At 37.4% G+C, this 122,621-nt stretch overlaps 1 protein-coding gene across 1 annotated transcript; it reads right to left on the reverse strand.

Moving 5' to 3' along the window:
• Positions 1 to 54,169: 54,169 nt before the first annotated feature.
• CENPC (centromere protein C) lies at positions 54,170 to 121,331 on the reverse strand. The gene is made up of 19 exons (XM_024579772.3): positions 121,055 to 121,331; positions 115,730 to 115,776; positions 113,371 to 113,441; positions 112,540 to 112,634; positions 111,542 to 111,647; positions 103,973 to 104,258; positions 102,664 to 102,879; positions 97,480 to 98,087; positions 88,551 to 88,742; positions 82,304 to 82,595; positions 80,598 to 80,744; positions 78,671 to 78,753; positions 75,444 to 75,503; positions 71,319 to 71,423; positions 70,423 to 70,551; positions 62,734 to 62,829; positions 60,858 to 61,012; positions 55,770 to 55,860; positions 54,170 to 54,671 (listed from the first exon to the last, which is right to left on the reverse strand). Exons 1-19 carry the CDS (start codon positions 121,070 to 121,072, stop codon positions 54,601 to 54,603), a joined length of 2,868 nt encoding a protein of 955 aa, XP_024435540.2. The 5' UTR covers positions 121,073 to 121,331; the 3' UTR covers positions 54,170 to 54,600.
• Positions 121,332 to 122,621: the final 1,290 nt, after the last annotated feature.

Consider the following 122,621-nt stretch of genomic DNA (forward strand, 5'->3'; position numbering starts at 1 on the left):
AATTCAAAGTGCTTCAGAAGTCAGGAGATTCACAAGCCACTTGCCTCTCTGTTGGCTTTGGTAGCAAAGAACGTAGCACATTCTCTTTGCCCCAGTAGTCCCTCCAGTTACATTTTGATTATGTTTATGCTCCATGCTGATAACACAAGTTTTCACTCAGGGCCACTGTTGGATGACCCAATTCCTAAACTAAAAATATGCTTGAAGCCCAAGCAAAATAAGAGAGCCAGATGGAGCGAGATTTTGATAGAATTCAATATGAGATTTTTCAAAATAAGAATGCATACAGTTGTCATTAAAAAGCACAGGACTTTGTGGACATTCTTATGCCATGATGATGATGATGATGATGATGATGATGATGATTAGAGGCAGTATGCATAATAGTTGAGACGACAGACTCTGGGGTTAATTTTGCATTGTATCCTAGCTCTAGTATAAACCATAAAATGGCTCTAAAAATACTACATCATAGGTTTGCTATGCCATAGAAGTTAATGACTCAACATATGAAGAGCGCTTAGAACATTCAACATATAATAAATGCTGTGCAAGGTTGCTATTACTCTGCAGCTCAAATGTTGCTTATTTGTAGTACATAAAAGCGGGTAAAGACATACTCCTTCCTGCCTTGCCCAGGATAATGATGTAATGCTGACTATACATAATCAATTTTTTCTTGAAACTCATTAATTAAAGTAGAAATTATTAAGATCACTGAAAATTTCAGATCTAATGTGCCTAAGGAAAAGCCCAAAGGAAAAGTCATACACTTTAATGAGACAATAATTGATACTCGTAGTACAAAAATAGAACCCAGATTTTATTTCTGGGTACCTGCTGAAATCTCTGATTTCCAAATTAGAATGTCTCTTCCTTGCCCAGGTTTCACAAACTGAATAATTTGATAAACCAAACAAAGAAATGGCAGAGGAGGATTATAATTATCACCTTCAATACCAAATGAAGGTAACTTGGAAGATGTGGCTTAGACCGGAAATAAAGACTCACCAACCTGGTAACTGGCAGCATTGGATCTGGCACAGCTGCCCAGGAGGGGGAGCTGGCGGGGAGCACGGGTTGCCTGTCCATGGAGGAGTAGAGAAGGCCCCCTGACCTCCTGACTTCTCCCAAGATAAAAAAAGAGAAAAAGACAGAGGCTGAGCTATGCATGCTCAGATATTCTTTCCAAATGTGCCACCTTCCCAGGGGCAAAGTTAATTGTGTTCCGAGAAAAATCTATCATCACAGAATCCCATAGTTATAGAAAAGCATTTCCCATTCTAAGATCTCCCAGTTTCCTCTAAGCCTCTGCATTTAACTATTAATCTGCAGTTGACAAGGAGGGCAGCCATCTTCCCGAGGGAAGGGAAACGGTTTTCTATCAGGGCAGCCCTGTCCCCAACATCTGACGGACGGTCCCCAGATATCAGCCACTGCTTATCCTGGGCAGACCCACGAAAGAATTAGATTTCGCCCCAGAAGGGCCTGATACAGATCACAGTCACACATCAATCAAGCCGATCCCAAGACTATCCTGAAGGCGCAGCTGAAAATCAACTCTTTCCCACTTCTCAGTCCACACTTCTTTAGACACACTGTCCAGTATAACATTCATATGTTCTGCAAAAAGAGTAAACAATATTAGAATAATAGGCACTCCAATAATAAAATGCCAAAAACATAGAAATTCCAAAAATTTTCATATAAAGCCCTGCCTTTTGTCAACATCCCAGTGAGAATTTAAACCTCATGATTAACTTCTCTTTAAAGCCAAAAAAATTAAGTCCAAAATGAATTTTTTTAACTTTGTGAATTACAGTTCAAAGTTTGGAGTTCTTAAATAAAAGTCTAAACACTATCTCCTCTGACTTACTATGTCCATCAGATTTCTTGATGTTACTTGGACTGAGGTGTTTTATCTTGTTTAGCATCTCTGACTACACCGTCTCCCCCAGAGTCAGCATCACTACTTCAAGGCACAAATTAGTTAAGGCAATGCCAACGGCTGTGAACACCAAACTTCAAGTGCTTTAACATGGTAACAGTGTACTTCCTAGAGTCCACCGTGGGTTTCCTGGTTCGCAGGAGGGAGAGAGGGCTGCCTTCTGCTCTACCCTGTCACTCAGAGGCCTGAGCTGATGAAAGAAAGCTCTGCCATCCACAACACAAGGTTTCCAAGGCCACCCTGGGCATGCATATCTTTTTTTTCTTAAGTGTATTTTATTGATTATGGTATTACAGTTGTCCCAGTTTTTCCCTTTACCCCCTCTTCCCAGTACCCACTTCCCTTCAGCACCGCCCCCCTTAGTTCATGTCCATGGGTTATGCATATAAGTTCATTGGCTTCTCCATTTCCTATACTATTCTTAACATCGCCCTGTCTATTTTGTACCTACAAATTATGCTTCTTAATCCCTGTACCTTTTCCTCCATTCTCCCCCTGCCCCCTCCCTGCTGATATCTCTCCATGAGATCTCCATTTCTGTGATTCTGTTCCCGTTCTAGTTGTTTGCCTAGTTTGTGTTTGTTTTTATTTTTGTTTTTAGGTTCAGTTGTTGATGGTTGTGAGTTTGTTGTCACTTCAATGTTCATAGTTTTGGACTTCTTATTCTTAAATAAGTCCCTTTAACATTTCATGTAATAATGACTTGGTGATGACAAATTCCCTTCCTAGTAACAGTCTACCATAGCAGAGAGGGCCAAGCATCTTTGGTGGACAGTCGTTTCTGCCACAGGCTTTAAAAAGTTAATTTAGTTCAATGACAAGCCTCTGACATACCTCATTTTTCAAAGAGTTCAAAGTTAATTGGACATATATCTTTAAAAATTTAGAATATAAGGCAATGACCAACCCAAAAGCATTTAGCCTAGACAAATTTTGTCTCATGGAACCCAATACTAGTGATGCCAAAGACCATAGCAGAAAAACAATGGCATCTGATAGAGACAAAAAAAATACCTCCCAGGTTTACACCTCACCAGGCAAGCTATCAGTTTAGATAGCTATCCGAAATCCAGAATCTGTGAACCTAAACTCAACTCAGGAACAACTGCTGGCAAGGGGTTCATTTTAGCACTTTCTACTTAAGATTTCTAATAGGATCGCAACCTTCGCACCTTTAATTTCCACTTCCCACTTGAAGCCTGCACTCTGGCACAGACTCCACCTAATGACAGAGCATCCACACACTGTTAAGAGGAGGCTGTTTCCATCTTGTGCCCAAGGGGCTATTTCTGCTACTTCTTGCCATGGAATTACTTAGGAAAAAGGAAACCTGACCCCTGGGTAATAATCTTCTCTGCAGTAATGAACCAACCAGAGACAATTGGAGATCATTGGACATGGTGTAACTCTTGGCCTATGGCCAGACCACGTGAAACTCAAAGGGAGCCTCTCCACGTCTCCCTTCTTGGTGTGAGACACAAGTGGAGTTTGGGGTAACGGACCCAGCACTGCCTTCCAAGACTTGGTGTCAGAGATCTGAGGCTATAAATTAATTCATGCTTTGTGATAAAGGTGAGCAAAACAAATACTGGTCTGCCTAACAATGCCTAGAAAAGCTAGTAAAGACTGTGTTTCCTACCCCTCAGCTGCCCCTGCTTGAACTTAAATCTATCCTTCTAAGAACTCAGTCCTACTTCACCCCTGCAAACTCATTCAAAACAAATCTGTTCCCTCTTTCGTCTTCACATCAAGGTAGCAATCCTTAGAAAGTTACCTGTAGTCCTTTTTACCATTTCTGATGTGGCACGCTGTTGAGTCCATCAGCCATCCTTGACTCACTCTCTTTGTAACAAGTTCTAATGTATTTGTTTTCTGCATGTGATACGCTTAGGTAAGCAGTAAGCAAAAGAAGATACTCTACTCTCATTGTCTATCATAGACTTCTAGAAATTCTGACTTTGTGTGAATTGACATGTTTTAACCATACTTAAACAAACTTAAGATTCTTTTAGAAATTCTGATGCTCATGTCCTTAATGCTGATGTTAGCAGTGACTATATTTGGGGATTTGTTTTTATCCAAGTTCTAAAAACCAGTTTCTACTTTTGTAAACCCAGCTTACTAGCAAGACTTCCTCAACCTCAGTGTCATCTTAAAATGCAATTATAGCTCCTCCCTTTCAAGGTTGCCATAACAAAGTGCCACAGACTAGGTGGCTTAAACATTTTCTCACAGTGCTGGAGACTTAAAGTTCAAGATCAAGGGGGCAACAGCACTGCTGTCTTCTGAGGCCCCTCTCCTCAGCTTGTAGATGGCCATCTTCTCCCTGTGTCTTTACATGGTCTCATGCTTTGTGTATCTGCGTCCCAGTCTTTTCTCATAGGGGCACCAGTCATAGTGGATTACCGTCTACCTTAATGACCTCATTTACACTAGTTACCTCTTTAAAGACCTTATCACCAATTACAATCACACTTCGAGGTACTAGGGTTTAGAACATCAACACAGGAATTTTGAAGAACAATTCAGCCCAAATGAAATAGTGCTAGAGTCACATGGAATGACCCTGCAATAAACGTTCATCAAATGCCTGAATCAGATGATGGACCTCCTTCCCCAACCCTTGATAAACTCTTCCTAAATTTTTGCTTTTTGGGTTATAGAGGTTTTGGGTGTTTTTAATGTTTGGAGTTTTTTGTTTTGTTTTGTTTTGTGTGCTTTTTGAAGGCAGGGATTCAATCCTAATTATTTTTACATCCCTCCAAAGAACCTCCATAGACTTAAATAAATAGTTGATCAAGAAGCTACTCTTGAATGGAATTGAAATAAATTGAATTGAATTAATTGTTAATTTAATTGCCAAAGAAACTAAGAGCCATTGCAAAGACCTCCACTCATATCTATTTTTAACTGTGTTTTTGCTTCTGTTATTTTCCATTCTTTCCTCTTTCACAGACCCTGCTGCCATTCCTCTTTGTCATGTCTCACAACAGAACAAACTCATCAAACTGATTCTCATCGTCTAACCTCTTTGTGGCCCTTGTTTTTCTCCTTCCCCATGCACTTGCCAGGATAGTGAGTTGCTCTGTGTTGCTGATCAGTGGCTAATTTCCTTTTTATCAGGAATAAAGAAACCCTTAATTGCCTCCTGCAATACCCCTAGCATAATCCTGACACCAACACATCACGATGAACAGGAGGCTCATTAATAAACATGCAGTGCTGTGAAGAATTTCACTGATCCCTCTCCAGGTCATTAAACCTATACATGTTTGATGGGCAATAAAAGAGAAATGTGGAATGATAATGGCAGCTGTAGGAGGCTGCTGCTCTCCTGGTCTCCTTAACCACAAGAAAAGACGGGAAATGATCCATGTATTTTTTTAAATATGTATGTATTCTACTCATTATTACTAATTTTAAGTGCCTGGGCATATTTCATAGGCAACTGGCTTGTAAATAAAACTCAGACTGAGACGTCAGCAGTAAAGGTCTTCACGCTGCAGCAGGGACAGGACGGCCAGTCTGATTAAACAAGGGAAGCCGTGCGCTCCACAAACAGTTTTTGTGGGGGGTGACTTGGAGGGCAGGTGCTAATCAAAACACATTTCTGTCTGTCACCTTTTAGATGTAAATAAAGGATGTTGCCCTGTGTTGATGAGATATTAAGAAAGATCAGGCTCTAATTCCAGAAATAACTCAACAAGCCAACAAAGATAAAACAGCCTTACAAGTTTATTCTTTAAAGCTAAAATCAAAGAACTAATTCTTACCATGTAAGACAGGTATGTGATTTATTTTAACATTTTACTTCTACTGCTTACCTCACAGATAAAGTCAAACACAAATGACACATATTAAAATAAAATGTCTAAAATAGCTAATGTTAAAAATCAACACAGCCTAACATAAGCCTACAATGATAACTTGGTACGAAGCAGGAAGTGGACAAAAATACTGCATTAAAACTTTGGCAACTGAACATTCAAAGTTTGTGATTTCTTATACTTTGCAGCAATCCAAAAATGTACAGTCATTTTGAATTTTGCCAAGACTGATCTGAATCATACCCCATCCCCAGCCATGCGTCTGATAAAATGAAGTAAACCACAGAACTAGTGAGTTTACCTGGACACTCAATATCTGTTCATTTGTCCAACCCGGATGTCCTTGCCCTCTTTTCTCATTTGTAATAACTCTCATCAAATAACTTTTGGTAAAAAAAAAAAAAAAAAAAAAAGGACTTGTTAGGAGGTAGGGAAGAGAAGTGTAGTTTATATAAAATCTGACATTGAGGGGAAAACCAAGTGATAAAGATAATATTGGAGTGTTAAGAAACCTGTAATGACTGCCAGCAAATTGCAATTATAATGTATTATGCTTAGTCTGAGTCAAGTCTGAAGTTTGGTTGAAGATCATGACATGAATGCACCCTAGCCTTTACTGAAAACCCTGAAGGATGAAGCCTGAAACTGTGTCCATGAAAGCTCGAGCCGGAACAAACAGGAGCTATCCAAGTTAGAAGTCTGGTGGAGGCTTCCGCACATCGCCTCTAGAGCCAGACCACCTGGATTTGCCCCCAGCTCCGGCGCTTTTGTATCTGGGGAGGGAGTGGTCATATTATCTCAAGCATTGGCATAGCCTTTTTGATAACAAGCATCACTTAATATTGGATTTATATAAAGTTACAACAACTAACTTTCAAAAGGAAAAAATATTACAGCTCCCATAAATGATGTGTTAATAATTACAAAATGCCATAAATATTTTTATAAGTAGCAAAGTGCAATTAAAATACTATATAATGATGAAATCAATGTAGGAGAAGCCAAGGCATTTAGGCATCAAACATGTAGAGAAATTTTTTTAAACTTTAGGTAAAATTTTCCCAGTGAGCTCCTTACTCTCATTCTGGAAGTCCCTCTCTTCTTTTAGAGAGTCAACCTCCTTCCTCGCCTTGAGGCCTCTCCCCTACTGTCTTCTCTGCCTGGAACCAACACCACTGACCAGTCCTAACCTAAACTCCCGGAAACCTTCCAGGTCTCTGTTTGAAAATTCATTCCTTCCAGACATCCGTCCCAAAGCACCTTTCCAATCCATCCCAATCTGGATGAAGTCATCTCATTATAAACCCTCACAGCATCCTGAACTTTCTTTCACGGCACATGTTGTGATTGCAGTTGTAGTGCGATATTAAGAGTGACGTTTTCCGTCTCTCACAACTGCAACTTAAGCTCCAACGCTGAGAACAGGTGTGAAGTACCCTTACATTCTCCATGAGACTACCAAGCGCAGCTGGTGGGATTTACTAGTAGCAGACCTAGCCCTGAACTGATCTCCTGGATCCGAGCCCACATGACAGATTTTCAGTAATTTGGAAGGAGAGTTAGTAGAAGTCATAGGGAATTTTGGAAAAAGTATACATCCCTCCAAAACCAAGTGACAGGTTTAGAGAATCATTCATAGAAGTTGGGGGGAGGGGGAATTTAACCAAATGGAATATTGTTACCTTCAGCAGACTTCTTGGTCTTCCTTTGATTATCTAAGCAGAGAAATGGAGGACTAGACAGAGAATGGGGCAGACAGCAGCAACTCTGCCCCTCACAGCAGCCCTGTGATAAGGACAGATATGTTTCCATGGGTACAGTAAACACTGCAAAAAGGTATCCTGGCTGTATCCTGATCAAGAGAGCAAGCATCCTTCCAGGTGTGGGACCCCTAGCAACCAGCAATTATCAGGGATGCCATCGGATACAAGGGCCAGAGCTGAAAGGAAGCTGTCACTGTGACACCTTGCACCAGTTGATTAAAAAAGCTTTTGCCCCTTTTCTGTAAGTCTTCCTCCAACCTCAGCACAGTACCAGCTCCACACACCATGTATGAGGCCAAAAGTTAACAGACGCAGTCAGATAAAAAGGAAGACCCTGTCCCCCAGCGACCCCCAACCCCCACCCCAGTGCACGTCCCACCAGGGGTCAGGACAGGGCTGGAAGAGAGAAACAAACAGCGTGTCCGACAAGCGAGTGGACTTTCAACTAAGTCTGGACTGAAATTTTTTTGTGCCTTAAAGTGGCTGGAAAGTGTGGAATCCCCCCCTGAAAGTCAATAAGGAGAATCAACAAGAAAAGAGGAAGGCACTAATTGGAGAAAAACAAAACTGTTTATGCGTGCATCCCACTAAATTCAGGCAGTTTAAGTCAAAGATGAGATACTTGTATGGTTTTGTAAATTTAGCAGTGTGTTTATTTGCTTAATGGTCATATCTTCCTCCAGACAATAGCTCAGTGGGCGCAGCTCAGCACTGACACGTGGTAGGTAGGCCTCTCCCTGGTACTCGTCAAATAAACGAGTGATTACTAGTTGTTAAATAAATAATTTTAAAGAATACTTATAGAAGTTAATGCTCTTGAATTCTCATTTTAAAATTCTCAATAGTTCAGAATAACCATCAAACACATGCTTTGTTGTATCCATATAGGAAAGATACTCTAATAATCAGATTTATCAATTTAAAAATTAGACTTTGAAGCCAGAAAAGAAATTTGGAGGGGGCAGGAAGAGAACCTTCTGCATGAGGACTTTTTTCCTCTGGAAATGCCATACTAAGTATAAGTTTCATATTCCTTAGAAGGAGGGGACTGTGGGGAAGCAACATAGAATTAGTCTGGTGGGAAAAATTCTCCAATAAGTAGCTGTAGCTGTTGCTTGTTCCAGAGAAAGGCAGATGGGGTGGGAGGTAGGAGTTACTTTTTCCTGAGCTTTCCTTATAATGTCTCTCAAGGTGATATTTCATCCCAGAGTGATCGAAGTCCCTGAAATTTCAAGAAGAAGCAGGCCTTTTTTTACAAGCAACAGTAAAAAAATTTTGAGCAGCTAAGCATGTTACTAGAGAATTAATAATAAATCTGTACAGATTGATATTCCCCTGAGATACAAGGAAAGAGAAAATATTAAAAAACTGATGCTTCTGGCAAATGAAAAACTAATGGAGTGTAAATCTCTCTGGGGAGGGGGGACGCCGTGCTTGCTTTTCTTCCCGAGACTGAGGCCTGCTGCGGGAGTTAACGAGCAGGGGGCTGCTTTCTCATCCTGGGACCCCGTGGGAGCGGTAACACTGACCCAGCCAAACAGCACGGTCCAAGGAAAGGGCCCAAGAGGCTTAGGTTAGGATGCCATCTCTGCTTCCTGTTAGCTGTGTGACCTCAGAAAAGTAACCTAATGTCCTTAAGCCTCCATCTTTGAAACAGAAAATGCGGAGGACAGCTCCTTTGTAAAGTGAGGAGAATTAAACCAGAGCGTGTGGACTCTGGCTGGGATCCAGTAAGGACTCCGTAAGCTTCTGATTCTTTTCCCAGAATACAGTATGTTTTTCTAGTTAAGCCTATCTGTATCCAAAAGAGCTTCTGTATACCACTAACTCACTAATTGTTATAATAACAATTCAAGGTCTTTAACCTCAGGAAATCTTTCTCATCCAACTTTATCGTATCAGATTTTAGAAACATCAGTTCCTTGAAAGTGTTGATCACACTTCTTTGAGTTCTGTCTCCTTCCACCAGCCCTCCATCTCCCTGTCATCAGTCACCAGTAGTAGATTACACGAGCTGTGAAGCCAGTGTCTATATTTTTGTCACTATTATAATCAGCATTAACACAGAATCTAGCACTTGGTAGGTACTCAGCAGATATCTGTTACTTGAATAGATGAATCAAGACAAGTAACTTCTATATCCAACGACCTCAATATCCAACTGTCTTAAGCCAGTAAATGTGCACTTTTCACATATCCACAGTGGAATGTGGGCCAGCGTGGGCTTTGTTCTGCACAACCATTCAGACACTGGGATCTTTTCATCTAGTCTTTCCATTTCCTCCAGGGCCTCCCAACCCTCCACTGAATTTTCTATATCCCACCAGCAATTAAAAAAGAATTCCCAGGGAGATTTTAGTGGCCAGGCCCAGAAGTGATGCCCATCACGTCCCCTTACGTTCCACTGACCAGAACTCAGGCACATGGTCCCACCTACCTAGAGAGAAAGCTAGAAAATATAATACAACTGTATTACATTTCCCAGAAGGAAGATGGAGATGCTAGCCAGACTCTCTCACTTAATAGGTCAGTCCATAAGTGAGTAATCAAGTGACTAGCATTAAGAATTAGGCAGATAATTGCCACCCAGAAACAACAGCCAAGGTTTGGGAACAAGATTCTAAGTGTCAGGGAGGCTTGAGAAGAAGGGGAACAAATACAGTAGAAGGAACCAAAATCCAAAATAAAAGATCAAGAATAAAAATAAAGGCAAAAGTTCAGAACTCCAAAGCTGGTGGCCAATATTGTAGCTCAGTGTCATTGTTACTGTAGGTAGTTAGCTAGTTATTAATAAAAGAAGGCAGCAAAGGGAATCAGACATTGTTGAGCATAGTCAACCAGGGAACATAAGCTTGTTTGACCAGGAAGAGACAGCTTCACATACTCCAGAGGATTACAGCATTGTCCTCCCAAGGATTCACACCCCTCCCTTCCCCCCTCCCTCCAGTACCAACTATTTTGGGAGAAGCAGGGGAGATAAACATATATGCAATAGAAGTAAAAATGGCACAAAGGCAGCTGTTTGACTATGGAGGCCTATCAGTCTAACCTGGAAAACGGATCAACTGGCTACAGGGTGAACCCATCGGAAGTCTGCAAAAGCTTGGGAAGTTGATTGGTTATTTTTTAAAAGTGCCTGGTCTGTCTAAAGCCTGAGATAATGTAACCCAACTTAACAAAGAAGCTTGCCCCCCTCCTCTCTCTCTTTCTCGGGAACGCATGCTTGCCCTTTTTGTTCACATCGTTTCTCCATAGTAACCATGTGGGCCCAGCAGCCATGGTAGCCAGTAACTGCCTGGACTCTAAACACAGCTCCGGGCAGAAGCTTGGGTACAGCAGAGCAGGTTGGAACAACACTAAGCTACCAGGATGGAAACTGAGACCACTTAGCAGCATCCTGTGGGATCCAAAGAACTAAATTTTAATATGAAACAGAAACTCTGGACACGGGCTTTTGTTTCGGCCTTGCTGAAGACATGGTTGGACTTTTTCCATGGCAGGACAAACAGAGGTGGGGAATAGGAGCAGCCTTCTATTTCCACCCAAATACATTTTGCCATACTTCATCCTCCCTTGTGGGTCTTCTGAACGCTTTCCTTGAGACACCACAAGAACCCCACTCTCACTAGCAACATCATCAAATAGCAACACCAAACTGGTGGCAGCAAATGTAACTATCCAAGTTATACCTGCTTCATGTCCACCGTATTCTGAAAACAGAAGCAGGTTGGGTTTCAGATGAGGTTAATGTGCCTCAGTCTGCAGAAGTAGGAATTCAGAGGCAAGGGACTGTCGGCAGTACAAACTGCCAAAGCCATAAAGTAGCCTACATGAAAGCTGCCGTTAGCTGTCTACAAGCCCTACTCACTACACATGATTAGGGAAGTGATGGCTCCTTCAGAACCTGAGCCTCTGCATTACTTGTTCCCCGTTACACGTGTGGAGACCAAGGGGCAGATTCTAGAAAGGCCATGTTTTTCTGGAAGAGCAGGCCTTATCTTAGTTAGAGCTGCTATAACAATATACCACAGACTGTCTAACTTACCAAACATTTATCTTTCATAGTTCTGAAGGCTGAAAATCTATCAGGATGGTTGGGTTCTGCAGAACATTCTTCCTGCTTACACACGCATCTTCTTGCTGTGAGCTCACATGCTAAAGAGCAGAGAGAAAAGTGTACTGACTCCTGTCTCGTCTTATAATGGCACTAATCCCATCATGACAGCTCCACCCACATGACCTAATCACCTACCAAAGGTCCCACCTCCAAATACAGTCACACTACCGGTTAGGTTTCAATATATGAATTCTGTGGGGAACGCAAACGTTCAGCAATAGCAGGCCTTATCCTGGAACCTGGAAGACAGGTATAAGATTCCCTGCATGTACCTGGAAGGCAGGTGTCAGCATCTCCAGCCCTCACTGGGATGAGGCATCCTTGCCTGAACAAGAACAAGGTCCAGGGCTCCCCATGCAATTGCCCGCAGCACTGGCCTTCACAGGACAATGACAAGACCATTCTCCCCTCCCCCTCTCAGGTTTCCCTTTTCAGCACATTTCCCCCTACTGAGCACAGTAATTAGTCCCTCTTTCTGGGTTTAATTGTAAATTCATTTTGATTAATTAGCCTCAGAGCTGACTTGGCAGTTATTGAGATGTTGGAGAGAGTTCTGGACTTATTTCGAGTTCTGAGCCCTGCACTCTCTGGGATTCCTTCCTCTGTTAGCAGCAAAACTTCAGGTTCAAACTGACTATGTTAGAAAATGCTTTATGTGTCTAATTAACTATTTGTCACTTTGAGGTAAGTACAAAGATAAAAATCTCACCATCCTGTGTAAGGTGATGGATGTATATCTTTTTATAGTGCCATGGACCAGAGAACTCAAGAATCAATTTCTACTCTTGGGAACAATGACAAAATTGTCTAATATATTAATTTGTGCTGTGACACATTACTCATGATGTAACCTTCCAAATGTTTTCTCAAAATCTTAAAGCCTCCTTCTCCTACTGACATTGTCTTAGGTCTCTACCTGTAAAAACTCAACGTGAAAACTGAAGCTGGTAGTATTGTATTTAGCCCAGCAGAGCAGAGCTGAGAATCCCAATGACATTGGTGAGGAGAGTCCAACCAAGAGACTGAAGACCGAGAACTGAATCTTATCCCTGCCACTCACTATCTGACTAGGACTTTCAGACGCCCGACTGAAATGAGTGCCAGCAAAATAAGGAATGTTTTAGGTCACAGAACTGGAAAGTCCAGGAATTGGTCTTCAGACACAGTTAAATCAAGGAGATTGAGCCAGGTACCAAGGCTCTGTCTTTCTCTCTCCTGCACTTGCCTCTGTTTCCTTTTTCATTGGCTTTATACTGTCAACAGTGCGTTTGAGGCGGTTAGGGCAAACAGCCACTGGCAACAGCAGGTTACGCCTCTCGACTCTAGGTCCAACTCAAAGGGAGTGCCTTTATCTCTGAACCTTCATAGGCAGAATTTTAGGTTAGTCTCTGATTATCTCGTCTGGCTCACCAGCCCACCCCTGAACAATCACTGTAGCAAAGGGATAAAAGAATCTGAACTAGGCAGGCGTGTCTTATACCCCTTATTATGGTAAGATAGTGGAAGGGAAGGGGATCAAAGCACAATAGAATCATCACAACCACATACAGTGAGGAAACGTGGTCCCAGTAACGCAGGGTCAGGTTCAATTACCAGACGCAAAGGAAGGCGAGGATAGACGTAAACACCAGGAATTTGCACATCACCTACTTAAATCAATCGCTTATTTTATCTGAAAAATATGCCTCGGAATGTCTCTATTCTCTTTACATAAAAGTAAAAGCACAAAAAAATGTCTCAGAAAAAGGACTTTGGAGAAAAAAAATGTGTTAGATGCTCTAAAAAATAAAGCACATCGATTGTACTGTTATTGAAAGCATTCATTTGCACTGACACTTTGGAAAACAATTTGGCTTTGTAAAACTGAATATTCATAAACCCCCACAACCCAGGACTTTTACTCCTAAGCAGTAGAATCAAAGGTGACCACAAACACCCACTGCTCGCCCACCGTTCTCACCCTCCCTCTCCCATACTAGGGTTGGCCCTATGGCTCCTTCAGGTAAAGGAAATGTGGACAGCATCGCCTGCACTTCTGGGATAAGACTGACGCCCTGAGCAGTTCTACGGCGTCCTCCTCCCCCTCCAAGGAGGCAAAGGCCTCACATTCTTGAAGACAGCTCATGATGGTGCAGCCTCTGTCCGCCTGTGGCCTGGGACTCCCCCACCGAGAAATCGGCCTTTGTTGTGTGAAGCCGTGTGCACCGGGGGCTCATTTTCACAGCGTGCTCTGCTTCTCCTGTCCGACGCAGCCCTCAAGGGAAAGCTTTGCTCGCGTACAGCACGGTCAGTGCAGCGCGGCTCATGACACTAAAAATGTCTATGCGACCCAAATGCCCATGGGCTCCGGTGATGAATGTTTTTAAAAATCACGGTATATTTACATAGGAAAATACTATACGGTGACAAAATGGATTGCTATGATCATCGCTATGTACGAATATTCACAACACAATGACAAGTGGAAAAAAGCAACTCCCAGAAGATGGCATATAGTGTGATGCCCTTTTTCAAAGTTTGAAAATAAGCAAAGGGAAATATATTATTAGTCATATAGCTATGTTATTTTTAATGGAATTTATTGGGATGATATTGGTTAATAAAATTATATAGGTTTCAGGTCTACAATTCTGTAACACATCATCTGTATATTGTGTTGGGTATTCCCCACCCCAAGTCATCTCCTTCCATGTATCTGCCCCCCCCCCCAAAAAAAACACCTCATCAACCCAACAACAGTATGGTGATTACCAGAGGAAAGGGGGGATGAGCTGGAGAAGGTAGAAGAGGGTATATGTCATTCTTTTAAAGCAAGAAAATGACCATCATGAAAATTAGCATAGTGTTTACTGGAGGAAGTGACACAGGAGATAGGGAAAGACAGTTACTGGTAATTGCAAAGGACTGAGCATTCCTGTCCCCCAAAAAGTCACATTAGTTTGGTTTGGTTTGGTTTCAGGAGGATGAAGATAATATCTGAAACATGAGACTGGAAGCCACAGAATCTTGTCAAGGGAACTATTTCCTCCCATTTTCTGTTTTCAGACTTCTCTCCTCTGTGTAGAAGGGGCAGTCACTGTGAAAATGGGAAGCTGTGGGAGTCTGTGTTTGGCTAACCGGTCTCTAAATTTGTGTCCTTTCCCTTATATTGGTCCCCTCAACCCCTTTCATTAAGACACGCTTTATCTTCGTATTCTCCCTAGTTTCTCATCTCTCATCTACCAGAACATGGTTTTAACAACAAGCCTGGACTTTCCTGCTCTGTAATGTATTCCTCTTCTCTCTACTATCTAAACAATTCCCCAGGGCAGTCTCAACACATATGGCTTCAACAGCCCCTATAGGCTGGTAAATCCCAGATTACACAGTTCTCTCCTGAGCCAAAGAATGGGAACTCAGCTTACTTCTTATCTCCATTTGATGTATGACAGAGACCTTAACTTAAAACATACAATATTCACTTTTTAACTTCTCACAAAAGTCTGTTTTTCCTCCTTCGCCGTTTTTTGATTAATAAATGCTATTACCAGTTACCCAGTTTCTAGAACTATGGTTCTGGAATTAACCCTAGACAGTTTCCTCCCTGTAAATATCTGGGGCAATGTTGCTAGCTTTCCCATGAAACATCGGGGCAAAAATAGTTAGGGAAGAGTGTGAAGACCATGCCTAAACACATGTGAACCACTCGTACAAACACCCATAAGTGACTGAGGAGAGGTGGGTTGTGGGCTTTAAAATGAGCAGGTTCTATGTTACCAGGTAGTACTATCAGCCAGAGAAACCTGTTACTCAGTTTTACTGACAGACCATTAAGACATAGAAATAGTCAAATACATAGTTTGGATGTCTGTTTCTTCCACTATATTGTAACTCCCTAGAAATTATGGGCTATGTTTTGTTAATCTTTGATTTCTCAATGCCTACCATGGTATATATATCTGTGAACATGTAGTAGATAACAATAATATTTGTTATTTAAATGAATAAATCAGTATAAAATGTAACTTTGACAGTGCCATTTACAGTGTACAGCTGAGGAAACTCCGGGGCCTAGTGAGCCACCCCGGGCCCCCGATCACGGGAGGACCACTCCTCAGTGAGCCCACACACCAGACCACTCCCAAAGGGAGAAGCGGTTCCGAGCAGCGCTTCCTGATTGCTTCCCAGCAAGTTATCTTGCCTTGCACTTAACATATTTTCTAGCTTCACATAAACAAGCAAACATAAGAAGCAAGGGAAAAGGCAAGAGTTCAGGAACAAATAGCTTGCTATGTTTTGGAAACATTTGCCTCGAGGATTTGGCAGCACGATTCATATTCATTTTGCCTTTGTTTCTTCCTGAAGTATCAACAAATAACATCATAAAAAGAAGCACAATGCTTTCACAGAATGTAAATGAGGGGAAATAAAGAGGATGTTATTTCCCTAGCATAAATATTTGCTGGTGTGGTTAAACTTTACAGAAATCGTGATGAATAAGGGCCTGCTCACGGTCAGAGGAGCACAGTATATTTGTTGTACGTGTGTCCACTTGAAACTGATTATTATCTCTCTCCTATAATGTTAATTTTTTTTAAAGCATGTTCATTTATTTACCTCGTGATTCCACACTTTTGTCAGGTCATTTCCTTCATGCTATAGGAACCAGCATCGGGTGTTCACGGTGGTGACCCATGTACAGCCAGCCGGCGCAATATAATGAGGCCCGCTGTCCATAAATTAATACTGTTGACCTGAGCAGAATAGTAAAAGCACACCTTCTACCCACCAGGCACTACTGCCTATTAACTCCTCCACGAATGCCATGAAAAGAATGCTGTGCCCGTGCCAATCCAGCCCGGGAACGCCAAGGGTGGCTTTTCAGTTCATCTGAGAAGCGAGGGGTTGGGGCTGATGTGCATTCACATGCCCACCACGGTTAATAATAACTTCTAAGTCTGGCGTTTCCTGATAATGCAACAAGCTTATAAAACAGCTTTCATCCAAGACCTTAAAAACGCTTAAAATCAAGCAAGTATTATCGGCATTTGAAAGATAAGAAAACCCCCAAAAGATTATGCAGTTTGCCAAAGGTCAGAGAAAAACGTAGTGAAGCAAAAATGTAGCTCAAGGTAACCAACTCCCTGTCTGTTGTTCTAATTAGACAAGCCTCTCCTGGGCTGGGCTTGAAACTCTGCCTTAGGTTCTCGAAAACCTCCAACGGATCACTGAAGTCCAGGGAACCTTCCCAAAGGGCAGCTGTGGTTAATTGAACATCTTGCAACTTGCAGATTCTGTTATTAGTCTCATTAATTAGTTCAAAGCATTTCTCACAAAACAAATTCTCAAAACACAGGAAAATTAAGGATTTCCCCCTTGTTTTATGATCTCATAAATTAAGACATTAAAAACAAATTATAATTGAAATAAATGTGTCACATTTTCACTTACAACTCAATAGAAAAATAAAGCCACCAATTGTACGCAGTTAACTGCAAAGAGGCTGGCGGTGCAAAGGCCATCCACAAACAATCCCTTAGTGGTGCAGAGGGGGTTCTGAATTAAGTAGCACGAGAACTAATTTGAGTAAATTGCCTAACAGAGGTAAAGTTCTGAAAAACACTAAGTGCTAATGTCTGACTGAGACGATTCCCTTTCATGTCTGCGCTGCTGCAGTTGCAATTCCCTAAACCTCGACCACCTTTCCTGCCTCATCTGTCCTTCTGTATCATGTTAATTCCCAACAGACCCAACTCAGTATCACCTCATTCCTGAATCCTTGCCCACCCTCTCCATTTTCTACCTCATCCCTCCAGACTAAAATATAGCCCTCCTCCCTGCTCCTATGACTCTCTTGGCCTCCATCAACCACCTATTTTCCAGTGCTTGAACAGTCTCCTCTGTGTGTTAGACTGAGCTCCAAGAAAACAGGGAAAGTGTTTTGATTTCGTAAAAGTGAGAGAGGAGCCAGTGATGAAAGGTTTAGGAAAATTGTCCAAATTGGAAAAGAGGACTTTCCTAGTTCAACCCCAACAAGTAAAGAGCTTAGACGTTGTCACCCTTACTGTCCTTACCAGAAGAAGAAAGCTAAATGAACTGAAAACCAATGACTCTTATTGGACCCATTAGATAACTGAAGTGTCCAGGAAAAGAGCCGTTCCAAAGTCTGGAGAGGAAGGTGGATCCAGAGTTAGGGCTGAGACCTGCTTACCTGGGAGCCGACGCCGCTGGGGCCATAACTGATAGAAAACTTAAATGACAATTTTGATGAATTGCTGGCAGCTGAGTGTGGCCTAGTGTGAGAGTGATGAACTCCTGGGTGCTGCCATCTTTAGGAGCCTCCATACTTTGTGGGTTTTATCTCCAGGAGCCCCACCAGGTGTTTCTGGTGAAGAGCCAAGATCCTCTTGTGGTTCTGGCAGGGGTAGGAAAAAACAACTACTGTGAAATTCCCAGAGCATTCTCCATAACAAAGGCCTAATTTCTAGGGGAAAAAAACTTTACCAGTTTCATCCCATCCGGGGATGGGCTTTTTCCTGACTCCAACCCCCTCTAGCCTTTCTGTATCACATAATATGCAAAGTGAAACTAAGAAACACTTGTGAAGAGCATACCCCAGGTCCACTAGAAAGACTGAAATTTAATCATAAGCTTGCAGAATGCTTCCCTCACCCACACCTTACCACCACACCAACAGGGCGGCAGTATAGCAGCAACGGATCGTGGCTGAAAGAGCTGTGAGATGAGGGCTCTATCCAAGGATATTCTTGAGAAACAACAAAGGCAACAGGGAATGTTAAACAAGGACACTCAAGGAATCTGAAGCCTCTGACACCAAAGCTACAGCAAACATTAATACCACGAACTCCTATGTTGGGAACCGCCCTGCCTGGTTTCAGAAGCTATAACCCCCCATGGCTAAGGCTGAGTGAGAGACCTTGGGACCATAAGTCACTTAGGAGACAAAGCTTATCTCCCTGGTAGGGGCGCGGCCTCTGCCCACTTTACTTCACTCTGCTTGGCCCTGACCTGACCAGTTAGCCAATGACGGATAAGATTCCTCAAGGGAGGGATGACCTAAGACAGGCATGGTCACGAAGAGGCCCTCAGGGAAGGACTCAGGGGGCTATAGAAAAAGGGGGTGATGGACCCTCGCTCCTCAGCTTTGACATAGCCTGAGTCCTCATTCTGTCTGCAAGAAGTCTCCTAATCTCTTGGCTGCCTTACTTCCCCCGCCTGACTTAAGCCTGAAACAATGCCAGAAGACAGTGCAGCCCTGGGCAGGAACAAGTGGTTCCCCAGGGCAACCAGGCCTAAGAAAAAATACATAAAACCCTGTGAAACCTGCTTTGCTAAGAATGTTCTCAGTTTTCTGATAAAGGTCCAAGCATAGAATGAGTTTGTTCCCCAAAGTTTTATGGCCCTGTAGCTAACCGACCCTGACTCAGAATAAGCCCTCAGAGTTCTTTGTATGTTATCCATTGCTTGACCCTTACTGCCTGACAATGCTTGATGAGCTTTATCTGTATTCCTATGCAAATAGAACCTAATAAAAGCCCATTGAAGAAAAGGCTCCTGGCCCTTCTCCTTTGAGAGATCGGCCACCTTTCCTCCCCAAGCAGATCATGTCTTGGTAGACTTATTCTCATCCGTGGCAGGCAGGGGGCCCTGTGGGTAACCCCCCCCCCCCCCCGCCGACACACACCTAGCCATATTTTAAAGAAGGAGAGAAAGAAAACCTTCACACTAAAGGCCTATTTACCCCAGTTCCTATAACTCAATACAATATACACAAGTTTCAGCAAAAAATCACGAGCCAAAAAAGACAGTTTTAAGAGGCATGCAAATATTAAAACCAGAAGCAGATATAACAGATTTTGGAATTATCATACAGGGAATTTAAAGGACTATGACTAATATGTTAAGGCCTCTAATGCAAAAAGTAGAAAATATGCGAGATCAAATGGGTAATATAAACAGAGAGATAAGAACTCTAGGAAAGTAGCAAAAGAAAACACTAAAAAGCAAAAACACTTCAAAAATGAAGTATATCTTTGATGAGCTCACCAGTAGACAAATCCCAATCAAGAAAAGTCTACCTGAAGACAAACCACAATCAACACACAGCAACCCCAAACCTATGGGGACCAGTGAAAGCGGTCCTGAGAGGGAAGTTCATAGCATCACAGGCCTGCCTCAGGAAGCAAGGTAAGTCCCAAATAAACACTGTAACCCTACACCAGAAAGAACCTGAAAAACAACAACAAACAAAACCCAAAGTAGAAGAGAGAAAATAATAAAGATTAGAGTGGAAATAAATAACAGAGAAAGAAAAAAAACACACACACAATGAAACCAGGGGCTGTTTCTTTGAAAAGATAAACAAGATTCACAAACCTTTAACCAGACTCATCAAGAATAAAGAGAGAGAACCTAAACAGACAAAATCATAAATTAAAGAGGAGAACTAACAACTGACACCATAGAAATGCAAAGGATTGTAAGAAAATACTAAGAACAACTATGTGCGAACAAATTGGACAACCTGGGAAAAATGGATAGATGCCTAGAAACATGCAACCTTCCAAAACTGAATCAGGAAGAATCATAACATCTGAACAGACCAATTACAACTAATAAAATGGAAGCAGTAATCAAAAAACTCCAGGCAAACAAAAGTCCTAGACAGGATGTCTCCACAGGTGAATTTTACCAATCATTCAAAGAAGAACTAACACCGATCCTCCTAAAACTATCTCAAAAAAATCAAGAAGCAGGAAACTTCCAGGCTCTTTTTATGAAGCCAGCATTGTCCTAATTCCAAAACCAGATAAAGACACTCCAATGAAAGAAAACTACCAGCCAATATCCTGAATAAACATAGATGCTAAAGTCCTTAACAAAATATTAGCAAACTGGATCCAGCAATACATTAAAAAGATCATACATCATGACCATTGGAATTTATTCTGGGGATGCAAAGTTGGTACAATATTCACAAGTCAATAAACATAATACAGCATATAAACAAAATGAAAGATAAATGTCACATAATCATATCAATAAGCACAAAAAATTTTGATAAAATCCAGAACCCATTTATGATAAAAACTCTTGGCAAAGTGGGAATAGAGGGAGCATACCTCAACATAATAAAGCCCATATATGACAAACCCACAGCCAACATCATACTCAATGGGCAAAAACTAAAAGCATTCCCCTTTAGATCAAGAACAAAGCAGGAATGTCCTCATTCACCCTCTTATTTAACATAGAAATGGAAGTCCAAGCCACAGCAATCAGACAAGAAGAAATTAAAAGCATCCAAATTGGAAAGGAGAGAGTAAAACTGTCATTATTCACAGATGACATGATATTATATATACAAAACCCTAAAGAATCCACCAAGTAACTACTAGATCTAATACATAAATTTGGCAAAGTAGCAGATGGAACATTAATATTCAGAAATCAGTGGCATTTTTGCACACCAATAATGAACGACTAGCAAAAGAAATTAAGAAAATAATCCCATTTACTATTGAAACAAATATAACATATAATAAGGTACCTAGAAAAGAATTTAACCAGGAAGGTAAAAGTAAAAGACCTGTACTCAGAAAATTGTAAGATACTGAAGGAATTGAGGAAGACACAAATAAGTAGAAACATATACCATGTTCATGAATAAGAAAAATTAACATCATTAAAATGTCCATACCACCCAAAGCAATCTATAGACTCATTGTAATTCCTATTAAAATATCAATGTCATAGCTCACAGATCTAAACCAAATATTCCAAAAATTTATAGGAAATCACAAAAGACCCCAAATAGTCTCAGCAATCTTGAGAAAGAAGAACAAAGTTGGAGGGATCACACTACCTGATATCAAACTATACTTCAAGGCAATAGTAATCAAACAGCATGGTATTGGCACAAGAACAAGAATATAGATCAATGAAAGAAAATAAAGAGCACAGAAATAAATCCATGACTTTATGGTTAATTAATATTTGACAAAAAGGCAAGAACATACAATGGGGTGTACATAAGACAGTCTGTTCAATAAATGGTGTTGGGAACACTGGAGAGATACGTGCAAAGAGATGAAACTAGACCACCAACGTACACCTATACACAAGAATGCACAACGTATACCCAAGAACAAACTCAAAATGGATTAAACACTTTAGTGTAAGTTGGAAAACCATAAAAATCCTAGAAGAAAAGATAGACAGTAAGATTTCAGACATTTCTCACAGCAGTATTTGTGCCAATCAATATATCTCATCAGGCAAGGAAAAAATAAACAAATGGGACTACATCAAACTAAAAAGCTTTTGCACAGCAAAAGAAACCATCAAGAAAATGAAAAGGAAACCCACTGTATAGAAGATCATATTTGCCAATAATACAGCTGATAGGGTGTTGATTTCCAAAATATATAAAGAACTTATATAGCTCAATACCAATAAGACAAACATCCCAATTATAAAATGGGAAAAGAACTTAAATGAACATTTCTCCAAGGAGGACATACAGATGGCCAATAGACACAGGATAAAATGCTCAACATTATTAGCCATCAGAGAAATGCAAAAGAAAACCACAATGAGATATCACCTCACATCTCAACGATAAATCAACAAACAACAAATTCTGGCGAGGATGTGGAGAAAACAAAACCCTCATGCACTGTTGGTGGGAATGCACACTGGTGCAGCCACTGTGGAAAACAGTATGGCATTTCCTCAAAAAAAAATTAAAAATAAATCTGCCATTTGACCTGGCAAGCCCACCTCTGGAAATATATACAACGAAACCCAAAACACTAACTTCATTTAATCGCTTCTCGGCCTTTTGGCTAAGATCAAGTGTAGTACCCTGCCTACTTTTCATCAAACTGAGGCAGGTGAGCAAGAAGCTAGGAAAATTCCTAGGCAAGTGGAGTGGGGAAATAGATAGTTAAACAGCTGAGCAATCTATAGCCAGATAATAACTAACAAGGTCTTACCTTCCCTAATCAAGGACACTTAGGAGCAAATGATTTCTAGACTGTGCTGGGGACACAGATGCCTTGGTTCTAGTTCCTTTTTGGTGACATTCTCTGAAGGTGAAACTGACCAGGAAATGACCCTGAATCCTCCATATGCTCATTTTTATGCATCAGCATATCCAAGGACACACCTGGAAAGCTGATGGAAATTCTGAGTGAGACCCACCCCCCCAAAATTCCCACCTTTAGAAAACAGATAAAAATCCTTAAGATAAAGGACTCGGTGCATGCTCTCCCTTGAGCATGCCCACGCCTTTCCTCCCCTTCTTTCCTCAGGCCTGTGCCTTTGCTTTCTTTCTCCTAAGCTCTAATGGCTCCCAGGAGACCTGTACCAGAGGGACAGTGGCCGGCAGCCCCTCATTGCAGGCTCAGCCCCTGAATTTGTCTCCAGGGCCCTCCTGTTGCCTGAGAGCAGACACAGCCTGCCCTGACTCCAGGAGACCACAGGCGATTGACCTTTGAGCTCCAGAAGAGACCGTAAGCAATCAAGGTGGTTTTCGAGCCATTGTGTTCCTGGGAGACACAGACAGCCGCCCAGGACACAGACAAAGTAAGTGACCAGTCAGCAGATGAGAGGATGCTGGGAAGTTGCCGGACTGCAGCTTCCATCTGATGAACCTCTTTCCCGAGTCCCGAATCCCTGACCTACACTTTTTTCCCCTTGAATTCCAAATCCCTTACGTACACCTTTGCCCCCTTATAAAAAAGCTGACTTGAAAGGAAATGTAAGATGGTCTGTTAGGGTACAAACCCGCCGTCTTCTCAGATCGACAGCCATCTGAATAAAGTGCCCATAAAGATTCAATCCCTGTCTCTGCTTACTGGTCTGGTAGGTGACAGGCAGCATGGACGTCGGCTTTTCCGGTTTCACTATGACCTTGCGTCTTCTATCCTAAGCCCTTCCTTTGTTTCACTGTCCCCAGCTTTAATAACCGTACTATCAAAATCACGGGGACTCATGTCATGAAATCTTTCCTGCACAAAGTGAAGAACTCACACATTTGAGACCACGCGGGAGCATTCCCTCCCCACCCCACCCGCCCAGTCCCAGTGCCTGTCCAGTGACAAAACCTAGCGGCAAAGACTCTTTGAGTCTCTCTCCTTAATGAAGGCTCCTGTGTCATGTAAAACATATCAAATATATACTTCTCTCTTGTTTATCTTTTTCAGTTTAATTTTCACACCCAGCCAGAGACCTGAAGAGGGTCCAGGAAAACTTTCCTCCTCTACAACACACAGATAAAGGTGAATGCGACAGAAAAGCATTGATATCCAGCAGGCATCTGTAACTGAGGGCCCATTCATCCTCAAGGATAAAACACAAAGTCTGTGAAAATGACCATCTTCCGTTAACGATGTCTACATCTAAGTCTGATTTTACACATTCGGAGCACTTTGTTTTGATGGTGATGGCGTCTTTCTCCTTCGAAATGCAGGGGAGCTCTCCCTGAGCACTGCCTGCATCTTTTATTCTGGAAGGCCTGCTTGGTAATGGAGTCATTATCTTGCTGAGGACTGAGGAAGAGAAAGTGTTCCTTCTTTCCTGCCTGTATTAAAGTGCCTGCTCCTTGACTCAGTTATTAAAATGAAGGAGCAAATAGCTCCTTGTTCTAATTTTCCTTATCAGCCTCCACAGGGCCCATTTCAGGCTGTCTGTGAAGTGTTAGAATGCAATTGTGTGCTTGAATAAAAAGGAGAAACTGAATTAGAGTCTCTTAAGGCCATTATACTGTCTTATTTAGTGACACTGTTTGCCTCACCATTACTAAGCGATGACCTAAGTGTTCTTCCTGAGTAATAATAATAATACCCACATTTAACTAGCACTTTACACTTTGCAAAGCACTTTCACATATGTTACCCCTTTTGATTCCTGCAACAACGCTGGAGCAGATCAGGGGTGTGTGTTGATCATTAATTTACAAAGGAAGAGGCTCAGTCATGATTAAGTTACCACTTTAACACTTCAGAGTCAGGATTTGAAAGCAGACAAGCCTGGTATGCAGAGCTAGGCCTGCCTTTGGTGGGAGCTGCAGACGGCCATTAGGAACTCAGTGCTGGGACTCTCTGCAGCCTCTGGGTAGAGGCCTCTGGATCCTAACCTCGATGATTAGTCTTTGAGAGGCGAGAAGACAGAAATGAGGCAAATCAGAAGCACTTCATGTTAGCAAGCATAAACATGAAGATTTGTTATTACTCTATACATTGTGGAGAACAGACCACTTTTAAAGAATTTGAGTTTTTGAACAGCTGTTTTAACTATCTTTATGTGAATATTTTCATAATCTGTTTAGATATTGTCATATGTCAAAAAGTGTCTACATTTTATAGAACATTTCAGTATTGTCACAAATGATCTTTGATTGTGAATGACTCTTGCATTCTCTTTCAGAAACAAGCATAATCCTGCCCTGGCTGGTGCGGCTCAGTGGATTGAGCGCTCTGGCCTGCGAACCAAAGGGTCGCCAGTCAGGGCACAGCCGGGGTTTCGGGCCAGGTCCCCAGTAGGGGGTGTGCAAGAGGCAACCACACATTGCTGTTTCTCTCCCTCTCTTTCTCCCTCCTTTCCCCTCTATAAATATAAATAAATAAAAATCTTTTTATAGAAGATATATATATATTTTAAAAAAGAAGCATAATCCTGGAAGTATTTGTGTAAACCAATTTCATGACTAACTAAATTTTATGAGTTTTTCGTATTTTATATAATTCTTTAAAGATGCTATTTAAATAATGCAAACAATCTCTGTTTGACTAACTTCACTACTCAATTTGTATTTTCAGTAAGTATAAAGTTTTCTTCAAGGTGAATGCCTGTATATAACTTTTGGGTATTTCAGTTGTTTAGTTTAAATCGGCTATAGCATTTGTGGAGCCCCTATGTGCCAGGACTCTGCTAAAGACTGGGAATTCAGATAAGCAGAAAAACCCTGTGCTCTGATCACTCATAACCCTAAGTGGGGGAAAAAAACAACTAGGAAAGTGTTCTACTTCCCCATTTGATGGTTCACAAGTCCCCAGAGATTTCTAAAAATATTTGTGTCATTACTAAAAATGGGTTGCATCATTGCCCAAAACAGCATCTTACTTAGCCTGGCGACTCTCGGAGGTGGAGCCTGGGCAAGGATCGCGGTGGTAGTGCGCTGCTGAGAGCAGCGGCGGCCAAGGCAGAGGGTGAGAGAGAAGGGAAGGGAGCCAAGGCAAGGTGTGATGAGACACGGTAAGGTACCCCTGAGTGGGCTCTCACTTCCCAGAGAGCCAGCAGGTTGTTGAGCAGGTGTCAGAAGATAAACAGAGCATATCAGAAATGTTAAGAGTTTATTTGAGTGAATATTGATTCGAATCGGGCAGCACCAAATGAACGTTGTTAGGAGTGCTCCAGGGACAGGAGCTAGAGGAAAGACTTTTCTAGAGAAGAAATGGAAGTAAAGCAAGGAAATCACTTGATTGGCTATAGCTTAAGCCATTGCCTTATTTAGAAAAGGCTTGATGGCTATTTGTGAAGGGCAGTCTTTAGGTTTTTATTTTTTAACCTTGAGGCATTTGCTTATGTTTGCTTATGTAGGCTACTAAGGTATGGCAGCCACCTCAGTCTAATGGCCTCTTTGTTTAATTAATTTAACACAGGCCTGTTTATTCTATCTAGGAACTCCTTTGGAAAGGCGATAAGAAGGAGCTACTTCTCAGAGGGGCCCTGGAAGAGAGAAAGGAGGGGGAGTTTATGTTTCAGGCGCCCTTAAACAAAAAAATTGATGAAGGTTCACCACATGGAGAGCTAGATTGTGTACATCAGGCCCTTCTGTCCACTCAAGAAGCCATTTACTACTCCCAGGGGCTGGTGTTTTATCAAGTCCAAGCATGGATGGAAACCTTGGTGAGGGTGAGGCACCAAAAGAGTGAAAGCAAGGGAGGGAAGAAGGGAGGGAGGGAAGAAGGGAGGGAGGGAGGGAGGGAGGGAGGAAGGAAGGAAGGAAAGGACCTTTGAGATAGCCATTTATTTTTTTACCTCAATATGGTACTCCTTCTCATTTCTATGTTTTTCTCTCTATTATGTCTCCAGTAGCTGGCACTTAATAGTTGCTCAGCAAATACTGGATGGATGAATGAATAAATAAATAGATGACATTGGTGTGCTCAAGATTTCATCACTGAGTTGTTAGCGTTCAGTGACACCTCAGCTAGCTCTCTGGTGGTGCTATTGTATAGATTTATAATATTTTTACTCTTTGTCATATTTTTGAACAGTCTTTTCTTAATGTGTATGGACAATTAAGTCATCTTACTTTTTTCCCTTTGGGTGTGTTTTAAGTCTTCCTCTCCTGTTTCTGTCTCTTTGGTTTTTTGGACAAGAGAAAAGAAGTGGAGGAAAAAACAATGTCTTTATGCTGCTGGGGTCTCGCAAAGAAAACGAATGCCCTCAGGGTGACAGGTGTCCCCAGACTGGCCCCCTTGTGGAGTACATGCACTTCCTTTGGGGGTGGGGGAGATGGGGGTGGTTCTGCCAAGGCCTCTACTCTGCGGAGCTCCATGATGTAGGAGATCTGCTCCAGCTCAACTTCCCCAACACCCCCTGAGCTCCCACTTCTGCTGGCCCAGCCCTCAGACTCATTCTCCTCGGCCCCTCCCCTAGCCACCAGCCCTCTTAGGCAGAGGTGGGGAAAGTATTGTCAGCGTGGCTCAAGCCAGATTTCCTCTGAAGTATCAGTTGTCAAGGAAGATTCCTTCACACTGTTATGGAAATGTGAAGGGGTCAGTGAGTCCAGCCCATAAAAAGCCAGGGAGGGGAGGGGAGGGGAGGGGAGGGGAAGGGAGGGGAGAAGACATATAAAACTGGGTGAAGTTATCAAAAGCAATCATTTCAGGACACGAAACCTCCTCACTCCAAGCGATCAATCTTTGCTAATCCTTTCCTCCATCTGATTTTCTGGCCTTTGTTGTTTGCACTCAAATCACTGCCAGGTGATGAGACGGCCAGGCTGGTCTAATTCTGCTGTGGTGGTATTCATGAGCATGCATTAAGTAGTGGCTAGACCATCTAGGTACCGCATTTGCAGTTTCCTGGGTCCTACAAAGTCTTACCCATGCGGAAGAGAGGAAAACGATAATTTTGAGTACTACTGCAAATCAATGAGGGGGATATTTTAGATAGAAAAGGGAATGATTCTTTCAGTTCTTAAATCTATCCTGTAAGTTGCTGCTTCCTCCTCTTCCTAAAAGCATTAAAATCTATATTTGTACTTAAAGAGTATGTTACAACAATTTTATAAGATTTTTGTGACACATTTTTACATAATCTAAGACCTCCTGATGTAACATAAACCTGGGATTAAAGTTCTCTGAACTAAATGATATGTTAGTTTGTGGAAAGCTTATACTTCCAAAACGAGACCAAATATCCAAATTCCCCCTCCAGAGCCTTGGTTCTAATCCTTAAATTATTCTGATTCACTTTTACAGAAGCTACATGTGACACCTGAGCTATAATTGCTAGAGGTACTGTAAATTAGATGGTGTGTTAATATGTTTCTCTTTGATAAAGTTAAACTCTTACCATTATTCAAAAAATGATTTCAAGGTGTTTAAATAGACTGCAGGTTCAGAGCGCCACCTGCTGGTATAATATATAAGGTCTTGCAACACCCCTTTATAGCTAACACTGGTCAAATTTGTTATCAAAAATAAAAACAATAAAATTTAATTTCAAAACAAAAGGAATTATATATGTAAAAATGTGTGGGAAAAAATCACCGAAGTCAGAAAACCTGACTTGGCTCTATCAATTTCTAACTAAGGGACAAGGAGCAAGTTTTTCACATGACTGGGCCTCAGGTTCCTAATCGGTAGATGCGAGTTAAAAACACAGTTCTGGGAAATGAGGTACCATAGGCTGCTGAGGAAGGATGGCGAAGTGCTGAGAGCTATGGACTGCGTGCAGAATGAGGAATTTACTCAAACACTGATCTCCGTGTTAAAAGATGAGATTAGCGGCTTGGTGGGAAAATGAGAAGATCCTGATAAGAGAATAGAAGACTTTGTACAAGGATAAGCCTGGTAAGGAAAAGAGGTAAAACCTAGGCTCAGAGAAAACAAAAGGGCAAGAGGCTACGAGATGAGAGAAAAGGTAAACTGCAAATAAGGCAGTGAGAGTCCTAGAAAAATAGGAGGTGACAGAGTCCAGATGCTGTCAAGGACACGAGAGTAAATAAAGGTAACTCTCACAGGGGGAGAGGTACCATGAGTCTGGGGGCTGGCTAAGCCATCCATTGAGCACTGGATGGCTGATGGCAGCAGAGAGAAAAGACCCTCAGCGGGATCCAAGTCTTTACAAAATATGAGGGAGAGGCCGATGCCACAGGGAGGGACAGAGGGTGGTATAGGCAGGTGGCACCAGTGTCAAGACAGGCAGAACATTTGCTTGAAGACGGTGGTCTCCTCAGTCTCTCAACAGGTAGGTAGATAGTGATCCCAAAAGTCTTAGTGTAGTTTTAAAGTTTAATAACTCCCAAATGATAAATGCTACCAACTTGCAAAACACATCATTTGACAGTTTCACTATTTAAATATTATTCACTCTTACTAATTTTGTGTCTTTTTAAATAAAAATATGTTTTTAATTTGTAGTTTCAGTCAACATTTGCCATCTTCAGAGGAACGAAATACATTTATTCAGTCAAGACTGGTTAAGACCATACAACCTACTAAGATTCACAAGTGCTGCACCCCCTGCCTGGCCCAGCAACAACGCAGGCAGCTTTAAGTCCTGTTTCATGTAAATAATGATTGACATGAGAAGGTTGAGTCCTTTCCTTCTCAGTGTAACTGCGAAACACATATTTACATATTCACACACACACTCGTATACACAGAGAACAACTCAAAAGCCTTAAATTTGGGAAAGCTTCCAAGCTTGTTACTGGAGGTACACAAAACAGCTGGTCAACTATTAAGATTGTAACATAATTTCAATTTCAAAAAACAAGGTCCTACTCCTGGGAAAATTTGCTAAATGGCCCAGGTAATAGCTTCGATTCTCTGGCTTTTAACTTGTTCTTTCTTCCTTGTAAAAAGAAGTAAACTATATTAAAAATGTTTTAATAAATCTGTAATTTTACCACCTATATGTATATGTTATATATTAGATGGCATCCATATACTGTTTATTACATTTTATGCTATGCATGAAAGTTTTCTTATGAAAGTACAAAAACTGAGGCTGTGTTATTTTTAGCCTGTGTTCAGGGGTGATAGAGTAAACTAGATGAATGCAAGGACTCTGGACTCAGATTACCTAGATTCAAAATGTGATTCTACTACTCTACCGCTTTGGTTAGTTAACCACTTTCTTCTGCTATGAAATGGGGATGGTAACAATGCTACTCAGCTCAAAAGGATCATGGGAAGGATTTAAAGAAATAATATATAGAAAGGTTGGTATTTTATAATTAGCTCAACCTTCTTTCCACCATCCCTCTCCTTTTCCTTCCCTCCTCCACATATTAACCTGAACTACTTCTGAAATATTATGAAGTGGGAAGTGAAACCTAACTAGACACCCTGAATCTTCTTTTTCTAAATTCACTGTAGAAGAGAGTGCTCTCTTTTCGCTTATCTGCCCACCCTATACAAGAACTTAAGACCAAACTGTAAAATAATTAAGGTCATCTGAATTTCAGGGAGATCTTAGCATATTTGAGCTCTGTGTCTATTTATTACAATAGACTTTAAATGTTGGATTCTGTTTCTTAAACCAAAAAGAAATGTGGGTTTCTTCTTGGCAAACCAGATTCTATTCTTTGCTGTTCTCTGAACATAAATGAAATGGAGATCATTAAAGGTTTAAAATATTTTTGAAACTATACTATTATGCCCAGCTTTAATAATTTATTAACCCTTCCATTGAATTAATGGCAGGATTAATTAGCTCCAACAGGACACATCATTTATTTGGGAGAAAAAAAGGCTGAGATTAGAGTCACTCTTCTGCCATCTTGTGGTCTCATCCTCACACTGCAGTGTGCTAACTGGATGTCAATAAAAGCTGGATAGATGCATTGTTCCGGCACGTGACTTTAGTACATCTCAGCATGGTGTTTAAAGCTGCCACTTAAAACTACCAGATGATTGTATTTGGTCCTTTTTTTTTTCCCCAAAGTGCCAGGTACTCAAATGTTGTGGATTAAAAGGGAAAATGTTTTCATATACAGCTGTCACTAAATAAGACAAGATGATATGAGAAACAGCGGAGTTCACAAAGGAAAGCTGAAACTTGTACAGCTCTCTGGGATTCTTATGTGGAAGCTACGTTCTCTGCAAGTGCATCATTCCTGGTGTTTATCAGGACAACTCATGATATCCCTGGAAGATGCCATCAACACGATGTGGAGTACTTAACTTGGGACAAAGTGCTATTGCTGTTTTTGTTAATGTTCCATTCTCATACTCAAATGGCATTTCCTTCACCTCCCTCACTTCATTCAAACTGCTGATGGAGAGAGAGCCTGAAAGTTGCCCTCACCTGCAAAGCTCCCTGCATTCATGAGGAAGACACAACATCAGAGGGTATCAGAGCCAAGGTCCAGAGCTATTTTAAGTTGTCTAGTTACTGGTCTACTTTTATTTCCATCACAGGCTTAAGCATCATTTTATTTACATAGCACATATAAAACAAAAATTCGTGTTTCCATTGCTCAAAAAAAAATGGATTACCAGATATAATCTTTGAAGCTAATAGAGCCCAAAGCTAAAAGAAGCAAGTCTATAATGTTCCAACTAAAACACTAACTGAACGTTGGACTGCAGGTGCATCCATCCTTAAACAGTGACCTGCTTGTCTCAGAGACAGTGTTACAAATGAATTCACTAGAAAGGAACTTCTAATCCGGAGCAGTTAGCTAGTATAGCAAATGGCTACCTGAGTAATCTATATTACTTAGCTGCATAATAAACCATGCCAACGCTTAGGGTCTTAAAACCATAATTCTGGGCACGCCAATGCGCTGGAGGGAAGGAATGCGGCAGGCAGAAAACTTGGAAAGAAAAGAGCAGTGATCCCTTCCACCGAGAATGTGCTTTTTTCCGAGGAACCGCAGTTGTGTGAATGCAGATAGACTTTTTACACGGGGAGAAGTTCTTCCAGCACTTTTACCTGAACTTTCCGAGACAGTCAGGTGCATTGGTCCTTTCAGCAGAACCCGCCTTAGGCACTTAACCTTTCACGGCTCAGGCACCCCAAGACAAAAAAATAATGGCCCAAATGAAAGAACAGATCAAAGCTCCAGAAAAAAATACAACTAAGCAATGAAGAGATAGCCAACCTATCAGATGCACAGTTCAAAACACTGGTAATCAGGATGCTCACAGAATTGGTTGAATTTGGTCGCAAATTAGATGAAAAAATGAAGGCTATGCTAAGAGAGACAAAGGAAAATGTACAGGGAACCAACAGTGATGGGAAGGAAACTGGGACTCAAATTAATGGTGTGGACCAGAAGGAAGGAAGAAACATTCAACCAAAAAAGAATGAAGAAACAAGAATTCAAAAAAATGAGGAGAGGCTTAGAAACCTCCAGGACATCTTTAAACATTCCAACATCCTCATCATAGGGGTACCAGAAGGAGAAGAGGAAGAGCAACAAATTGAAAACTTATTTGAACAAATAATGAAGGAGAACTTCCCTCATCTGGCAAAGGAAATAGACTTCCAGGAAGTCCAGGAAGCTCAGAGAGTCCCAAAGAAGTCAGACCCAAGGAGGAACACACCAAGGCACATCATAATTACATTACCCAAGATTAAAGATAAGGAGAGAATCTTAAAAGCTACAAGAGAAAAGGAGACAGTTACCTACAAAGGAGTTCCCATAGGACTGTCAGCTGCTTTCTCAAAAGAGACCTTACAGGCAAGAAGGGACTGGCAAGAAGTACTCCAAGTCATGAAAGGCAAGGACCTGCATCCATGATTGCTCTATCCAGCAAAGCTTTCATTTCTAATGAAAGGGCAAATAAAGTGCTTCCCAGATAAGGTCAAGTTAAAGGAGTTCATCATCACCAAGCCCTTATTATATGAAATGTTAAAGGGATTTATCTAAGAAAAAGAAGATTAAAAATATGAACAGTAAAAATGACAGCAAACTCACAGTTATTAACAACCACACCTAAAACAAAAACAAAAGCAAATTAAGCCAACAACTAGAACAGGAAAGAATCACAGAAATGGAGATCGCATGGAGGGTTATCAGCAGGGGAGTGGGAGGGGGAGAGAGGAGGGAAAGGTACAGAGAATAAGTAGCATAAATGGTAGGTAGAAAATAGACAGGGAGAGGTTAAGAATAGTATAGGAAATGTAGAAGCCAAAGAACTTACCTGTATGACCCATGGACATGAACTAAAGGGGGGGAATGTGGGTGGGAGGGGATGTGGAGAATAGAGGGGGGAAATGGGACAACTAATAGCATAATCAATAAAATATAATATTTAAAAAAGAAACCATAATTCTGCAAGTCACCAATTTGGGCTGGGTTCAGCAGGGTGAATCTTCTGGTCTTCCTGGCCTCATAGATGCATCTGTGCTCATCAGATGGGTTGACCAAAAGGTGGTTGGGCCAGGATGGTCTTGGGTGGCACAATTTCTCTGTGCTGTCCATGGTCACTCATCCCCCAGCAGGCTTATTTTCAGGGTGTCTTGAGTAGGTTTCCAAGGCCTGTTATGGCTCAAACTTAGAACTTGGCTGAGAACCATGCCAGGACTCTTGAAGCTAAGCTGCAATTTGGAGCACTGCCACTCTGCTGCATTCTATTAGAAAAAGTGGTCGCAAGGCCAACAGGGTCACATCACAAAGGCCATATATCCAGGGAGAACTGAAGGATGATTTAACTTTTTTTGTTTTTGTTTTTGCAATCTGGCATTTTTATACCCAACATATATAATTGCATCACCCTTATCTGAATACTTTCAATTTTTTTCCCATTCAATGTAGGAGAATGATATAATAGAGCTCCCAATGTTACCAAGAAGCTACTAATTTTCCATTGAAATTTGTTCAAGTCATTTTCACAAATTTTCTACCCAATGGCAACCTCATTTTAACCTGACCATACATATATATACATTAACTCTATAAGATGTAACCAGAAATTTAGTTAATTCCAATGCCAAATAGACAAATAATGCATTCCAGGGGAAAAGTTAGTGAACTAGGAAGCCAATGAAACAGCTGTATTTTGGTTCCATCTATGACTCCCTAACATGTTGTCTTCGTGATTAAACCCAAGGACCATAGTTATCTCAATTCATAAACTCTAGTCAATCAAAATAAAACAAACAAACGAAGAGAAGAGAAGTAGAGGTAGTGATGGAGAGAAAGAAGGCGAGTGATTTTCCTGAAATATTCTTATTGGGAGGCAGCCTAACAGAATAGAAAGATTACTGGCTCGAGAAACAGAAAACCTGGGCTCCACTCCCAGCACCACCACGTGTTTGTTGATGACCTTGGGGAAAAACATGATATCTTTAGGGCCGTGTGTGCTCATTTCCATAAATTAAGGCAATGGATTTCAAAATCTCTGCTAGTGCTTAACAAAAATAAAAGTATGCTGCCTGTGGCGGGCACTGAGTCACCATATAATTACCATGCCTGATTCCCATCCTTCCCTACCCTTCTACTCATTCCCACTTCCCACCCATCCTGGGGGGAAAAAATTTCAGAACTACATATGAAGAATGGATTCAATCCAGTTGGGCTAAGAGGATGGGCAATGTAAACAGGAGACTTCAATATTCTAGTGTTGGCAGTAAGTGAAACTTGTTTGACAATCAGATTACACAACAAGACAAGACAATATTGCTAGCAGCATCCTTTATGTGTGACTGGGAGTGGGAGGTGCAAAGAATGACAGACATGAGGGAAATAAAGGTTTTTCTCAGAAAATAGATGATCCAACAGAGAGTAAAAATTAAGCCCTTTTGAAAAAGGTAGATAAATAAGAATTCCAGATAAACTCCTTGAATAGCTACTGGGATCAGTGATTAGAAACAGTTTGAAAGCCCATGGTCAAATTAGGAGAATGCAGTATAGCTCAAGTGAGCTGAATAGGGCCATGAGTTAGAAAAGAGAAGATCAACTTCCAGCCAAGGTGGAGGTATAGGCAAATATGCTTCACCTCCTTGTGAAAGCACAGAAAGAATTATAACTAGACCTTAAAACAAATAACACCCAGAACCATCAGAAACATGAGCTGTATGGAAGTCTGACAACCAAGGATTTAAAGAAGCCACAGTCATCCAGATAGGTGCCTTTTCTACAACTGACCACACTATTAAGACAGAGAGTCAAAGCAGCTCTACCTAATACACAAAACAAACACAGGAAGGCTGTCAAATTGAGGAGACAAAGAATATGGCCCAGATGAAAGGGCAGAACAAAACCCTAGAAAAAGAACTAAACAAAACAGAGATAACCAACCTATCAGATGCAGAATTCAAAATACTGGTGATCAGGATGCTCAAAGAACTCACTGAGTATGGCAACACATAAAAAAGACCAAGGAAGAAATGAAGGTCACACTAAGTGAAATAAAGAAAAACTACAGGGAACCAACAGTGGAAAGGATGAAGCTAAAAATCAAATCAATGATCTGGAACACAAGGAAGGAAAAAGCATTAAATCACAACAAGTAAAAGAAAGAATTCAAAAAAAGGACAGTCTGAGGAGCCTCTGGGACATCTCTAAATGTACGAATACATCCAAATCATAGGGATGGCAGAAAGAGAAGAGGAAGAGCAAGAAATTGAAATTTTATTTGAAAACATAATGAAAGAAAATTAAAGAAAACTTCCTTAATTTGGTGAAGGAAATAGACACACAAGTCCAGGAATCAGAGTCCCAAACAAGTTGGCCCCAAAGAGGCCCACACCAAGACACATCATAATTAAAATGCAAAAGGTTAAAGATAGAGAGTCTTAAAAGCAGCAAGAGAAAAGAAGATACTTACTTACAAAACAGTTCCCATAAAAGTGTCAGCTGATTTCTCAAAAGAAACTTTGCAGGCAAGAAGGGACAGGCAAGAAGTACTCAAAGTGATGAAAAGCAAGGAACTACAACCTAGGTTACTTTATCCAGCAAAGCTATCATTTAGAATGGAAGAGCAGATAAAGTGCTTACCAAACGAGGTAAAGCTAAAGGAGTTCATCATCACCAGGTCATTATTAGATAAAATGTTAAAGGGACTTATTTAAGAAAAAGAAAATCAAAACTATGAACATTAAAATGGCAACAAATTCACAACTATCAATAACTGAAGCTAAAAAAACAAACTAAGCAAACAACCAGAACAGGAAAAGGACCATAGATATGGAGATCATTTTGTAGGTTATCAGCTGGGTGGGGGAAAGAGGAAATGAGGGAAAAGGTGCAGGGATTAAGAAGCATAATTGGTCAGTACAAAATAGACAGGAGATATTAAGAAGAGTATAGGAAATGGAGAAGCCAAAGAACTTACATGTGTGACCCATGGACATAATCTAAGTGGGGGTGGGGGGATTGCTAAAGGGAATGGGGATACTGGGCGGAGAAGGGCAACTGTATTAACGTAATCAATAAAATACATTTAAAAAAAAAAAGAAGAGATCCAGAGAGATTTCTAGGAATGGAATGCCAGCTAAGAACCCTACTCAATTTGATTCAATAAACTCATCAAGTGTGTATCGAGAACCTACTCTATACCATGCAAAATTCTTGCAGTAAAAGAAAAATTTTAAATGCATATCCTTGCCTTCATCAAGCATGTTAGCAAGGAAAGACAGACCATAAGCAATGTAATAAATACATTAGAAAGTGCTAAGTCTTAAGGGGGATAAATAAAGCAGGAAAGAGGTTCCTGGTCAGGTAAGTTGCAATTTTAAACAGAGTAGTCAGGGAATGTTTTAAGAAGAAGGTGGCACTTGAACAAAGACTAAAAAGAGGTGAGGGGAGTTATATGGTGGATGTCTAGAGGAAGATGTTCAAAACAGAGCATGCCTCTTATATTCTAAGACTTTCAGAGAGGTCAGTGTAGCTGGAATGGAGTGGGAAGAGGTGAGAAATGAAGGAGATCAAAGAGAGGAGCTGCTGTGGGGGCACATTGCAAGGACCCGAACTTTTACTTGGAGCATTCCTCCAGGAAGCCAGGGGGTGGTTTGAAACAGAAGTCTGACTTGTTTGGCATGAGGCTTTGGTCTCAATCTTGTCTAGTTAGTTAAAAACACTTGTTTGTATAAAATAAGGGCAAATATAAAACAGAACCAAGATCTCCAAATCAATTTATTCTTCATTCAATTAACAAATACTTATTGACCAAACATAAGCTTAAATTCTTAAACATATTAACACAGACCTACCACAGGAACTAAGATTTAGAGGGAGAGAGAAATACAGAGAGTCACAACTCAGATGTAACTTGATTCTTTTATAAACAAATATAATTTGCTCATAGGCCTCCATTTCCATGCAATGGAGGAAGGAAGGAAGGAAGGAGGAAAGGAAGGAAGGAGGGAAGGAAGGAAGGAAGGAAGGAAGGAAGGAAGGAAGGAAGGAAGGAAGGAAGGAAGGAAAGAAAAGATCTTTCACAGGAACTTACATCTTCCAATTTAATTCAGTCTCTTTTTATCTCCTGGGTTTTGAGGTTTTCCCCTCTCAGAGATAGGGGTAAATATATATATATATATATATATATATATATATATAAAAGGGCTTCTCTTCCCATGTCGATCTTGCTTGTGAGCATCTCTCTTTTGGCCTTTATGAGCTGAAATGTCTGAGTGCCAGCTGTTCTCTCAGCCCTGTCAACATCCATGGTCTCTCCCAACACTGATGACTTGGCTTTGCCCTGGCCCTCACTGATGATGGTGCTGCTTGTCTGTGACTTCCCCATGACCCACAGCTGGCCCCCAGCTTTGGACTATTTACCTGCAAGCAAGTTAGTCCCAACTTTCCAGCTGCAGTGTACATACTCCAAACAGACATACAAGTATGTCTGCATTTTGTTCATGCCACTCACCGGGTTCAGGGAATCTAGGAGGGCAAACCCCACAACCACTTCCCATGGAGGGAGGCACTGCGGGACATCTCCACCCTGCTTCTCGGATGAAAAACCAAACACAAAGGCACTGCAATTCCCCACACTTCTCTGGCTTGTCTGTATTTGCCAAACCAGGGTGTAAACCCTGAGGTGGGGGCAGGAAGTAGGCCGCACACCTATCTCCATTCTGCAACTCAACTCTCCCTCCCCCACCAAGGCTCCTTCCCCTGCTGAATAAATGGTACTGATCTCCCTAGGTGGATTGATAAATGACTTAATATAGCCTACATTCTCCCTATTCAACACCAAAGTGTCTCAGGGGCCGTTTACATTCTTTAGAAAATTGAGAACTTCAAAAAGCTTTTGTGTTAGTTGTATATATTAATATATAATGTATTAGCTAATATAATGGACAGATTTAATTCCAAATTATTTTTTAAATAATGATAAACATATTAACATAACATACATAATATATTTCATGGGGAAATATTAAATTTTTCAAAATAAAAAATTTAGTGGAAAAAGTAGTGTTAGTTTTTTTTAAATATTTTATTTTATTTTTATTTTGTATTGTTATTCAGTTACAGTTGTGTGCCTTTTCTCCCCATCCCTCCACCCCACCCCAGCTGAACCACCCCTCCCTCCCCCACCTCCACCCTCCCCCTTGATTTGGTCCATGTGTCCTTTATAGTAGTTCCTGTAATCCCCTCTCCTCACTGTCCCCTCCCCACTCCCCCCTGACCATTGTTAGATTGTTCTTAACTTCAATGTCTCTGGTTATATTTTGTTTGCTTTTTTCTTCTATTTATTATGTTCCAGTTAAAGGTGAGATCATATGGTATTTGTCCCTCACCGCCTGGCTTATTTCACTTAACATAATGCTCTCCAGTTCCATCCATGCTGTTGCAAAGGGTATAAGATCCTTCTTTCTCTCTGTTGCGTAGAATTCCATTGTGTAAATATACCATAGTTTTTGGATCCACTCGTTTGCTGATGGGCACTTAGGTTGCTCCCAGTACTTGGCTATTGTAAATTGTGCTGCTATGAACATTGGGGTGCACAGGTTCTTTTGGATTGGTGTTTCGGGGTTCTTAGGGTATAATCCCAGCAGCAGAATTGCTGGGTCAAAGGGCAGTTCCATTTTGAGTTTTCTGAGGAAAGTCCATACTGTTTTCCACAATGGCCTCACCAGTCTGCATTCCCACAAACAGTGCACTAGGGTTCCCTTTTCTCCACATCCTCTCCAACATTTGTTTGTGGATTTGTTTATATTGGCCACTCTGACTGGTGTGAGATGGTACCTCATTGTGGTTTTAATTTGCATCTCTCTGATGGCTAGTGATGCTGAGCATCTTTTCATATGTCTCTGGGCCCTCTGTATGTCTTCCTTGGAGAAGTGTCTGTTCAAGGCCTTTGCCCATTTTTTAATTGGGTTGTTTGTCTTCCTGGAGTGGAGTCGTGTGAGTTCTTTATATATTTTGGAGATCAGGCCCTTGTCTGAGGTATCACTGGCAAATATGTTTTACCATACTGTTGGTTCTCTTTGTAATTTGGTGCTGTTTTCTTTAGCCATGCAGAAGCTTTTTATTCTGATAAGGCCCCATTTGTTTATTCTTTCCTTTATGTCCCTTGCTTTAGGGGACATGTCTGTGAGGATGTTGCTGCGTGGAATGTCTGAGATTTTCCTGCCAATGTCTTCCTCTAGGACATTTATGGTGTTACGACTTATATTTAAGTCTTTTATCCATCTTGAGTTTATTTTTGTGTATGGCATATGTTGGTGATCGAGTTTCAATTTTTTGCATGTAGCTGTCCAGATCTCCCAACACCATCTGTTGAAGAGGCTGTTTTTGCTCCATTTTATGCTCCTGCCTCCTTTGTCAAATATTAATTGACCATAAAGACTTGAGTTTATTTCTGGGCTCTCTATTCTTTTCCATTGGTCTATGTGCCTGTTTTTATGCCAGTACCAGGCTGTTTTGATGACAGTGGCCTTGTAATACAGTTTGATATCAGGTATTGTGATCCCTCCTGCTTTGTTCTTCTTTCTCAAATTTGCTGCAGCTATTCGGGGTCGTTTATGGTTCCATATAAATTTCTGAAATGTTTGTTCTATATCTGTGAAATATGTCATGGGTATTCTAATGGGGATTGCATTGAATCTATAAATTGCTTTGGGTAGTATGGCCATTTTGATGATGTTAATTCTTCCAATCCATGAGCATGGTACATGCTTCCATTTGTTTGTGTCTTCCATAATTTCTTTCTTCAGTGTTGTGTAATTTTCTGAGTACAGGTCTTTTACCTCCTTGGTTAGGTTTATTCCTAGGTACTTTATTTTTCTTGTTGCTATATCAAATGGGATTTTTTTCCTGATTTCTGTTTCTGCAGTTTTGTTGTTGGTATACAGGAATGCCTTTGATTTCTGAGTATTGACTTTGTATCCAGCTGTTTTGCCAAATTCATTTATTAGGTCAAGTAGTTTTTTGGTGGAGTCTATAGGATTTTCCATGTACACTATCATGTCATCTGCAAACAGTGACAGTTTCATTTCATCCTTTCCAATTTGGATGCCTTTTATTTCTTTTTCTTATCTGATTGCTGTGGCTAGGACTTCCAATACTGTGTTGAATAGGAGTGGTGAGAGAGGGCATCCTTGTCTTGTTCCTGATCTTAGTGGAAAAGCTCTAAGTTTTTGTCCACTGAGTATGATGTTGGCTGTAGGTCTCTCATATGTGGACTTCATTATGTTGAGGACTGCTCCCTTTATTCCCACTTTGCTGAGTGTTTTTATCAGAAATGGGTGCTGTATCTTATCAAATGCTTTTTCTGCATCTATTGATATGATCATGTGATTTTTGTCTTTGCTGTTGTTGATGTGATGTATTATGTTTATTGACTTGCGAATATTGTACCATCCTTGCATCCCAAGTAGTGTTAGTTTAGGTATACAGTTATTGAAAAGGAGGGGGGCAAAGGGAATTAGATATCAAACTTAATAAACTGGGAAGCTGAATCAGATATAAGGACAGCACTCCATTAAGCTTACTAGTACTACGGCATCTACAGACTTACTCACACATTCCACAGGGCTTCTGTCAAGGAGATTTAAACTTCGGAGTGGACAAGCAATCCTCCCAGGGGTGTTGCTGGCCTGGTACTGGATTATCAAAGGGAGGAGGAGGTGACTACTCTGCTGGGCACATTCGCAGTAGAAACCAAATGCCATAACTGAACTTTTAAACATGCACAATAGAAGTCAAGATGGCACAGGGGAAGGTGTACCTAGTTTTGGACATGCACAGTGAGAGCCAAAAAAAGGCAGGGCCTAGCATGGAAAAAAATGGAGAGGCAATTGGCTTGGATAGAGGGCCCAGACCCCAGTAGGTCCCAGAAAAGGACTGGTTTGGGGGGAGGACCTGACTCAAACCCAGGAAGGATTAGGAAGTTGGGTAGGGTGGACTGAATAACTCCTTGATCATTACTGAGAATGAAGACAATATATGTAGGATTAAAAGAAGCTTCAGGGAAGTGGCTGCTAGAGCTCTGCCCACCCTCTATGTCCCCGAGGGTATCTCATTTCCCTTAACCCCAAGAAAATCCTGCCACCGTGTTTAAACTTCTCTGTGTGTGTCATTTGAAATTCTTTTCTCTGAATACTACAAAAGAACACATTTTCACCAGTAACAGTAGCATTGTTTTAAATTTTTGTAAACCTCTCTAATATCTACTTAATAAACGCCTTACTTCAGGCTGCTATAACAAAAATATCATAGACTGGGTGACTTAAAAAATAGAAATACATTTCACAGCTTAGGAGACTGAGAAGTCTAAGATTAAGGCATTGGCTGACTCCATGTCTAGTGATTTAGTTTTGCTTTGCAGATGGACACCTGCTTTCTTTGCCCTCACATGGCAGGGTGGGAAAGAGAGAAAGAGGAAGAAGTTCCCCCCTCTCTCCTCTTACAAAGGCAGTGATCCCAGCATGAGGGCTCCCAAAGACTCCATCTACATACACCATCCAATGAGCACTACAGTTTCAACATATGGATTTTGAACACAAACGTGCAGTCCGTAACAATAGAAGACAGCTGGATCCTTAGCACTGCGTCTGTATTCAATGTATCGCAAGAGGCTGTTTTGGTGAAATATATGAAGAAAATCTGATCATGGAGATATGTAGTTGGAAAAAAGGAGTAGTATTTTAATAGCCTGTTCAGATTATAGTGTATATTCTTTTACACTATGACAAAACTTGCTAAGTGGTAGTGTCTTGAAGGTTAGTTGCATGTTACATCTGAAAAACCACACTAGTGACCTTTTTGAGCTGTATTGTTAAAATCCATTGTTCTTACATTTTAAATGGATCTTTTACCAATACATGTATGGTTTTGAATCATATATGGCTCATTTAAAAATAATGGTCCACTGAGACCTGCGGACCTTCCATTGGTTACCAAAAAGGTATTTTAACTTTGATGCCCAATTGCAATTTATTGTTCTGATGCAAAAATACCACTAGACTGCATTCCCACCAAGAGTGCCTCACTTATATGTGGAATTCATGAACAGAATAAGCTAACAAACAAAATAGAAACAGAAGCATAGATACATGGAACAGACCAACCGCTGTCAGAGGGGACAGGTGGGTGCTGGCTGAAAGAAGGTGAAGGGATTAGGCAAAGAACGTAATGTTTATGCATGAGCCATGGACAGGAACAATGGCATGGGGATAGCCTGAGGGGTGGGGTGGCTAGGTAGGCTAGGTGGAGGTGGGCAAAGGGGGAAAAAGTGGGGACAGCTATAATAGCATAAACAATAAAACTAAAAAACAAAACTAGAAAAACAATGAGATACTAATTCACATCTACTTGGATGGGTATAACACAAATGAAATACAGGAAATAACAAGTGTTGGCAAGGATATACACACACTGAAACCCCAGTGCATAGCTGCTGGGAATATGAAGTGGCGTATCTGTGGAAAACAGTGTAGTGGCTCCTCAAAAGGTTAAACATAAAATTACCAGAAAACCCAGCAGTCCCACTCTTATGTATATACCCCAAAGAATGGGAAGCAGGGACTCAAATGAAAACTGTACAGTCATGTTTGTAACAGCATGATCCACAATAACAAAAAGATGAAAACATCTAAGCATCCATCAACAGATGGAGAAACACAATGTGGTATATACATAAAATAAAAGACTATTCATCAATAAAATGGTAGGCAAATATTAAATGTCCCTGAAAATTTTCGAGCAAGGGAATAACCAAATTATGCTCATACTTTAGGATGATTAATCTAATAACAACAGGTGGTATGGATATAATAAAGGAGATATTATAGATGAGACCAAAGGTGGGCTTAGGAGGCTGATGCATTGTCAAGGCAAGAAACAATAAAGGCAGGGGTAACAGTGGATCTAAAGGGCTCTATGTTGTCATGTAAAATACATGGCAAAAGTAAGAATAGAGGATTTGGTAACAATTACATATAAAAGGATGAAAGAAAACATCTAGGAAGACTAAGATTACAAGCCTAAGTAGTTTTGTGTCAGTTAGAAGTAGAGTAGTCATAAGGAAAAGTGTGCTGGGCGTTGAACTGTAAGCACAGGCTAGATTAAGACTGGGACATATTGAGTTTGAGATTCTGGTAGGGCAGCCAAGAGCAAGACTTTCCACTGGCAGTTTGAAGTATAAACTGGAGTCCAAGAGTGAAGTTAGAGCTCAAAATACAGATTAAATATTTACCTAAATAGACATGATGGCTGAAGCAATCTGAGAGGATAAAACTTGGCTGTTGTCTAGCCAACACAGGCCCCAGGGGACAGTCACACAGAACCAGTGAATTTAATGAGAATTTAAAAGTTATGTTATAAATTGAAATTGTATTACTAATGATATCATTTCTTGCATCGTTAAGCTTATGATAGTTTACATTATGATCTGTAACTAAAATTACATTTCTGGGTCCTCTACATAGTTATTTTAAAACTAAAACAAAGCTGTTACAATGTAGTCAGAATGAATATTATAATAATTCTCAATGTAGACTCAAGTAAGTCAAAAAAAGTATCACTTGAAACATACTGACCCTTACTATTTATAGTATCTTCTGTTTGTCTTTATGTTAATTTTTTCCAAGTACATTCTCAATTTTCTTCATATGCTCTCCATCAGTCATAAATGTTTGAATAACTTCATTTTGACAATCTATCTTACCTTTGCTTGACTGTGTGGCTGTGTAGATTTGGAAGAAATTTTGTCTTTCACCACCCGGTACTGCCGATGAGCTGTCTGAAGCTGATTCTTGTTCCTTTGTAAGGATCTTGTTCTATTTCTCTGAAGGGTTTTAGAATTTCCTTTTTATTCTTAGTTTAAAAAGATGTATCTGTTTAAATTTTTTTCTTCTTGGCCCTTAGGGGAATCTTTCAATGTAACACCTCTTTTCTTCTTTGGCTCAAGAAAATTATCTTCTATTATTTCTTTTCTCCCTTCTGTCTCTGTTCCTTTTTAAAATTTTATTATTTTTAAATTATATTTTATTATGTATGCTATTACAGTTGTTCCAATTTTTCCCTTTGACCCCCTCCACCCAGCACCCCCTAGCCCCTCAGGCAATCCCAGTACCGTTGTCCATGACCATGGGTCATGTATATATGTGCTTTGGCTAATACCCTCACCTTCTTTCAACCAGTACCCACCTCTCCCCTCACCTCTTACAGCTGTCAACCTCTTCCATGTTTCTATGCCTCTGATTCTGTTTTGCTCATTAGTTTGTTTATTAGATTCCACATATAAGTGAAATCATTGTATTCATCTTTCACTGACAGGCTTATTTCACCTAGCGTAAGAGTCTCCAGGTTCATCCGTGCTGTCACAAAAGGTAAGAGTTCTTTCTTTTTTACTGATGCGTAGTAGTCCACTCTGTAAGTGTACAATAGCACAGCTTTTTATCCAAAGTGGTCTACAGATTCAACACAATTCCTATTAAAATACCAATGGCATATTTTACAGATCTAGAACAAATATTTCAAAAATTTGTATGGAACCAAAAAAGACCCCAAATAGCTTCGGTAATCTTAAGAAAGAACAAAATTGGAGGGATCACAATACCTGATAGCAAACTATACTATAAGGCCATTGTAATCAAAATAGCCTGGTACTGACATTAGAACAGGCATATAGATCAATGGAACAGAACAGAGAGTGCAGAAATAAACCCACACCTTTAAGGTCAGCTAAAATTTGACAAAGGAGGCAAGAGCATACGATGGAGTAAAGACAGTCTCTTCAATAATTGGTGTTGGGAAAACTGGACTGGTCCATGCAAAAAAAAAGAAACTGGACCAACAACTTACACCATACACCAGAATAAACTCCAAATGGATAAAAGGCTTTGTAAGTCACCATCCCATAAAAATCCTAGAGAAATGTAGCAATAAAATTTGAGATATATGGCATAGCAATATTTTTGCCAATGTATCTCATAAAGCAAGGGAAACAAAAGAAAAAATAAACTAATAGACTACATCAAATTAAAAAGCATACGTACAGCTAAAGAAACTATCAGCAAGATGAAAAGGGAACCCACTGTATGGGAGAACGTATTCACCAAGGATCTGTTCCATCCTTATGAAATTTCTGTTTTTACTTACTAAATCTCTCTACCTTGTCCCTTAACTTCTTCATATCTTTATTATCTCTTTCGGATTTCCAATTGGTGTTTCAACCATGTCCTTTCTAGTATTTAGCATGCCTACTCAATATTTAAATTTCTACAATGTCTTATCCCGAGTTTCTTTTTTGTTTTGTTTTTGTTGTTGTCTGTTGTTTATTTTCATTGTTGTTATTTTCACCAATGGCCACGCTTATTTTGTGGATCAGCTTTCTTCTTTTGTACTTCTGAAGACATGACTAAAATTTTTATTGTTTATGGTTTTGGTTTCATTTTTACATTTTCTTCTCTTACCTGAATAATTCCTGTCTCTCCTGATATGGTTGTGTCAATTCCTCATGACCTTTTCCATATTTTTTTCCTGCTTGTGTGAGTTTCCTCTGCACTTTGGTTTTTGTTTCTCTAATAATCCTTTCATTTGAAGCGGGGAGTGGGCATGATGTAAGGGCATGGCACTTGTCCACAGGCAGGCTTCCCTGTAGGGTACAAAGCCTGGGAACTAGCCAACATGAAGGCAGGGCTGCCATTTAACAAATTAAGGGCACAAAGTATTTTAGCATTTTATACCCATGGATGCAGCTGCCTATCCTTTTAATTATCCTCTTTATCGATTTTTGAGGACTCAAGTTCTGTTCTACTTCTTTCTCAGGATCCAATATCCTAACTAGGAACCATTTCAAGAATCTGTTCCATTTCTTTGGAAAAAAATGGTGCTTAGTCTATTATCTTGAACTAGAAACCTCTGGATTAGTCTCTCAAACTTTGTTCATCTTCTTTTAGCTAGCAGGCATGACTAAGTTTAACAATATCGAGATACTGTGCTTTTCATGCAATAGAACCAACAAAATTATCTTGCTGCTGATGATGATAATGATGATTGGTAATAGTATTAAAAGACTTTAGTTTTAGCTTTACAGAAAAATTGAGCGGAAAGTACAAGTCCCCATATGCCCCCTCCCCTCCTTAACTACCAGTTTCTTCCATCATTAACATCTTGCATTAGTGCAGTACATTTTTACAATTGATAAATCATTACCTTGTATTTTTTATTGAGGTATAATTGACATATAACATATTACTTTCAGGTGTACAATACTGTATATGTTGCAAAAATGATCACTACAAGTCTAGTTACAGGGCATAAAACTTTTTTCTTGTTATGAACTTTTAAGATTATTCTGTTGCTCTCAAATATGCAATACAGTATTATTAATTATAGTCACCATAATGGACATCCCCAGGACTTATTTTATAACTGGAAGTTTAGTTTGTACCTTTTGACTATTTTCACCCATTCAGCCCACCCTCCCTCCACCTCTGCCAACCACTCATCTGTTCTATCAATGACTTCACTTTTTTTAGACTCTACATACAAGTGAGTCCATAGTGTTTGTCTCTCTCTGACTGACTTGTTTTGCTTAGCATAAAAATCACCTGTCTTAATAATGGCAACAACAAAAACAAAATTAAATACCATATTGTGAAGTGCTAACAAGGCTCCAACCCCTCCTGTATCTGTGCCCTTTGCCATGTGACTTTGCAGGTCCTCTTACCAAAGAGATAGAGGGAATCTATTTCCCCCCTTAAGTCCGGACTGCCCTTGGTGACTTGCTTTGGCCAACAGAAAAAGTCTAGGGGGGTTAGAAACTTTGAATGCTTTTTGGTTTGCTTACTCTTTTCCTCTTGCCACTGCCAAAAGAACATGCCTGGGATAGCTAGCTATCCTGCTAGAGGAAGTAAGATATATGGAATGACTAAGTTGTCCCAGTCATCCAGGCAAAGCCATCCTAGACCAACAGCCACCTGATCCCAGTTATGAGTGAGCCCAGCTGAGATTAGCAGTTACCTAGCCAACCAGCAGCTGACCACAGACAAATAAGCAAACCCAGTCAAGATCATTCAAGCTATGTCCAAATTAGCCAATCCCTACAAACTCATAAGTAAAGGTTTGATGTTAAGTGTCATTAGAGTTCTGCAGTTGTTACACAGTATTATGTTGGCACCAAATTACTAACACATACTATTCGGTTTGCCAAAAAGTCCATGTGGCTTTTTCCATAATATAAAAGACACATTTTTCATTTTCACCAATAACTTGGTTGATTTGGATATTGTATGTCGGCTATCTCCCATGTGGTATAACGTTGACTGTTCTCGATTAATTCCTCAATTTGATCACTATCAACTTCAACTGGTCTACCCAATTGTGGACATTGTCCAATGAGAAATCTCCAGCACAAAACTTTGCAAACCACTTTTGACCACAGCATCTTCTCCACACCCTGCACAACTTTTTTTTTTTTTTTTTACATTTCAGTTGCATTTTTACCTTTCTTGAAGTAATAGAGCATAATATGCCGAAGATGTTGCATATTTTCTTCCATCTTCAATATTAAAATGGCTACACAAAAATTCACCAATTTTGATGTTTTTTTAATGCACACTGATATGACAGCTGTCACAATACAATCTAACAAAATTGTTTCAAATGAAGTTAAAGACAACTAAGCACTACTGGAGCCAGCTTACGGAAAAAGACAAACAAACTTTTTGGCCCATCCAGTATTTTAAAATATTCCTAACATGGAAGCAAAGTAGCCGGTGATGCCATCATCTGACTCGAGATTATGACCATGTGTCCCTAAGGATGAGTATTTAAGAGTATTCTTGCCTCTTGGGAGAGAGCTCCCAAGGAGAACCATTCCAAAAAGAATATCTTTGGTCTTCAAGTGAGCAAAAAGTAAACTACTGTGATAGTTACTGATATTTTGGGGATGTTTGTTACAGAAGATAGTCTATCCTAAATAATACATCTAAGACCAAACTGACATTCCACAATCATCTGCCTGTTTACTTAAATTCAATGACAAAGCATGCAAAACTTTACTATTCCCTGACTTACATACATTCATCATGCCTCCTTTGACTCAGATCCTTTGATACATACCACTTCTTATACACAATAAACAGAATACATATATCCATTATGTATTACATATAATCTTTGAAAATAATTTATATACTGAATTTATATAACATAATAATGTATTCTTGAGCTTATACATTCTAATGTACTATCTACCCACAATAGGAATAGTTAGTAAAACAGTAAGTCCTTAGACTGAAGGGGCTTGTAAGTGACAAGTTAAACAGAGAATGGGTTTAATAGGCTAAAACAAAGATAATTTCACTGAGCAAGTAGTTATTGTGCACATACTAGATGTCTAGCCAAAAGATGGATATTACTGGAAGACTCCAAGAATTATAAGAAATAGTCCTTACATTGGCACAGTTATTTTTCTAATTAAATTTAAGTTTCTTAGAGGAGGTAACTAAGTGTTTTACATTATTTGTATTCTATAGATCTACTCATTAGCCAATGAATCACTAGCACGTACCTGTATCTGTACAGTTTTCCATTAGAAATGATACGTTCTACAAGTCATCACAATGGTGTTCATTAATTCTAAATCAACTACAAATAATCAAAACAAATTTGAAATTTAAACTAGGACTCCTCATAAGAAAAAAAAAACAAATTGAAAAGAAATGTGGACAAATTTATAATGTGCAAAATTCAAAATCAAGGTAAGTAGAAAAAAATGTTTGTTACTTTCTTGACATTGATCTTGGTGATTATTTCTTGGATAACACCAACATATATGTAATAAAAGCAAAAATAAACTAGTGGGGCTACATCAAACTATAAAGCCTCTTTATATCTATGGAAATAATCAACAGAATGAAAAGACAATCTACAAAATGGAAGAAAATATTTTCGAACCATAAAACTGGCAAGAGGTTAATATTCAAAATATATAAGGAAGTCATACAACAAAACAGAAAAAAAAATGAGCAAAGAACTTGATTAGACATTACGAAGATATACAGATGGCCAATAGGTATATGAAAAAATGCTCAATATCAGTAATCATCAAGGAAACATAAATCAAAAACACAATGAAATATCATCTCTCACCTGTTAGGATGGCTATTATCAAAAAAACAAAAGACAAGAATGTGGAGAAACCAAAACTTGTACACTATCTGTAGGAATATAAAATGGTGTAGTTGCTATGGAAAACAATGAGTTTCCTCAAAATATTTTAAAATAGAACTACCATATAATCCAGCAATCCCACTTTAGGAATATATCCTAAGGAAATAAAATTAGGATCTTAAAGCAGTACCTGCACTCCTACATTCACTGCAACATTATTTACAACAGCCAAGATATGGAAACAAAAATGTCCATCAATAGATGAATGGGTAAAGAAGATATGGTATGAGCACACAGTGGAATATTAATCAACATTTAAAAAGCAAATCTTTCCATATATGATAACATGGATGAACCTGGAAGACATTACACTAAATGAAATAAGCTGTCACAAAAAGTTATATGCTTCATGATTCCACTTAAATGAAGTATCTGAAATAGTCAAGTTCATAAAATCGAAGAATGCAATGATTGTTGCTGAAGTCTTGGGGGTGATGAAAATAGGGAGTTGCTGTTCGATTGGTATGTTTTAATTAGGCAAGATAAATCCACTGTACAACATAATGCCTATAGTGTGCAATGCTAAATTGCACACTTAAAAATTTAAGAGGGTAGATCTCATGTTAAATGTTCCTACCACAAAAAAATGGGGCACAAGAAAACTTTGGGAGGTAATGGATTATGTTTATTATCTTGAATGTTGTGATGATCTCATGGGTATGTGCATATGTCCAAATTCATCAAATTGTATACATTAAATATGATTTTTAATATCAACTATACCTTAATAAAGCTGTTAATAATTTTTAAATTTGTAATTTTAAGAATGTTAAGAAACAAATTCTCCTGTCATCCAGATTAACCTGGAATGCCTTTATCAACCTATGCTCATTCAAACTTAAGAGGCAGGGCACTGCAACACCAGGTAAGTGCTAGGCACTTCAAAGAGGCTCATATTAATCAATTTACCTAATAAATTCATTAAAACCTATTGTCATGTGGCAGGGAAAAATATGAAGAAAAAGGAAATAATACATGTAAAAGACTGTAAAAGTTATCACAGATCCAAAGCAGAACCTATTTGCATGGGGTGCCAGGAGGGAAAGCAACATTAAGACAAAGGGTTGGGAAGGTAAAGGGAATAATAAGAGAAGTTGTTTTTACATTGCAAATAAAGGAAACTCATTGTGAGATACATGGAACTCTTCTACTATCACTGTAACTTTCTTGTAAATTGAAATAGTTCTAAAATTTTAAGTTAATTGAAAAACAGTTAATAGAATATTATTTCGAATTTCATCAGGCTGTACAGAAAGCTCACATTCTTCTCACATGAAAGTTTGATTCCTCACACTAAACAAAGAACTCAACTTCTGAAAGACGGAAGGCAAAGGTAAATATGGAATGGCTAGTGGAGGAAAGTAATCAATTATATCCTAATTTTCAGTTGTAGAAACAAGGCCAGTAGAATATTTCTTCCTTGATCTCTCATTCATGAATTTCATTTGCACTGTCACCCTCTCTCTGCACTCTTTACCTTCACAGTACATACTCGTATACTGATACCTTATTGGTAATTACTTTATCATTTAATCCTTGAATTGCAGAATATTGAGATAGGGTCATTATAGCACTGAAAGAAACCTTGAGATTAATGAATTAGATTGTATTCCTTTGGATAGAAAGAATGTATTATAATGAAAAGTTATACTAATTGGAAAAACCTTATAAGTTCACAAACTGAGAAGATGGATTTATATGTCTATTAGACACCCAAAAGTTTGGTTATGTGCATATACTTGAGTTTTAGCAGTCTGGCTATTTCCTTGATTTTCAAAAGTTCAAATAATTGCACTCCTTCTGCCACTGGCTGTGGTCTTGGTAGTTTTGAGCATTCAGTGCAAGGTCAGGAGGGTTGAAGGTACGATCAGTGGGGTAGCAGCAATGGAAGCAGTGGTGGTGGGATTAACAGAACCATCAGTAGTGGCAAAGGTTTTACTGTTTCGCTCTGTGTCTAGAACAGGTATCATCCTTTATTGAGCCCAGTTGACTTTGAAGTAGTAACATGTACCCACTATCCTTACAATGAATTCCTCTTCCACTTTGAATTGTTTTTTTAAACAAGAATATCTATTTACTGTGTTGTTGTAAAATTTTAAAAAATAGATGATATAGATGTGTATTATATTATATCATATAGACATATATGTAACATATATTTATTCCCAAATATATGGAAAACTAATGTATGTCACGTATAAAAAACATCAAGGAAAGTTATTTAGTTGTAATATGGGTTTCACTTGTGATTACCTTCCATATTTTCCTAAACCCTAAATATATGTGATTACACAGCAGGGTCCTCTTTTTTGCCCCTTTATCCACCCAGACTCACTTTCTGTCTGGATCCATGCCAGAAAGACATTTGCAGATATATAAGTTGTAAGCTCTGGGTGGCCTTGAGTACTTGGCTTTCCTCTAAAAATTCTATTTTCAATTGACAGTGTAGCATTTTCACCTTGTTTCCTTTCTGAATGAAAGGGGAAAAAATACCTAGATAACCTTGGTTGACATAGCCTGTGCTTCTTGACAAAGTAGCTCTTAGAAAAATTAATGATCCCTCCAATCACAAGCAAGCTATTTGATTCCCCTTCTTCTAAATGATAAAATGAATGAACAATGATGTTTTCTAAGCAGTAGTTGACAAATTTATCTGTGTTTGCAGAACACAAACTTTAAAACACTCATGAGGCCTCACTCCCAACATTAGTACTCATATCGACGTAGAACAAAGTTCAACTAAGTTTAATATTCAGAGAAAGTTCATTCACACAAATACCCATGATAGTTGTTAACACCAAGGAATTAGTTACAATCCCTTATATCTAAAACTAGCATCATGTGCGCTCAAATAAAGCATGACACTGGTAGCAGTCTCTTTCACTGACCCAATACAAAAAACTTACAGTGAAAATGAAGCATCAGTCTTTTTTTTTCTCTAATAGTTCTTCCCTATCCTTTACTTCCTTCTTGATAATACAGTTAAAGCACTACACTGTTTATTTAAATTATGTATAGTATAGACTATATTTATCATGAAATTTTGTTTCAGGGTATTAATGAAACTTAGTAAAATATGTTATAAAAAGAGGACTCGTGGTCTTATGAACATTTAAGATCTATCCTCTCAGCAACAATAATTTGTCAACTACCCACAGGAAAGAAAAAAAAGGGCCTTTCTGGGAGATTTGGAATCTAGGTAGATTATAAAACCCCAGCATAATCCAAGACCAAGGAGGGCCATTTTGAGAAGGCAGACCTGGGCTAAGCTGGCACACTTGCCCACCATGGTCCACGGTATAGACCCAAAGAGCCCTAGTCACATGTAGACCCAGCTACAACCCGATTTGACTTTGCTCCTGACACCATCGCCATCTGCCAAGAGACCCACCCGGTAGGAATCCCAACTGCCTGCCTATGACCTGGATAACAGGCCTGCCCATCTCAGTGCCAGCTGTAGCCTCTGAAGCAGCCAGGCCCAGGTTCCTTTCCCTCTTAGCCATAATCCTGCCCAGCAACCAGGTGGGAGACAAGCCTATCTGTGCCCCAAGGCAGGCCATCCAACCTCAATTAAACTGCAGATCTTGAAACAATCCTATAACCTGGCTCTAGCCCCTCTTAGCCACATGATGAATCAGCTATGTAATCATGTATTGAGGAAGATACAAATAAATTCAAAGATATCCCTTGTTTATTGACCTGAGAATATTGTTAATATGCCAATATTACCCAAAGCCATCTACAGATTCAATGCAATCAAAATCCAATGGCATTTTTCCAATAGGAAAAACAATCCTAAAATTCATGTGGAACCACAAGAGACCCCAATGTCAATGCAACAAATGCAGTAAAAAATTTTTAAAACCTTAGATATAAAATATAACCCAGAGTTTCTACAATGTATTCCCTAAAATGTCCAGTTTTCAACCCCAAATTATTAGATATGCAAAAAACCAGGAAAGTGTAAAACATACTAAAGGGAAAATGTAGCGGTTAATGGTAACAGTCTGTATGAGCTTAGATATTAGTTTAGCAAAGACTTCAATACAGTTGACATTCGATATTATATTAGTTTCAGGTGTATAGTGGTTAGACATTTATATTTATAATTTATGAAGTGATCCCCCCACTAAGTCTAGTACCCACCTGGCACCACACAGTTACTACAATATTATTGGCAGTATTTGCAATGCTGTACTGTACATCCCATGATTATTTTGTAACTATCAATTTGTACTTCTTAATTCCCTCACCTTTTTCACCTGCCCCTCCAGCCCCCCTCCCCACTATGGTACAGTGTTGTGTACATCAGTCTGTACACCGTTTTCCATTAGAAATGGGTTTTATTGCTAAGTGGGATATCATCTGAACATACCACTTTATTTCCCCCTTGATGGACATTTGGGCTGTTTCATCTATCTTTAGTGCATAGTAATGGTAAGAAGAAACCTTGAGTCATTCTGTAATGATCTTTCACAATGACTCTGTTGTTAATAGAAGGATAAGTTCTAAACAGAAGCATTATTGTGAAACCTGCAAGTTTCAGAGACAGCACATGGCCCTGCTAACATACTGATTTCAGACTTCTAACCTCCAACACTGTGAAACAATAACACTTTGTTTTAAGCCACCCAGTGTGTACTACTTTGTTACGAGAGCCCTAGGAAAGTAATACAGGTGTACCATTTACCACAGTTCTTTATTATTGGATTATTTTGATTAGTAACTTATAACTAATATTTGGAAAAGATGTTTGAAATGAATAGACACATTAATCAGATCTCTTCTGACAAAGAACAGTATCCTATAATTTCACTGTGGGGGCCGTGACTTGGATATTCTTTTTATGTTATTAAAATTCTAAGAATATGGGCATCACTACAGACTTTGTGTATATTTGTGGAAAATTAGAAGATACATATAGGAGTTTGAAATATTTATCAGATACAAGTACAAACAAAACTAAATAAAATTTTTATTTTAAAATATCACTAATAATTACAAATTAAATGTCCCAACTGCACAAACTATTATATATGTATAGGCATGTATGCCTATACATATACACATACACATACACGCACACACGTATTTAAACTTTGCTTCATCTTTCATCGTTTTATCTGAGTAAAAAGAAGAACACTTTCCTCATTCAGGAGATTTTTGATGTTGTAATAATTACCTAGAAGTGATAAGAAAATAAAATTAAAAATTATTTCCATATTTCCTTTTGATTAAATATTAAGCCATCACTCAGGCAATTAAAGTATATGGTACCAAAAATCAATTCATCTATCCCAAAGTACCACTTCCTTAATAACCACCATCTGTGGTCCACATAAGGCTTGAAAGAATGTAAATTTCACTTCATTTTGATCATGAATACAAAGACGAATTAGGAAAGGGTACAGGAAAAGAAAACCTCTCTGAACCCAATGGTTATTAGGTCTTTGGAACTGCTGTGGATTCTCCTAAACCAGACATATGTATATATAAGTACAAAAGGTAAAATAAAATCTCAAAGTTAAAAAAATAAAGGCAAATGGTACTCTTAAATAAATTAGGTAATAAATAACAGAAAAAGTGAAATACAGATGAACGGCACACTAAAGGAAGGTTTACAGCACTGAGTACCATACTGTGACTTTCTATATATTAGAAATTGATGTCTATTAAGATTAGTAGAGTTAATAGATGTAAAGTATTCATAATAGTGTTGACACATACAAAAGACAAAGTTGTTACTATTGTCATTAGAATGTAAGCTCCATGAGGACAGGAATTTTGGCTGTTATGTGTCCCACATTCTTAGAGCTTTGTTTAATAGACTCTCAATTACAATTGTTGAAGGAAAGAAGGAATGAACAAAGGAACATATAAAATTCCTATATCCAACAACATGTTCTTCAACAGCTAATGAAGTGTACTATTCTATATGTTTAAAATAATCTACTAAAATTGTTCAACTACCTAATGTCTTAGAGATAACACAAGGGAAATAATTTTCCCTCCACCCTGGATAAAACAATATATTTTCTAACTAGATATTTTTATATTCACCAATATTCTAAACAACTCTTGTTCAATTTTCATGCATCAAAACACAATATACTTACCTAATGACAAAATTAGAAAAAAAAAAAACATATGTACCAAACTTCTTTGGCATTAGTTACATCATGCTTCATTTTGACCACTATGGCTTCCATTTTTATGGTTCTCATGAGCAACTATATAAATATTTAACCATGTGAAAGAAAATATCTTTAATTATTCTTACCTGAAGGAACATAAAACGAATCCCCAGTTGTTATTATATAAGGTGTTTCATGTAGGGTACATAAAAGGTCACCAAAGTTAACATAAAAAACCTGTAAAATTAAAAATCAAAATCTCATCTCAAATTAATCACAACAAATATACTCCAAAGAAATTTACAATAAAGGCGATAGGCAGAACAACCGCCTTTGGAAGATGTTCATGTGCTAACCTCCAGAATTTGTTATGGTATATATAGCAAAAGGGACCTCCAGATGGGGAGATTATCCTGGATTAGCTAGATAAACCCAATCTAATAACATAAACCCTTAAAAATGGAGAATTTCTCCTGCTGGAAGAAGAAGAGATATGAAGTAGAGAAGTCAAGGAAATTTAAAGCATGAGAATGAGCTGAGGTGCTACTAGCACTGAAGATAAGAGGGCCATGAGCCAAGGAATATAGGCTACTTCTGAAAGCTGAGAATGACATCCTGGCCAACAGCCAATGAGAAAAAGGGAAGCGCAGTCCTACAACCACATAAAAGTCAATTTTGCCAACCACCTGAGTGAACTTGAAAGCAGATTCATCTTAAGAGCCTCCAAAAAGGAATAAGATCTTCCAACATCTTGATTCCAGTCTGTAATAAGCTAAACAGAGTACTCAGCTCAGCCCGCCAGACTTCTAACCTACATTTCAAGTCACTAAATTTAAGTTGTTGAAACAGCAATAGAAAACACAAGAGAAATTTTATTCTTCCTTATTTTTTATTGGCTTATGAAAATTCAGAACTACTAATAAAGAATACCACTTAGCTATACTAGAAAAATAGCTAGGTATTATGTAACTTCTTTAAAAGTTACATGCTTGGGACATGTAACTATCTGACTGATGAATCAAAGAGAGAAAAGCAAAAATATAAAATAAAATCATACATTTAAATAAGAATCAACATTAAGAAAGTAAAAGAAGATAAATATAACTTGGTCATACAGGCTTCCATATTCAAATGTGGCAAATTTTATATTTCGTACATGGAAGGATATAACAATGATCTGTTTTGGGGGGCAACTAAATAAAAGATGTAAAGCCTTCAAACATTGAGACTCAAATTTTGAGATTCAACCATCAAGAATATTTTGCCATAGAAAATTATTCCTCCTCCTCCTCATTTTTCTTCTTCCTCCCCTTTCTTTTTTTTTTTTCCATTTTGTAAAATCAATCTCAAATACCAGAAAAACAGTAGCAGCTAGCAGCTAGCACCTCTATAGCACATACTTCGCACCAGCCACTGTTCTGAGCACTTTGTTTTTATTCATTTAATGTACGTACCTACTAGTGAAACTGGTGCTATTTTAATAGCTTTTCACAGATGAAGAAAATGAGTCTCAGAGTGGTGTAACTTTCCAAGATCACAATGTCAATAGCAGAGCTGGGATTTGAACTCAGGCACTTAATTCCAAAATTCATGTTCCTAACTACTACATATACTAATTCACTAAGTGGGAAAAGAGCTCTTAAAGTGGTTCTAAAGGTAGTTTTATAATTTAATAAAACAAGTATTTTTATTACATCTAAAAATAATTTGCCTCAATTTAAAAGACAAATGGTAACAAACAATACTACCCAGAAAGTCAAGCATATTTTTATAGGTGTTTTTTTCTTATTACTTATTACTGAGTATTACTTATTACTCAGTAAGGCTCTCTAAGCACACCTCTTCCCATTTTTGCAAACAGTTCACTAAGAAGGTTTGAAATACATAATAGAATGATGAATTCCTATGAATATCTAATACCCACAACCAGCCCTATTCAAAGTCTCCCTACTTTCCCTATTCCATATTATATTGAAATGCCCAGAACCATAAAGCATCTGTAAATATTTCAGTGTGTACTGAAAGATCAGGTGTTTTTGACCACATCACTGCCATCACACCTAAAAATAAATGAAAATTTGATATCAAATAGTCAGTGTTCAAATTTCCACTTATCTCTTAAATATCATAATTTTAGGGTTTGTTTGAATTGGGATCCAAGTAAAAGTCTTAAATTACTCAGTCTATAGTGGTTCTCAATTTGGGCATGATTTTGGCCCTCAGGGGACAACTGGCAATGTCTGGGGACATTCTTGATTTTCACAACTAAAAGGGTACTACTAGATTCGATTGGGTAGAGGCCAAGGATGCTTCTAAACATCCTACAATGCAAAGGATAGTTCCTCACCCCTCACCACAACAAAGAATTATCCAGTCCAGAATGTCAACAGTGCTATGGTTGAGAAAGCCTAGTCTATAGGTTTCTCCTTGTTTTTTATTCCTTGCAGCTTATGTATTAGAAAAGTGAAGCAGCAAAGTTTGTGTAAAAAAATCTTTGCACGTCTGGATTTTGCTGAATACAACCCCAGAGTATTACTTGAAAGGTCTGCTATTCTTTATTTGCTGTAAATTGGTAGATGTAGAGACTTGATCAAATTCAGGTGTTTGTTTTCCTTCTTTGTTTCTGTTTTTCTTAAGAAGGTGGAGTGAGCAATACTACTTCACAGATAATCTTGTATTCTTCCAGCAGGAGGCATGTAACATCTGGTTGCACTCTTAGATGTTAGCAGACACTGGTGCTCAGTGCCTAGATCCAAGAGTTTATCAGTAGTAGTAAAATGGTCATATTTCATTCTAAAAATCCTTCTTCATTTATTACTTGCAATCTTTCCAACAAGGACAAACTTCCCCTCATCTATTATTTAGTTAACTAATAGTATGGTTTATATGAGAAAGACAAAATAAATGTTTAATTATTTCCCTTTATTTACCATACTTGTCAAAATGACATTCACTGTCTAGTTTTCAAATATTTCTACCCTTTGCTCATTCGTTTTCTTTCTGTCTTCTGCTTTTTTTCTGTTTTCACATCACTTAACTTTTAAATTTTTCTATTTCTTAATCTCTTATCTCCTAGGAAAGTTCTCATAGTTAATTTGTGCGTTCTTGTGTGAATTGATTTTAACAAATCTACTACAATGTTCTCTCTCTCTCTCATAGAGATTAGCACTAAATTTGAAGAAAAGAGTTAATGAATTATGCTAGTTCTCCATCTTATCATTCTTTTATTTGTTTCTCAAAAATATACAGTGGTGTCTCGATACTCATCATTAATTCGGAGCGCCAAAACCAATGAGTGCCAAAAAATGAAGCATTTCCTCTTGGTGGGGGACAGGGGGAAGGGGTCATGACTCATACAAGTTCTAGCAAGTCTGATGAGTCCCAGCAAGTGCCTGGTGATGAAACATTTTTTTCTTGTCAAAATGTAACAAGTACAGGGTTTTTTATGAATCCTGAAGCTGTTGGGTACTGAGATATGACTGTATTTAAAAATGTGCTTCATGTTTTAGAAATGTAAAATTACTCCCCTTTTTATTAAAACTTCTACTAATTTTCATTATAAAAACTTAAAGGCAACATTTAGAAGAAATAAAAGTTGGCTATAATCACTTAATAAAATGTTATTTTTCTATAGTTCCATCATTCTTATTTTAATTTCTAACAAGGAAAATACAGAATATTTATCTTGCATAGTTTGCTTAAACGTTTATCCTCAAGGTCTTCTTATGGAGCTATTTTTCAAAATAATATAAAATGCTTGGTACAGTACCTATAATATGTAAGTGCTAAATAAATGCTTATCACCATATGGTTTATCTCATTACTAAGTCAAAATATAAATATAACCATTTTCTTCCTGCAACGTATTTCAATGGTTTCTAATTACTGCAATCACTGTCAATGTTACAATGATTAACCACATATGTTCAGCTTCCCTAACTTTTCATTTATTTTCCTAGGAAAAATTTCTGACCCGAGAGTCATAGGTGAATGAGTACAAATAATCTCCCAATAATTTCTACCAATTCGGTAATTATAAAATATAATATCCTGTGTTTTAATATGGAGTCCTTTGAATATTAGCTATGTTAAACATTTTCAAGCTCTTACTATTCCAATTTCTTTTTGCATAATAAAGGCAAAGGCATTATATTCTAATAGGTAATATTATTAGTTCAGTGATGACATTTCATAATGCTTTATCTCCATTATTAATTATCCCTCAAAAATTATACAGGAATCATCTATTACTTTAATTAAATTTATAATTTTTACTCTCAGTTAAAATGTTTGGAGTTCTATAACATTTTAAGATTGGATTAAAGAATATTTTAAAGTATTTTAAATCTGGATTCTAGTTATACTGATGTAGTAATAAATTACTCTTTTGACTCTCATGTGTACCTTTCCCTTTCCTTGCCTCAATTTGCCCTTCATTGTTAATATAAACTCAATGATGTTCTTTCCTTTTCTCCTTTTTCAGCTTACTTTAATTTTTTCAGTACAAAGAACTGTTTTGAATGGGATACCCCCAGTAACCAATGATTTCATAGGTTCCGGAAATGTTATTTACTGAAGAATGTGCCTTAGATGTAATATCTTTTAAATGCTGATGTAATATTAAATATTCTTAACACTTGGTGATTTTCAATTCTATAATTTTCAAATTCAGAAACAGAAATATCATATACATCAGATCAATATTGCAGGAGTGTGTACCTCCCTGTGTAGAGATAGAGACTGACTCACCTTGAATCTCATTATAACTTCAGCTTGTAATATTACTTACATACAGTAACATATTATTCAATACTTACTGAAGCAACTAGCTTCCAATTCTAAGTCTGCTGCTAACTACTTACATGATTTGGAAGAAGTCTCTTAAGTTCTTTACTTCTAAACTGCATGATTGAAGAAGTGAGATTTAGACTAAATCTTAATAACCCCTTCCAGCTCTAAAATTCTAATGATCTCTGTGCAAACCAACAACCTAAGATTCTTTTAAGTAAAGACCATTCCTTAAACTTCTGAATCTCAAGGCTATACTGCTACACACTGAAACTTTTAAATAACTATTGCTTGACTAACTCTAAACAGACATAACAAATAAAAGAAGTATCTGTGCACTATAGTAAGGTACCATTTCTGAGAAAATAGCATGTTTAATGTCACATATCCAATAACACAGAAAGGTACCAATAGCAAAACATAAATATATAGAGAAATATACTCACCAATGTATCCGGGCCAACATGCTGCTTTCCCTTTTCTTGATGTGGTCCTAATATCAATTTTCCAGTAGAAAAAATGGGTGTATCCAATGTTTTATATACTTTCAACTCAGCATGTTCAACTGAAAACTGATACATATCTCGTGGCCTTAAAATATCTAAGGGTAAAACATTAATATAAATATAAGGCAACAGCAATGACATTGCTCAATTATATAGCATATAGATACATAATTATAACAGTCATTCTAGACATAAATCTGCCTTAGAAAGTCAAAATTTATTAAGATCATTGATTTTGGAGCTAGAATGCCAGGTGTCAAATTCTGTCTTACAAGCTGTGTAACCTTAGCCAAGTTACTTATCCTTTCTCTGTGCTTACATTTTCTTTTCTATAAAATAATAATAGTTTATGTTAGAGTCATAAATATCAAATGAGTTAACTTGTGAAAAGTATTAAAACACTGGCACAAAGTAAACAGTTAAGTCTTAGCTATTAATAATAATAATGGCAGTATTACTATTATTTCTATTAAAGATCAAACAAAAAACAAAAGTAGCTAAGAAATAAGACTTCCGTATATTTAAAAAATTTAACATAGCCCACAATACAAACATATCATCTTCATGCCAGTATATTCCTTTGTGTTTATTTGACTAATTATTACATAACAAGATTTTTATTTATTGGGTAAATGCTCTAAGTAACGACAATTCTAATTGTTGCTCGCAAATTACTAACTCCCTTTTGAGTTTCTTTTTTACTTATAAACCTTTCCAGTTCTACAATTAATACATTCTTCTACCATCACCTTTGACTTTCCTTGGATATTTGGGAATGCTAGTAATCCCACCTTACAGGATACACAAAATACACAGACTCAAGAAACAGACAAAAAGTGATGAAGTCCTAACAACACACACAACTTTTCTAATCTGGTACAGACAGCAATGTTTTTCGTTAAGATACTGAACAAAATTCTCTGTACTTCTACCTCTGCTACCAAATAAACAAGCTGAATATAGAAATAACTTTGTTATTTAAGAATTCAAATGGAACACTTCACTAAAAATTTTAAGTGTGAATACTATTATAGTCCCTCTGGTTTGACCTATTTGTCCTATGACTTAGGATAAAAGGTCTTTGGTACTCACTGAGATAGTCCTAACAGTTATTAAAACATTTAAATATTTCCTATACATAAATACTGTATTGTTGGTAAATATGTGAGTGTCCCCTACTTACTCACATATTTACCACCACACTATACTCATCCTTTGGGACCTCCCATGGTCAGCCAAGATACTAACTTTTAATGCCTACTCAATATAGCAGGAGGCATCTACAACATGGTACAACATTGTGCCAACCCTAAAGTTAAGTGTGGCATTTGTTTGGTTGATTGATGCACTTGCTAGTCATCCCCCAAAGGTTTCATGTCCTGGGTACCATTATTGGAACCTCATTGCCAAGAAGGCTTTCTAAATCCTGCCCACAATCCCTTTGTGGTCTCTTAGTAAGAGTGTATCCTGGTGTCTGCCAGCTAACTTGCTACAGTTCCTCATCAACAGCCCTTGTCCCCATGTGTCATCCTGGTCAAAGACCAAGACCCTACCAGGCAAGACAACATGCCTGACAAGAGCACTTGTATCCCAGAGCACAAATGCATAAGGTGCTATAGGTCCCCTAAAAGTTGTCTGCCATCAATGCTCCCCCAGAGTATTCCTCACATGGGCTGCTTATTGAAGTTAGGCCCTCAGCTGGGCATTGGTTCTGAAAGAACTGGAAAAAGAGAGTAGACAGGCTGGTCAGCAAGCCAGCAGTTTTTTACATATTAGCTATTAAATTAAGCATTTTCAATATCATTTGTGATCTTACCCATGAGAATAATCTTTCTTGTTTCTGGGTCCTTTACCCTTGTTGGCTGCAAAGGATCTCCCAAAGGTATATTCAGATTTAGCACTAATTTTTCCTCTGCAAAAGAAATACAATGGAAATATAAACTAGGTACTTAAAATTCATTTCTATTTAAAAAAAAACCTAGTAGGAAATACAGCTATGGACAAGTTATAACAATCCCTTCCTATTTATGAATGACCATTCTGATAAGCACTATCTCCAAAACCATAATGATTTAATATAGAACCAAACATCCTATATTTCTTATTTTATTTACACCTTTTATAATATGACAACTCTTGAATTCCTATTTCAAGAAGTTAAATGGTTTTGCATATTCTCAAAGAGAGGTGGAAGTATGCAATACATTTTCGAAAGAAGTCATCAAAAAGTCTATTTGAACCATAGCTAGGCATTGAAAAAGTCAGCTTCATTTCACAGGGCCATTTACACATGCAAAGGGCAAAGGACCTGAACAGACACTTCTCCAAAGAGGACATACAGATGGCCAATAGAAATATGAAAAGATGCTCAATGTCACTAATAATCAGAGAAATGCAAATTAAAACCACAATGAGATACCATCTCACACCTGTCACAATTCCTATCATCAGTAAATCAGCAAATAACAAGTTCTGGTAATGACGTGGAGAAAGGGGAACTTTTTGCACTATTAGTGGGAATGCAGACTGGTGCAGCCACTGCAGAAAGCAGTATGGAGATACCTCAAGAAATTAAAAATGGATCTGCCTTTTGACCCACTAGTCCCACTTCTGGGAATATGTCCAAAAGAACCCAAAAACTAACTTGAAAGAACATAAGCGCCCCTATGTTCACTGCAGCATTATTTACAATCACCAAGATATGAAAGCAGTCCAAGTGTCCATCAGTAGATGAGTGGATAAAACTATGGGACATTTATATAATGGAGTACTACTCAGCCATGAAAAAGAAGAAAATTTCACCCTTTGTGACAATATGAGAGAACATTATACTAAGTGAAATAAGCCAGTCAGAGAAAGAAAAATACCATATGATTTCACTCATATGTGGAATCTAATGAACAAACAAGTAATATAGAGACAGACTCATAAGAGAGCAGGGTGACGATTGGGAGCATGGAAGGACTGAGCAAAACGGAAAATGAACTAATGGAAATGGAAAATAAAGCAAAATAAAAAGCTAAAAAAAAAAGAACTAATGGAAATGGACAGCAGTGTTGTGGGGGAATGGGGTATAAGGGGACTAAATGGTAATGGGAAAAAAATAAAATTGTTTTAAAAGAATAAATATATATATATATACATTGAAATTTTTCAAAAAGAATTCCTATAACTAAGTATATAAAAAGAAGACACATGGAGACTGGTAAGAGGAGCAGAGATCTGAAACAGGCTGGACCCATACCCACTGTGGTGTTTATGAACAGGGAGGAATATCTCAGCTATGGAGGTCCTCCTGAGGAGTGAGGGGTCCCAGCCCCACACTCTGCTTGCCAATATGGAGCACCAGTGCCGGGAAAAATGAGTCCCCACAATATCTACTTGTGAACATCAGTGAGAATTCCATCTGTGTGAAATGGAAGGCTACTGGAGACCCATAGGAACCCAAGCACAGACTCATTCATTCAAAAACACTGGCCCTGAGCTCCAGAGAAAGGAGAGCAGCTCAAAAAAGTGCCAGGGACATTCAAGGAGAAACTGAATTGTTTGGTTTCTTAGGGCAAGGACTGGAGGGGCAACTCTCAGACAAAAGTGCTAGCAGGCACCATTGTTCCTTTGTTGAGCCCTCCCTACACACAGCCCACAGGAGCAGATAGATGCCAAATCTGAGACTCCATTAACTGGCTAACACCACTCACCACACCCTGGTGATTCCCTGAGAATCTATCCTCCCAACTCCTATGCCCAGACCAAATCTCTTTCAGCAGTTGTTTCACACAAGTAACTGGCCTCAGCCACTGCTGGGGACTTTACTAAAATCTCTCAAAGGTTCACAAACCACAAACAAGTCATGGCTGGCCTCAACATACCCTGTACCTCTTAGTAAGTGGCCCAAAGCCCAGCACCAGTGACAGCTAGCCTCAGTTTGCAGCATGGCCTCTCCCAGGTGCCTCCAAGTTCAGAACAGAAGGAACTGGCATGAAATATTCAAAGCGTTGAACAGCAAGAACCTACATCCCAGACTACTCTACCCAGCTGGTCTATCTTTTAGAATTGACAGAGAGACAAAGAGCTTCCCCAACAAGCTAAAGAATTTTATCACCACCAACCCAGTATTAAAAGAAACGTTAAAGGGACTTCTTATGAAAAAATAAAAATGTGAATAAAAAATATGGGATAGAAAAAATTCTGACAGAAACAAAAACATAATAAAAGCTGTGCAGCCCTGGCCAGTTGGCTCAGTTGGTTGTAGCATTGTCCTGAGCACCAAAAGGTTGTGGGTTTGATTCCTAGTCAGGGCACATACCTAGGTTGAGGGTTTGATCCCCAATTGGGGCACATACAGGAGGCAACTGATATATGTTTCTCTTCCACATCGATGTTTCTCTTTCTCTTTTTCTCCTTCCCTCACTCTCTCCCTGACCCCCCCCCCCCCCACACACACACACTCTCTAAGGTCAATGAACATATCCTCAGGTAGGACTGGAAACAGAAAAAACAAAAAGCTAATGCAAAGGTTAAAAGGCAAAAGGTGAGAGATCATGTATAATTACAATAATAAATTAAGAAAAACACACAAATACACAAAAGGAGTAAAAATAAGAGACAAAAACACAAATATGGAAGGGCAATTAAAAATAATAGTGATCATAGAATGTGTTAAAATTTAAGCAACCATCAACTTAAGACAGACTGCTATAAACATAGCTTGGTATACATGAAGCACAGGGTAACCACAAACCAAAAATCCATGAGACATACAAGAAATAAAAACAAAGGAACCCAAACAGACAAACAAACAAAAACAAACCAGAAAGTAATCAACATAGAAGAGATGAGAGCAGGAGAATAAGAAAGGACAGAGAAAAACTACAAAAACAATCAGAAAACAATAAAATGGCAATAACTACATACCTATCAATAATTACTTTAAATGTAAAGGGAATTACATGTCAAAGACAGGGTGGCTGAATGGGTAAGAAAAGAAGACCCATACATATGCTGTCTACAAGAGACCCATTTCAGATGGAAAAATACACCCAAACTAAAAATAAAGGGATGGAAAAAGACATTTCCTGCAAATAAAAATGAAAGGAAAGCAAGGGTGCCAGTACTTGTATCAGACAAAACAGACTTTAAACAAAGGATATAATAAAAGACAAAGAGGATATTTCATAATGATAAAGTGATCAAGCCATCAAGAGGCTATAAGTTTGTATACATTTACCCACTCAAATGTAGGAGCACCTAAATATATAAAGCAAATATTGATAGATATAAAGGGAGAGATCGACAGTAATACATTAATAGTAGGAGACTTTAACACCCCATTAACATCAATGGATAGATCATCTGGACAGAAAATCAACAAGAAAACAGCAGTCTTAAATGACATATTAGACCAAATAAATTTAATTGATATTTTTAGAATGCATGACCCTAAAGCATCAAATACACATTCTTTTCAAGTGAACATGTAACATTCTCCAGGACAGACTACATGATAGGCCGGAAACAAGTCTCAATAAATTTAAAGGACTGAAATCTTATCAACTCAAGCACCTTTTCTGATCACAATGGTATGAAACTAAAAATTAATTATAAGAAGACCTAAAAACCACACAAACATATGGAGGCTCTATAACATTATACTAAATAATGAATGGGTTAAAAATACAATTATGGAAGAAGTAAAAAAAATACCTTGACAAATATAAAAATACAATGACCCCAAATCTATGGAACACAGCTAAGGCAGTTATAAGAGGGAAATTCAGAGCAATATACACTTACCTCAAGAAGCAAATCAAGTATCAAATAAACAATCTAACCTTACATCTAAGAAACCAGAAAAAGAACAAGCAAAAACCAAAGTGAGGAATAAGGAAAAAATTAAGATCAGAGTGAAAATAAAATAGAGTCTATAAAAACAATACAAAAGATCAATGAAACTGGTTCTTTGAAAAGAAAAACAAGATTGACAAACCTTTAACCAAACTCATCAAGAAAAAAAAAAAGACTCAAACAAATAAAATCAGAAATGAAAGAGGAAAAGTGACAACTGATACCACAAAGATATAAAGGATTATAAGAAAATACTACAAACACTTACATGACAACAAATTGGACAACCTGGAAGAAATGGATAAATTCCTAGAAACATACAATTTTCCAAGGCTAAATCAAGAGCTACCAATGAATAGAATCAGTAATCAAAATACTCCCAAACAAAAGTCCTGGACCAGAATTTTACCAGATATTCATAAAGTAATTAACACCTCTTTCTCAAACTATTTCAAAAAAAACTCAAGGAGGGAAGGTTCACAAGCTCATTTTACAGGCCAGCATTCCCCTGATACTAAAAACAGAAAAATACATTATAAAAAGAAAGAAAATTATAGTCCAATATCTATGATGAACATAGATACAAAAATCCTCAACAAACTATTAGCAAACTGAATTCAGTGATACATTAAAAAGATCACAAACCCTGCTCAAGAGGGCTTATTCGTTGATGCTAGGTTGACTTGATATCTGCAAATCAATTAATGTGAATACTACATAAATAAAATATAGGATAAAAATCACATAATCCTATGAATAGATGCAGAAAGAGCATTTGACAAAATCCAGCATCCATTTATGACAAAAACTCTCAGTGAAGTGAAAACTGAGGAAACATAACATAACAAAGGCTATATATGACAAACCTATATCTAACATCATACTCAATAGTAAAAAGCTAAAAGTACTATCCTTAAAGTCAGAGGAACAAGACAAGGATGTCCACTTTCACTACTTTTATTCAGCAAAGCATTAAAAGTCCTAACCACAACATTCAGACAAGAAATGAAATAAAAGGCATGCAAATTTGAAAGGAAGATGTAAAATTATTAATAACATGATACTATATAGAGAACCCTACAGATTCTACCAAAACAACTTTTAGAACTGATAAATGAATTCAATAAATTAGGATACAAAATTAATATTCAGAAATTGGTTGCATTTTTATGCACCAATAAGGAACTATCAGAAAAAGAAATTTAAAAAACAATCAAATCTACAATTGTATCAAAAAAAAATACTTACGGATAAATTTAACAAAGGAGTTAAAAGACCAGGATTCAATAAACTGTAACATATTGAAGAAAAAAATTAAAACACAAATAAATGGAAGAATATACTGTAGTCATGAATAGAAGAATTAACATCATAAAAAAAGCCCGTAGTACCCAAAGCAATCTACAGATTCAATATAATCCCTATCAAAAACCAATGGTATTTTTCACAGAACAAAAAAAATAATCCTAAAATACATACATAGAACCACAAAAGATCCGTAGTAGCCAAAGCAATCTTGAGAAGGAAGAACAAAGTTAGAGGTATCACAAAACCTGCTATCAACTGTATTGCAAGGCTATACAGTGATCAAAGCAGCATGGCACTGGCATAAAAACAGACACATAGATCAATGGAATAGAAAAGAGAGCTCAAAAATAAATCCACACCTATATGGTCAATTAATCTATGACAAAGAAGGCAAATATAAAATGAAGTAAAGACAGTCTCTTCAATAAATGACATTGGGGAAACTAGACAGGTACATGTAAAAAAATGAAACTAGACCACTTCCTTATACCATGTACAAGAATGAATTCAAACTGGATCAAAGACTTAAATGTAGGACACAAAATCATAAAACTCCTAGAAGAAAATATAGGCTGTAAACTCTTAGAATTCACCTTTAGTAATATATTTTTGGATACGTCTCCTCAAACAGGCAAAACAAAACAAAAAATAAACCAGTGGGACTACATCAACTAAAGAATTTTTGCACAGCCAAGAAAACCATCAACCAACCAAAAAGATAACCTACTGAATGAGAGTAGATATCAGCCAATGATACATCCAAAAATGGGTTGGTCACAAACTGTTAGTTAAGTCATACAACTTAACAGCAAAAAAAAGGCAATCCAATTTAAAAATAGCCAGAGGATCTGAACAGACATTTCTCCAATGAGGATATACAAATGGCCAATAAACACAGAAAACAAAACTCAACATCGCTAATCATCAAAGAACTTCAACTTAAAGCCAAACCTGTCAGAATAATCAACAAACAATAAGCACTGGCAAGAATGTGGAGAAAAAGGAACCCTCATGCATTGTTAGTGGGATTGCAAATTGGTGCAGTCACTATGTAACACAGAATGAAAGTTTTTCAAAAAATAAAAAACAGAACTACCTTATGACCCAGCAATTTCACTTCTGAGTATTTAGCCTAAGAAATCCAAAACACTAATTTGAAAAGGTATACACACCCCTATGGTCACTGCAGCATTATTTCCAATAGCCAAGATACAGAAGCAACCAAAGTTTGAATCGATAGACAAATGATAAAAAAGATGTGATACATATATATACAATAAAATGGAATAAAAAAGAATAAAACCTTACCATTTGCAACAACCATGGACAGACCTAGAGGGTATTATGCTAATTGAAATAAGTTAAAGAAAGACAAATACTGTATGACTTCACTTACATGTAGAATCTAAAAAACAAATGAACAAACAAAACAGAAACAGACTCATAGATACAGAACAAATTGGTGCCAGATTTGGGGCAGAGAGAGTGGCTGGGTGAAAAATTGGAAGCTATTGAGAAGTACAAACTAGTAGTTACAAAATACTCATGGGATGTAAAGTACAGCACAGGGAATATAGTCAATAATACTGTAGTAACTATATATGGTGCCTGGTGAGTACTAGACATATCAGGGGGATCACTTCTTAAGTTAGATAAATGTCTAACCACTATACTGTACACCTGAAACCAATATAATATTGGATGTCAACTGTAATTGAAAAATAAATAATTTAAAAATTAAAATAAAATAAAATAAAATCAGTTTACTTTCAAAATTTGGGAGAAAAAAGTGGACATTAAAAAGTGAATTTACCACCCCAGCTGGGTAGCTCAGTTAGGTGGTGCACTGTCCCACAGACCAAAAGGTTGCAGTTTCAATCCCAGGTTAGGGCACATACCTAGGTTGTGGGTTCAATCCCTGGTCAGTGCATGTCTGGGAGGCAACTGATCGATGTTTCTCTCACATCAATATTTCTCTCTTTCTCTTTTTCCTTCCCTTCCTCCCTTCCTCTCTCTCTCTAAAATCAATAAACATATCCTCAAATGAGGATTTTTTTTTGAAGTGAATTTACTCTAATGTATCATATCAGAAGTTTTCATAGATTTCAAAATTCACAAAGAGCTACTTTTCAAAGCACTGTTATTTATAAAATAATCTAAAAGTTACTTGTAGAGTATGAACTTATTTCTGAAAATTATTTTCAGAGTATGAAAACCAAGGGGGAAGGTGGAAGCAAGGGAGGGAGGTGGGTTTGGCTGGGGTGGGTAGGGAGTGGTGGGGGGAAAATGCAGGCAACTGTAATTGAACAACAATAAAATAATTTTTAAAAAAGAGAAATAAATAAGTTCATACTTCTTTCATCATTATCAAGACAAATCCTTTTCCTATTAACTATTTTGTTCATTTTTTTCGTTCCTCCTTTTGCCTTCCTTTTAGACGATACTGTGTCAGGGGACAGTATTCCACCAATTACAAATCCTCCTGAAATTTAACAACAAAAAAGAAAAAATATCAAATCTGGGAAACTGAAAACTTTAAAACAGAGCTTTAAACAGAGCTTTTTATTTTTAATAATGATTTTATTGTTAATAATTTTTAAATTATTACAGCACTTTCCTTACAAAGTACAAAGAATACATTATCACTACTACATTCTAGAGCTAATACTTCAAATAACATAAATGCCAACCCATTTCCCTAATGTGTTCACTATCCTAAATCTATAGCACTGATTAAATGATTAAATTGACTTCTGTTGCTTGAAAGCAACCATCATCAGTGAAAGTTTATAACAAACAAAAGGCCAGCAATGAAATCTTTATAGTAATCCAAATGTGAATTTTATTTCTTTGACTTAGATACATCCATTCAAGAAAAGAAATAACTTCAAGATAGCACTGACCATACTTTCTTGACAACCCCCTATCATATCTGTAGAAATACATGTTCTGATTTAATGCTTAATGTTATGCAATTAGAAACCTTGTTACATATTATAGAAATAATAACACTCTATAAAGCCACACACGCCTCTTAAATTGCTACCAAAAAGAAAAAGAAATCTGCATCTCTATAGTAATTAGAAAAATCTGAATTTCAATCTACTCTTGTCGCATTTCGGGGAGATGATGATTAAATGAGATAATATATGTAAATATGTAGGACAGTGCTTAGCGCATAATATATATAAATAAACTGTAGTAATCTTCATGATTATTTTTTGTCAGATATTAAAATGTAAATTTTACCCGATTGCCTTTCTTGGTAATCTACTCGCTCCCCCCGCCAGTATTCCAAAGGTTTCAATCGTGTTCTCTTGGTCCTGCGCACATTTGGTGTGTTCGAGGGCAATACTGTAAAAAGGTATTATACAAAAATGTAAACATATAAATGTTCAGTTGAACGATACTTTGTAGTGGAAAGATTGACATTACCTTCTAGAACACTAATGATGCTTCTGGACAAAACACTACAACAAAATTTTAAGACATATGAGCTAATAATTAAAGTAATGCCAATGAAATACTAGGCTTCTAGATTAGTAAAGATTTAAAACTTAATAATATACAGGGTTAATGATGTTAAAGGTACACAGGAACTCATATATTATAGGTAAAAATGTAAAGTGATTGAAGACAATTTGACAATACCTATAATTATAACACCCTTTGACTCAAATTTCATTTCTAGAAAATGAGTTTGTAATAGTATTCACAAAAATGGGCAAAGCGGTAATTAAAGAACATGTATGGTAATACTGTTTATAACAGGGATAGAAAATAAATATTGAATTGAAAGACATCTAAATGCTCCATAATAGGAAATGCATACATCAGGATAGTCATTTGTGCTTGCGTTTGTATGCACAACACACATATCTACTCACTTTATTTGAAAAATGCAAAGTTCTCTAAACTCAGTAGAGTTAGTTGGCTACATAATCAAATTCTTATGTTATTTGTTTCTGTTTGCTAGAGTTAATTCTAAAAATGGTTTATCAAAATCTTCCAGTCTAACTGTATTGTTTAAATAAAAATCTCCTTGCTTTTTCTTAGTTATTTCTTTATATATTTTAGTTGCCAGGTTGTTTGGTAAATAAAAGTTTATGATTTTTCTATCTTCTTCATAAATTATTCATGTTATCATTGCATGCCCTTCCTTACCCTGTTCAGCACTTTTATTTTAACCTTAAGTTCCATTTTACCTAATATTAAAATTACAGTTTTTGTTTACATTAGCCTACCTAATTCTTTGACAACCATTTATTTTAAAACTTGTTTTAAGTGTTTCTTATAAACATATAGGTCAACTTGTATTATTTAACCAAATGGAAAGTCTCTATCGTATTAGAGGAATTCAATCTATTCATAGTTAGTGTAACAAGCTTCCTTTTATTCCTTCCATCTTACTTTATATTTACAAGTTATATTAGTGATTCTTCTAATTTTTATTGATTTGATCAAATGACCATTTCTTTTCTCCCTTCTCCCTCTTGGTCACTTCAGAGTTGTGCTGTGCTTTTTCTCTCTAATATTAGTTAACATCCCATTCCTGACACTCAAAAATTAAACTTATTTTTTATGATTATATAAAAAATTATTTTCCTTACCAAGACTTGCTATCCTCTCTTTTCTCTCATTTGGTAAAATGAAACTTTTAGACTTCAGTAGGCCCCCCTTTTACACCAGGGCTATGTTCCAAGACCCACACTGGATGCCTGAAACTGAAAATAGTACCAAACACTATATATACACTATGTTTTTCCCTATACATACATACCTTTCCACCTAAAGGAAGCCCTTTATGGCTTCTCTTTGGCATATCCAAATTGCTAGCAGCATTACTCTTGCACTTTGGGGCCATTAGTAGTAAAATAAGGGTTACTTGGACACAAGCACCGCAAAGCCACAACAGTAGATCTGATAACCCAGACAGCTACTAAGTAAATCACCCAGGTAAGGTATACAGCGTGGATAAACTGAACCAAGGGATGATTTGCATCTTGGATGGATGAAGCAGGACTATGGGAGATTTATGCACTCTTGGCAGGGAATGGCAGGGAATTGAAAACTTATGAGTTATTTATTTCTGAAAATTTCCATGTAATATTTTCAGACCATGGATAACTGGAACTGTGGAGAAGAATGAACTACTATACTTTTATTATCCCTTTTCTGCCTCTATTTTCCTCGCCACCAGTAGCAACTTTTAAGATGGTCTGGATTTCAAAGTATGAGTACAAAAACCACTACTTAACACTTATAAATCCCCAATCACATTAGCATTAAGTAGTAGACACACCCTAAGGTAATCAGCATTGAGTTAGGCCCTTGTTTAATCCCCTCCCCTAGGATGGATGTGGGACCTATGACTTTCTTTTCAACAACACCATATGGCAAAGGTGATGGGAAGTCACTCCTGTGGTTACATTATGATTATATACATGACAATGTATGATATATATATAAAGCACTATCTAGCAGAGGCAGAAAGAAATTCTTCCTTGGTGACTTTAAAGAAGCTGTCTATTGTGAGAGAGCCTATGAAAAGTGTCATCTATCAAGGAACTGCAGATGACTTCTAGAAGCTGAAAATAGCGGCCCACAGCTGACAAACAACAAGAAAACAGACACCTCAGTCCTACAATTTCAAGAACTAAATTGTGCCAACAAGCACATGAGCATGGAAAAGGACCCTACCTCAAACAAGACTACAGCCCAGGCTGACACTTCTGACTGCAGTCTGTGAAAAGCTGGACAGAGGACCCAGCTAATATGTGCCTGGATAAACATGTGTTTTCTAAGCCACTGAATTTGTTATAATTTAGTCCATAGCAATAGAGAATAAATACACATTATTTAAATTTAACCACATATATTTCAAGATTCATTCCTCAGTACCATTCCCTCTCTTTGGACTCAATTGTGACTTACATTAGAATACCCAACATGGATATTTTACATGAAGGAGAATAAACTAAATCTTGTATTATCTGGAAAACAATTATCAGAAAGAAAGGTATCTTGGGCAGGTATACAATTAAATGGATAGGAATACATTTCTGAAAGCAGACTACAGATGTTACTTTATTCTTCCAGTACTACACAGATGGGCAGTGCTTAGTCATTTACCTTTTTTCTTTCTGCATGGAAATTTTCCTCTATCCTTAAAATTTAGGAATTTTATTCACTTTTATGTGTACAGGTACATCTTTGTCAATAATTCTGTCTGCCAGTTGGTAAACTCATTCAAACTATAGATTCAAGCTTATATTTAATCCAGGAAGTTTTCTTTAACTGTTTTCTTTTTTCTAGAGATCCTATTATTTGCATGTTTTGTCTGCTGTCTGTCTCCATGTTAACCATTGGATATCTTTTTTCCTCATGGATTATATTTCTACTCTCAGGAATTTCTTCCATGTTAACACCAGCTACTAAATGAGCTAGCTCTCATGAGTGACTATCATTACTCTCAGTTCACTTGCTGACTTTTTAAACTGAAAAATTATGATATTTTAGTACCAAGAAGTCTTCTAGGCTATAATTGAACCTCTGAATGTGCTCATATCTCTTTTGTCAACTGTTAGCCATCCACTATAAAAGTCCCAGCTCACCAGAAGTTGTCTACTATTCTTAGAGATAATTCTTAAAGACAATGCTGGAGCCTCTGCCCAGGAACATTTTTGTTTGTTTACCTATTTCTGACTCTAGTCAGTATTCCACTCCTAGACAAGCATTAAGCACTGCCAGGTATAGCAATCTCTCTTCAGATGGGCTTGCAAAATACTAACTGAGTGAGTTTGTGGTTGAAGCAATTAGAGAAAGCCCCACTGGTTCTCTCCAGGCACAAGTGCAGGAGCACTCACAGCCTCAAGTACAAGCAGAAACATAAAAAGTCACTCCAATTCCACAAAGGTGGGAGGTCCCACGAACTCTGACTGGCAAACATCTCTTTGTGGTGGAACCACCAAGTTTTAATCCTTACATAGATCCCCAGGCTAATACCACTTTGCTATCTTATCTACTGCTTTAGTTAGTAGTGAACTGGATAAAAATGGGAGGGGAAGTTGTCAGGGATACCATCTACCTAGCAGCTATATGTCATAGAATTCTACATCCAAGGTTCTTAGCCTAGGTGGGATCATGTTCTTACTATGACAGAAAGAGTGAGACAGCTGTAGAATTTACATACTGACAATAAAGAAACTCAGTGGCCTGTGACGATTCTGTGTGAAATTCATGAAAACTAAATATATAGTTTTAATTTATCTGCCAATTAATCCAAATAATACTTCCCCCTGCTTGAAAAAATTGTTATATTTAGAAACAGAGGTTATATTATATGAAAACATTAAAAGACAGAACTAATCTTACCTAATTTGTGATGTATTTTGTTCTCTTGTGTTACTTTAGATCTTTTTATTCTTGAGTTACCTGCAAAATGCAAAATATAAAAATTTTACCCAACAATGCATTTTGTTACCCCTTCAGCTTTTCACTGTTAAGTACTAAGACTAAGGAAAGTGTAACATTTCTTTAGATTTTGGTATATATCTAATGAGCAAAAGACTTAAAAATAAAAAACATGTTTTCTATTCCTTGTGAACTTAGGTGAAATAAGTTACAGGGTAGATTAAAATGTGGGGCACAATAATTAACAATTAATATGTTAATAATATAATCTATGATCTTTAAAGTTCTAAAATAGTACAACTGTACTGAATTTAGTAGTGTGCCAATTATGTCAGGGACTCTCAATTTTGGTGTGGTAAATAGCATCTAAACATAGCTGCCATCAACTCTTTCTCTTCCTATGCACAAATGTTCTTTATCAAGAGATGGAGTCTAATCCCCTTCTTGAATCTCTGCTGGCCATAGTGACTTGCTTCACTAGCAATGCAGCAGAAAAGATGTTCTGAGACCTAAATCCTAAGAAGATATACAGGTTCCACCTGAGCATCTTGATCTTTACCCCGGGGAGAGACAGCCACCATATATGAAGACTCACTGCCCCGAGACTGACACGCTATGAGAAAACCCATGCTAATCACATGGAAAGGTCATGTGGAGGAAAAGAGATGCTTGGCCAGCCCCGAACCATTCCAACAACCCAGGTTGGGTGCCCAATATGTAAGTGAAGAAGTCACCTTGGGCTTCCTGCCCAGTGAGCTTTCAAATTACTCCAACCCCAGAGGCATGCGTCTAACTACAATGATATGTACAGCCCAAGTGAGAACTGCCCAGCTAAGCCAAGTCAACCCACCAAACCATGAGAGATGCAAAACAATTGTTGTATTAAGCCTCCAAGTTTTGGAGGGTTATACGGCAATATGTAAATGGAACAGTTAATGTCCATGAATTGGCTAAAATCTTTTATGTAATTTTGTATATAACATGCATTTCCTGAAAAGTAGATCTAAGCTTTCATTATATTTTCAAAAAAGTCTATGAGAGCAAAAGATTATTAAAAATGACTGAATTAGATATTTTATAAAATTGCTGGTTTGGAAGAAAATTTATTGATCATAAAATAATTTCTCTGTCCAGAACAGCCAAATTTATAGATATCAAAAACAGATTAGTGAATATCCTGGGGAGGGAGGCAGGCAGGAAGGTGCCTGCTAAAGAGTATAAAATTTCTTTTGGGGGATAATGATAATGTCCTAAATTTTAGAGTACATAATTCAATGATTAACTGTATGGTATATAAAGTATATCTCAATAAAGCTGTTTCAAAAAAAAAATCCAATTTCTCATGCAATCCCCTCTAGAACAGGAGAAGACTCGTCTCTGCTTGAAAATTTTCCCACAACAGTTGGTGGAGTCAGAGAAGAAACAAAGCAAATAAGAAAATACACTGAGGGTAATAGGAGCCAGGTTTCTTACTACCTGAGAAAGGGTTTATAAAAGTGGACTGGGATCAGATGCACTGATATGAAATCATGATTTCTCAATATAAATATAGAATAGATAGAGGTGCTTGTGTACATACAGTGTAGACATATGGGTGTGAAACTATTTTGTATCTCAGTCCACTAAAAGAGCCTAGAAGCAATGATACCGCAATAACAATGAGCACACCAAGCACCCAGATATAAGCTTCTACATGCCATCCTCAACTAAAAAGAAGCTGGTTCCTTAGGAGAAATAACTTATTCCAGAGTTAAGACAGGGTCCTTAAAATATCCTATGCTAAAAAAATAAGACAATATTCAAAACTTGATAGAAACATGACAAAAGGACATAAGAACCAGTTTAAAGGATACCTATTAGCCAAATATGGCATAATTTGAGTATCAGAATAAACAATGAAGATTATAACATATCTGAATAAAATAGGAACCCAGGAGTAGTCCATAACAATATCACTATATAATTAATAAATAAATGGGGAAGGGGTAAAAAAAAAACCTATTTTTTATGTGATATAACTAATTAATAGAGGAATTACAGAAATCAAAAATAATTTGGTATCATTAATGGCTGATAATTCAAGTGGGAGTCTTAACAGATGCCAAGGTTGGTGTGAAGGGTTGAAAAGGAACAAGTTCTAAAATAGTATCAGGACATTGCACTACAAAACACTTATCAATTATGAAAGACAAAAATTGTCTTCACGGTAGAGAAATATGGCAATAACTTGAACAGATGATCAAAACTGACATCACCAGTAGGAGATGGGTCAACGCTGTGAGCCACCCTAACATGATGCGGAAAGAACACAGTATCATTTCTGTAGATATTTCTGTCACATATGCATGGATAGCATCTCATCATGAGGAAACACTAGACAGACCCAGATTGAAGGTCATGCTAAAGAATGAAAAGCCTGTACTTTCTCAAACAATGTAAAGCTCAGGCAAGTAAGAAAACACTTAAGAAACTATTCCTTATGGAAGGAAACTGAAGGGACGGGGGAGCGAAATGCAGTCCATGATCCCAGACTAGATCCTGAACCAGAGAGAAAAAGGAACACTGAAAGAACTGCTGGTGGAATATGCATGAAGTCACTGAAGGAACACAGCAAGTCCTAACTTAATGTCATCAACAGGGTCTTAGAAACTATGACTTTAAGTGAAATAACATATAAGGAAACAAATTTTACCACAAGCCAATTAATGTAAATAAGAGTTAAGTTCCTATGGCATATTTCTGATCACAAAAGCCAAATCCCCAAACTTCTAAATTAAGATCTGAAGCACTTCTAATATTAAACATTGATAAATGTGAGCTATACATATTCAAAATAGAGAAAATAGTATAAAGAATCTGATATACCCATCACCAATATGTGACTAATTTTGCTTCATTTATATACCATTATCAATTTAACATTTTTAAATAATGGAGTAGATATCTTAAGTGCCAATTACTTCATTATATCCTACTTCAAAGAAAGTCTCATTCTCTGTCTTGTTTCCTTCCTTCTCTCACCTAGATATAAGGTCTCACAAATCTCTAAACATATAGTAAGGCTCTTAAAGAGTAAGTATTCAATACACATTTGCCATTGGTGTTAATTTAAATACAACATAGCCCACCTAATTCCATATGCATGATCCTGTAAAAATCAAGACAGTAAAAAATATACAATAACTTACCTGAATTTTCCTGAACTTCCTCATCACCCACAGCTGAATTATTCTTCCCAGACATTAAGTAATTCTTGAGCCTGAAAGGTCCACTTAAGAAAAAAAAAAGAAAGAAAGAAAACCATAAAATTGGTGCTTTTATAATACATATATCTAATTATCTATCAGGTTGGCCAGAAAGTTCATTTGGTTTTTTTCCATAAGATAGCTCTAGTAGTGCTTAGTTGTCTTTAACTCATCCGAAACAATTTTGTTACATTGTATTGTGATAACTGTCATATCAGCATACATTAAAAAAAAACTTATCAAAATTGGTGAATTTTTGTGCAGCCATTTTAATATTGAAGATAGAAGAATATACACAATATTTTCAGCACATTATGCTTTATTATTTCAATAAAGGTAAAAATGCAACTGAAACACAAAAATGATTTGTGCTGTGTATGGAAAAGGGGCTATGACTGAAAGAATGTGTCAAAAGTAGTTTATGAAGTTTCGTGCTGGAGATTTCTCGCTAGACAATGGTCCACAGTTGGGTAGACCAGTTGAAGTTGATAGTGATCAAATTGAGACATCAATTGAGAACAGTCAACATTATACCACATGGGAGATAGCCAACATACTTAAAATATACAAATCAATAACGTTATTGGTGAAAATGAAAAATGTGTCTTTTAATTTACAGAAAAATCTACATGGACTTTTTGGCCAACCCAATACCTTAAAGGTCATTTCCCCCTAAAACTGACAACGGTTTCTTTCTTATAAAACCAATAGTGATGTTATAGATCATCGAGAACATACTTACTTGAGGCAAAAAACAAAGAATCTACAATTTAATTCTGTAACTGACTGTGAAACATGATACTGAATGTTACAGCATTTTAAACTAACTCATGCATCAGAATTACAAATTTAAGTCATATCAAATAACATTGTTCAATAAAAATCAAATTATAAGAAATAAAATTATATATAAATCAGCTTAAAAAAAAAAACTAGCACCAAAAAATGGAATTTAACGTATAGTCCAGAAATCATTCAGAGATTATTTAGTTTATCTCAGCCTAGGTCCCTTTCTTCCTATTATGAATATATTAAAGGACTAGTAGACATAACCCACCAAATAATAAAGAAATCTTAGCCATCCCTTAAGTCTGAGAATCTGCTATAATTTACCATTCCTTTACCATTAAAAAATTTACCATTTTTAAAAGGGGCACAGAACTTCAGATATTATAAGAGCAGGTTAATCTGGTTTTCTCATTGAGTATGCTTGCTTTAAACATACAGACTAGAGCAAAAGTAGGTTTATAGTTGTGAGTATGCAAATACAGTTTATTTTTCTAGTATTATTTACTAATTATTTTCCATACAAACAACTATAAACCTACTTGTGCCCCATCCAGTATATCCACAGATTCTTAGATATTCCCCCTTTCAAGAGGCAGGGCCTAAATGCCCTCTCCTTCAATGTGGTCTAAACTTAGTGCTTTGTATCAAATAGAATAAAGTAGAGATGCCAGCGTGCACCTTTGGAGACATTAAAAGGGACTATGCCATCCACTGCAGTCACACTTTCTCTTAGGGCACTTGCTTTGTGAGGAAGTAGCTGCCATATCAAACAGCCCTATGGAGAGGACCAAATTATAAGAAACTGGAGCCTCCACCTAATAGCCAGTTAAGGGCATCACTTGTAAGTAAATCAGCCATTTCCAATCAAGCCCTCAGAGAACACAGATACTTTAAAAGTAACACCTCAAGAGAATCCCTGAGTCAGAACTAGCCAGCTAAGCTTCTCCCAGGTTTCTGACCCACAGAAGCTATGAAACAATAAATGTTTGTAAGCCATTATTAAGCTTTGAGGTAATTTGTTACACAGCAATGAGTAACTAACATAGTGAGTAAATCCTATGATCCTTAAGCACATGCATACCTTCCTTCCAAAACTAAAGTCTTAGGCTCTCTAGAATCAGAGTCAGACTCTACTGGTGTCTTGCAGGGATGTCCATTGCTCTGAGACTTTAGATGAACATTTTGTGCAGTCATAATGCCATCTTCATCTTTTGAGCTTCCTGTAACTCTATAAAAATGACAAGTTTGTAACTGTTTACATTTCTTCATATAATATTTCTTCCAGAAAAAAACACAGGTGTTTTTTTAATAAGAATTCACCAAAAGCACCTGACAAGTCCTTGGCACATGATATGAGCACTCAAAATATGTTAACTATTATCATCTTAGGAGGAGAAGTATTATGATGTATTCTTAATTATGAACATCAGGTTTTTGGGAGTTCTGGCCAAGATGGCAGTGTAGGTAGAAATGCTTCACTTCTTCGCACAACCAAAGAAGGGTAACACCAATTTAAAAACAATAAACAACCAGAAGTGCCAAAAAATCAAACTGCATGGAACTCCAACAACCAGGGAGTTAAAGAAACATGCAACCAGACCAGCTGGAGGGGCGGAAATGGGCAGCCTAGTGGGGAGGACGTGCAGCAAGGCGGTGGACCCCACAGGTGAGGCAGGGCTGGCTGAACAGGAAACTAAAGACTCAAAACCTCTAGCTGTAAAATAATGTGGGAGAAATAATGTGCAATGGAGAGAGAAACTCCCAATCTCATAGGAGAGTCCATTGGAAACTGGGAGTGGAGCAAGCAAGCGGCATTGTTCCTTCTCTGACCACTCCCCCATAGACAGTGCCACAATGCAGCAAAGAGGGTTGCCCCGCCCCAGAAAATAACTAAGGCTCTGTCACTTTACAACATAATAGGTGCACTGAGACAAAGAAATGTGGCCCAAATGAAAGAAAAGATCAAAAGTCCAGAAAAAGCTAAGCAACAAGGAGATAGACAACCTATCTGATGCAGAGTTCAAAACAGGTAATCAGGATGCTTACAGAATTTATTGAGCTCTATCGCAAAATGAAGGAAGAAATGAAGGCTACACAAAATGAAATAAAGCAAAATATTCAGGGAACCAACAGTAAAGGGAAGGAATCTGGGACTCAAATCAATGATTTGGAACAAAAGGAAGAAATAAACATCCAACCAGAACAGAATGAAGAAACAAGAGTTCAAAAAAAATGAGGAGAGGCTTAGGAACCTCTGGGACAACTTCAAGCTCTCCAACATCTGAATCATAGGGGTGACAGAAGAAGAACAAGAGCAAGAAATTGAAAACTTATTTGAAAACAATAATGGAGAACTTCCCCAACCTGGTAAAGGAAATAGACTTCCAGGAAATCCAGGAAGCCCAAAGAGTCCCAAAGAAGTTAGACCTAGAGGAACACACCAAGGCACATCATCATTAAGTTACTAAGTCCCAAGATTAAAGATAAAGAGAGAATCCTAAAAGCAACAAGAGGAAAGGAGAGAGTTACCTACAAAGGAGTACCCATAAGACTATCAGCTGATTTCTCAAAAGAAACCTTACAGGCAAGAAGGGGATGGAAAGAAGTATTTGAAGTCATGAAAAGCAAGGACCTACATCCAAGATTACTCTCTCCAGCAAAGCTATCATTTAGAATGGAAGAGGAGATAAAGTGCTTCCCAGATGGGCAGATAAAATGCCTCTCTATAAATGATCACTATAGACAATACAAGAAAAATAACTGTATTGTAAACATAACAGACATTACCCAGGATGATCAAGATTTTTCTTCTTATCCATGTCTGCCTCATCACATTCCAAAGACTCATTCTGGGAAGAACCAGAAGTTTCATCATGGTCAATAATTCCTCTAGAAATTTTTGCATTTAAAATCTTCTGTGCTCTTGAGTGGCCTGAATTAGCTCTCTTCTTCCCTTTAAAAGGAACAGGTTTTTTCCCAATATTCTTAGATGATTGATTTGTTTTTTCAGCAGGTTTTTGACCACTGTTGTTATGCACTGACAATTCATTTCTTATTGAAGCATTGCTATAAACAAGGCCTGAGAGAATCAATGATAACTTAAAGTTAGCATAACATTTATCCAGATATTGTAGCTTACTGAAATATTAACATTATTTATATTTACATATAAACACACACACACCCCAATCTCATAGACTACATTTGTTTTCAAATTAAATTCATAAATTTTGCAGTTCTTCCATTTTTTGATATATGCATCAAACTCTTTATCACAAGCTTCCAAAACAACCCTCTCTGGCTCTGCCCCCTACTCTTCTAGCCACCCTGAAGATCCTGGTATTCCCCAAGGTTCCAGCTTCATCTTCTCACTCTCTTCTGTACTTTCTTTGAGGGACCTATATGCCCATACTTTAATTACTATATATATGCTGACATCTTTACCTACCCCTCTCCCCAAGTCTGCCTCTCTGGTTTTAGTTCCTATATTAATGAAAAGTACAACTACCTACCCTAAATCAGAAATCCTAGTCACCCAAGACTCCTGCTGCTATTCACAATCAATCCCTAAACCCTCTCAGTTCTTTCTTAATGCCTCTCAAATCTGCCTCTCTCAAGCTCTCCTGCCTGTCAATAGCAGGGACCCTCATCATTTCTTACCTGGATTATTAAAACAACCTCTTAACTAATCTCCCTTTCTCTAGCCTTGCTATTCTTCAGTCCATTCCTCACAGTGCTTCAAGAAATCCTTGGAAAACACAAGTCAGAACATTACAACCCTGCTTAAAATCTTTTGCTGATTATCTATAGCTTAAGGATTAAGTACAAATATTTTCAATACTAACTTTTTTCTACATCCAGAGTGCTTATTTCATTAACCACAATTTTCAACACTCCCCTCCAAACAAACAAAAAGCCAGCAATGCTGAACTTTTTTTGTATGGTTTTTAAAGGGTGGTCCCTAAACCAGCAGGATCAGCACTGCCTGGGAATTTGTTTGAAATGCAAATTCTTAGACCTCCCCTTACAGTACTAAATTAGAAATTCTCAGAGTAGGGCCTATAATTTGTGTTTTAACAATCCCTCCAGATAATTCTGATAAAATAATTTTTAAAAGGTCAAGCTCTCAGCTTCGGATCTCTGTACATGCTTGAAACATTCCACCCTTCCTCCTCACCTCATCCAATCACTTCGATGACTCCTAATTCATCCTTCTGGGAGCTTTCCATAATTTCCAGGCCTAAATTTGGCAAACTCTTTCTCAACAATCTGATAATGTACTTATCTCTCCAGCAGACTGACAATTCCTTGAAACTAAGATTGGTCTTTTACCTATCTTTACATTCCCAATACCTAACACTAGGGGCAAGACTGGTAAAATAAGAGTAGCCTAAGGTGAAAAAAATTATTTTTCCTCCAATTTTTTTCAGTTATAATTGATATATAACATTGTATAAGTTTAAAGTGCACAACATAACAACTTGTGAAATGATTACCAGAGAGCAGACCTTAAAAGTACTCAATGTAAGGAAAAAAAAATTGGTTACTAAAGTGGAAAATTTAAGAAGGTGCTCACTCTCAGTCATGCAAATACCTGCCCCGATTCATTCTACCCTGAAACCAAGTGTCACCTTAAATTTCCCATTTTAAGTTTCTCACTTGCCTCACTCTAGTCCTGGCACTGCCTAACACCACTCCTGCCTCATAGTAGGCACTCCAGTGTTTCTCGACAGGCAGCAAGGTCACATGTACAGTACAGGCAGGTTGGTTGCTTGATTAGCGAAATATGCAAGAGACCAAGAGTCAGGACACCTCGGTTCTATTGTTTTCCAGTTCTAGCACAAAAGTCTACAACCTCAGAGTAACTCATACTGCTTTTTCTGGACTTAAGACTTAGTTTCTTCTTCGATCAGATGAAGTGTAAACGATATGATCTAATCCTCCGCTCTTTTGACCCCTGCTTGACCCCAACATCTGTTTCAGGACAGCTACATAAGTCTTTTTTGTTAACTTTCAGAGTTCTAGAGCACTTATGCAAGCTCTTTAACATTTTTATCTACCCACACATGTACACACTCAGTTATCATAGTATAGTTTCAGGCAACCTGAAGCAGAAAGGTGAGTTCTCCAAAGCAGTAATAGTAGTAGTTAACATTTTAATACTAACTATATGCCATTTAATCCTTATAACAACTTAATGAGGTAGAAGTACTGTCAATGATAGGTTTCAGAGTGAGTGAGAAACTGAACATGTAATCTACCCAAAGTGGAGGAATCATAACTTGAACTCAGATAACTCCAAAATCCAAGGAAGGCTGCGGCAGAATATTTCTTGCTGCCATTAATCAAGGGTCCCAATGATTTAAAAATTCATAGCAACAAGGCCTCACAGAAGTATGCCATATTTATACTAGTCTCTCCCTTACTGATCTAAGCCCCACCATCAAGTTTCTGCATATGTAAATGTTACCTTGTCATGTACCAATCTTTGTATGATCACCTTTTTTTTCCCAGTAAATGAGCATTCTTTTCTCTTTTTTTACTTTATTTATTCTTTTTATTTTTATTCAGTTACAATTGTCTGCATTTTCTCCCCATCCCTCCACCCCACCCCAGCCAGTCCCACCTCCCTCCTCCACCTCCACCCTCCCCCTTGATTTTGTCCTTGTGTCCTTTACAGTAGCTCCAGTAGACCCCTCTCCCCACTATTCCCTCCCCACTCCCCTCTGGCTATTGTTACATTGTTCTTACCATATGATTTCACCTTTAACTGGAACATAATCAACAAAAGAAAAAAGCAAACAAAATATAACCAGAGGCATTGAAATTAAGAACAATGATCAACTTCTTTAAAATAAAGTTTTTTCCAAAGCAAAAAATGTTTTAAATGTACAGAAAAAAGTTGGCATAGGAGATCTAAGAATCTTATCCTTAGGAAGGCCCGCTTGCAAAGTTCTTGGCTGACATGTTGGAACTTCAATTTCAGAAGAGTTCCCATCATTTCCAAATTGATTAGAATTGTTTAGTGTGCCTAAAGTGCTAGTTCAAAACATATGGTGTATGCAAAATACTTGCTTTCCTTCAGGAAGCCTGGAATTCTAGTACTTGCTAGGCAAAGGGTGCCTAGGTGACCACCCCCCAGAAAATCTTGGGCACTCAATCTCTAATTCCCCTCCCAATCTCTAATGAACAGCATTTCACACATCTGTTATAACTCACTGCTGGAGGAAATGTCTCCTGTATATGAGTATATCCACTGAGAGAGGACTCTTAGAAGCTCAAACCGATTTCCTTCTGACTCATCCTAAGCACTTCTCTGCTGATTTTGCTTTGTATCCTTTCCCTGTAGGGAATCCTCAAAATTCCATTATCACCTTTTCCACTTCACTTTTACCTGATGTCCTTGCTTACTGTTTCACTGAGAAAACAAAGTTGGTCAGATGAGTACATCTTCCCACCACCAACTCTACCAACCTACTTTTATTTGTCCCCATATAGTCTGCCTATCCTTTTACATGATATACTATCCTTGCTCCTGTCTAAAAATAACCCATGTACTGTGCCCTAGATCACATCTGTACCTTGCCTACTTGAAGACTGTGATGCTCTATTTATCTTCTACTTTTCTACAAGATCATTTTAAATAAGTAGATAAGCTGGTATCACTCATATATATGTATATATAAAAGAAACTTCCCAGTTCCACTTCCAGTTCCAACTAGGAAGTTTCTTTTATATGTACATATATATAAGTGATACCAGCTTATCTACTTATTTAAAATGATCTTGTAGAAAAGTAGAAGATAAATAGAGCATCACAGTCTTCAAGTAGGCAAGGTGAACTGGAGAGCATTATGCTAAGTGAAATAAGCCAGGCAGTGAGGGACAAATACCATATGATCTCACCTTTAACAGGAACATAATCAACAAAAGAAAAAGGCAAACAAAATATAACCAGAGACATTGAAATTAAGAACATTGTAACAATAGCCAGAGGGGAGTGGGGAGAGGGGTCTATTGGAGCTACTATAAAGGACACAAGGACAAAATCAAGGGGGAGGGTGGAGGTGGAGGAGGGAGGTGGGACTGGCTGGGGTGGGGTGGAGGGATGGGGAGAAAATGCAGACAATTGTATATGAATAAAAATAAATTAATAAAAAAATAAAAAATAAAAAAGAAAAGAAAGAAAAGAAAGAAACTTCCCTTGACTCCCCATCTATTGTTTATTAACCCTTTATCTAATTGTCTCTCCTTCCTTAACCTCCTACTCTCTCTTGAATCCTACTCCAATCAGGCTTTTGATCTCATCATTCCACAAAAACCCATTTTATCAAGGTGACCAAAAACCTCCATGTTGCCAAAACCATTAGTCAATTCTTAACTCTCATCTAATGCAGGCTATGAGCAGTATTTAAAACAGTTCATCACTCAACCCTTTAATGATTCCATTACTTCACTTCCATAAGCCTAAATTCTCATTTTCCTTTAATCTCAGTAATTGCCTCTTTTCAGTCTCTTTTTATAGATCTTCCTTCCCCTTCCTGATTCCTAACACTGAAATCTCCCAGGACTCAATCCTTGGCTTCTTTCCTTGCTAGATATAATATATTACTAGGGCATTTCAAGCAAACTCAAAGTTGTAAATATCATCTATATATTACTAACTTCCTAATTGTATGTTGTCTAGATCCTTCCCCTTAACTTTAGACTCATTTATTAGGCTATCTCCTCAATATATCTACTTCGATATATAATTAATATTACAATCTGAAATCTTTAATTTCCCAAATCTGCTTCTCTCACACCTTTCCTCATCTCAGTAAATAACAGAGCTCCATTCTTCTACTAGTTCAGGACAAAAAAAAACAAAACAAAACAAAAAAAAAACAAAAACAAACCTGAGTCATCGTAGATTTTTCCTTCTAACTCTAATCCTTCATAGTTCCTATAAATTACTTTCAAAAGATACGAATCCAACCACTTTTCACTTCTTCCTTACTACAATCTAAGTGATGTCCATGCTTCCATTTTTGCACAGTCTTAGTTTCTTCTCTACATAGCAATAATAATAGTAATTTTAAAAGATGAGTCAATCATGTCACTTTACTGCTTAAAATCTTCCAGTAGCTTCCAATACACTTCATCTAAACTTTATCATAGCCTGCCCCACTGACTTCATCTACCCTAGCTTAGTCTTCTTTGCCCAAGGCTTATTCTTCTTGGCCTTCTTGACATTGCTCAAACATGCCAAGCATGCCCCATCAGCATCTATACAAATACTGTTCCCTTGGTCTGGTATGCTTCATCTTAAATTATTTTCATGGTTCCCTCTTTCACTTTTTTTCAAGTATGTGATCTGAAAGATTATAATGAACTCTCATTACTACCGTTTACGAAAGAGTATTCTGGTCTATCCTCTTATCCACCCCCATGCCTACCATCTATTTCCCATATCTATTCTTGATCTGCTTTATTTCTCTTTATTATCCTATCAATTCATGAATTATTATCTATATTGTTGATTTTCCCCATACTAGAATGTAAGACCACAGAAAGCAAGAATTTTTTTGGTTTTTGCTTTATTTTTCCATAGCTGCGCCCTACATCTAGAATACTACACATGTAAAATAAAGCTTCAATGAATATATTTATAATTAACTGATTTAATATTTCCATTAATGAACTTTGTCAATAGATTTTCTCTGACCCTGACCAGTGTGGCTTAGTTGATTGGACATCATCCCACAAAGCAAAAGATCAATTCCCAGTCAGAGAACATGCCTGAGCTGCTGGTTCAGTCCCCAGACAGGACTCATTTTAGAGCCAACCAATAAATATTTCTCTCCCACATCAATATTTTTCTCCCTCTCTTTCTCCCTCACTTACCCTCTCTCTAAAAATAAATAAATAAAATCTTTAAAAAAAAAGATTTTTCTCTGGAGAATCACAGTATATACAACTCAACATAAAACCTCTTACAGAATAAATTTGGGGGGAGCTCCCTATGAACATAATTTAAATAAAAAATACTTACTCTGCTCTGAATTTACCATCCACCAACTAGATGGACGCCTGGAAATTCTATGACTTCGCGTGACAGTCGAAGTCACTTCTTCAGGTATAAGATTGTTCTTCTTTGACCCACTTGAAAAATCCTTCTTTTCACATTCCCTATTTTTCCCCCGATTTGCTGTATGAGAAACATTTGTGCGACTTTTCTTACTTCCTAAATCAAAGAAAACCATAAAAACAATTCATAGTCTACTCAACCAAACTGTTTTCTGAATAGAACAGATTTTTTTTGTTTTAAAACTTTCAATTATAAAAACTTCTTAAATTTATCCTCTGGGCTTCTTTTCATTTTTATTTTTTAAAAGTTACATTTTGCCATAGGATCTCTAACTTCCTGTCAGTTAAATGCAAACTTTTCACATTGCTTAATAACATATACTCCTGAAACAAAAAAATAAGTATATTCAGAAAAGGAAAAATACAAGATATGGTTCCTTCCCCCTGCTTACCAATGTCCTACCTAAAAAAAAGTAATTACTGCTTTTCTGTTTTGAAATAATTCATGATTTCTGCCAATTAATTTTTTGGGAGAAGAGATTTAAAATGAATTTTCAATAAAGATATCTTTCATATATTAAAAAAAGACTGTGAACAGAATTTAAAAAGACAAAACAGAATGAAAAGAAACAATTAATATGGCAAGCTATAGAAATAAATGAAAACATTTGACATCAATAGTAATTTCATCTTACTACAAAGGAAAATGAGTATAAAAAGAATCTAACAGTAGGAACAGATAAATCCTAGCTTTATTTTTGTGACTAACAACCAAGAAGAAGGGGAAATCAGAGAAATACAGGCTAATTTAATATAAATATTGCCCCTAACATAGGCAAACCACCAAAATGCATTTAAAAATAGAGAATTTCAGTTTTTTTCAGAAGTAGGTTTGAAACATTCGATGTTAGTTGACAAAATGGATTATCTTCTTGACCATCAAATTAATTACAAACCAGCATTTATTAAGTGTCTAAGACAAAGATTACTATAGAGCCCACAGAAGGAATTAAAATCTTATCAAGTAATAGAACACATGGAGTAAGTGAACTCCATAAAGGTATATAAGACCAATAAAGCAGGCATTACATATAACCACATAAGTAGTTATTACACTATATAAAATAAAAAGAAAAGAACTGGAGAGCATTATACTAAGTAAAGTAAGCCAGGCATTGAAATAGAAATACTGTATGATCTCACCTATAAGTGGAAACTAATCAACAAAACAAACAAGTAGGCAAAATATAACCAGAGACATTGAAATAAAGAACAAACTGAGAGTAACCAGAGGGGAGCGGAGGGAGATAATGGGGGAAAGGGAAAGGGTTGTCAAGGAACATGTATAAAGGACCCATGGACAAAGCCAAAGAGGGGATAGGAATGAGGGTGGGAGGTGGGGGTGGGTGGGGTGGGGTAAAGTGGTGGTGGAAAAATGGAGACTATATTTGAACAACAATAAAAAAATGATAAAAATAAAAAATAAAGGGGGTATATGGAAATGGAAAAAATAAAAGTAAACTGTTAAAGATAAAAAATGGGCAAAATAAAAAAAAAACATAATAGGAGTTGAAATCTGAAAATAGAAGACCAGTGTGATTTTCCTATCACTAATAAGGAAAATTTGGGGAGATAAACAGAGATGATATCTAATGCAAAGGGATATTTTTCTCAAGGTTTGAATGTAAAGAAAGTACAAAAGAGAAACTATTAAACTTGGGGAATATGGAAAGTCACAAAAATTCATAAGTCAAATGAGGAAAAGTAATCAATAAAGACAGAAGAAAATCAAACTAAGAAATAGGAAGGCAAACCAGAATATTACAGTATCAGAAATTAGCTAGTATTCAATTAGGCTAGAATGAAAACTACATCTTAGCCATCCTTACTATGTACAGTATATAACTGTGTTTGGCACGTAGTATCTCAATAAATAAGCCATGAAATAATGAATTCAGATTGAAGAAGCCAGTGTTTTACTGGGCAAAAATCTTTCTGAACATTGAAATTGGCATAAGTGTTATCCAGCATGAGCTTTCTAAGATACCTACCTAGGTTTTTGATACTCAAAGTATGGTTACAAACCATCTATACCAGAATCAACTGGGAGACATTACTTGGAAATACAGAATTTTGGATCCATCCCAGACCTACTAAATCAGTTTATTAATCAATATTTTAACAAGATCCACAGGGGAATTCAAATGCATCCAAGTTTGAAAGTATTATTCTAAGAGATTCACTCATTCTCCCAGTTAAACTTAATTAGGGAGTAGAGAAACAGAGGAGAAAATGCACCAAATTATGTCAAGGTCCCTTATGCAGTATTGCTCTGATTCTATTTTTATAAGATAGAATTTGGCAGTTCTTTGAATTTTGGATAAAGACTATGACTCAGCTTATAAAAGTAGTAAAAGAGAAATACTAGCCTTGATACTGAACAACACAAAAAAAAGTTTATGAAAAAGGAAAGAATCTACTTTACCAATATTGTGCATAATAGTATCAACCAGTACTCTGAAAGTGATGGCAATGGGAGATATTGGAAGAGTCACCACATACAATATAAAAATTCAACAGTAAAGATCTTTCAGGGAGTGGAAGTAGAAAATAATAAAGGGTCAATTTACAAAACACTAAGCAAAGATAACAGAACTGTCAACATGGTTGGCACTGATCTGTAGTTTAAGAAATTATCTGTACAACTGCAAGAATCCTCACTGATGAACTTCATTTTCCTGCACACGATTTCTCCACCCTCATCTCTCTTCTCCAACTCCTTTTCTTCTATTTCCCTCCCATTTTTCTCTTCCTTTATTCTTGTCAAAGTATCCTCAGAAACTGTTCTAACAAATGAAAGGTGCTCGTGATGACAGAAAATATTGTCCATGTTCATGAAACACCCTAAAGAGAAAAAAAATCAGTATGAACAATGACTGAGGAGAAAGAATCTGAGGGGGAAAAGGCTATCATTAAAGGCTTATTTGGATAAAACTTCAACTGCTGGTCAAAATGGCAGCGTAGGCAGACATGGCTCACCTCTTTGCACAACCACATCAGAATTACAAGTAAAATATAGAACAACAGTCATTCAGAACCATCACAAGTCAAGTTGAATGGAAAAGTCTGACAACTATGGAATTAAAGAAACCACATCCATCCAGACTGGTAGGAGGGTCACAGACGTGGAATGGGCTGGTCCCTCACCCACTTGTGATGGATAAAAATTCAGGAAAGATATCTCAGGAGCGAGGAGTCCCAGCCCTACACCAGGTGCCTCAGCCCAGGTTTCCAGTGCCAAGAAGATAAGTCCCCACAACTTCTGGCTGCAAAAACCAGTGGGGATTGAGTCAATGGAAGGAACTGCTAGAGCTCCAAGCAGTTGCTCTTAAAGAACCCACACACGGACTTACTCAGACTCACTCCCTCTGAACTCCAGCACTAAGGTAGTGGCTTGAAAGGCACCAGTAGTATACAGGGAGAAATTAAAGTGTCTGGCATCAAGGAGAAGAGAGGCCATTGTCCCCTTTCTAACCATCTTCCCACAAGCTTTCTGGCTCCATCAACCTGGCTAACACTGTTTGACCTGCCTTGGAAATACCCAGAGACTCAACCCCACCCAACTTATGGGCCCACCCAAGCTTCTTTTCCATATGAATGCTGATTTTGGCTCATGCTGCACAACTTCCTAAATCCTCTCAAACAAGCAACAACTGGCCTCAGTGAACCACAGGCCTGGCACTAGCAGTAGCCAGCCTAGATTCACAGCTTGGCTTTGCCTGGGGTCTCCAAGCTCAGCACAAATAGCAGCCATCTCAGACTGCTTTGTAACTCAGGCAGGGTGGCTTCCGGCAAAACACAGATGAAAGCTGATCTTGGCCGGTACCACCAGGGAAACCCCAGGACCAGCGCAGCTAATGGACAGCTACAGATGACATCGGCACACCACCACCCTAACCCTGCACAACTGATCGTCCACAGAGGGCGAAGGTTGGCAGTAAGTGGTCACAGCCAGTCCTTGCAGCTGACTGGCCTGGGTACATCCCTCCCACTGACCTGCCAACAGCAGTCAAGGCTCAACTACAAGAGGAGGTTGTACTCAACCCCCACAGAGGATGTACCTCGAGAACCCAGCTTGGGTGATAGGGAAGGTTGTGTGCCACTGTACCCTAGAGGACAACGACTACATTAGGCTACACTACCAAGACAACGGAGTCAACACAGCCTTCCTAATACATAGAAATAAACACAGGGAGGCTGCCAAAATACGGACACAAAGAAACATGGTTCAGATGAAGGAACAGATCAAAACTCCAGAAAAAAAACTACACAAAACAGAGATAAGCAATCTATCAGATGTAGAGTTCAAAATACTGGTTATAAGGATGCTCAAGGAACTTAGGACCTCAACAACATAAAAAAGATCCAGTCAGAAATGAAGGGCACACTATTGAAATAAAGAACAATTTACAGGGAAATAACAATAGAGTGGATGAAGCCACGAATCAAATCAATGATTTGGAGCATAAGGAAGCAAAAAACAACCAATCAGAACAACAAGAAAGAAAAAAGAATCCAAAAAAGTGAGGATAGTATAAGCAGCCTCTGGGACAACTTCAAGAGGTCCAACATTTGCATCATAGGGGTGCCAGAAGGAGAGGAGAAAGAGCAAAAAACAGCAAATCTACTTGAAAAATAATGAAAGAAAACTTCCCTAATTTGGAGAAGGAAATAGATATGCAAGTCCAGGAAGCACTGAGAGTCCCAAACAAGATGGATGCAAAGAGATCCACTCCAAGACACATCATTATTAAAATGCAAAAGGTTAAAGATAAAGAGAGAATCTTATAAGTAGCAAGAGAAAAGAAGTAACTAAAGGGGAGTTCCCATAAGACTGTCATCTGACTTCTCAAAAGAAACTCTGCAGGCTAGAAGGGATTGGCAAGAAATATTCCAAGTCATAAGAAGCAGGGACCTTCAGCCAAGATTTCTCTACCTAGCTAAAGTATCATTTAGAATTGAAGGGCAGATAAAGTGCTTCCCAGACAAGAAAAAACTAAAGGAGTTCATCATCATCAAGCCCCTTATTATATGAAATGTTAAAGGGACTTATTTAAGAAAAAGAAAATCAAAACTATGAACAATAAAATGGCAAAAAAAATACATATGTACAAACAATTAAATCTAAAAAAAAATAAGCAAACAAGAACAGACAGAATCATGGATACAGTGATTGTTCTAATGGTTGCCAATTGGGAGGGGGGTGTAGAGAAATAGGTGAAGAGGGTAGGGGATTAAGAAGTACCAATAGGGAGTTACAGAATAGTGATGGGGATGTAAAATAACAGTATAGTAAATGTAGTAGCCAAAGACCTTATGACCCATGGACATGAAAACTGGTGGGGGGATTGCCTGAGAAACTGGGGAGTGCTGGGTAGAGGGTAGCAAAGGGGGGAAAATCAGGACAACTGTAATAGCATAATCAATAAAATGTAATATTAAAAAAAGACTTACTTGGACAATGATACAGAAAAAGAATATCATACAAAGTCAAAAACAAACCAGTTAACAGCATCATTTCAGAAACTAGTTCAAGATCGAGAAAGACTGGAAAGTGAAAGACAAAGTATTTAGAAAACTAATAAACAAGAAAACATACAGAAATACAACTGATATATAAACAGTTGGTAATGTGAAGAGAATTAACTTAAAACTGAGGGGACATGTCATACATAGGGCAATAGTTAGGAAAAAAAGTGACTTGTGCCCTGACTGGCCTGGCTCAGTTGGTTGGGCATCATCCCACAAACTGAAAGGTCATTGGTTCAATTCCCAGTCAGGACACATGCCTGGCTTGCAGATTCAGTCCAGGATGTGGCACTTACAAGAGGCAACTGATCGATGTTTCTCTCTCCCACCATGTTTCTCTCCCTCTCTCTCTCCTTCCTTTCCCCTCTCTCTAAAAATAAATAAATAAAATCTTTTCAAAAAATTAAAAGAAGTGACTTGTAAATGATAAATTTTTACTACTATAGAATATTTTACATATTTACATGTAAATAAGTAGGATTCTGCAAGTGAGTCATATTTTAATAAACAGAGCAAAATTATTCATCCAAATAGACAATATTTCTGTCACTGATAACTGTATATTCCAATGACCCACAGATATGATAGCTGCTAAGTTTAAGATCTGGGGGATATTTTAGAAATGGGAGAAATATAACTCTTTTTCTGGTAGAACTGTCACTTTAGACTCTACAAGAAAATACAGAAATTCATCAACTAATTATGTTTGATAAAATAAAAAGGGCGCCCTGGATGGTGTGGCGCAGTTGGGTGGAATATCGTCCTGTAACCGAAAGGCTGCATGTTCAGTTCCTACTCTGGGTCCTGCCTAGACTGCAGGTTCCCTGGTCCAGGCACATGCAATCCCCCATCAGGGCACATACAGGAGGTAGCCAACTGATGCTTCTCTCTTGCATCAATGTTTCTCCCTCTTTCTTCCCCTCTCCCTTCCTCTTTTTCTAAAAGCAGTAAGAAAATGTCCTTGAGTGAAGATTAAAATAACTATAATAATAAATTAAGTAATAAAAAATGTTGCTTGGAGTATGTACAGGAATATATCAGGGTGGGGTAATAATTGAGTGAAGTGATATCTAACCTGAGTACAAAGCTTGATGTGGAAGTGGGTACACTTAGAAAAAAAATTCTAGGCAAAAGGAACAACATATTAAAAGGCCCACAGTTGAAAAAGTGGTCTGTTTAGGGGACTGAAAGAAATTCATTATATAGTAACCCAGGAGATGAATCCAAAGAGGTAGAGAGAAGCCAGTGTGTATGAACTGCTACAACAATCTAGAAATAAATTAACTCCAGCTTGGCTAAGGGGATTAGCGGGAGGAGTGGAGAGAATTAACAGATGTGAAAACTACTTAAGAGGAAGTCAAATCCATATGAAGCCTGACTTCATATGGATCACTAGGTAAAGGAAAGAGTTAAAGATGATCTGGTTTCTTTCTTGAGCTAGTATATTTATTATGGCTCCATTTATGAAGACATGAAAACTATAGGAGAAGCAAGTCTGGAGAAATTTAGTTTCTAATAATGTCTGAGAAGCCTGTGAGACATCTTAAGTGGAAAAGTCAACTGGTTCAACACAAATCATCAGTTTAGGCATTACCAATTTGTCAAGTGCCTTTTGAATTAAAGACAAATTATCTTCAGAATAAAAATATCTTTGGAATTAAATTATTTTCATATTATTTGTCTTTGAAAAGTGGCATGGTTGGCTGAATAATGGCCTCCCAAAGATGTACTCATCCTAATCCATAATATCTGTGAAAATGCTACCTTACATGGCAAGAGATTTTGCAAATATGATTAAGGTTATAAACTTTAAATTATCCAGGTTGATCCAATTTCATTACATGTATCCTTAAAAGTAGTAGTCGGTGAAAGAGACAGGATGATGGAAGAAGAAGCAATTGAAATTTGAAATGTGAGAAGGCTAGCATTGCTGGGTTTGAAGATGCAAGAGGGCAGCCATGATTGAAGGAACACAGGTGACCTCAAGAGGCTAAAAAAGGCAGGCTCTCTCCTAGAACCATCCAAAAGTAATCAAGCCATGTCAACACCTTGATTTTGGCCCAGTGAGATCCATTTCAAACTTCTGACCCACAGAATTGCAAAATAAAAAATGTGTGTTGTTTTAAGCTCCTAAGTATGTAGTAATTTGTTATGAAAGCAATAGAAAATTAATACATTGGTATGGTAATTAATCTTAATTTTATATCCCCTAACAAATCTAGATAAAAATTTAATATATATGAAAGTTAATGTACAAAATATAGCACATACTCAATAAATGTTTAACAATAATTAAAGAGAGTATCCATCCAGTATATTTTCTTGATATGTTTCTTCCTAAGAAATTAAGGATAAATCAAAATTTTGAAACTATAAATTTTGTGAATTCATATTATACTTAAGGGACTAGTAAGAAAAAAACTTTCTTGTAATGTAACTATCTCCCTCAGTTTAGTCAGATTGTTTATGTTCTATTTTCTTTAAATGGTCAGCTGCTAATTAGAAACTGAAAGAAGCAAAAAATTGAGAACAATTCCAATAAAAATATGGCACGTGTCTAACATTTACAAAGAGGCCCACAAAATAGAAACAGTTGCTTTTTTCCATTTTAAGCAGAATTTTTCAAATACAGATAGGCACACACAGACAAAACTGAAATCTGACAACTATTATTTCTGGTGATACAAATCTGTTATAGAATATATAAAATGAAAGCTGAGATAATAATTAAGTAATAGCTACATTAAAATAGAATTTGTTTTTATAAAAACTAGCTTAAATATTGTGCCTTAATATGATCTTTCTCCCCTCTAAATTGGAGATATAGTATAGTCATCTAGAATGTTCAAGCACCTACACAATTCTAGTCAAGAGAGTTTTCTGGTTGGTTAACAGTTTTTCCAATTTGAGCATCAAAAGCATTTTCACTTATTTTAAGACTTCCTGATAGAGCTGAAAAAAATACAGGTTCTAGAATGAGACAGATCATGGGCCAGTATTTTTTAACCTCCTTTGAGTGTTATCTCCTACCTTACAGAATTGTCAAGAAGAATTAAATAATATTACACACATATAAAGTGTCTAATACATTTGATAAGTGCTTTCTATTCCTCTAACTATTCTGGATAAAATTCTTTCTATAAGAATAACTACCTTTTCTCTCTATTACTTAAACAGTGGAACAAGGAACATAAAATTGATCTATTTAGGTTTACTCTGCCTGTTTCCCAAAGCTAAATAGGAATATTAAAAAAACATAAAGTAGTAGAATAATGTTAGCAATTATATTTAATATAAACACTTACCCACAGGTGGCATCTGTTTTTTGGAAATACGAACATTTCTCTTCTCTTCACATGCTTCCATACTTCTGTCTGAATTTCTTTGTGACTTGTCTTGAGCAATATGTGACATATTTGTATTTTTATCTTTAGCTTGTTCCATATCAACCTGTTCTTCAAATACACTGGCCTTAACTTTTCTTTTCTGTTTTTGTTTTATAGTCCTTTTGTTTGCAGATGATTTTTTTGCATTCTCAGAATACATTCCATTTTTTGTAGATCTACAATTACTTTCCATATCATCTGTCAAAATACAATTCCTACCCGGTTTTCTTTGTTCAGAGGGCTGACAGTTCTCTACTGGGTGACCTTTACCAGAATGTTTGTCATTTGTCAAAGTCACAGGTGTTACACTGTGAAGATTTTCTCTTGACTTCTTACTTGGAAGGAGTGCAGTGCTCTCAGTACCGGATACCGTACATTGTTTTGGAGGAACAGCCTTTCTTGGTATAGTAATCCAAGACCGACTGGCAAAATTATCTGATTCATCAATTATAAATTCATCCTCTACATTCATATCATTTGCAGGATATGATTGAGGTGGAGCAGTTGCTATATACCTAACAACAGGACTAAAAAAAAAAAAAAAAAAAAAAGATGTTACAATAAATAATAGCTCAAAATAAAGCTTTTACTTTTGCTTAGTGAAGAAAATAATCTATAGAGTAAATAAAATCTCTCTTTTTTTTTTAAAGATTTTATTTATTTATTTTTAGAGAGAGGGGAAGAGAGGCAGAAAGAGAGGGAGAGAAACAACAATGTGTGGTTGCCTCTCTGACCAGGCCTGCAACCCAGGCATGTGCCCTGACTGAGAATCGAACCGGGAACCCTTTGTTTGCAGGCTGGCACTCAATCCACTGAGCCACACCAGCTAGGGCAAAATCTACTATCTTTTAAACAGAAGTTCATGTCTCCTCGATTTTCCCTTACCCTTAAAAGGCCTTCCTTCCTTTTACATGTCTATAATCTGATCGCAATCATTTATAACACTAATGGGGTCACAGAAATTTAGAGCTGGAAGAAAGCCTAAAATCAACTAATTTGATGACCCCATCCATTGTTTATTTATTAAAAAATTGAAACCCAGCCCTGGTCGGGTGGCTCAGTTGGTTGAGTATGGGCCAGTGCACCAAAAACTTTGCGGGTTTGATCTCCAGCCAAGGCATACAGGTTGCAAGTTCGATCCCTGGTCAAGGTGCATATGAGAGGCAACCTTTCAGTGTTTCCCTCTCTCTCTTTCTCCCTCCCTTCCTCTCTCCCTAAAAATCAATAAATATACCTGACACAGGAGATAGTATAAGAAGAACTCTGAGACTGTGCTGCTGTTGCTAGCCAGCAGCTATCAGCTATCGTCCTGATTGCCAGGCAATGCCTTTTAGCACTTAGGTAGCAGCTAGGAATGAGCAGCCAGAGGGTAAATAAAGGCAGGGCCCTCACCATTGCAATCTAATAAAGAACTTAATACAGGGGGCTAAAAGCCAAGGAAGACATGTCTCACCTGTTCACCCACTAGTCCTGAGCCTGGTTCAATTAGGCTGCCAGGCCTTCTGAACAACAAGCAAAAGTGATAGTGTAGGAATTGGGTGGAGCCCTTGAAAGTCTGTGTGTATCATCTCCACTAGCTGGGAAAAGGAAAACCTTGAGATTGTGTATTCATTCCAAGGCCTAGAAGGGGGAAGGAGGAAGGGGTCTATAGTGCCCCCCCAAAAGAGCCCATAAAACTTTGGTTGCTGCCTGCCTCCAGTCACGTATGCAAAATGAACAAATAGAGTCTGGAGTAAGATAGGGATTTGGGCTAACAGACCCCCATGTCTCCCTGGGAAAGCCGGCACCACCTTTACCAGTCAATCAATATGTAACTCCCTCACCCCATCCTGCCAACTATGTAATTCCTCAGAACAAAGGTCTCTCTCTCCGTGACTCTCTCTCTCTCTATCTCTATCTCTCTATCTCTGCCTCTTGGCCCTTTTGCCACACAGGGGGATCCTGGCCAGTCAGCCTCTGGCCAGGGGTCCTCTGGGCACCCATACTATGGGCACTCTCTTTTTTGGCCATCCAGCCTCTGGCCACCTGGGCGCTGATCACCTGGCCTCTGGCCACCCTGCTCTTGCCACCCTTCCTTTTCCTTTCCCATTAGAACTTAGCACTAATAAACTTTGCCTGGATGCTAATAGGCTTGCTGATTTGTAATTCTTTACTGTGTCAGCAAGAAGAACCAGGTTTCTCCCAGTAACATATTCTTGGGTATGGAAAAATAAAAAGCTGAAGCCCAGAGATGTGTAAATATAGTCCAGATACATTGAATAACAGTCCAAAAATGCATGCTATTATTACATATAATGTTATATTAAATTATGCTTGTACAGATGTCTCTTAAGATTTCTTCTCATCTAAATTGGGTTTCCAGATCCAATTCCAATGTGGTGTAGGGGTTCCCCCCATACCAGCAAACACTTTTTCAGATACCACCAGTAATATATCTGAGAATTCAGCTCAATTCTGACACTATCTACCCAGAGACAGCATCAGATGACACAGATTAAGGGTTAAGTCCTACAAGGCTACCCCTATACAACCACACACTTTTCAGGTGTGAGCCACAGCCCACACTACCTACGCTTCTGACAGACAAGCCATACACTGAAGTTTCTTAACAACCCCCTCCAAGTCAGAATACTAATCACAAGTCTAGATTTCTACCTGTACTTCTGACCAACTAGCTATAAATGAGCAGTTCCCACAACCCCTTCCTCAGGTTTGATTAATATGAACCACTCATAAAACTCAGAAAAACATATTGCTACATCATTAGTTTATTGCAAAAGGATGTAATTGAGGAACAGCCAGATAAAAGAGATGCATAGGGCAAGGTATATGGGAAGGCACTCCAGGCTCATTGTATCTCCAACTGTTCACCAACCAGGAAGCTGTCAGAACTCATCCTTGTGAGTTTTTAATGGAGGTTTCCTTACATAGTTGTAATTGATTAAGTCACTGGTCATTGGCAATTGACTCAACCTCCCCTCGTTGGAGGTATGGGGTAGGGCTGAAAATTTCAACACTAATCACAATGTAGTTTCCATTGGCAACTAGCCCCCATTCTTACCAATGCCTTCCAAAAGTTACCACATTAACAAAACAAAAGACTTGTTTTCACTATCAACACTTAGAACATTCCAAGAATTCAGGGCATTGTGAACCATGAATTGTGGCCAAGGACCAAATATATATATGAAATATATTTTAGTCATTTAAATGACCAAATATTTATTTCTTATGAATCACAATACTGCAACATCCAAAGCAAGATTATTTCTGAGACATCTTCAAGTCTAATAGCTAAGAAAATACTAGTAAATTATATTATGTAAAAAAAATTCCAAGTATGAATAATTCACACACATTTTCATGTATGTCTCAGTATTGTAATCATGGTATTGAAATAAATGGAATATATCTAGAAAAGTAAGTGCATTGGGATTAAACAGCACCTCTTCCAATTAGTTGGGAAAGCTTTTCAGAGAAAAAAAGAAATTATTTAAAGGATTGCATCCCTCCAAAATTCATAAATTAAAACCTAATCCCAATGTGATGGCATTTGAACTTGATTAGGTCATCAAGTTGGAATGGTCATGGAATAGTATCCTTATAAAAGAGGCCCAAGAAAGCCCCCTTGCCACTTCTTACCATGTGAGGTTACAGCAAGAAGATAGCCATCTATGAACTAGAAAGAAAACCTCACCAGATACTGAATCTACTGAAGCCTTGATCTTGGACTTCTCAGCCTCCAGAACTATGAGAAATAAATTTCTGCTGTTTATAAGCCACAGTCAATGGTAGTCTGTTATAGCAGCTCAAACAGACTAAGACAACAGTAGAGAAAGATAACTTCTGGCTAAATGAAGAACTCAAAAAAGACTTTGCGGAATTTGAGGTAGATCTTGAAGTATGGATAAGATATGGTCATAAGGAAATGTAAGAAAGACAATCAGAAGCAAGAGCATGAGCAAAAGCAATGAAGCAAGAAAGCACTAAGAATAGTGAGAGGTTACATCTGACTGCAGCAATTAAGCATAAAATCAACTTTACCTGCTAGTTCATTAAAAAGAACATTAAAAAATAATTTTTTGGACATAGATATAATTAGCCTGTAAGTATACCATATTGTATCAGATGGTGGGGACAATAATCATAAATATGGTAAAAGATTCCAGAGAAAGACAGAGACAGAGACAGAGATCTCAACTACAAAACGGAGACTGAACAAAAGAGGCATTCATTCGTTCATTCACTATGTTTTTATAAAACTGTCCTAACATATCACAGAAAATACAAAAAAACTCTAAACTCCTAGAAAGAACGGCTTATATCTTAATCTACTAAGAAAGAAACACATAAAATAGCTAAACTATAATGTAAGGCATGAAACTACTTAAAAAACATTAGAGTTGGGACTTGGAAAAAAACGAGAAGTCTAGCATTGATTTTAAAAGAAAATTGAGATTGGCATATGGCAAGGGAAAAAGGTGTGCCAAAGCAACAACTGCAAATATGTATGACCAAGTTGGTAGAAACAGTTACCTAGGCAGGGTAAAGGCCTTCAATGCCGGTTGACAAATCTGAAATTTATTCTATAGACCACCCTACAGAACACCCTAGGGTTCTCACCCTTGCTGCCTTTATATCTAATTAACTGTAATGTACAGCCACAGATAAGAATCACTGTTTTGAAGTTGCAGAACCACAGCAGGTTTACCAGTATTAACAGATTAAAATTTATTTTACAACTATCCTTTATTAACACAATGAGAACAGAAAAAATATTTGAAACCCTTAATAGTGAAATAAAGGCACCCAAACATAATTCTATTTCTAAATAATACATTCTTTGAGAACATACAAACTAGTAAGTGTTGATTAGCTGAGCAAACTTATTTTCTGTCTACTTTAGTGCCTACTAAACAATGGTTTTAGGGTGATTTACTGGTAAGAAACAACACTCTTCACAGATTAGGTATCATTCCAATTAACATCAGTGTCAATTAAGATTCATTTCTAGATAAAAATAGCATTCAGAATCCATAGACATAGTTGTTCACAAAATGTGAAAGAAAAAATGTCTCAAAACACAGTTTCTCAATAACTCACCTGGATTCATTTTTTCTGTTTAAAGTTTCTAAAAATAATGTTGAAAAACTCTTTTTAGCTTGTGGTTGAATTTCATATTCTGAATCTTGTATTATTTTCTGAGATGTTTTGGATGGTTTTCTCTCTTGTGGTCTTTCTGATACTTCATCCTCTATACCTGATACTTTCTTCTCTATCTCTACTTTCTTTGAAATATCTTTATCTTCAAAGTCTAACCTAAAAGGTTAAAAAGAAGACAAGCTGAGTAATCCCGGTTTATGAGTTTTCCCAAATTCCCTTACAGTGATAACACAGACCACTTACAAAAATTTCCAATAAGCCTTTATTAAAAATTTATAAATGCTGATTTGTAATCTCTTCCATAAAATATACAAGGCAAATCACTCGGAAAAACTAAGTTTTGTTTGTATTTGTCAATAGAAAAAAAATTAAAAAGATAAATCATACACCAGAAATGTATAGCTTATAGCACTAGTTCTCAAACATTTAATAGGAATTTGAATCATTTAGAAAATAGATTCTGATTCAGTAGGTCTAGGGCAGAGTTTGAGATTCTGTATACCACATTCTCAAATAATGTCATTTCATTCAGCATGATTTCACTATTAAGTTGATGAGATGCCATAGGAACTCCTGTTTCTATCAATTAGCCTATGGTAAAATTGGTTTAGTTACATTTCATTTCACTCACAGTCGCAGAACCTACTGATGACATTTAGTGAGCACTTACTGTATTATTAATAAGCTTCCAGATAATGCCATTGCTCAGATCCTTAGGCACAGACCATACTTTAAATAGCAAACTCTTAGAATGTGCTTAACTCATTGGCTCCAAAAATCACACAATAACTTTGACAGAAAGCAAAAGACCTTCAATGATCTACTTTGCTTCTTAAAAGTCAAAGGAAAAGCCCCAAGAAATGGACATGAGTTTACTGTAACTCATCCTTAATAATACTCATCCTTTGCTACCCTAGAAATGGCCTGATACATACCTACCCTGTTAATTACAAATAACATAGAAAAATAAAAGTTATTTCCATTAGAAAGTTACAGAAAACTTATCAGAAAAATAATACATTTTCCACAAACAGTAGAAAAGTTGTCCCCAGCTTCTCTGAAGTACACTTTTATAAGACCTTCCTTATTAAATACTAAACTGAATATATACTAAATACGTTATATTCTCCTCATAACATGTTAATATTCCTCAATACTTACTGTAAAATCCATAAAAGATTAAATTATGTGCTTTTTAATAGAAATGGCAAAACTTTAATAGTAGAATATTTAAATTTTAAAAGTTCACCTTTTTCTGGTTTTAAGAGAAATCTCTGTACTTGAAGACAGCATATTTATTGAATCTTCAAAAATGTAGGTCTCTCTCTTTTGCCCAACAGGCGAAACAGCATTTTGCAGTACAGATGTTTTTGCATCCAAAAGAACAAAAGGTGAACCAACAGATAAGTAAAATTCTTCATCGGCTTCATTGTGACGATATTTTAGTTTTTTACCTGACATTTTTCTTGAGTCAGGGGTATTTTTAGAACCAACATCAGTTGTCAAAACTTTCTGATGAACTTCATGAGCCTGGACTAGAAGAAAATTATGTGAAGATATTTTAATATTTTTAAATAATATTAGAACTTTTTAAATTCATCAACTATTTCAGTTAAAATAATTTTTAGAAGACTCACAGATAACTAAGTTTATAATCAAAGATCTACAATTAAAATACATAAGTACATACTTTAAAGTTATAATTTCTGAAATTAATGAACTGAAATATGTATTTTGGTTCATGCTCTGAAGTTTGAAATAACAGAAATCCTCAAACAAGAAAATTCACAATTTTATTGATAGTCAATTTATTCAAGATCTGAATAAATCTTTCCATGGCTGAAACAATGAAGTAATCTTAACAGAAATTAAAAGATTCCATCTTTATTTTATTTATTTATTTATTTACTTTTTAAAGGAATCCTTAAATTTTTTTAATCTTTTCTAAAAAGATTTTTTTTAATTTATTTACTTTTAGACAGAGGGGAAGGGAAGGAGAAAGAGAAGGGGAGAAACATCAATGTGTGGTTGTCTGTCATGTGCCCCCTACTGGGGACCTGGTGCACAACCCAGACATGTGCGCTGATTGGGAACTGAATCAGTGACCCTTTGGTTCACAGGCCAGCGCTCAAACCACTGAGCAACACCAGCCAGGGCAAGATTCAATCTTCAGATTAAGTGTAAACTAGGGCAGCTAACTAGGCATATATTTAAACATATACATACGCATATATAGAATACAGCATACAGATATAGAGATATATAACACATATGTGTGTAACTATAAAGAAAATATAAATATAATTATCTGTATATATACATATACATATGAAAACATGTATATGTAAAGATATGTAAATATATATATATATATATATATATATATATATATATATTTTAAAAATTCTCTTAACCCTCAACCTTCATATATCAAAGAAAACATAGAATGTCTGGGTAGCATTCATACTGATTCATGTTCTTAAGAAGCAAAGATTAAAAATACAAGCAAAAATGGCTTTTGATTCAGGAACAAGATGTCATAATCTCACTTTTTCATGCTTTTCACTCTAAATACAACTACATTTTCTGGTAATTATCCATCAAACAACAATAACAGAACTCTGAAAGCTGGAAAGAAGGTATATTTTTTAAGAACCACAAGCCTTAAGCAACGACAGGCAATATGATTAATCCCTTGGATTTTCTTTATATTTCCCAGATATATATACCCCCATACTGGGCTCTGGAGAGGCCTGCAATCCAGAACAACCAATAGGTAAGGAGGCTGGGGGTAACCTGCATTCTCTATTCAGGAAACACTCAGAGGCCTAGTGGAAAACTCTAACACCCACTCCACAACCCAGGCCTTGGAGCACCCCATTCCACAGCAGTGGCAGAGTAGCAAAGCCTTAGGCAGTGCCAGGCCCAGCTCCTTAAGAGCATGGCCCTGGACTAACCCTGTCCCTGGACCAACCCAGTCCCCGTTTTTACAATCAGAGATGGTAGGTCATATGATCCACATCAAGCTGCAGAGTAGACAAGACTCTGACCTTCCCAGCCACTGCTTCACAGATCAAGGTGACACTTTGATCCACCAGTAGTATTGACACCCCAGGTCATCCCAGACTCTCTTTCCAATGAGGGAACCAATGGAGATCCATTCTCAGCAGACTCTAATCCCAACTTCCTTGAGTGAATGAGGACATCTATGTATCTCTCTCTGCAAGTGAGCTAGTTTGGGTTTCCTCATAGTATGGTATCTGGGTCCCAAAGGGGCAGAAGGGGAGGGGAGGGTCATATCTAAGAGGAAAAGAGGGAGCCAAGCAGGAGCCATACAGCCTTTTATAACCTAACCTTGGAAAGTCACACAGTATGACATACCATATTCTACAAGCGACAGAATACCTCGCATCCAGACCTTTGTTCCTAATGTAATTCTCCAGTAAAAGGAACCATTGGATCCTTGGAGAAAATATATAAGATGATACTGGAGTATCTTGCAGTTCCAGAATGTAAGAAAGTGCTCAAAACAACAAAAACAAAAATGGAGCATGTCAAATGGGCATAGGAACCAAGGAATTAAGTTCTAGTAGCCAAAGCTGGAACAATTTGAGTAACAAAATTAATAAAATAGTTTTAGAGTACAAGTCGAAGTATAAAACAAGGTTCCTGCCACAGAAATTAGAAGAATGAAAAAACTAAGAGCAGATCAATGAAACCAGAAAAAGAAAAAGAATGTGGAAAATTACTGAAGGAAGCTAATTCTTTGAAAACATTACTAAGATGATAAACCTCTAGCAAAATTCACAAAATTAGTAAAAAGACAACACACAAATCACCAATATCCAGAATAAAATAGAGAATATCAAAACAGAACCCACAGGATAATGAGGTAATACTACAAACAACTTTATGCTCACAAACTCAACAACTTAGAAAACATGAACCAATTTTTCAAAAATCACAAGCTATCAAAATTCTGCCAGATGAAATAAATACCTAAATAGTCCTATAACTATTAAAGAATTAAACTTGCACCTTAAAAGCTCTTGAAAAAAGATACTTCAGAGATCAGATGATATCACTGGAAAATGTTATACCAAACATTCAAAGAAGAATTAAAACAAACTTTATAATATCCTTTCCAGAAATTAGAAGAGGAAATAATTTCCAACTCTTATTTTATAATGTGAGCATTACCTTCATACTAAAGCCATATAAATATAGCATTAAAAAAAAAACAAAGATCATTATCTCTCATTAACTGATGTGCAAAAAATTCTTAACAAAATTTTAGCAAATCTCTTTGAACACAATAGTAATAAATCATAATGGACATTTATAGACAAGCAACTCAACAATAGAATATACTTTTGCAAGTGTCCATGACACATCCATAAAGATAGATCATATCCCAGGTCATAGGATGTTCACAAATTTTAAAAAATTGAACTCACACAGAGTATGCTATGCCAAAAAGGAATTAAGATTAGAAATCAATAAGAGAAAGAAAATAGGAAAACCCCTAAACACTTGGATGAACACACTCCTAAATAATCAATGGGTTAAAGACAAGGATGCAAAGTATATTTAAAATACATACAAATAAACAAATGAACAGAAAATACAACACATCAAAATCTGTGCAATGCAACTATAGCAGTGCTGACAGGGAAATATACTTGAAAAGTAGATTCACTTAGCATAATGTTTTCAAAGTTCTTCCACATTATAGCATGTGTCAGAACTTCATCCTTATTATGGCTGAATAATATTCATACATATATTGGGTTGGCCAAAAAATCTGTTTAGTTTTTTTCTGTAAAATAAGACACATTTTTCATTTTCACCAACAACTTGATTGATTTGGATATTTTGAGTTTGTCCACAATCTCCCACATGGTATAATGTTGATTGTTCTCGATGACTCAATTTGATCAGTATCAACTTCAACTGGTCTACCCAACTATGGAGCATCCTCCAGTCAGAAAACTCCAGCATGAAACTTCGCAAACCACTTTTGATACATTAGATCAGTACAGTACCTCCTCCATATACCACACAAATCTTTTTTTGCATTTCAGTTGCATTTTTACCTTTCTTGGAATGATAAAGCATAATATGCGAAAAATGTTGCATATTCTCTTCCATCTTCAATATTAAAATAGCTACACAAAAATTCACCAATTTTTATAACTTATTTTTAAATGCATGCTGATATGATAGCTATCACAGTACAATCTAACAAAATTGTTTCAAATGAAGTTAAAGACAACTCAGCACTACTAGAGCCAGCTTATGGAAAAAAAAAAACAAACAACTTTTTGGCGAACCATACACATATATAAAAATGTCCAGAAAAAGTCTCCGTGTTAATATAATGAGTGATTTCCATTTCTCCAATGAGACTAGTAATGTTGAATATCCTTTCATGCATTCATTGGAAAATTAAGAGAAATGTCTATTCAAATCCTTTGCCCATTTTTTAGATGGGTTGTTTATTATTGTTGTTGTTGAAATGCAGGAATTCTTCATATACGTAAGATGTAAATTCCTTATTAGACATTCTATTGGCAAGTATTTTCTCTCATTCTGGGGGATCCTTTCACATTTGAACAGTGTCCTTCAGACTAACACTTTTGAAGGACATAAATATATAAGACACGTTCTATGTAAAATACGTAAAGTAACATGAAAATGTGAATTCTCACAAAATTACTATACAAAGTAAATGCAATTCTAGTTAGAATCCCAACAAAATTTTACTGGGAATTAAAACTTCATAGGAAGAAAAACCCCAAGAATGGCAAAGGAAAGTGAATATAAAGATAAATGCCTTTATTATCAACACTTTATAAAACTACTATTAGTAAAACAGTATTGTGTTGACATTAAGAATAAACAAACAGACCAAAATTTAAAAGTGTATTGAATGATATGTGAAATTTAACACATGATTAAAAATAGCGCATTCAGAAGGAAATTAATTAATTAATAAATGGACCTGGCGCAACTGACCATCTATCTAGAAGAAAATATAACTGTAACATTATGCCATATTATATAACAAAACATTCCAGATGGATTAAAATTTTTAATTTAAAAAAAGATGTTAAGATGAAAATCTAACATATTGTGTATACTGTTAGATAAGACAGAACTTTTAACTAAAGCAGGAAACTCAAAATCTATAAAAGTCACATATTTGACAATGGAAATAAAAAAATTATCCATGATATGGTTAAAGATACTATAAACAAAATCTATTCGTCAAGGGGTCATTTGCGAAAGTATCTGTCATATGATCTAGAGAAAAATGATTACAGATATTCAATTAGAGTCTCATAAACAAGAAAAAATAATTGGACAAAGGATATAAATAGACATCTCAGATAAAAACAAACTCATAGCCAATAAACTTATAAAATGGTGTTCAGTCATTATCATGAAAATAGATGCTAAAGTAACAATGAGACAATTTAATACTGATCAAATCATCAGATAAAAGGTACTTTCTTACATTATTGGTGTAAAATAAAATTGTAAAAGCCTCTTCTCAAAGTATATGAGCATGCACAAACACATATTCACATATGTTTTCATATAAGGCACACTAATGGAGGTGTGGAAGGATTCAAAGGTTACCTCAGTGGGATGACAGAAGTAATGATAAGAAGCTTTTTCTTTCAAATCTTTGACTCTTACCTCAAATGAAGGAGTTTTCTAATTTGAAAAGTAAACAAAGAAAACTTTAAGCAGCAGCAGCACATGTAATTGACTAAAGTAAATGGAACAAAATGAGGACCAAGATGGAGGCATAAGCACATAACTTTGACACCACGCACAACCAAAGGAAGAAAAACAAATTTACTTTTTTAAAGATTTTATTAATTTATTTTTAGAGAGGAAAAGGAAGGGAGAAAGAGAGGGAGAGAAATATCAATGTGTGGTTGCCTCTCAAGCCCCCCCAAGTGGGGACTTGGCCTGCAACCCAGGCATGTGCCCTGACTGGGAATGGAAATGGCAACCCTTTGGTTCACAGACCAGTGATCAATCCACTGAGCCACACCAGCCAGGGCTTTTTCTTTTTCTTTTTTTTTAAAGATTTTATTTATTGATATTTAGAGAGTGAAAGGAAGGGAGAAAGAAAGGGAGAGAAAATAACAAATTTAAAAAGAAAAAAATAACCAGAACTGCCAGAAAATCGAACTGTATAGAAGTCCGACAATCAATGAGTTGAAGAAAAAACATTTATTCAGACAGGTAGGAGGAGTGGAGAAACCCGGTGGGCAAGGCTGCGGGCTGCGGCTGGAGTCCCACATTCAAGTGCAGATAAACCAGGAGGAACAACTGGGGAGCGAGACAGACTACGCAACCCAGGGTTCCAGTGCAGGGAAATGAATGAAGCCTCAAAACCAATGACTGAAAAAACCTGTGGGGGGTGAGGCAGCAGGAAAATCTCCCAGAATCGCAGGAGAGTTTGTTGGAGAGATAGACCCACAGGGTCCTAGAAGAACTTATGCAAACCTACCCAACAAGGAATCAGACAACAAACTCACAACTATCAATAACTGAACCTAAAAATAAACAAAAACAAACTCAAACTAAGCAAACAACTAGATATGGAGATCACATGGAGGATAATTATCCGGGAGGGGAAGGGGGAAGAATGGGGGAAAAGGTACGGGGAATAAGAAGCATAAATGGTAGGTACAAAATAGACAGGGGAGGTTAAGAATAGAATAGGAAAAGGAGAAGCCAAAGAACTTATTACATGTATGACCCACAGATATGAACTAAGGGGTGGGAGGGGAATGCTGGTGGGAGGGTAGGTACAGGGCAGAGGGAAATAAAGGGGAGAAAAAAATGGGACAACTGTAATAGCATAATCAATAAAATGTATTTTTAAAAAATAAATGGAACAAAATTAGAAGGGAGAAAGAGAACAGTAACTATGTATTTACATATAGCAAATGATTATGATGTACATATGAAACTAATATAATGTTACAGGCCAATTAGACTTTAACCAAAAAAAAATTTTGTTTTTAAAGATGCTCAAGAAGCTCATGGAAAGGAATTTTCCAGCCAGCAACTAGCCCACATGAGTGAGTATCTCTGAATGACATAGCTCCAGTCAAGCCTTGGCCAATATCTTGCCAACCCTTCATGACAGATTTCATGTCAGAATCATCTAACTAAGCTGTACTGAATTCCTGACCACAAGAAAATGTATGAGATTAAAAAACATTATCATTGTTTTAAAAGAAAAATCTATTTGAAAACTACTAAAGCTATAGTTCCTATAATAACTCTTTAGTTAATGTCTCTTACCACATCCTCGTAAGCAATGTTCCTACCAGTAAAACAAAAGAACAGATAATCACATAAAACTCATTCTTATTCATGATTGAAAACAAAAAAACTCTGGAAATGGACTTGAGAGGGAAGCAAAAACAACTTCATTCATGATTTTTAAAAAAACAACTCTAGAAATGGACTTGAGAGGGAAGCAAAAACAACTTCATTTCACAATTCTGCTTAGACTGGCCATGATCTTGTCACTCAAGCTAACACATGTATCACCTGCAGCACTTCTAACTTTTTAAATACATCTAATGTTATTATAGAATTGTATACCTGAAACCTATGTAATTTTATTAACTTTTGTCACTCCAATAAATTCAATAGAAAAGATAGATACATAGATGATTGATAGATGATTGATAGACAGATGATAGAGAGATAGATGATAGATAGATAGATAGATAGATAGATAGATATCTAGGCAAGTAACACCCATGGGCATGCCACCAACCTGATTCTTTTGCAGCTTTACTTGGTTTTACAGTGAACTGCTGAGAGGCTCCTTTCTTTCTTAAAGAAACTGAAACTGACTTTGAATGTGATATCTGGGACTGAGCCTAAAAGGAATATAACATTAGATCTACTCAGTTAAATTACCAAATCTGATTAAAAACTTGTGTTATTAAATTGAAAAAAAATCAAGTATTTAAAAATAATAAGCCAGCTGGTAGAGTTGTATACTTTAGAAAACAATTTGGCATTATCTAGGAAAAAAAGACAATATTATCTTAAATATTAGCAAAACAAATCAAAAACAAGTAATACTTTGTGACTAAGTCAAGGAAACTTAAAATTGATTTAACATTCAAAAATCAATGTATCACATTGGAAAAGGTCTGTCAGTTCTGAAAGAAATAGATCTCTGTTCAATCCATTCAACCAAAATGCTATATATGTTTATTTGCTTATACCAGTTTCTTATAAATACTATTTACAGCATTTATGATTTTTACCTCCAATTTGCATTGTACTTTTGAATAATTTCTCTTCAATCATTAGTTTCAAAAACTCTATTTGAAAGTCTTCTATTTTGTAGATTTAAATCAACCTGACCTCTTAAGATATATAAGCAATAAAATATTGATTTTCCCATATAGCAGCAACAGATTGCTTCAGTTTTCAGAAAACAACCAAACTTGCCAACCTAGATTAGGAATATCAAAAGTTGTCCACTTTCCCAAAAACCTAACTTAAGTAATTTTTTTAGAAGTGAAAAATGATTGTGTTATAATTTGATAATTCACATTCCCAGACCTCTAATTTCAAACAAAGGAATTGTCAATTCAAAATTTTCACAAATACCTCCAAATTTTATAGAAAAATCAATGGGAATATAAGATTCCTTTTTAAGAATAAGACTTACAAACAACTAAAATGTACCTAACTACATTGAGTATTTCTTCACTCACTAAAATATTAAACCTGTACTACCTTTTCTTTTTGACTTACCTCTCCGCTTGGTGACTGAAGACAAGTGTCTTTTTCTTTGGGTGTTGAATAAAGTATTGATTTTGTAGAATTTGTGCTAAAATCATTGGCAAGACCTAAAAAAAAATAAAAAAGGAAGAAATTTTTAAAAATAAAATATAGTATAAAATCTTTTGGTTACAATTAAAAGAATCTCTACATGACACATAAATCTGTTGACTCTTTAAACACAATTAGCTTAAATGAAGTACAGACATCAATAAAATATTCATATATTCCTAGAAGGCATTGGGAATTAAAAAAGACAAGCAAGATGCTGAAGAAATATACGTGAGATCTTCCAGAGGTTGTATAAAAGATACTTTTTCATGGTCTGTATTTATTTCTTTGATTGGCCTATTTTCTTATTCTAATACCTTCTGACGCTGACCAGTACTTAGAAAACTTTATGACATAATTCATCATTTCTTTAGAAATGGATGCAAATCACCAAATATTATTTCAAGCTCTCTAGTGACCCCAAGAATTCTGCACATTTACTTCTATTACATGAAATACTTTTTTCTTGCGTATGAGAATTATTTACGAATTTCCAGACTATGGGAATCTAGTGTGAACTAAAGAGAATGATAATTATTCTCATTTTGCCTGTATTATCCTCTCGGTACCAGAAGATATTGAATGCATGAAGGATTGCACATGTACTCGAAATTCCTGGGAAAATACTTATAATATTTTATAACAGATGCCTAAACATATTTGCTGCATTTGGTATTTGTATAATATCATATTCATATCTTCAAATATTCATCCGTCCAGACCCTCAAAGTTCATTTGGAAATGAAGTCTTACTTTTTTCTTCAAAGCAGTCTTGTAAGATTACCAGTATGTTCTGGTCTTGCCTCAAATTAATGTCAGGTGCCCTAATAAAAAGGAAAGAAGGAAAATATTTTAAATATTAAATAATATTAAATATTATTTCAATTTCAATGTTAAATTGAAAGTATTAAATATTTTCATTTCCAGAAAATATTCACCATCTACTTAAAAAATTCCCTATCTCCTTATTATAAAATGTTAATTTACTTAATAGGGAAAACATCACCTTTAGCATCTGAGGACAAAATAAGTACTTGACTCCAAGAATCCCCAGAAAAATATATGAAGTAGTATGTCATTATCTACATTAATAATTATATTCCTAGATAGGACAGCAATGTCTAAAGCTGTGTTAGGCTTCAGATATACCTAAACAAGAACATACATTTTTTTGAACTCCATTTAGTCCTGAAATTCTTTTTTAATAAAGATATTACTGTCACAAGTCCTAACAGTTCCAAGTAACAGCCTTCTCTACAAGTTCTCAAGTGCACTTTTGATTCAATATCATTAATCTTAGCAGTAGCTTATGAATCAGTATAAATTTTTAATTAAAACTTTATTAAATTGACAGTTGTCAATTCACATGCAGTTGTAAAAACTAATAAAAGAGACCCCTTTTTCACTTTACTGTTTCCCCCAAATTTCAAAACACTCTGCAAAACTTTAGTATACTATCAGAACCAGGATACTGATACTGATACAATCCACCAATCTTAACCAGATTTCTCCAGTTCTGTATGTACTGTGTGTATATATTTAGTTCTATACAATTAATCATATATAGGTTCAGATATCACCACCACAGTCAGGATACTGAACAGTTCCATCATCAACAAAGATTCTTTTACTGACCCTTTATAACCACACCCACCTCTCCTTTTAGTCCCACTGAACAAACTGCATCTTTCTATTACCATTTAATCCATTTTTTGGAGTGCTTTCTTTTCCCATAGCTGTCATCAGTCATAATGGCCTCTTCCTAGTCCATCATTATCAAATGAACTTCTTTTCTCACTGCCACTAAGCCATTGCATGCTTATATTACTATTTGTCTCTTAATATAAAATAACTAAAATGATTATACTTAGTGGACATAGAAATCATTATTTTAGGGTATAATCCAAGCAGTAAAACTGCCGGGTCAAAAGGCAGTGCCAGTTTTTAGTTTTTTGAGGAAATTCCACAGTTTTCCACAGTAGCTGCACCAGCTACAATGCAGAATTGCAGAATCCCACCAACAGTGTCCTAGGGTTCTCTTATCTCTACAACCTCACCAGTACTTGTTTGTTGATTTGTTTATGATGGACATTCTGACCAGTGTGAAGTGGTATCTCATTGTGGTTTTAATTTGCATCTCTCTGATGGCTAGTGATGCTGAGCATCCTTTCATATGTCTCTGGGCCCTTTGTATGTCCTCCTTAGAGAAGTATCTGTGCAGGTAAGTCCTTTGCCCATTTTTTAATTGGATTGTTTGTCTTCCTGGTATGGAGTCATGTGAATTCTTTATACATTTTGGAGATCAAACCCTTGTTAAGAGGTATCATTTGCAAATATATTTTCCCATACGGTTGGTTCCCTTTTCATTTTGCTGGTATTTCCTTTAGCCACGTAGAAGCTTTTTATTTTGATAAAGTCCCATTTGTTTATTCTTTCCTTTATGTCCCTTGCTCTTGAAAAACCAATTCAAAAAGACCTATGCACCCTAATGTTCATAGCAGCATTATTTACAATAGCCAAGTGCTGAAAACAACCTAAGGGCCCACCAGTAAATGAATGGATCAAAAAACTGTGGTACATTTCACACAATGGAAAGCAGAAAGAAAGGAGCTCCTACCCTTCGCAACAGCATGGATGGAACTGGAGAGTATTATGCTATGTGAAATAAGCCAGGTAGTGAAAACAAATATCATATGATCTCACCTATAAGTGGAACCTAATCAACAAAACAAACAAGTGAGCAAAACAGAAACAAAGACATGGACATAAAGAATTGACAGTAACCAGAGGGGAGGTGGGAAGAGGATAACAGGGGAAAGAAGGGGAATTATCAAGTCAAGGAACTTGTAAACGACCCAAGGACAAAGACAAGGTGAGGGGGAGGATTGAATGTGGGAGTTGGGGGTCGTGTAGGGCAAAGGGAGATTAATGGGGGGAAAACGGAGACAACTATAATTGAACAACAATAAAAAAATTTTAATTATAGAAAGAATGCATTTTAAAAAAGAAATAATTATTTTAGTCAAAGATAATTTTTCCTTTATTTAAAAATTCTACTTTCTGAAGATGGGAAGAAAAGTCATTGTAAACTATATGTAAGTATATAAATCACCTAGGAGGTCGGCAAAATCTTCTTCTGTAGCCATTTTTGAGATGATCCTGAAAAAAAAAAAAAAAAAGTAAGTCACCAATTTGGTTTCTTTGCTTAAAATTTATTCAAATACACCTTATATTCAAAGTACTTTCACCCCCAATATGAGCATGCTAGAAAATTTATTATTCATTTATTCATTGAGCAAGAATTTGTTAATGACCTATTATAATACTATAAAGAGGAATTATTCTCTACTCTTTACAAACCTTTGCCTATACCATTTCCCACCCTGGGATTTATTCTGTCTTCTTCCTCCTCATCCTTCACATTCCTTTTCCATCACCAAAATCCTAAGTATTTGGCCTTCCAATAATTTAAATTGGTTAACTAACAATATCTACTTATCTCCTTTCCCTAAAAAAAATTCCTCCAAAATAATAGTAAAGTGCAAAAAATGGCATAAAACAACAACGAAAAAGAGAATGGAAGAGGGGACCATGTACGGACAAACAAACAAATTTAACAACTTTCTGGAAGATGAAAAATAAATGACGTATAATCGATGAAACAGAATGAAAGCAGTAGTAGCCTAAAGTAAGCTCACAGAATATAGTCCTTGACGAGAAGTTTATAAAGCTGATACGACCAGAAGAAAGTCATAACTATACAGAACTAGGAAATTCAAGATCTAGAGGAGGAATAGTAAGAAAGGGAATAAAAACAGAGCAATTAAAACATATACAGAACAGTAGACCTCCACTACCCCTATCCCCTTTAACACAGAGCTCCAAAACAGTATCCATTATCTCAGTCTTAAATACAAGCAGGGAGAAGGAGAGGGTGAGGGAGAGAGAGGTAAGAGGGGGAGGGAGAGGGAGATGGACACTCCAATCAAATGAGCCACCCAGTAAGGGCTGTCCCCCTTTTAAGTAGAAAATTTTAAGGCTTAGATAGTTCATTCATTAGACAAATATTAATTGAGCACCTACTACAGGTCCAAGTGCTATTTAGGCATACTTGAGAATAAGTGGTGAACGAAACGAGGTCTCTTAATCCTCAATTAAATCTTAGAATGTAAAAAACTTTAATTTTCAAAACAAATACACAATCAAAAACTGCCAATTTCAACTCATTCTTCAATGAGTTTCAATTTTAGTTTCTTCCACTCACTGCAAGATTGTTTCTTAAAGAAAATAATATACGCATCAGCAGGGTTTCTAAACCCAGCATTACAAACATTTTGGGCTGGATGACTCTTTGTTGTGAAGGCCAGTTCTATACATTGCAAGATGATGTAAGCATCCCTGGCCTCCACCCACTAGGTACCCTTAGTACCCCCTTACCAATCCCTTCTCAGGACAACCTGAAATTCTTCCAGACCTCACTAAATGTCTCCTAGAGGGCAAAGCCACTCCCAGTTAAAAACGACTAAGTACAGGAATGATGAAGGATAACCTCTCCTCTCTCCCCTTTTTTGTCTTTTTAAATGAATTATAATAAAAAGTGAGTTATTAGAACTAAAGACTTTAAACAGCTCAGAGATTATGATAGGAATTTGAAAAAATAAACTGTGGTTAAGAGAATGGACAGGAAAGACTGGGAGAAAATATTTGCAAAGACAGATCTGATATACAAAGAACTTTTAAAACTCAGTTATAAGAAAACAGACAACCCAAATAAAAAATAAATAGGCCAAAGACCTTAATAGACACATCACCTAAGAAGATATAGAGATAGCAAATAAGCGTATGAAAAGAGGTCACTAAAACAATACTACTACTACATACTTATTAGAATTTCAAAATCTGGAACACTGATTCCAAATGTTGGTGAAGATGTGGAGCAATAGGAAGTCTCATTCAGAATTTTTGCCAAGATGGAGACATAGGTAAATAAAATTTGCCTCCTTACACAACCAAAAGAAGGACAGCAACAAATTTAAAAACAAACAAACAAACAAAAAACATCCAGAACGACCAGAAAATCAAACTGTATGGAAGTCCAAAAACCAAGGAGTTAAAGCAGAAATATTCATCCAGATTGGTAGGAGAGGTGGAGACAGGAAGCGGGGAGGAGGAGACAAGGAGCAAGGCAGTGGCTGGAGGACCAGGCAGACAAGGCTGCGGCTGGAGTCCCACATTCAAGTGCAGATAAACCAGGAGGAACAACTGGGGAGCGAGACAGACTACGCAACCCAGGGTTCCAGTGCAGGGAAATGAATGAAGCCTCAAAACCAATGACTGAAAAAACCTGTGGGGGGTGAGGCAGCAGGAAAATCTCCCAGAATCGCAGGAGAGTTTGTTGGAGAGATAGACCCACAGGGTCCTAGAAGAACTTATGCAAACCTACCCGAACAAGGAATCAGCACCAGAAGGGCCCAATTGGCTTGTGGGTAGTGGAGGAAGTGACTGAAAGCCTGAAGAGAGCTGAGCAAGCTGCACTATTCTCTCTCTGATCCCTCCCTCACATACAGTGACACAACTGAGAGAAGCGGGTTGCCCCACCCTGGCAAATACCTAAGGCTCTGCCCCTTACAAATTAACAGGCATACTGAGACAAAAAAAATATGGCCCCCCAAAACATGAACAGATCAAAGCTCCAAAAATAGAAGTAAGCGATGAAGAGATAGCCAAACTATCAGATACAGAGTTCAAAATACTAGTAATCAGGATGCTCACAGAAATGGTTGGGTATAGTCGCAAAACAGAAGGCTATGCAAAGTGAAATAAAGAAAAAAACACAGGGAACCAACAGTGAAGGGAAGGAAACTGGGACTCAAATCAACCATCTGGAGCAGAAGGAAGAAATAAGCATCCAACCAGTACAGAATGAAGAAACAAGAATTCAAAAAATGACGAGAGGCTTGGGAACCTCTGGGACAACTTTAAACATTCCAACATCCGAATCATAGGGATGCCAGAAGGAGAAGAGGAAGAACAAGAAATTGAAAACATTTGAAAAAATAATGGAGAACTTCTCCAATCTGGCAAAGGAAATAGACTTCCAGGCAGTCCAGGAAGCTCAGGGAGTCCCAAAGAAATTGGACCCAAGGATGAATACTCGAAGGCACATCATAATTACATTACCCAAGATTAAAGCTAAAGAGAGAATCAAAAGCAGCAAGAGAAAAGGAGACAGTTATCTACAAAAGACTTCCCATACCACTAGCAGCTGATATCTCAAAAGAAACCTTGCAGGGAAGAAGGGGCTGGAAAGAAGTATTCAAAGTCATGAAAGGGAGGAACCTACATCCAAGATGACTCTATCCAGCAAAGCTCTCACTTAGAATGGAAGGGCAGATAAAGCGCTTGCCAGATAAGGTCAAGTTAAAGGAGTTCATCATCACCAAGCCTTTATTATATGAAATGTTAAAGGGACTTATCTAAGAAAAAGAAGATGATCAAAAATATGAACAGTAAAATGACAGCAAACTCACACTTATTAACAACCACACCTAAAACAAAAACAACAGTAAACTAAGCAAACTACTAGAACAGGAAAAGAACGACAGAAATGGAGATCACATGGAGGGTTATCAGTGGGGAGTGGGATGGGGGGAAATGGGAGGAAAGGTACAGGGAATAAGAAGCATAAATGATAGGTACAAAATAGACAGGAGGAGGTTAAGAATAGAATAGGAAAAGGAGAGCCAAAGAACTTATATGTATGACCCACAGACATGAACTAAGGGGGGGTGGGGGGAATGCTGGTGGGGGAGTAGGGTGGAGGGGAATAAAAGGGGAGAAAAAAATGAGACAACTGTAATAGCATAATCAATAAAATATACTTTAAAAAAAGAACTATCATTCATTTTAGAATGCAAAATGGTGCAGCTACTTTGGAAGACAATGTGGTGGTTTCTTACAAAACTAAACATACTCTTACCATATAACCCACCAACTGTGCTCCTTTGTACTAATCCAAAGGAGCTGACAATGTATGTCCACACAACAATCTGTACATAGATGTTTATGGCAGCTTTACTCGTAGTTGCCAAAATCTGGATGCAACCAAGATGCCCTTCAGTAAGTGAATGGATAAATAAACTATGTATATCCAGACAATGAAATGTTATTCAGTGCTAAGAAGAAATGTACTATCAAGCCCTAAAAAGGCATAAGGGATCCTTAAATGCATATTACTAAGTAAAAGAAGTCCACCGAAAAAGGCTACATACCACATAATTCCAACTATATGACATTCTGGAAAAGGCACATGCGGAGACAGTAAAAAGATCAGTGGTCGCCTGGGTTGGGATGGTGGGGGAATGAGTAGCAAGCACAGAGAATTTATAGGGCAGTGGAAATACTCTGAATGATACCATAATAATAGATACATATCATTCTTTGTCCAAACCCATAGAATGTACACCACCAAGAGTGAACTCTAACGAAAACTATGTACTTTGAGTGACGATGTGTCAATGTAAGTTCATCAGCTGTAAAAAATGTATTATTCTGGTGGGGGATGTTGATAATGGAGGAGTCTAGGCCTGTGTGGTGTCAAGGGGTACTTGGGAAATCTCTCTCTATACCTCCTCTCAATTTTGCTGTAAACCTAAAAAAAAAATTAAGTTTTTATAAACAGTCAATTTTATTCCTTCTCTCCCCCCATATTCCTTTTTTATTATACAACGTAAATAACACATGTTCACAGTAAAAAAAAAAAATGTACACCTCATACCACCCTTTCATACTCATACAAATATACCTTTACATAAATGGAAGTACATCGATGCTGAAGATTTTCTTAAAAGGGGGGGGGGGGGGAACCAGAAATACAAGTTTAGGATGGGGGATGATAGAGTTTGTGTGATATGTGGTAACCACACGCGAAGTCTGACATGCAGAATGGTGAATTCCGAGGGCGTTCGGACCCGCGAGAACAGACACGGCCCTCCCGCGTCGCCGACGGCGCGCCCCTCTCACAGCTGCCCCTTCAGACGACGCCACCAGCAAGAGTCTGCACAGTCTGCTTCCGCAGCCCCGCACGGCCGAGGCACGCGCACACCTTGAAGGCATCTCACCAGTTCCACCGGCAGAAAATTATTTGGAGGACTAGGAACCGGAATGAGGCTAAAAAGTAGAAATCACCAGATTCCCTTAAGAGAAAGGTGTCAGTCATCACGACCGAAATCACAAGAAACCTTGACAAAATAGTACAAGTAAATAAGCTCTGGCAATCGGCAAACATTCACTCGAGAAATCAAATATTCGCGCGGCTTTCGCACTGAAATCCCCAAGAAGTCACAGGCTGGCCCAGTTTCGTTCTACCCCTCCTCGGGCGCGAGGGCCGGGGGCGGCCGGACTCCCAGTCGCCCGAAGCAGCCAGCGTGGCACTTACCAGCCCCGACGCAGCCATGTTCCGGGGCCGCTTCGCCCGCGCAGGTAATCTGAGGTGAGCGCCCTCCCGGGCCGCGCCTAGAGGAAGCCCTGCACTGACAGTGTCGCAGGGGGAGCAGCTAGACAGCGAACCTGAGGCACCGAGTAAGAGGGCGGCGGCAGGAGCAGGAGAGCGTCCAGCCAACCAGAAATCGCTCACGGGGCCCCTCGCCCACTGGCTCCGACCATCACAAACACCAAGTGCCTAGCGGTCTCCCCAGTTTGAAATGAGCTGCACATGCGCAAAACGGGCCGCGCAACCCAATAGGAGGAAAGCCGTTACAGGCCTGCGTCCTGTCTGTAACCGGCTGCAGTTCCGCCCTTCGCAGTCCCGCCCGAGCTTCTCCCCCTAGCCCCGCCCCCTCACGCCGCCCAAGCAGAGACTGAGCATAAAAGTGGGCGTTTACGGGGTCGGCCTTCGGAACCATTTTTGCTCTTTCTGTGCTTTGTGAAACTTTTCAACGACTGTTGTAAAGCAAAAAGTGATAGTGCTTTGTTTTTTCGCTAAATGTGTGAGTAATATTTTCATGATCCATTGCTAACCAAATGATTTATGTAAATTCGATCATTTAAGCGTGATGTCCTGAAAGACGTACTAGATCAGGAATCTTGAAACCTGCCCCAGCGACTCAGCTATATCGTCTACGACAAACTAGCACCGTTCTGGTTGTTTCCGTAGTTATATAATGAGAAGGTTAAATTAGGTGCTCTGAAGACTTCTTCCTATTTTATTACCCTAAGAAGCTATGTCCTATTTTTGCTCTTCAATAAAATTTTCCAAGGGAATTTTAATCAGAAAATATATTATTTATTGAATAAATTCTCTAATGAAGAGTTAAGCTAAGGCCATTTGTCTTCGTGTTTCTTTTGTGTATGGTGGGGGGGAGTGGAGGAGAAGACAGGTTACAAATTAACTAAAATCCCATAAGCTTAAATTCTATTAATTCTCCCACAATGGGCAACATGAACTGCTTCTCGATTACCTTGTTTGTGAGTGGGAATAATATGAAAGTTATTGAGATATTGGGTTAATTTCATTTAAGGTCTAGGTGAAATGAACATAGTAAGAATTCAATACTCAATACTAAATAATGCAATTGGCATTATCATGGTGATTTTTAAACTTGGCCTAATCTTAGAAGCTTTGCCAATCAGGCTATACTGTATAATTTTATACTGTCACATTTGGTATAAATAAAAACTATCATTTATTAAGTGTGTACTATATACCAAGTTCTATTCTAAATGCTCTTCATGCAGTAATTTATTCTTAGAACCCTCCTTTGAGAGAGGATGAATTCCCATTTTATATACAACAGAGCTGGGACAGGGTTTAAGTAACTTGCTCAAGATCACACAACCATTAAAGGCAGAGCTGGAGTTGAACCCTGGTCTTCTGACTTCAGAACTGAGCACTTAGTCACTACACTTTTTAGCTGTAGGGGGAAATTTAAGCAAGCACAATCTTAGATGTAAAGCTCCATGTGCAAAATTACATCCCTCTGCTTCCACTGGAAACAGTAACTCTA

This window comes from Desmodus rotundus, chromosome 4 (assembly GCF_022682495.2).
Source record: "Desmodus rotundus isolate HL8 chromosome 4, HLdesRot8A.1, whole genome shotgun sequence".
Lineage (NCBI taxonomy): Eukaryota > Metazoa > Chordata > Mammalia > Chiroptera > Phyllostomidae > Desmodus > Desmodus rotundus.

What these genes read in the sequence shown, in the direction of transcription:
- CENPC (XM_024579772.3), bottom strand. An exon ending in AAAACAGATGCCACCTGTGG is followed by an intron (nt 88,743 to 97,479) that starts GTAAGTGTTTAT and finishes TCTTTGATTTAG; the next exon opens with GAAGTAAGAAAAGTCGCACA. An exon ending in ATGTTGGCCCGGATACATTG is followed by an intron (nt 55,861 to 60,857) that starts GTGAGTATATTT and finishes TTAATTTTACAG; the next exon opens with GTTTTTTATGTTAACTTTGG.